Source organism: Hippocampus bargibanti, linkage group LG08 (assembly GCF_051943395.1).
Source record: "Hippocampus bargibanti isolate YZ-2025 linkage group LG08, ASM5194339v1, whole genome shotgun sequence".
Lineage (NCBI taxonomy): Eukaryota > Metazoa > Chordata > Actinopteri > Syngnathiformes > Syngnathidae > Hippocampus > Hippocampus bargibanti.
In genome coordinates, this window is record NC_142741.1 from 6,181,857 (window position 1) to 6,296,057 (window position 114,201).

The following is a 114,201-nucleotide window of genomic DNA, read 5'->3' on the forward strand; positions in this document are numbered from 1 at the left end:
CTAGCTAGCGAGCAAGCTATCTCTCTTTCTATTCATCCAGCTGGCTAATCTCTTTGCTCACAGGTGTCCAAGTCAAGGCGTAAGGGCCAAATCTGCCCCGCCACATTTTAGCAAACATGAAAGCAAATCAAGCATGTGCCTTGATGCTTGCTAGCTAGCGAGCAAACTAGCATTCAAGATAGCTTGCGAGCAAACTAGCTAGCGATTGAGTTAGTAATAATAATAATAATAATACATTTCATTTATAAGCGCCTTTCAAAACTCAAGGACACTTTACAGTCACAGGATATTTTTCTGCAGGTGAGCAGCGGCAGCCACACGCGCCAGCGTTTACTCAACTAGGAAGTAACAAAGTAAAAAAACGAAATAAATAAATAACAAATAATATGACAACACAAAGAAAAAGACACAGTGAGCAAACTAGCTCGCAATTCAGCTGTCTAACGACCAAGCTAGCTAGCTCTCTTACTATTCAGCTAGCTGGCTAATCCCTTCGCTCACCAATGTCAAAGTCATGGCTCGGGGGCCAAATCTTGATGCTGGTTAAAGTCTGAACCAAAATGTCAAATTGTCCCATGTAAAACACAATAACAATCAGTATTTTTGACTTCAAATTTGAAAATTTGTTTTGCATTAATTTTTTCTTCGTAATATGTGTAGGCGATGAAACACTATAATGGCTTCCCCAAATTCATGTGCAGTGATACCTCGGCTTACGAACGCCTTGGCTAACAAACTTTTCGGTTTACGAACGTTAAATTCCCGAGAATTTAATCTTGGCATTCGGGATACAAACGGAGCGCCACAATGAGTGATGTGTTGTTCGCGAACGAGCCCGTTCTCCTAAAAAGGAAATGGAAGACGACAGAGAGAGTGAGAAAATGGATAGAAAACACACACAGTGAAATTTGGACTTGTTTCAACTTTATTGATAGTTCAAAGGCAGAGTGTAGACTGCCAGGTTAAAATATCCCATCAATCAGGCTCAACAAATAACCCGCACAAGCCATCTGTACACTTGATGCAAAAAGCTATCAACCCGGCTAAACAGAACACAACTGATGAGGAACTAGGTAAAATTATCGCTGAGAAAGCAAGGCAACTTCACTCGGATATCGTCAATAGGCAACCTGGAAGTTCGTCTCATCCATTGATGATTTCAAGGCTAGCCACGGATGGTTTGAGAACTTTAAGTGTCGTACAGGGATTCTTAGTGTCATTCGTCATGGTGAGGCAGCCACCAAAGCTCACAAGGAATCATTCCTCAAGATGGCCAATGCATTCTATCAAGCCATCAACGACCATCACAAAGGTAAATAAAACGGCTTTATTATCCAGTACAGTTTATTTGTTTAATTACAATATCATAGCACATTTATTACACATATTTATTATACATAAAATAACGTATACTTTGTGGCGTTTTAAGCCTTAGAAAATTAGAACGTAGAAAATTATGTTTTATGGGGACCTGGGAACGGATTATTCTCATTATAATGGTTTCCTATTTGAAATTAATGTTTGGGATACACACTTTTCGCCTTACACACTCTGGGAACCAATTAAGTTCGTAAGCCAAGGTATCACTGTCTGCATTTTCCATTTATGTATACTGTACTTTGAATCACGCAAAACACACAAAGTCATCTTCTCCCTGAAATGTGCTGTCAACATAAAATGGCTTTTCCATGTTAGCATGTTCGTAGCATGACGTATCCCATTCCCTCATTTTGTACGTGACAGCGTATCTCCTTGCAGCATGAAAGCAAAGTGCGGTAATTTTAAAAAAAACACCCAAAACAGTCTGCTTTTTGAGAGTGGATTCTAAAAATCAGAGCGAAGCTTGCTCATCATGTAAAGGACGTTCCTTCACGCTAGTCTGCAATCTTCTCAAGTGGTTCCAAAGTAGACAGAAGGTGAACGCAAACTCCTCCGACTGAAAACACGCTTTGATTCGCCACAAGATATAACACCAGTTCACCTTGGCGTGCGCATTACTTGAAATGATAATTTATACAACAAAAACAGGCTTTTATTTTTGTGATAGGGTTGCCTTGTCCTTCTCATCGGAAAATTTGGCTGTCCTTATTTGGGTCATCATTTGCTTGTGCCGTGTTTTGTTTCTCATTTTGTTGCACTTTACCTTCAAACATGGAGTCAGCCACTGTGTTTGGATCATTTAATGTGATCATTTTCAGATCCACGAAAATGGTTTTATTTGTCCATCATTTTAAAAATGAGCCCAATGGGGGAGGGCAAGGATATTTTATATTCTTGTAAGTTATAATAATAATAATACATTTCATTTATAAGCGCTTTTCAAAACTCCCAAGGTCACTTTACAGCAGGGGTGTCAAAGTAATTTTTTGCCGCGGACCACATTGTAGTTATGGTTTCCTCTCGAGGGCCGTTATGAATTTGGGGAACCCATTAGAATGTTTAAATCTATTCAAATATTACATATAGAGCACACATCAAATTAATGAATAACTCGTTTTCAAATCTGAAGTCAAGAAAATATGAAATTTTGGCTCAGATTTTAGCAATCATCATGGAATTTAACAAATTTGATTTGCTTTCGCGGGCCGAAAATAATGATGTGGCGGGCCGGATTTGGCCCGCGGGCCTTGACTTGACACCTGTGCTTTACAGTCACAGAATAAGTTTTTTTCTGTGGGTGACTCAACCCCAAACTAACTCAAATAGATAGAAAGCTAGCTTGCCAGCTAATGGATACAGTCACTTATAAAAAGCTACCTCGTCAGCAGATTTAGCTAGATAGCTAGCCAGCCAGCTAGACAGCTGATCGTTTTTGGTATTCTTTATTTTTGATGATTCCCCTGGTCCTCTTTTTGGGACCAGCGCTTTGTGTTGTAGCTTAATAAATCATCCTGCACGGACCTCTGTCTCTGTCGCGTTGCGGGCTGTAGCGGTGGCAGCCGTAGAATAAAAAAAAAAAAAAAAAGGTCTATCGGTCGTGGTCGTAAGTACGGGTGGTCGTAACTCGCGCCGGTCGTAAATCGGATTTTACCTGTATATTAATAGATAGATATAGATACATCTTTGTGTTGTCATATTATTTGTTCTTTAGTTTTTTGTTGTTGTTTTGACTTCAAGAGTGGCTGCCTTTACAGCTGATCCTGTATTTTGTTTTTCTACTTCTTTCTTTCCTTTCCACTTACTTTCATAACTTGCTGCTGTGAAATGTCAATTTCTCCACTGTGAGATGAATACAGGTACAGTGATACATTGGCTTACGAACTTAATTGGTTCCCAGACAGTGTGTGTAAGGCGAAAAGTGTGTATCACAAAAAATAATTTCCCATAGGAAACCATTGAAATGACAATAATCCGTTCCCAGGTCCCCGTAAAACATAATTTCCTGCTTTCTAATTTTCCAAGCCTTAAAACTACACAAAAATATACCTTATTTTATGTATAATAAATGTGCTATCCAATTCAATCCAATCTAGATATTGATATAGATACATCTCGTGGGTTTTTCTACAGTAAAGTCTCGTTATATCGATATCGGATATATCGATACTATTTCTATGCACGCACAGAGAAAATTACATGCAAACAGGGTCGGATATATCGATAGTCCCGGTTATATCGATATTTTTTCGGACTCCCTTGAATATCGATATAACGAAACTTTACTGTATATGTATAGTGTGTATGCATGGTGTGTGCATACATTCATATGGCAAGATGTGGTCCAAGAAATGAATCAAGTCGAAATTACCTTGGTTTTTGTACTTGCCACCACTATAGTTAGGGCACGAGGGCATGTTTTTATTATAAGGTGGGGGGGAGGGTCGATGCTCAGCGCTAAACAAAAGGCAGCAGACTTTTACCGACTTGGGCTAAAGCTTATTGCCTATCTGGGACATTATAGATTAACGACGGAGAGACAGAGCTCTTTCCTGCATTTGTTAATCCCCCCCCCCCCCAACCTCGCTAACATCCCTCACTCAACCTGATTCTCCTCATTTCCCTTCCTCGCAAGATGCTTTCTCTGCCCTCAACTTTAATTAGTTTCAGCGTACGCCAGCGGGAAAAAGTTGCTGCTCCTTCAGGTGATAAAACACGAGCTGCCACCGAGCTTAGTCGGGGGGTTAACAGAGTTGAGGTCGAGTGCGGACTGCCGGGACCTTTTGATCACACCGTCGAGGAAAAGTAATGAGACGGAAATGAGAGTCACGGCGGGGAAATAAGGGTGGGGGGAGGGGATTAAGAAGACGCAAAGTCAAACTTGGACGTCGACTTTGGAACAACAACATACGGGCAAATCATGCAAATGGTGGACTCATGGGGCTGGGGATGAAAGTACATTTCATTTTTCGTCAAAGAATGATATGTGCCACCCGGTTAACTCTGCCATTCATTTTATTAAATTACTATTTTTTTTAATTAGAAATCAATAAATTAACAGATTAACTGAGCCTTTGATTTAATAAAGTAATGACTGTATTTTCTGGAATATAAGGTACACCTTAAACAAATGACATTTAAAAACTTTTCCCATATATAAGGTGCACCGCATTATAAGGGACACCATCAATGAATGACTCTACAGTGATAAAAACTTAATTGGTTCCAAGAAAGTGTGTAAGGCGAAAAGTCCGTCTGCCAAAAATTTATTTCTCATAAGAAACCATTAAAAATGACTAATCCGTTCCCAGGTCCCCATAAAACATATGTTTTTCTAAATAAGCCTTAAAACTACACAAAATACACCTTATTGTATGTATAATAAATGTGCTATTGGGTTGTAATGAAAGAAATAAACTGTACTGTATAATAAGATATCTGTTAGCTATCCATTAGCTCAGGGGTCGGGAACCTTTTTGACTAAGAGAGCCATAAAAGTAAAATATATAGAAATGTTTTTCAGTGAGAGCCACACACACGCGAGCGCGCCACACACACACACATACCCGCGTGCACGCAAACACGCACACACGCACGCACGCGCGGCCACTTTTCAACAAAATGTCAGAATGTATTATTTAAAATAACTTTGTGATAGTACTCACCGTTAACATGAATGGTTTACCGTTCCTCATGATTGGTAAACATCCACCCAAACGATCGGAATGCAAGTCAACTTGCCGGGTCCATAGGCAAAGTTACTGCTAGCTCGCCTGCACACGGCTCATTAGCTTCCATACTTGCTATCTGAAATATACTTCTCGCAGAAGTATATTGATGCTAAACGTTAACATGGGGCTTGTTAAAATATCACTTCATCACTTCATCGATGGTATTGTTTCATTGCAAATTAGAATCGCGAATCCTACGATGCATTCAAGCTGGAGCGTACTCGTCTTTTTTTTTTTTTTTTTAACTGTCGGGCTGATTTAAAGGGGCGTTTACCTGTTTCAACTGACGGCCAGTATCATCCAATCAAACCTGCGCTTTCCGCCAACCTAGGTCAGTGTCATCCAATCAAAATCGCGCTATCCGCCAACTGCAGCCCCGACGGGAAATGAACGGCAAAAAAGCGAGAATATGTATTTAGTTTTATCGGCGAGCCATATGCAATCATCAAAAGAGCCATATATTGCTCGCGAGCCATAGGTTCCCGACCCCTGCATTAGCTAGATATCTTTCTATCCGAGTTACTTAGCTATCTAATTAGCTATCTATTAGCGAGCTAGCTTTCTATCTGAGTTACTTCCGGCTTGAGTGAAGGCCTAGCTAGCTATCTGTTAGCTACCTATTAGCTAGCTTTCTATCTATTTGAGTTACTTCCTGGTTGAGTGAATGTTGGTGCATGTGGCTACCGCTGCTCAACCACAGAAAAACTTATTTTGAGACTTTAAAGTGACCTTGAGAGTTTCGAAAAGCGCTTATAAATGAAATGTTATTATTATTATTATTAATAAAGTCGCTTTATTGACCTTTGTGATGGTTGTTGATGTAGTTGCCTCTTGATGATTTCCGAGTGAAGTTGCCGTGCTTTCTAGACGATAATACCCTCACTCACACTGTCCCCTGCTAGCTGATTTTCGTTAATCCAAATCAACAGAGGTTTTTCAACCTCTTCTATTGACTGAGACCGTTGCTTAGACAACACAGAAACACCCTTAGCCACACGTAGCAATGGTCGACTTAGCATACTCATACTGGGTCGCTAAGTCACACAGGCGCACACCTTGCTGGTGTTTTTCGATGATCTCCTTCTTCTGCTCAACCGAATTTTTCTTTTGTGTCATCTTTGGCTGAACACTAGCCTGTGGCGGGATCTGTTTCGGTCCCATAATAGCAAAAGTACTCCACTCGATAACAAACCACATCTGAAAGGGGATGACGAAAACTAGTCCGCCAGCCACCGTGGCGCTGTATGGTTTGGTTCGTCCACTGAAAAGTAGTTTGTATGCCAAGATTATAGTCTCGCAAATGTACTGTTTGTAAAGTGAAAGTTCGTGAGCTGAAGCGTTCGTAAACCGAGTTATCACTGTATTTGAAAACGTTTTTCATATACAGTGAGACCTCAACTTACGAACTTAATTGGTTCCCAGACAGAGTGTGTAAGGTGAAAAGTGTGTATCTGAAAAAAAAATCCCATAGGAAACCATTAAAATGGGAATAATCCGTTCCCGGGTTTCCATAAAATACACTTTTCAACTACATAAGCCTTAAAACTACACACAACATACCTTATTCTATGTATAATAAATCTGCTATTGTATTGTAATGAAAGAAATACACTGCATTGTATCATAAAGTCACTTTATTTACATTTGTGATGGTCATTGATGGCTTGATGGAATGGCGTTGGAGATCGAAGGTCAAAGGGAATTGCTGTTTGGAAAGAGAGGCGCATTACACGAGGACTGTAATTAAAGAAATAAACTGTGCTGTAAAATAAAGTTTTATTTACCTTTTTGATGGTCATTGATGGCTTATGGAAGGAGAGTCACCTTCCATAAGGACTGTTGGTGCTGTTCGGTCGTGTGCTTCCGCCGAAGATCACTCCGCCAGCCGTGGTGGGTGTGTATTATGAAAATAGTGCTTATTATAAGGTTTAGTTCTCATAAATTTGACGTTTGTAAGACGAAATGTTTGTAAATTGAGGTCTCACTGTATAAAGCGTGCCGGATTATGAAGCGCATGCTCAGCTTTTAGGTGCGCCTTATCATGCAGAAAGTATGGTAATTTAAAAAATTACAAATTAATAAATTAATTGGTTATTAGATTAACAGATTAATAGATGAATAAATTCATACATTATTAAATTTATACATAAACGGTGGTGGGAAATGAAGTAGTGCCATCAAAAGTCCTAAGATTAAATAAGTGGTCATTCCATGCAGAGGATAAAGATTATATGCCTGTATATGAAGCCATCTAGGCATGACTGCTTTTGCTTATTTCCTCCGGAACTGCGAGATTTAGACAGGGCCCGAAAAGACAGGCGTACTCTGAATTAATGGGGGGTGGGGGGGTGCACGGCCCACCCCTGCCCCTATCGTCAAAAGAATAACAGCCACGATAACAATCCTGTTCCACAAAAGACCACGGGGGCATTGTAATTTTTTACGTTTGGCCAACACGCTCTTTTAAAAACCTGCCGGCGTTTAATTGAAAACGATGGTCGTCCATTAGCATATGCAAACATGCTTAGCGTTGGCTCTTTGTAGTCCGTTGCATCACTCTTAAGCACGCTGACAACAAGTCACAGTGTGACACTAACTCACAAATCCCCCAGGATCCCATCAAACGCCCGCCGCCGTCGCAACGTTAGCCGCGCGTCTAATGAGAGCTAACGGAGGCCCCCAATCAAACAGTTTTTTCTTTAGACGGCGGCTAATGCAACCGTGTTGTCATCTTGTCTCCCTCTAGTTTCGTCAGGTGGCGGTGCTGTTCGACATTTCTGAAACGCGATGCTATCGGCCGATTAAAGCGGACGCTCTCGTTTTCTCTCGTGAATCTTCAAACGTTCGTCGTGCTTAGAAGCTACACTTCATTCGCCCCTGAAATTTACAGCTTCAAATCAAAATGGACGACTTCCTGTTCTACATCAAGCATTATGAGAGGTTTTAGTTAGTGCTTTAATGACAGACAGCTACTTCCACCTGATTACTAAAACCGGTGTTACAAAATGGCTGCTTCCAACCAAAATGGCCGACTTCCTGTTCAATATCAAGCCTTGTGAGTGGTTTTAGTTTGTGTTCTTATGACAGACAGCTGCTTCCACATGATTACGAAAACTAGTGTAACAAAATGACTGCTTTCAAACTAAAATGGCCGACTTGGTCAACCTCAAGGATTATGAGAGGTTTTAGTTTGTGCTTTAATGGCAGACAGCTACTTCCATCAGATGATTAAAACCAGTGGCAAAATGGCTACTTCAGACCAACATGGCCAACTTCTTGTTCAATCAACATCAGGCATTGTGAGAGGTTTTACTTTGTGTTTTTATGACAGACAGTCACTTCCACATAATTACTAAAACCGGTGTACAAAAATGTCAGTTTCAAACCAAAATGGCTGACTTTTTGTTCAATATCAAGCATTGTGAGATGTTTTCATTGATGCTTTTATGACAGACCGTTCCATATGATTACTAAAACTGTTGTTACAAAATGGCTGCTTCAAACCAAAATGGACGACTTCCTGTTCAACATCAAGCATCGTGAGATGTTTTAGTCTGTGCTTTATGACACCTACTTCCACGCGATTACTAAAACCGCTGTTACAAAATGGCTGCTCCAAACCAAAATGGCCAACTTCCTGTTCAACATCAAGCATTGTGAGATGTTTTCGTCTGTACTTTATGACACCTACTTCCACGCGATTACTAAAACCGCTGTTACAAAATGGCTGCTCCAAACCAAAATGGCCAACTTCCTGTTCAACATCAAGCATTAATGAGATGTTTTCGTCTGTGCTTTATGACACCTACTTCCACGCGATTACTATAACCACAGTAACAAAATGGCTTATTCAAACCAAAATGGCCGATTTCCTATTCAATATCAAGCATTGTGAGAGGCTTCAATCTGTGCTTTAACGACAGACAGCTGCTTCCACCCGATTACTAAAACCAGTGTAACAAAATGGCTGCTTCAAACTAAAATGGCCAACTTCCTGTTCAACGTCAAGCATTGTGAGATGTTTTCGTCTGTGCTTTATGACAGCTACTGCCACACGATTACTAAAACCGTTGTTCCAAAATGGCTGCTTCGAACCAAAATGGCCGACTTCCTGTTCAATATCAAGCATTGTGAGAGGCTTCAATCTGTGCTTTAACGACAGACAACTACTTCCACCCGATTACTAAAACCACTGTCACAAAATGGCTTCTTCAAACCAAAATGGCCGACTTGGTCAATATCAAGCATCGTGAGAGGTTTTTGTCTGTTCTTATGTTTGATCGATGGCTCAATCAGTTCTGCAAAAGCCAATCACGGCGTTACGGAAAATAAGGTTGGCTGGGCGGGCGTAAACAGGATGAATACATCCGGGCGTCCGCCTTTCAATGTTTACGACGGATCTGGAGGCTTTGGCAATTATTGTTTATCGGCAGCAGACGAGATGTTTTATGCCGCTTGTCTTTTGTATTTAACCGCTGGGGAGTCTTTCGGATTGACTCAAGTGTTTGTTTGCCTGCATTAGCGGGAAAGTTGTAAACATAAATAAAGAAATAAAGAAATAAAACAGACAAACGGAGCCACCCTGCCAGGGACAGTTTGAAGAAGTAGAATTTAAAGATTGTATTGATCGTCAACACTTTTCATGGAAGAGACATTTACTCTGAAACTCGGGGAAAAAAATGCCGTGAATCTATTATTTTTTCCCACATTTTTCATGCAATTGAAATACGTTCAATTGACATCATCAAAAGCCCAAAAGTTGTACTTTGGAGACTTTTGATGCAATTATTTTCTCAGTTCCTACTTGTGAAGATCTCAAATACAGTCATACCTTGGCTTACGAACGCTTTAGCTAACGAACTTTTCGCCTTGCGAACATTAAATTCGTGAGAATATTATCTTGGCATAAACCACACGGCCGAATAGTGCACTCTGTGCAGATGTGGTTTGTTATCGAGTGGAGTACTTTTGCTATTATGGGACCGAAAAAGATACCACCACAGGCTAGTGTTAAGCCGAAGAGGACACAAAAGAAAATTACGGTTGAGCAGAAGAAGGACATCATCAAAAAAACACAAACGAGGTGTGCGTTTGTGTGACTTAGCGTCCCAGTACCAGGATGCTATGTGTGGCTAAGGGTGTTTCTGTGTTGTCTAAGCAACAGTCTCAGGCAATAGAAGGGGTTGAAAAACTTCTGTTGATTTGGATTAACGAAAAGCAGCTAGCAAGGGACAGTGTGTGAGGGTATTATCGCAGAGAAAGCACGGCAACTTCATTCGGATATCATCAAGAGGCAACTACATCAACAACCATCACAAAGATCAATAAAACAACTTTATTATACCGTACACTTTATGTCTTTAATTAAATACAATAGCACATTTATTATATGTAAAATTCGTGTATACGTTGTGTAGTTTTAAAGGACGACCGACACCATTTTTTGTTTCCTAATTGACATCAGAAAAACGTTTTATAGCATCTAAAATACTCAAAACACGCAGGCTGATATTTTTATTTTTATAAAAATGAATTAAAGTGTCCCAAAACTACCTCCAAATGACATCGGATATGCAGAGTTTCAGAAGGTCCCGCCCACTTGTTCGTGACGTCACGCAAGGACGTCTTGCCTTGCTCTAGAATCAAAACGATGGCTTCAGATTCGGAGAAGAAGCTTTCTTGTTACTCATCCAGATATGAATATGAATCAAATACAGTAAAGTCTCGTTATATCGATATCGCATATATCGATATACCGGTTATATCGATACTATTTCTATGCACGCACGGAGAAAATTACATGCAAACAGGGTCGGATATATCGATAGTCCCGGTTATATCGATATTTTTTCGGACTCCCTTGAATATCGATATAACGAGACTTTACTGTAGTTCTGAAGAGGAAAGCATAAATGTTTGCAATCGATTAAAGAAGTCCTCCCGTATCAATTCGAGGCGTTAGGACTCCAATGTAGCGTCCCAGAAAATGCACAAGATGGCGCCCAAGCTCCGTTGGAAATGGGCTGATTTGTCTGGTGGGAATTTGTGTCAACTAGTATCGACTAGTAGTCTCGGTGCAACACACACACATTAGTCATGTGGAATCAGCAGTCTGTCATGAAAGCACCGACAAAAATGTCTCTCGATGCGTGATAGTTATGAAAGGCGCTTACAAATGAAATGTATTTTTAATATTATTATTATTATTGAACAAGTCGGCCATTTTGGTTTGAAGCAGCCATTTTGTAACGCTGCTTTTAGTGATTGTGTTCGCTTTCTGTCATAAAAACAGACTAAAACGTCTCACGATCGCTAGCTAGCTCGATCGCTGACTAGCTCCATCGCTAGCCAGCTTGATCGCAAGCTAGCTCCATCGCTAGCCAGCTCGATCGCTATACAGCCATTAGCTGTTTAAAAAAGAATTATAGCGTCATCCAATATGATGTTGTGGAAGTGCTTCCAGTCGTGATTGTTCTTGAGACGTCACACTTTTTGTGTCTTGTCACTCCGCCAGCTGTTGCGATGCACAATTAAAGGCGCGAAAACACCTTGAAAGCAATTAGACACTAAGAACCCTCCCATGCCCCCTTTGTTTTTTATTTTTCGTAGCTTTGAGCTAGCCAAGATGAAAACGATATTGAAGTGTAAACTCCTCGAGCAATCATGATTGGCATCCGAGAAGCAGAAAGAAACAAACGACAGTTTTTCTAAGTTGCAGTCCCTTTTTGATGATGTCATTACACCAGAATGAGCATTTTTCGTTGTACCTCAAGTCCGCTGTCGAGGTTAGCAATGCAACGGCGGGCGCCGCCAGTCGAATTTGCATGATTGAGAAGGTGTTGCTCATGGGCTCGGAGCCGTTGGGCGCTCCTGTCTCGTTTTGAAGATTTCTCATAAGCAGATAGCAATCTGTCATATTCAAAGTGACACTTAATTAGTTGCGCAATGACACACGTGCGCACACGCGCGCTAGCACACCGCCGCCGGAAGGCCGAGGACAATGAATGTGGGCGACCAACACGCGTACAATGTCTTAAGCGTCTCACAACACAGATTCTTGTAGTTAATGAACTCCACTCCGCCGTGTGATAGATGAAATAAATCAAACTGTCAGCTCGCACAGGCTCGGCAACGGTTGCCGGGGGGAGTTGGGATGGCGGAAAAGTCACTTTGTGCTTGCGCGTACGTTGGTGAATTTAGTTCCTCAAGGTATGAGATAGCTTCCCCATGTTTTTTTGGGGGGGTAGGCCAATCAATTTCCCACGCTACCTGAAATCAATTTTGAATCGACAACTCACTCTTTGACTCCTTGTGGATACCGAGTACCGATACCGCATTGACTAAACATCGTAAGCAAAATCTTTCTGCCGAGAATGTCAAATTGGCTTTGCTGAAGGTATCGCTGTCCGCTACCCAATATTAATACAGTGGGATCTTGGCTTACGAACTTAATTGGTTCCGAGACAGAGTGTGTAAGGTGAAAAGTGTGTATCCCAAAAATTAATTTCCCATAGGAAACCATGAAAATGAGAATAATGGGTTCCCAGATCCCCATTAAACACAATTTTCTACCGCCTAATTTTGTAAGCCTTAAAACTGCACAAAATATACCTTATTTTATGTATAATAAATGTGCTGTGGTATTATAATTAAAATAATAAACTTACTGTACAATAAAGTCGTTTTATTTACCTTTGTGATGGTCATTGATGGCTTGATGGACTGGAGTGGCCGGTTTCATCAGCATGAAACACTTGATGAGGAATGTAACCTTCTGTCACCATCTTGAGGAATGATTCCTTATAAGTGGTTTCTCTGTGATCATTTTACCTTGTTCCTCATCAATTGTGTACTGATTAGCTGGGTTGATAGCTTTTTGCATCAAGTGTTCAGATGGCTTGTGCGGGTTATTTGTTGAGCCTGATTGATGGGAATTTTAACCTTGCAGTCTACACTCTGCCTTTGAACTATCAAAGTTGAAACGAGTCCAAATTTCACTGTTTTCTATCCATTTTGTCACTCTTGCTGTCGTCTGCCTGTCTCTTTAATGTTTAAACCACCTCCCCTCACTGCTGTGTTCTTGACCAATCACGTGCCTTAACCGAAGACTGGGGGCGGGGAATAGAGGACAAAAAATAGTCAGCTGCAATTTCCTTGTTAGAACGGGCTCGTTCGCAAACAACACATTACTCATCATTGTGGCGCTCCGTGTGTATCCCAAAAAATAGTTCGTATGCCAAGATTAAATTCTCATGAATTTAACGTTCGTAAACCGAAAAGTTCGTTAGCCAAGGCGTTCGTAAGAATTTACAAGCGCCTTTGAAAGCAACCAAGGACACTTTGACTTTGACTTGACTCTGACACATGTGATGTAAGGGATTAGCCAGCTGGCTGGATAGAAAGAGAGCTAGCTAGGTTACTCGCTAACTAGCTAGATCGCTAGCTAGCTCAGTCGATAAATGTGCATGGAATTTCAAAAGTTTGATTTGCTTTCACGGGCCGAATAAAATGATGTGATGGGCCAGATTTGGCCTTGACTTTGACATCTGTGATGTAAGGGATTAGCCAGATTAATAGAAAGAGTGCTAGCCAAGATCGCTCGTTAGTTAGCTTGCTCACTATGTAGCTCAATTGCTACAGCTTAGCTTGCTACATTTGCTTGATACATTTGCATGGAATTTCAGTTTGATTTGCTTTCATGGGCCGAATACAATGATGTGGCGGCCCAGATTCGGCCCCCAGGCCTTGACTTTGACAGGTTTATAAATTGCTACTCAGGTTACATTTCATTCATTTAAAAAGAAAAAAGAATACATTGCAGCAATTCCAAGAGCGCTTCGGGCCCTCCGGTAAATATCATACCGAGCAATCATATTTAACAGCTATGCAAATGTCGACATCAGCATCACCTAGGACAGCCTTCCAAACATGAAAATGAAGTGCGAAGAAACCGTAAGGTGGCAAGAGAACATTGCCGGCGCCGCGCATACCGTTAGCGAAAAAGCAAGAGACGAGGAAAAAAAGATCGAAATCAGCCAGCCCTTCGTCTGGAATTTGACGCGGCGGCCATTTTGTCTTCAGGGTCATACATCTCGCCCGGCGCAAATGGACGCGCTTAATGAGTGAGTGAGCGGCGGCGCTTTTTGCAATAACTGTCTGACAAGAGCGCCTCGGGAAACTGAACGGTGGGGGGGGGGGGGGCTAAGTGACAGGGGGACAAGCCGACAGGGGAAACCGTCGGGACATTTTGGTGGAGGGGGGTGGCGACGCATGCGGAGCTCAAATTAAAAAAAAAAAGGTTAGAAAATCACGTAGAAATTCAATGTGAAACGCCAAATTGCGATGCGAGGGTGTGAATCAAAATGACCGATAAGGTCAAAATGACACTCAACCCGGAAGTAACTCAAATAGATAGTGTTAGGTTATAATATTACAAACTAATATTAGCGTTTACAGTTACCTTTAAAGGACAACCGACACCATTTTTTGTTTCGTAACTGACATCAGAATTTATAGCATCTAAAATACCCAAAACACGCAGGCTGATATTTTTAATCAATAACAATGATTTAGTGGCGCAAAACTATTTCAAAATGACCTCAAAAAGTTTCCGTTTCAGAAGGTCCCGCCCCCTTCTTCGTGACGTCACGGCAGGACGTCTTGCCTTGCTCTAGAATCAAAACAATGGCTTCAGATTCAGAGAAGATGCTTTCTTGTTACTCATCCAGTTATGAATATGATTCAAATAGCTCTGAAGAGGAAAGCATAAATGTTTGTAATCGATTAAAGAAGTCCTTCCGTGTGAATTCGAGCCGTCATGACTGTAATGTAGCGTCACAGAAAATGCACAAGATGGTGCACAAGATGGTGCGCAAGCTGCGTTAGAAATGGGCTGATTTGTTGGCTGGGAATTTGTGTCAACTAGTATCAAATAGTAGTCTTGGTGCAACACACAATGATTCACCATTGCATTATGTATGTTTTCCTTCTAATTTCGCCATCAACACGGATCATCACAAAGTTTTCAGACCAAACAAAGTACCCAAAATGCATTGTCTGTCACTTTCTCGGTCAGGGGCGTTGCTGACGTGACGTCACGTCAGGAATCGTCACCAACTTGAAAACAAGACGTCCTGAATATTCAGTGCGAGTTTTAAAACGTAAAATATAGCTATATGCGGTGGAATCTTTGTAAAATACGCTCAGGAGAAGTCATTTGAAGTGATTTTACAAATTATGGACACAACTTGTCCGCAGGCGCCGCAGTTGTACTTGGAAAGCTCTAAGGTAGCTAACTCGCTAGATAGCTAATAGCTAGCTACCTAGCTAATAAATAGTAAATCGCTAGCTAGCTAGGTAGCCAGCTATTAAATATTAATGTACTTGCCGGACTTAAATCAATGTCATTTCTGCCTGATATCTTCTTCTTTACTTAGCTCCCATATTTATTAGCTATCTGTCTCTTAGCTAGCTAGCTTTCTATCTGTTTGAGTTACTTCCGGGTTGAATGAACGCCGGCGCGTGTGGGTGCCGCTGCTCACCAACAGAAAAAACTTATCCTGTGACTGTAAAGTGACCTTGAGAGTTTTGAAAGGCGCTTAGAAATGAATACATTATTATTAATAATAAATTGTGAAGTAACAACAGATGTGTAAAATTGCCGATAATCGTTGAACCTCGATTCAACCAGACAACCAAAAGCACAAATGGCCTCTTTTTTTAAAAAACAGGACGAAATTGGCCAGTTGGACAGGCGTTGGCTGGGAAAAAAAAACAAGCTTTTGGAGCTAGCGGTGAAAGTAGCGCCCTCGGCCATTGATTTGCGAGTGACACCCAAGTGGCTGTTTGGAAACGATGACCTGTCGGGGCTTCTCAAGGAGAGAAAACGCATTCCGTGAGACATCAGCGGAGGAGGCTCAAGCGTGACACGCCACTGAGGGACATAAGAGTAACCCCCCATGCCCCCTAGCGTAACTTAAATGGTTTCACTCGGGTTGTTTTTTATTTTGATTAGTTCTGTTCGAAAGGATCAATCGCCGTGTGTGCTAGCTAGCTCGCTTTCTATTCAGATAGCTGGCCAATCCCTGATATCATGGTTGCCAAAATCAAGGCCCGGGGTCAAAATTTGGTCCACCACATCATGTTATTCGGCCTGTGAAAGTAAATCAAATTTGTGAAATTCTATGCTCATCTATTGAGATAGCTAGCTAGGGAGCTACCAAGCGATCGAGCTAGCTTTTGATCAAGTTATCTAACGATCAAGCTATCTAGTTATTGAGCTATCTAGCGATCGAGCTCTCTAGCGATCGAGCTCTCTAGCGATCGAGGTAGCTAGCTCTCTTTCTATTCAGCTAGCTGGCTAATACCTGATATCACAGGTGTCAAAATCAAGACCAGGGGGCCAAATCTGGCCCGCTACATCATTTTAATCGGCCTGTGAAAGCAAATCAAACTTCCATTGAAATTCCAAACTTCCATGAAATTCCATGCTTATAGCGAGTTAGTTAGTGATCAAGCTAGCTAGCGATTGAACTAGCTAGCGATTGAGCTATCTCTCGATGCAGCTATCTGGCGATCGACCTCGCTAACTGTCTTTCTATTCAGCTATCTGGCTAATCCTTTACATTATGGGTGTCAAAGTTAAGGCCCAGGGGCCAAATCTGGCCCACCTCATCGTTTTATTCGGCCTTTGAAAGGAAATCAAACGTGTGAAATTCCATGCTCATACCAAGCTAGCTAGCAATCGAGCTAGCTAGTGAGCTAGCTAGCAATCAAGCTCTCTAGCGATTGAGCTTTTTAGCGATGGAGCTATGTATCAATGAAGCTTTCTAGCGATTGAGCTAGCCAGCTTTCTTTCTATTCAGCTAGCTGGCCAATCCCTGATATCGCAGATATCAAAATCAGGACCCGGGGCCTAAATCTGGCCCGCTACATCATTTTATTCGGCCCGTGAAAGCAATATCAAACTTCTGAAATTCTATGATCATCTATTGAGCTTTCTAGCGATCGACCTAGCTAACTCTCTTTCTAGTCAGCTCGCTGGCTAATCCCTTACATCATGGGTGTCAAAGTTAAGGCCCGGGGGCCAAATCTGGCCCACCAAATCGTTTTATTCGGCCCGTAAAAGCAAATCAAACTTGTGAAATTCCATGCTCATCTATCGAGCTAGCTAGCGATTAAGCTAGCTCCGTTGTGCTCGCTAATAATAGTTTTATTACTTTCATGGGATCATTTCAAAGGCGCTTATAAATGAAATGTATTCTTCTTCTTCTTGTTATTATTATTATTATTATTATTATTATTATTATTATTATTATTATTATTATTATTATTATTATTATTTTGTCTTAAAAATGTTGGTGCTTTTTCAGGGGCTGCAATGGATTAATTGCATTTCCATTTTTTCATTTTAATATATTTACAATAACTTGTTTTAGCATTTTACTACCGCATAAGTCAACATGACAAGCTAATCATCACAACCAAATCTTTATTTTCGACTCCAAATCTTTGTCCTCAAATAAAAATGAAATCAGTTCGAGCGATGCACCGTCAACCATCCGTCGGATTCCAGCTGATGAAAGTGAACATCCTGTATCGAAAAACGGAGTTCGTTTTTCAGGAGACACGTTTCACCACAGAGGCCTTGAGAAATTCATCGGTCCGGCTCCTAAACGCTTCTGTCACTATAATGTCCAAAGTCTTCCATCACGTTCAGTCTAACAGCTGTGGACACGGACCCCAAGCGTCCGTCCCCGTTGCTTTGAGGGACCACCTTGGAATGCTCATTCATAAAACGCCGCTGTATCGACGTGCTTTCCGAGCGGATACCGCGCCGCCGTCATGTTGATGCTTTTGACCCATTAGCATTCCACGCTCGCTCTGTTTGTTGCCTCGGACGTCGATATGGAAGGTTTGGCTAACGAATGGCACCCATTCAAGTGTTGATTGTCGTAAAGCTCCAATATTGACTGCTAATCATCACACATGGCTGGGAATTGTGGACCAACTGAGGTCTTATGCTTAAAGGACAACCGACGCCTTTGGACAAGTTGTGTCCATAATTTGTAAAATCACTTCAAATGACTTCTACTGAGCGTATTTTACAAAGATTCCACGGCATATAGCTATATTTTACGTTCTCGCGCTGAATATTCAGGAAGTCTTATTTTCAAGTTGATTACGATGCCCTAAGTGACGTCACGGAGGGAACGCCCCTGACCGAAAAAGCGACACACAATGCATTTTGGGTACTTTGTTTGGTCTGAAAACACCGTGTTGATCCGTGTTGATAGTGAAATTAGAAGAAAAACATATAAATAACGCGATGGTGAATCGTTGTGTGTTGCACCAAGACTACTATTTGATACTAGTTGACACACATTGCCAGCAGACAAATCAGCCCATATCCAAAGGAGCTTGGGCGCCATCTTGTGCATTTTCAGGGACGCTACATTGAAGTCCAGACGCCTCAAAATGATACGGAACGACTTCTTAAATTGATTGCAAACATTTATGCTTTCCTCTTCAGAACTATTTGAATCAGATTCATAACTGGATGAGGAACAAGAAAGCAGCTTCTCCGAATCTGAAGCCATTGTTTTGATTCTAGAGCAAGGCAAGACGTCCTGCCGTGACGTCACGAACAAGGGGGCGGGACCTTCTGAAACTCGGCATCTCCGGGGTCATTTTGAAGTACTTTTGGGACATTTAAGTCATTTTCATTGGTGTTTTGCATTTGACTAAAAATATCAGCCTGCTTGTTTTGGGTATTTTAGATGCTATAAAACGTATTTCTGATGTCATTTCGCAAACACAAAAATGGTGTCGGTTGTCCTTTAAATAATTATATGTCATAATATAACAATTTTAATAATTGGATGTAAACGGATTAAGCCATGGAATCTTGTATTCTAGCTAGATACCTAGCTGCCTATCTAGCTAGCTACCTAGCTGGTTATCTATTTGCTATCTATATGCTACCGGGCTGGTTAGCTAGCTATCTAGCTGGATATCTATTAGTTATCTAGATATCTACAGGTAACATCCGACATACGATCGGCTAGACTTACCCGTACTTATGACCACGACCGCCAGACCCTATTTTTAAAATTTTAATTCTCCGCCTAGCACCGCAACGCGCTAGCAGGCCGGCAACGCATACGACAATTTTAGCCAGCCAGCCAGCATTTCACTCTCGCAGAGCAATCGACCGTGTGATGGCATCAGAGGGGGGAATTTGCAAGTCAGTTAGCCTCCTCTATTCAACCTTTTGAATGGATTTTGACTTACGACCATTTTGACTTACGACCGTTTTGTCGGAACGGAACCAGGTCGTAAGTCGGATGTTACCTGTATATACCGTAACGTCTCGTTATATCGATATTCTCGGGAGTCCGAAAAAAAATATCGATATAGCCGATCCTGCGGGCATGTAATTTTCTCCTTGAGTTCATAGAAATAGTATCGTAATAAGCAGTGCTATCGATATAACCGATATCGATACAACGAGACTTTACTGTAGTTAGTTAGTGATATGTCTATTTGCTATCTCTTAGCTAGCTAGCTTTCTATCTATTTGAGTTACTTCTGGGTTCAGTGAACGCTGGCGTGTGGCAGGCACACTGGTATTATGAATGTATTTATTTAATCATGTATTTGTTTATTCCTTTATTTTTATTTAGTTATTTTGTTGTTTGTTTAATTTGTTTGGTGATTTATTTAGTTATTTATTTATGTATTATTTATTTATGTAATCATGTGTTTCTTTATTACTTTATTTATATTTCTTTAATGATTAATGTATTTATTTAATAGTGTATTTATTTGTTCCTTTAATATTTTTATGTGTTTGTTTTTTTACAATAGTTAGTTTGTTGTTTGTCTGTTTATTTATTGCTAGCTTTCTATCTATTTGAGTTACTTCCGTCTGGGTTGAGTGAACGCTGGCGCGTGTGCCTGCCGCTGCTCACCCTCAGAAAAACTTATCCTGTGACTGGAAAGTGACCTTGCGAGTTTTCAAAGGCGCTTATAAATGACATTTATTTTTATTATCATTATTATTATTACTATTACTATTATTATTATTATAGTTATTATTGTTATTATTATTACCTCTAAGTGATACAAAAACCTCATGGTCGCTTGCCGAAATCTCGTGTCGAAACGGGGCTTGTCAAGGCTCCGAATGACATCGCTTATTTATTCAGAGGTCCGCCGGCCTCTTCAAAATGTCCCCGTCACTCTGCGTCAAGCTCAAAAGACACCGTGGGGGACGGTGGACGGGGAATGGCGTCCTGTGATGCGGAGCAGAACGCCCGTGTTGACTTGCTTGGGATAATCCGCATGGTTTAGCACGCTAGCATGCTAAACACATCTTAAAATGAAAACGTACAGTGATACCTTGGCTTACGAATTTAAATGTTTCCCAGACAGACTGTGTAAGGTGAAAAGTGTGTATACCAAAAATTAATTTCCCATAGGAAACCATTAAAAAGACAATAATCCGTTCCCAGGTCCCCATAAAACATAATTTTCTACTTTCTAATTTTCTAAGACTTAAAACTACACAAAATATACCTTATTTTATGTATAATAAATGTGCTATGGTATTATAATTAAAGAAAAAAACTGTACTGTATAATAAAGTCGTTTTATTTACCTTTGTGATGGTGGTTGATGGCTTGATGGAATGGAGCATTACACACTTGATGAGGAACGTAGCCTTCTTCTTTCACCATCTTGAGGAATTATCCTTGTAGGTGCTTTCTCTGCGATAATTTTACCTAGTTCCTCATCAATTGTGTTCTGTTTAGCTGGGTTAATAGCTTTTTGTATCTAGTGTATAAATGGCTTGTGCGGGTTATTTGTGGAGCCTGATTGATGGGAATTTTAACCTTGCAGTCTACACTCTGCCTTTAAACTATCAAAGTTGAAATCCATTTTCTCACTCTCTCTCTCTGTCGTCTGCCTGTCTCTTTAACGTTTAAACCACCTTCCTTCACTGCTGCATTCTTGACCAATCACGTGGCTTTAATCGAAGACTGGTGAGGGGGAATAGAGGACAAAAACAGTCGTCTGGCCTTTTCTTGTTAGGAGAACGGGCTCGGTCGCGAACGACACATAACTCATTGTGGCACTCCGTGTGTATCCCGAAAAATAGTTTGTATGCCAAGGTAAAAATGTTCATAAATTTAACGTTTGTAAACCGAAAAGTTCGTAAGCCAAGGGGTTCGTAAACCGAGGTATCACTGTACAACCCTATACTAAAGCCAAGCTAAAACAAGGCATTTGGGAAGAAAGAAAAACCCAATGAAAAAAAGTTCTCCAAACTGCATAAAAAAAAGATACGCAGTTAGCTACCTCGCTATTTATTTATTTATTTATTTATTTATTTATTTATTTATTGCTTGTCTGTGATTTTACGGTGTCATTAAGGCGTTGAAAATGTATCATTATTATTATTTGCTATCCATTAGCTATCTATTAGCTGGCTAGCTATCTAGCTAGCTATCATTTAGCTATCTAGCTGGCAAGGTAGCTATCTATTAGCGACTGTGTCTATTAGTTCACTTTCTATCCTATTGACTTTTATGCTAGCTTGTTGCTACCGTTAGCTTGATTTGTCATTCCTGACTTCATCTGCATGTCATTGGTTGCTTGACCAAAACTTGACATTATTTTGGTGGTATAGCAGCACACCCCTCCCCTTTTTGTGAGCAAATTCAGAAGAAGAATTTGTTTGCAAGCAGCGGCTAAAAAGGTCTTAGCTCATTTCACCTCCGCGCGGGCAAAAGGCAAAGACACAGGCTATATTTATTCCAGAACTCTGCACCCTTTTGGCCCTTCGCACCATTATGCAAACGGCGGGTGCAGGAGCGCCAAAGTTGATGGAGTGCTCAATAAATATACACTTTACAGCAGCGTAAAAGGAATCATCAGACTTTGATCGCGATGCAATGCGGCCGAGGGAGGAAATGCTATTGTTTATACACCCCCCCCCCCCCCGGATCACACTCAATCTGCATTCAGGCTGCCCCCCCCACAATAGTACCGATTTGAAACAGCTGAGCCACACACAAGTCGAGAAATAATGCATCTCCCATGTTTATGCTTGCTGTTCTATTCTTAGTTTATTGTATTCATTTTTATTTTATTTTTTATATTTTAATACATTTTATCTTACTTTATTTATTTGTAATTTTTTTTTCATTTTTTTATTTTTTTTATTATTTTATTTTCTTTTATTTATTTTTATTTTTATAATCTTATTTTTCTCATTTTCCTTTCGGCTTTTCCTTCAGGGGTCGCCACAGCAAATCAATGTCCTCCATCTAACCCGGTTTTGTGCATCCTCTTCTCTCACACCAGCTACCTTCTCGTCCTCTTTGACCACATCCATACAACTCCTCTTAGGTCTTCCTTTGGGTCTCCCGGCTGGCAGTTCAAGGCTCAGCATCCTTTTCCCGATATAGTCACTCTCTCTCCTCTGGACATGTCCAAACCATCTCAGTCTGGCCTCTCTGACTTTCTCTCCAAAGCCTCTAATATGAGTTGTCCCTCTAATGTACTCATTCCTGATCCTATCCAACCTGGTCACTCCCAAAGAAAACCTCAACATCTTCAGCTCTGCTACCTCCAGCTCTGCTTCCTGTCTTTTCCTCAGTGGCACTGTCTCCAGTCCAAACATCATGGCTGGTCTCACCACTGTTTTATACACTTTTCCTTTCATCCTAGCTGAAACTCTTCTATCACACATCACACCTGACATTTTTCTCCAGCCGCTCCAGCCTGCCTGGACACGCTTCTTCACCTCTTTTCCACACTCTCCATTGCTCTGGACAGTTGACCCCAAATACTTAAAATCCTCCACCTTCTTTATCTCTTCTCCCTGTAGCATCACTCTTGCACTTGGATCCCTCTCATTCACACACATGTATTCCGTCTTGCTGTGACTGATCTTCATTCCTCTCCTTTCCAGGGCATATCTCCATATCTCTAGTTTCTCCGCCACCTGTTCCCCGTTCTCACTACAGATCACAATGTCATCTGCAAACATCACGGTCCAAGGAGATTCTTGTCTAACATCGTCTGTCAGCCTGTCCATCCCCATAGCAAATAAGAAGGGGCTTAGAGCGGACCCCTGGTGGAGTCCCACCTCCACCTTGAATTCCTCAGTCACACCGACAGCACACCTCACAACTGTTTTACAGTCATGATATATGTCTTGCACCGCTCTGACATACTTTTCTGTTACTCCAGACTTCCTCATGCAATACCACAGCTCTTCTCTGGGCACCCTGTCATACGCTTTCTCCAGATCTACAAAGACACAATGCTTCTGACCTTCTCTGTACTTCTCTATCAGCATTCTTAAAGTAAACACTGCATCTGTCGTACTCTTTTTTTTTGGCATGAAGCCATACTGCTTCTTTCATATCTTATTTTTATATTTCATTAAATTGTTATTGTTATTTTATTTTATTTTTTATTTTTTATTTTGGTTTAGTTTTTTTTATGTTATTATTTTATTCATTTTTATTTTATGTTTTCATTTTTATATATATTTTTTATTTTATTTTCGTATTTTATTTGTATATTTTATTAAATGTTATATTCCTTTATTTTTTATTTTGGTTTAGTTTATTTAGCGTATTTTATTTTTTATATTTTTTTCATTTTTAAATTATTTTTATATTTTATTAAATGTTACATTATAAATATAAATGTAATATTACGTAATTTAATAAAAAATAAATAAATGTATTATTTTATTGAATACAAAATAAAAATAAAGGAATATTACATTTAATAAAATATAAAAATGAGAAAAATACAATAATAATGAATAAAATAACATAAAATAAAAAACCCTTAAATAAACTAAACCAAAATAAAAATATAAAATAAAATCATAAAATAAAATAATGGATTATTTTAGTTCATTTTAATGCCGTGACAGTTATTAACTCAGTCACTGCCATTCCCGAACTTATTCGGGAATTGAAAATCATGACGTGGAGCGCCTTTCCTGATTTTGTTCGGGTTTTGGTTTTCCTTCCGGGGGATGCCGATAAAGCGCTGGTCAGACCTGCAGCCTTTATTTTGGGACTAACCACATCAATCAATAAACACAAAAATGGATTCCAGCCGTCCATGGCAGCTGATCAGCTGCCATGGACGGCTGGAATCCATTTTTGCCCAACAGGTTGGTTTACTCCTCCCAAAGTTCCCAATTGTGTATTTTGTTTGCTTGACGACTCCAACCAGATTAAAAAGCATCGCGCGACGCTAAATGACTGCTTTGCCGAAGTATTTCAGCGTTTACGACCGTTGTTGAATTGCCGCTGGCGGTGCCAAAAAGCGCTTGAAAAACAGGCGAGCAAATTCATCCGTCACCTTTGTGGAAGTCGCCGTTCCGTCATGAAAAACACAGTGGACCCAAAAATGCGCTGTTTGCTATCATTAGCTAAACGTCACGCGTCCCACGATGTGATCCGTCAATGTCATTTTGGCATTTCAAAGGCCATCTCTTCAATTTCAAAAATCCGCCCCTCTGTCCCTCGTCTGGCGCGGCGACAGCTGCAGGTGCGCCTGTTGATCCGAGTCGCGAGAACGAGGGAGCGGGGCCAAAATTGGCTCCCGGGTGGCGCCGACTCTGGGCCGGGTCAATTTCGATTTCCACGTGTTGTGAAATAATTTGCCGGTGAAGAGTCACAAGGTTGAGTCCAAAAGGCAAGCCGGGCGGGGTTGGGATATGCTGCTGACTGCTGACTCGAACACAAGCGGACGTGTGATGTGCACAAATTGGATGTGTCACAATCTTTTCTGCTTTTTGACGTTGTCAACAGTTGTCAAGTAACCTGGCACAGAACAGTCATTTCTGGACTTGACACAAACATACCTGAATAGAAAAAATATCTATCTATATGTCTATCTAGCTAGGTAGCTCGATCTGTCTAGCTAGGTAGCTAGATAGATACCTAGCTAGATAGCTAAATACATACTGTATCTATCTCGCTAGATCGCAAGCTAGCGAGATAGATAGATAGATAGATAGATAGATAGATAGATAGATAGATAGATAGATAGATAGATAGATAGATAGATAGATAGATAGATAGATACATAGATAGATAGATAGATAGATAGATAGATACATAGATAGATAGATAGATAGATAGATAGATAGATAGATAGATAGATAGATAGATAGATACTGTCTCTAGGTAGGCAGGCAGATCGGTAGGTAGGCAGGTAGGTAGCTAGCTAGGTAGATAGGTAGCTAGCTAGATAGGTAGCTAGCTAGGCAGATATCTATGTAGGTAGGTAGATAGATAGGTAGCTATGTAGGTAGGTAGATAGTGTATCTAACTCGGTAGATAGGTAGCTCGATAGCGAAATAGCTAGCTAGATAGCTAAAGAGTGAGCTAGATAGATAAATAGCTAGCTAGATAGTTAAAGAACGAGCTAGATAGCTAAAGAAAGAGCTAGATAGCTAGCGAGAGATAGATACTGTATCTCTATAGGTAGGGAGATAGGTAGGTAGGTAGATGGAAAGATATAGTATATCTAACTAGGTGGATAGGTAGCTATATAGCTAAATAGCTAGCTAGATAGCTAAAGAGCGAGCTAGATAGCTAAATAGCTAGCTAGATATTTAAAGAGCGAGCTAGATAGCTAAAAGGCGAGCTAGATAGCTAAATATCTAGCTAGATAGCTAACGAGCTAGATAGCTTAATAGCTAGCTAGATAGCTAACGAGCGAGCTAGATAGCTAAATAGCGAGGTAGATATTATTTATTTTATTATGTATCATTTTACTTATGGTTTTATTGTTATGTGCTTTGTTTTATTGTTTTTATTGTAAAGTGTATTATTATTATTATTATTATTATTATTATTATTATTATTATTATTATTATTATAGCTAACGAGCAAGCTCGATATCATGGACGAAAACATACAGATTTTTAAAGTATGCCATACGCATTAAAAATCAGTGCTCACTTGTACAAATTCCGCCGAAACCGTACAACTTGACAGGAATGTATTTTTTTTGGGAGGTTGTCGTGGCAACCGTGCTTGGATTTGGTGAAATGCACTGCATCCCGATAGACGACTATTATCTTGTTTGTTATGAGGGGCCATCCAGCAGGAGACAAAAACGCCCTCTCCAGTGTCCGTCGAGCAATTAATTTTGCTGTCACCGCCGGGTGATGCGCACGGACCCTTGTTTTTTTTTTTGTTTTTTTTTCCCCGCACAATGCTAATTGCTGCGTGAGCACCCCCCCCTCCCCCCTGGGATATTTATGCGAGGCTATAATCTCGCACGTCTCGTCGCCCGGGGGGCGTTTGATCGGCCTTGGTCGACAGGTAGAGGTGAAAAGCCATCTCAAGCAAAGAAAGAAGCTGCACTGCTTCGGCTCAGTCATGTGACCAACAGACATCAATCTGGGGAATTTGCCCCCCCCCCCCTTAAACCCCTCCTCTCATCCCCTCTGTTTGAATCACTCCAAGTAAGATTCTTAATTTGTTTAACAAGAAAAAAAAATACCCCCCTACCATTTCAACATCTGCACAACCAGATGCTTCAATCCAGTAGCAGGCCGTGCATATCACTCCGAGGCCTTCAGTAGTGCTGTCTGAATTAATAGCTACTAATGTGGTGTGATATTCAGATGTTACCTTTATAAGTATGTTTAAGTAACCTATATTGGTTTGTACTGAAAAAAAAACATTTAATAAAATATATGCTCTATAAAGATGTAAATGTACAACTGGCTACCTAGCTAGCTAGCTATTTTCTATGCATTAGCTTTCTGGCTGGTTAGCTGGCGACCTAGCTAGCTATATATTTGGTATCTAGTAGCTATCTGGCTATCTAACTATCTAGTCAGCTATCTATTAGTTATCTATTAGCTAGCTGGCGAGCTAACTTTCTATCTATTTGAGTAATTCCGGGTTGAGTGAACGATGGCGCATGTGGCTGCTGCTGCTTACCCAAAGAAAAAGTTATCCTGTGACTGTTAAGTGACCTTGAGAGTTTTGAAAGGCGCTTATAAATGAAATGTATTATTATTATTATTATTATTATTATTATTATTATTATTATTATAACACGTCCACTAGAGGGTGGCGTTGGACTGGAAATAACTTGTGACTTAGCGAAGAAACTTAATAATAATAATAATAATAATAATAATAATAATAAGTAGCGGCAGCCACATGCGCCAGCGTTCACTCAACCCGGAAATAACTCAAATAGATAGAAAGCTTGCCTGCAAGCCAATAGATAGTTAATAGCTAGTTAGCTAGCCAGCCAGCTAGATACCTATAGCTAGCTATATAGCCGGCTAGGGAGCTAGATAGCAAATAGCTAGCTAGATAGCTGGATAGCTATCGATAAATAAATCAAGAAATGTTCGCACTAAATGCTCAACCTAGGAGTAACTCAAATGGATAGAAAGCTAGAGATAGCTAATAATAATAATAATACATTTCATTAACAAATGCTCTTAAAAACTCTCAAGGTCACTTCACAGTCACAGGACAAGTTAGATAGCTAGCTATAAAGCTAGCTAATATAGAGCTAACTAGATAGCTAGCCAGCTAGTTAGGTGCTACCGTGTCAAAACGAATCGGCAGGTATGCGGGTGTATGTCGTCAACTGAAATGTCTTTTGCGGCGATCCAGTTAAGAATTGCTGTAATAACCTCGTAAAATTTCAATATACAGTACAGTGCTACATTGGCTTCCAAACTTAATTGGTTCCCAGACAGAGTGTGTAAGGCGAAAAGTGTGTATCCCAGAAATTAATTTCCCATAGGAAACCATTAAAATGAGAATAATCCGCTCCCCGGTCCCCATAAAACATAATTTTCTACTTTCTAATTTTCTAAGCCTTAAAATTACACAAAATATACCTTATTTAATTTATAATAAATGTGCTATAGTATTATAATTAAAGAAATAAACTGTACTATATAATGAAGGGGTTTTATTTACCTTTGTGATGGTCGTTGATGGCTTGATGGAATGGAGTGGCCGGTTTCATCAGCATTAAACATTTGATGGAATGATCCCTTGTAGGTACTTTCTCTGTGATAATTGTATCTAGTTCCTCATCAATTGTGTTCTGTTTAGCTGGGTTGATAGCTTTTTGCATCAAGTGTACAGATGGCTTGTGCGGGTTATTTGTGGAGCCTGATTGATGGGATATTTTAACCTTGCAGTCTACACTCTTCCTTTGAACTATAAAGTTGAAACTCTGACTGTCGTCTGCCTGTCTGTTGAATGTTTAAACCACCCCCCCTCACTGCTGCGTTCTTGATCAATCACGGGGCTTTAACCGAAGACTGGGGGCGGGTAATAGAGGACAAAAACAGTCGGCTGCCATTTTGTTGTTAGCAGAACAGGCTCGTTCGCGAACGACACATTACTCATTGAGGTAGCTCCGTGTACGAAAAAAGTTCGTATGCCAAAGTAAAATTTTCATCAATGTAACGTTCATAAACTGAAAAGTTTGTAAGCCAAGGGGTTCGTGAACCAAGGTATCACTGTATGTGCTATTTTTGCTAGCTGAGCCGAGCTGTCCAACCTTACGTAACTCATTCACTGCCATTCACGAATTTATTCGGGAATTGAAAATATGACGTAAAGCGCCATTCACGAATGTTTTGTTTTTTTTTTTTTTTTTTTGGGTGCCGATAAAGTGCTAGCCATGGCCTCTGATAATGTTTTTTTCCACTTGGATTGCGCTTTTGATCGCCCCGGATTTCATGATCTTCTTGCTATCCGCTGGCAGAGAAAGGCAATTCTCCCACTCCTTCCTCGTATCGGAGCGCTCTGCAACTCACCCGGGAGCCGCTTTGTTTTCCCGGAAAACTAAAAACAGACGGAAAGGGGCGTCCCTCCCTGATTGGAAGCGACCGGCGTGTTCTTAAACGGCTCGTTGTTCTGTCTTTACATCGAGAGAGTCCATCAGCGGCGTATCATCGGCGAGACTTTCATGCCAAATTGGATTACAAGTGGTTGTGAAGGCAGCGCGGCCATGGAATAGCTTGTCTCGCTTGTTGTTTATTTGGCTGTCAATAAATCCGACTGGGATGAAAACTTCGCATCCGACGCCTTTTGGTAAAAAGCCAGTTTGCTCAGGATTAATTTTCCGTCAGTAGTGTTTGCCACTTTGTTTTGCGAGTGTTTGGAAAGTGCCGATAACGCTTGTTGTAACGCTTTGGAGGGAAAAAGCACAGCGGCTTAGACAGGTGATGAGACGCTCACCGCCCCTTTTGCATTTCAACAATAACATTATATACACAGTGAGACCTCAACTTCCGAACTTAATTGGTTCCCAGACAGAGTGTGTAAGGTGAAAAGTGTGTATCTCAAAATACATTTTCCCATAGGAAACCATTAAAATGGGAATAATCTGTTCCCGGGTTTCCATAAAATATACTTTTCAACTAAATAAGTCTTAAAACTACACACAACATACCTTATTCTATGTATAATAAATGTGCTATTGTATTGTAATGAAAGAAATACACTGCATTGTATCATAAAGTCACTATTTACATTTGTGATGGTCATTTATGGCTTGACGGAATGGCGTTGGAGGTCGAAGGTCAAAGGGAATTGCTGTTTGGAAAGAAAGGCGCATTACATGAGGACTGTAATTAAAGAAATAAACTGTGCTGTAAAATAAAGTTTTATTTACCTTTTTGATGGTCGTTGATGGCTTATGGAAGGAGAGTCACCTTCCATAAGGACTGTTGGTGCTGTTCGGTCGTGTGCTTTCGCCAAAGATCACTCCGCCAGACGTGGTGGGTGTGTATTATGAAAATACAGTAAAGTCTCGTTATATCGATATTCAAGGGAGTCCGAAAAAATATCGATATAACCGGGACTATCGATATATCCGACCCTGTTTGCATGTAATTTTCTCCGTGCGTGCATAGAAATAGTATGCACATATAACCAGGACTATCGATATATCCGATATCGATATAACGAGACTTTACTGTAGTACTTATTATAAGTGAAGGTTTCGGACGTTTCGCCTCCTATCCAAGAGACTTCGTCAGCGAACTAAAGTCTGACTGGTCGTATCAGCCCCATTTATATATCCCTAATGTCCAGACCTAGTGGCGCCGGACACAGCTATGATAGGTCCCTACTCTCAGGTTGGGGGGGGCGCGGGACCCCCCCCCTGTGGCCCCACTGATTGTTCCTACATTCCTGACTAACGATTGGCCTATTACCCCCACTCCCCCCGGTATCACCTCATCAGCATAACGACCCTCATCAGCATTGCGAAAGTTGCCTAACCTGTTTTGCCTGAGCAGGCTATTGTATGAACGATCCAAATTGAACCTCACACCACCCGACCGGTTTAATGAAGGATTTTGTTGTTTTATAAGAATCGCCTCTTTTACCCCCCTTTCAAACCATCTATGTTCTTTCGCTAAGATTTTAACCTCATTGTCGTCAAATGAGTGGTTGCTAGCTTTTAGGTGCAAATGTACTGCCGATTGAGGCCCACTAGTATTATCCCTGCGATGTTGATAAAGTCTTTTTTTGAGAATTTGTTGAGTCTCCCCAATGTACTGCTCTTTACAATTTTCATTCTTACAATGTATGGAATAAACTACATTACTTTGTTTTTCATTTGGTAGCCTATCTTTTGGATGCACTAATTTTTGCCTTAACGTGTTTATCGGTTTGAAATAAGTAGGAATTTTATGTTGCCAAAGGACTCTTTGTAATTTTTCAGAAACTCCTGCAATGTACGGTACTGCTACTCCTCTCCTTTTAGAATCTTGAGAATTATTGGTTTCGTTCGCTATTCTTTCTTTCTGACATTTGTTGAATGACCACTGAGGGTACCCACAGTTAGTGAGTGCTCTCCTGATATGTTTTGACTCCTTTTCTCTACCTTCAGTGCTAGTTGGTATTAGTTTAGCCCTATGCTGGAGGGTTCTGATAACTCCTAGTTTATGTTGTAAAGGGTGGTTAGAGTCAAAAAGTAAGTATTGGTCAGTGTGCGTAGCCTTCCTAAAGACTTCTGTTTTTAGCGCTCTGTCCTCTTTTATAATTACTTTACAATCCAAGAAGGCTAGTTGGTTCTCTTGAATGTCCTCACGAGTAAATTTAATGTTGAAGTCTACAGAGTTGAGATGATCTGTGAAGGATTGAATTTCTTGTTTCTTAATTATGACAAAAGTATCGTCCACATATCTAAACCAGTGACGAGGTTTTGTCCCTGGGAAGGATGTGAGGGCCTGTTTCTCCATCTCTTCCATGTAAAGATTAGCCACTATGGGTGAAACTGGTGAGCCCATAGCACAACCATGGATTTGTTTATAAAATTTTTCCCGAAATTGAAAATACGTAGTATTAAGGCAGATTTCTAATAATTGGCAGATGTGATCCGGTTTCAGTTTCAATTTCGGGAAAAATTTTATAAACAAATCCATGGTTGTGCTATGGGCTCACCAGTTTCACCCATAGTGGCTAATCTTTACATGGAAGAGATGGAGAAACAGGCCCTCACATCCTTCCCAGGGACAAAACCTCGTCACTGGTTTAGATATGTGGACGATACTTTTGTCATAATTAAGAAACAAGAAATTCAATCCTTCACAGATCATCTCAACTCTGTAGACTTCAACATTAAATTTACTCGTGAGGACATTCAAGAGAACCAACTAGCCTTCTTGGATTGTAAAGTAATTATAAAAGAGGACAGAGCGCTAAAAACAGAAGTCTTTAGGAAGGCTACGCACACTGACCAATACTTACTTTTTGACTCTAACCACCCTTTACAACATAAACTAGGAGTTATCAGAACCCTCCAGCATAGGGCTAAACTAATACCAACTAGCACTGAAGGTAGAGAAAAGGAGTCAAAACATATCAGGAGAGCACTCACTAACTGTGGGTACCCTCAGTGGTCATTCAACAAATGTCAGAAAGAAAGAATAGCGAACGAAACCAATAATTCTCAAGATTCTAAAAGGAGAGGAGTAGCAGTACCGTACATTGCAGGAGTTTCTGAAAAATTACAAAGAGTCCTTTGGCAACATAAAATTCCTACTTATTTCAAACCGATAAACACGTTAAGGCAAAAATTAGTGCATCCAAAAGATAGGCTACCAAATGAAAAACAAAGTAATGTAGTTTATTGGTTTATTCCATACATTGTAAGAATGAAAATTGTAAAGAGCAGTACATTGGGGAGACTCAACAAATTCTCAAAAAAAGACTTTATCAACATCGCAGGGATAATACTAGTGGGCCTCAATCGGCAGTACATTTGCACCTAAAAGCTAGCAACCACTCATTTGACGACAATGAGGTTAAAATCTTAGCGAAAGAACATAGATGGTTTGAAAGGGGGGTAAAAGAGGCGATTCTTATAAAACAACAAAATCCTTCATTAAACCGGTCGGGTGGTGTGAGGTTCAATTTGGATCGTTCATACAATAGCCTGCTCAGGCAAAACAGGTTAGGCAACTTTCGCAATGCTGATGAGGGTCGTTATGCTGATGAGGTGATACCGGGGGGAGTGGGGGTAATAGGCCAATCGTTAGTCAGGAATGTAGGAACAATCAGTGGGGCCACAGGGGGGGGTCCCGCGCCCCCCCCAACCTGAGAGTAGGGACCTATCATAGCTGTGTCCGGCGCCACTAGGTCTGGACATTAGGGATATATAAATGGGGCCGATACGACCAGTCAGACTTTAGTTCGCTGACGAAGTCTCTTGGATAGGAGGCGAAACGTCCGAAACCTTCACTTTTGTACAGATGACGGCTGAAGAAACCTTCTCATCGATGGACCACTCCTGTACGACTGAGAGCTTACACAGACGTACTTATTATAAGGTTTAATTTTTATAAATTTGACGTTTGTAAGACGAAAAGTTTGTAAGATAAGGTGTTTGTAAGTTGAGGTCTCACTATATATATATATATATATATATATATATATATATATATATATATATATATATATATATATATAATATTAAGCAGATTCTTTACTTACAGACAGTGTAGGTGTTCAATTAGTGTGTATATATATAGATATGTGTGTGTGTGTGTGTGTGTGTGTGTGTGTGTGTGTGTGTGTGTGTGTGTGTGTGTGTGTGTGTGTGTGTGTGTGTGTGTGTGTGTGTGTGTGTGTGTGTGTGTGTGTGTGTGTGTGTGTGTGTGTGTGTGTGTGTCCTTGAGAGTTTTGAAGTTTTGAGAGTTTTGAAAGGCGCTTATATACAGTAAAGTCTCGTTATATCGATATCGGATATATCGATAGTCCCGGTTATATCGATACTATTTCTATGCACGCACGGAGAAAATTACATGCAAACAGGGTCGGATATATCGATAGTCCCGGTTATATCGATATTTTTTCGGACTCCCTTGAATATCGATATAACGAGACTTTACTGTATATATATATATATATATATATATATATATATATATATATATATATATATGCTATCTATTTGAGTTACTTCTGGGTTGAGTGAACGCTGGCGCGTATGGGTGCCACTGCTCACCTGCAGAAAAACTGATCCTATGACCTTGAGAGTGTGTATATACATGTATGAATAGAAAAACAGATTTTTACATATATCTATTTTTTATTCACATTGAATACATAATATATACATAAATATATATATTTTTATCTATTTCAATATATATAAATATATATAAAATCTACTGTACGCGTGTCGCGTTTCAATTTAATCTTGGCCCCTCCACCGCCGCTAAAAAGCGCCACTCGTTGCCACAAAAGAAAACATCTTCTGAGTCACTCCACAAAATCTGCGAAACTTCGTACCTGCTAATGGGGATTACGTTGGCCTTATAAAGCCAAGATGCCCCCTCCCCCCTTTCCCATCCCGCGGACTGTCCGCACCCCCCTCAAAGTCACCCTCGGCTTGTTAAATCCACAATCCAAGTCCCCACAATGGAGCTCGTCGACCCGACGGGGCCATCAACAAAGAGGATGCACACGTCCGCCGCAGCGCGGCGACTTCATTAACGCTGGTACATTAACCACAAATCCAGGCAGAGACGCCCCGCTCGACGCCCGCCTCCCGGGTCTTCATCCGGACTACGGAGGGGCTCAAGCAGAGGGTCAATCTGCAATAAAAGACATCCCTTTTCACGGGCTGGAGACCTCCCACACTCCTCTCTAAGCCATTAACTTCACCCTTTCCTGGTGGACGCAGAGTCTATTCACTGAGCTGCCGTAATCCTTCGCTATTGCCTTCGCCTGACCTTGATCCGCCCGTGAAGGGATGGATGGTGGCTGCCTGGAAGGAAAAAAGATATTTATACAGTGATACCTCGGTTCATAATAATAATAATAATAATAATAATAATAATAATAATAATAATAATAATAATAATAATAATAATAATAATAATACAACCCTATACTAAAGCCAAGCTAAAGCAAAACATTTTGGGAAGAAAAATAAAACCCAATAAGATCAAACAAAAGTTCTCCAAACTGCATAAAAAAATCCAAATACACAGCTAGCTACCTTGCTATCTATTTGCTATCTATTAGCTGTCTAGCTGGCTGGGTAGCTATCTCGCTAGCTATCATTTAGCTATCTAGCTGGCTAGGTTGCTATCTGTCAACGACTGTATCTATTAGCTCCCGAGCTAACTTTCTAAGTGACCGTGGAAGTTTTGAAAAGCGCTTATAAATGAAATGTATTATTATTATTATTATTAATATTATTATAACTAACAAGTACAGTGATACCTCGGTTTACGAACCCCTTGGCTTACGAACTTTTCGGTTTACGAACGTTACATTTATGAAAATTTTACCTTGGCATACGAACTTTTTTCGTACACGGAGCTGCCTCAATGAGTGATGCGTCGTTCGCGAACGAGCCTGTTCTCACAACAAAATGGCAGCCGACTGTTTTTGTCCTCTATTCCCCGCCCCCATTCTTCGCTTAAAGCCACGTGATTGGTAAAGAACGCAGCAGTGAGGGGGGGTGGTTGAAACATTAAAGAGAAAGGCAGACAGTGAGAGAGTTACAACTTTGATAGTTCAAAGGCATAGTGTAGACTGCAAGGTTAAAATATCCCATCAATCAGGCTCCACAAACAACCCACACAAGCCATCTGTACACTTGATGCAAAAAGCTATCAGCCCAGCTAAACAGAACACAATTGATGAGGAACAAGGTAAAATTATCGCAGAGAAAGCGCCTACAAGAGATCATTTCTCAAGATGGTGAAAGAAGAAGGTTCCTCATCAAGTGTTTAATGCTGATGAAACCGGCCACTAGCACATTTATTATACATAAAGTATATTTTGTGTAGTTTTAAGGCTTAGGACATAAAGTAGAAAATTATGTTTCAAAGGGACCTGGGAACGGATTATTCTCATTTTAATGGTTTCCTATGGAAAAGTAATTTTTGGGATACACATTTTTCGCCTAACACACTCTGTCTGGGAACCAATTAAGTTCGTAAGCCAAGGTGTCACTTTATAATAAAAAATAGGACAGAAAAGACAATAATTATTATGCCGCACTTTCCCAAAACCAGAAGGTGGAAGCCATTTTGTCGTTTTCAAATCAAAGGGACAAAGTCGTTATTCAGGAAGAGAGCGTCGTAGACATGAGCTAATATTAGCCACGTCACTTCGGTTTATGCCGAGACAATTTGTCATAAGACGCGGCGGCGGCTGCCTCGCCCCGTCGCTTCTTCTTCATCTCGTCATTATGTGCAGGTCCAACGTTAATGCTAATGTTCGATGTTAGCTTTCTTAGCCACCCGTGACAGCGGCTGAATGGAAGCTAGCAAATCATAATGTCTGCTTTTTATGTAAATGGGGGGGGTGACTTAAGTATAAGTACATAGACATTGAAGACAGAACACGCAGGACATAAATTCCATTTTTAGGAAGAAGCTAAACATGCTAAACATGCTTAAAAAAGGATTGACTGTACATCAGGGGTGTCCAAGTCAGTTTTTTGCCGTGATCCACGTTGTCGTTACGGTTTCCTCTCGCAGGCTGTTATGAATTTAGGGAAACCATTAAAATGTTTAATTTCCTCTACATATTACATACAGAACGCACAACAAAGTAATGAAAAACTCTTTTTCAATTTGGAGTCGAGAAAAATGACTGTTATTGTGGTTTACATCGGACAATTTGAAATTTTGGTTCAGACTTTCGCTAGCATCATGGCACTTGACGTGCTTGATTTGCTTTCGGGGGCCGAATAAAATGATGCGACGGGCCAGATTTGGCCCCGGGCCTTGACTTGGACACCCGTGATGTCAAGAATTTGCCATCTATTTAGCTAGCAAAAAATTGAAAAGCTAATGAGCTAGCTCTCTTTTTATTCAGATAGCTGGCAAATCCTTAACATCAAAGGTGTCCATTTCAAGGCCCGGGGCTAGATCGCTAGCCAACTAGATCGACTGCTAGCTAGCGAGCTCAATCGTTAGCTATCTCAATCATTAACTAAGTCACTGGCTCGTTCGCGAACGAGCCCGTTCTCACCAGAAAATAGCAGCCGGCTTCTTTTGGTCCTGTATTCCCCGCCCCGAGTCGTCGGTTAAAACCACGTGATTGGTCAAGAATACAGCAGTGAGGGGGTGTGGTTTAAACATTAAAGAGACAGGCAGACAACAGAGAGAGAGTGACAAAATGGATAGAAAACAGTGAAATTTGGACTCGTTTCAACTTTAGCAGACGACAGTGAGAGAGTTTCAACTTTATAGTTCAAAGACGAGTGTAGACTGTAAGGTTAAAATATCCCATCAATCAGGCTCCACAAATAACCCGCACAAGCCGTCTATACACATGATGCAAAAAGCTATCAACCCAGCTAAACAGAACACAATTGATGAGGAACTAGATAAAATTATCGCAGAGAAAGCACCAACAAGGGATCATTCCTCAAGATGTTAAAAGAAGGTTACGTTCCTCATCAAGTGTTTAATGCTGATGAAACCGTCTACTTCATTCCATCAAGCCATCAACGACCATCACAGGGTAAATAAAGCGACTTTATTATACTGTACAGTTTATTTCTTTAATTATAATACCATAGCACATTTATTATACGTAAAATAGGGTTTATTTTGTGTAGTTTTAAGGCTTAGAACAGGGGTGTCAAAGTCATTTTTTGCCGGGGGCCACATTGTAGTTATGGTTTGCTCTCGAGGGCCATTATGAATTTGGGGAACCCATTAGATCCCTTCAAATATTCCATATAGAGCACACAGCAAATTAATGAATAACTCGTTTTCAAATCTGAAGTAAAGAATAATGACTTTTATAGTGGTTGACATCCAAAAATATGAAATTTTGGCTCAGATTTTAGCAATCATCATGGAATTTAACAAGTTTGATTTGCTTTCACGGGCCGAAAACAATGATGTGGCGGGCCGGATTTGGCCCCCGGGCCTTGACTTTGACACCTGTGGCTTAGAAAGTAGAAAATTATGTTTTATGGGGACCTGGGAACGGATTATTCTCATTTTAATTGTTTCCTATGGGAAATTATTTTTTGGGATACACACTTTTCGCCTGACACACTCTATCTGGGAAGCAATTAAGTTCGTAAGCCAAGGTATCACTGTACTTCCTCCATCGGCTTGATGGTGACTAAAAATGTTCTGTTTCAAAAATAATATGTGGTCATATATCGCTTGACAATTTCCGACAGGACTGTTGAAGTGTCATTTAAATTGGATGTCACAGAGCACATTGGGTCTTTGTGCACTGATAACAGAAAAGCCCAGCAGACCGGCGATGTCACATTGTTTATTTTCGCCCTTCTCAAGGGTAAAAAGGGAGGGGGGGGGGAAATGTCGGAACGGGAATGAAGCAGCAATTGAGTTGTGGGCAAATATGGACGTCCTGCAAGGTGGACCCCCCCCGGCGAGTCCCTAGATGCAAGAGAGCACTTTGAGTTGCGCTTGCACTCTTCACCTTCGCTCGCACGTACAAATGGAGACGCATGAGCCAAAAGGTGAACCAACGCGCTTGCTCGCTTTGTGTTGATGGCAACTCAACTCATCCTCCCGTGGTCAACAAAGTGCTGGAAAGAAAAGAAAAAAAAGAATTCATACGCCAACAATAAATGAATAAAGAAGGCGGTAGAAAGCAGAAAAGCAGTCCGACTCAAACGCTGATAGATAGCAAACTAGAGGAATGGATGGATAGCTTGTTAGCTAGATGGATGGATAACTAGCGAGCTACAAAGATGGATATCTAGCTAGCTAGATGGATGGATATCTAGCTAGTTAGATGGACGGATATCTAGCTAGCGAGATGGACGGATATCTAGCTAGCGAGATGGACGGATATCTCGCTAGCAAGATGGACGGATATCTAGCTAGCTAGATGGGACGGATACCTGGCGAGCTAGATGGACGGATATCTGGCTAGCTAGATGGAAGATATCTGGCTAGCTAGATGGACGATATCTGGCTAGCTAGATCGACGATATCTGGCTAGCGAGGTGGGCGGATATCTAGCTAGTGACATGGACGGATATCTAGCTAGCTAGATGGCCGGATATCTAGCTAGTGAGATGGGATGGATATCTAGCTAGCGAGATGGACGGATATCTAGCTATCTAGATGGACGATATCTGGCTAGCAAGGTGGGCGACTATCTAGCTAGTGAGATGGACGGATATATAGCTAGCTAGATGGCCGCATATCTAGCTAGCGAGATGGGATGGATATCTAGCTAGCTAGATGGGACGGATACCTGGCAAGCTAGATCGACGGATATCTGGCTAGCTAGATGGCCGGATATCTAGCTAGCTAGATGGGACGGATATCTAGCTAGCGAGATGGGACAGATATCTAGCTAGCTAGATGGGACGGATATCTGGCTAGCTAGATCGACGGATAGCTAGCTAGCTAGATCGACGGATAGCTGGCAAGCTAGATCGACGGATAGCTCGCTAGTTAGATTGACGGATAGCTCGCTAGCTAGATGGACAGATAGCTCGCTAGCTAGATTGACGGATGGATAGCTACTAACTGCAATTTAAAACGATAAAGCCGAAAACTACCGTTAGCTTGAAATCTCCATTTTGAGAGCCCAGTTTTGAATAAAAATTCCAATTTTGCTATTTCATCGTCATATTTATTGTTTTTTTAAAATATGAAATAACAAGAAACGAGTGCTTGAATGAGTTCAACTGCTTCACATGCAAAGCAGCGGGCCAATAACATTGAAATGAAAGGAACCGCTGCGCCCTCTACAGGCGAAGATGGGAACAAGCCGTGTTTTGCTCTTGGAGGACTTTTTATTTTTATTTATTTATTTTTAGATATTATAATAATAATATACATTTCATTTCGAAGCGTCTTTCAAAACTCTCAAGGTCACTTTACAGTCACAGGATCAGTTTTTCTGTAGGTGGGCACATTTATTATACATAGAATAAGGTATGTTGTGTGTAGTTTTTTTAAATTTAGTTGAAAAGTATATTTTATGCAAACCCGGGAACGGATTATTCCCATTGTAATGGTTTCCTATGGGAATTTTTTTTTTTTGAGATACACACTTTTCGTCTTACACACTCTGTCTGGGAACCAATTAAGTTCGTAAGTTGAGGTCTCACTATAGCTGGATAGCTAGATAAATAAATCAAGAAATATTCACACTAATTATATGACGTCACTATGTTCTCAACTATGCTCTCAAGTGCACAACCTGGCTGGTTATGCACTTTTTTTTTCTTTTTTTAGGTGGCGAAGTATGATTGTACGCAGCATATTTAAATAATGCATCCATGTTGCTTTCTGTGCTTTACCCGATTGGGACGATGAATTATGAATGTGAAAATCCCATTTGGCAGTCGGATGTCCGAAAAAAAACATCCACTTGTCGCTGAAAAGGTATCAAATGGTATGAAATCAGCATTTAGTGTGAATATTTGCTATCTATTTGCTATCTAGCTAGCGATCTATTAGCGATATAGCTATCTAACTGACCAGCTGGCTATCTAGCTGGCTAGCTATTAGCGATCTATTGAGTGTAAATATTTTATTTATGAGTTTTTTGTTAGTCGTTAGCGGCAAAACTAACACTAAAATCTCATTACCGATTATGCTTTCGTCTACCGTTTAAAATTGATGTTAAATGAATGACTAAAGGGGAGAAAATCTGCATTTAGTCTGAATATTTCTTGATTTATTTAGCGAGCTAGCTATTTGCTATCTAGCTGGCTGGCTGGGTATCTAGCTAGCTATCGATGAACTATATAGCTATCTAGCTGGCTATCTATTCGCTATATAGCTATCTATTAGCTAGCTAGCTTTCTATCTATTTGAGTTACTTCCGGGTTGAGTGAACGCTGGCGCATATGGCTGCCGCTGCTCACCCACAAAAAAATGGATCCGGTGACTGTAAAGTGACCTTGAGACTTTTGAAAGGCGCTTAGAAATGAAATGGATTCTTATTATTGGCTAACTAGCTAGCTTTCTATCTATTTGACTTACTCTCTGTGTCTTTGTGTTGTCATATTATTTGTTATTTAGTTTTTTTTGTTAGTTTTTTTTTACTTTATGTTACTTCCGGGCTGAGTTATTTTATTTTTTCTTTGTGTTACTTCCGGGTTGAGTGAACCCTGGCGTGTGTGGCTGCCGCTGCTCACCCACAGAAAAAATATCCTGTGACTGCAAAGTGTCCTTGAGAGTTTTGAAAGGCGCTTAGAAATGACATGTATTATTATTATTATTATTATTATTATTATTATTATTACTACTTCCAAGTTGAGTGAACGCTGGCACGTGTGCCTCCTGCTGCTCACCCAGAGAAAAACTTTATCCTGTGACTATAAAGTGACCTTGAGAGTTTTGAAAGGTGCTTATAAATCAAATGTATTATTATTATTATTATTATTATTATTATTATTATTATTATTATTTTTGTTATTATTATTATAAATGACCTGCTTTATGCTGGGTGTGAACTAGTGTGCAATGTGAGTGTGAAAATGCGCGATCGCTAACTGACTAGCAAGCAGTTGAGGCTTTCTCCCAAAGTTAATCCTGCTTGCAATCCACCCACAACCCAAATAAAAGCAAAGCAAAGTGCGGGGAAGTGGGATTTGCTGTTAGAATAAAGGGAAAGTGGGACAAGCGGCCATTGGCACGGCGACAAGTTCTATTCCACATTAGCCATGTGAGCTCAGCATCTGTTGTTGCCAATGTAAACAGCTCATGCTAAATTTTGTGGTGCCGCGCGCTGATATCTGTATTCCGAGATATCTGAGCGTTGAGCTGAGCGTCTTTCGCATGGCTTGCACGTCTGACCCAATGCTGTCATCCTAATTTAGATGGCGCCGTAACTGCCTTTCAAGATGTTGAGTGGGAATAAATGAGCGGGAATTCAAGATGATTATAATTCAGCGGAGTAGCGAGATGATGTTCAAGCTGTTGCGCTAAGTCAACACAATGACAGAGGGTTTTTTTTTGGGTGACACTGTACCAGCTAAATATATAGTCAAAGGCCCATAAACGTGTTAGAACCCATATATATAAAGATGGATGGATGGTTAGCTAGCTAGCTAGATGGATAGCTAGCTAGCTAGATGGATAGATAGATAGATAGATAGATAGATAGATAGATAGATAGATAGATAGATAGATAGATAGATAGATAGATAGATAGATAGATAGATAGATAGATAGATAGATAGATAGATAGATAGATAGATAGTTATAGATATAGATATAGATGGATGGCCTGCTATCTAGATGGATGGATAGCTAGCTAGAGGAATGGATGGATAGCCCGCGAGCAAGATAGGTATGTAGGTAGGTGGATAGATACAGTATAGAGATTTTTACATATATTTTATCTAGCTATACAGTATATAAATTTTTTAAAATATATTTTCTCTCTCCCTCTCTTTATATATATATATATATATATATATATATATATATATATATATATATATCTATCTTTATATATCTTTATATATATATATATATATATATAAAGAGAGGGATATACAGTAAAGTCTCGTTATATCGATATCGGATATATCGATAGTCCCGGTTATATCGATACTATTTCTATGCACGCACGGAGAAAATTACATGCAAACAGGGTCGGATATATCGATAGTCCCGGTTATATCGATATTTTTTCGGACTCCCTTGAATATCGATATAACGAGACTTTACTGTATATATATATATATATATATATATATATATATATATATTATAATTTAGTATATAATATAATATAAGCTTATAATATAATTATTATATATTATAATTTATAATATATAATATAAAAATTTATATATATATATATATTTTTTTTTTATATATATTTTATACCTATATATTTATACATCAATATCTGTCCCTCCGTATATATTATATTATATTATATTATATTATATTATATTATATTATATTATATTATTCGACTCAGCATGATTCCAACTTGACCGACTTATTATGGCCCATCATTTCGTTATCTGAAAGGCCAACCATCTTGTCAACCACCCGCCAGAACCAAAACACACTTTTTCACACATACAGGCACACCTATTGTTTTCCCGCACCGAACCAGAGAAGAGATTCGGGCATCAAATGGCTACTCGGGCTCTGGGAAAAGTTCACATTTGCATTTCTGTATATCAGAAGGCCACAGCTTCCCTCCTCGGAGGGGGGAAAGGTGGCCTGGAATTTGCCTGCACTGGAGCTCATGACAGATCTTCAAGATAACTGAACAGTGTAAACGACAGTCATTTTTTTAAATCATGCATTCAAATTTTTTAACTCATTCATTGCTTGACGATGTGTTATAATCTGTCCACTCCATTGCCAGGGTTTTGTCATTTTCACTTAAAATTGCAGGATCCACAAAATATTGAGTTTTATAATAATAATAATAATAATACATTTCATTTATAAGCGCCTTTCAAAACTCTCAAGGTCACTTGACAGTCACAGGATAGGTTTTTTCTGTGGGTGAGCAGCGGCAGCCACACGCGCCAGCGTTCACTCACCCCTGAAGTAACTTAAATAGATAGCAAGCTAGCTAGCTAGCGAATAGATAACAAATAGCTAGCAAATAGATAGCTATTAGCTAGTGAATGGATAGCTAATAGATAGCTTGCAAATAGCTAGCCATCAGCCAGCGAACAAATAGCCACTAGCCGGCGTACAGATAGCCATTAGCTAGCAAATAGATAGCCATTAGCTAGTGAATAGAGAGCTAATAGTCAGCAAATAGATATTTAATAGCTAGCTAGCAAATAGCTAGCCATCAGCCAGCGAACAGATAGCCACTAGCCAGCAAACAGATAGCCGCTAGCCAGCAAATAGCTAGCCATTAGCCAGCGAATAGATAGCCATTGGCTAGTTTTAGGACTAAATAATCATTCAATATAGCGTTACAAACCTTAGACTCTCTTCTCTCATCGGGGGAAAAAAACAGTTAATTCCTAAGTTATATGCATCTGGAGTTTTCTGAGCTTGAAATGAGGGTGGCAGTACAAAATACAATCAAATGCAGTGATACCTCAGTTTACGAACTTAATTGGTTCCCAGAAAGTGTGTGTAAGGCGAAAAGTTAATCTGCCAAACATTTATTTCCCATAAGAAACAATTAAAAGGAGAATAATCCGTTCCCAGGTCCCATAAAACATAATTTTCTACTAAATAAGTCTTAACACTACACAAAATAGACCTTATTTTATGCATAATAAATGTGCTATTGTAATGTAATTAAATAAATAAACTGTACTGTATCATAAACTGGTTTTATTGACTTTTGTGATGGTCGTTGATGTAGTCGCCTATGATGACATAGTGAGTGAAGTTGCCGTGCTTTCTCCGTGATATCTACCCTCACTTAGACAACACAGAACGACCCTTAACCACACGTAGCAATGGTCGACTTAGCATACTGGTACTGGGACGCTAAGTCACACAAACGCACACCTCGTTCGTGTTCTGCGTCTACTCGACCATAATTTTCTTTTGTGTCTTCTTCGGCTTAACACTAGCCTATGGTGGGGTCTTTTCCGGTCCCATAATAGCAAAAGTACTCCACTCGATAGCAAACCACATCTGCACTCCAGGGGTGTGTGGAAAACTAGTCGATCGTGTGGTTTGGTGTTCATTCGTCGAAAACTAGTCCGCCAGGCACCGTGGCGCTGTATGGCTTGGTTCATCCGCCAAAAACTAGTTTGTGTGCCAAGATTATATTCTTGCGAATTTAATGTTCATAAGGCGAAAAGTTCGTAAGTGAAAGCGTTCGTAAGCTGAGGAAACCCTGTACATCCATATTAGTTTATATAGCGCTTAAACGCCAGCTGAAGCTATAACAAATCGCCAACATGGAAAAAGGATGAAATGCTTCCCCCTTGTGGAAGTGAAAAATTATTGCCAGAGGCCATGGCCATCGCTTTATCGGCACCCAAGCATGAAAAACCAAAACCTGAACAAATTCAAGAATATCGCTCTACGTCATAGTTTCAATTCCCGAATAAATTCGTGAATGGCAGTGAATGAGTTAATTGAATGTTTTGTACTTTGGTGCTGTTCTACTTTCTTTCATAACTTTGCTGCATGTAAATTGTGAATTACTGAAAATGTTTCTTCTTCTTGTGGCGTAAAATCGTGTCCAATTGTCTAATCGGACGTTGTGTTAAAAGCGACTTGAAGATCGGAACAAAACCACCATCCGATCACCAACAATCTCCATTTTCTACGGAGTACAGTGGGACCTTGGCTTACGAACTTAATTGTTTCCCCAGACAGAGTGTGTAAGGCGAAAAGTGTGTATCCCAAAAATTAATTTCCCATAGGAAACCATTAAAATGACAATAATCCGTTCCCAGGTCCCCATAAAACATAATTTTCTATTTTCCGAAGCCTGAAAACTACACAAAATATACTTTATTTTATGTAAAATAAATGTGTTGTGGTATTATAATTAAAGAAATAAACTGTACTGTATAATAAAGTCATTTTATTTACCTTTGTGATGGTCGTTAATGGCTTGATGGAATGGAGTGTCCAATTTCCTCAGCATTAAACACTTAATGAGGAACGTAACCTTCTTCTTTCACCATCTTGAGGACTGATCCCTTGTAGGGGCTTTCTCTGTGATAATTGTATCTAGTTCTTCATCAATTGTGATATCTTTAGCTGGGTTGATAGCTTTTTGCATCAAGTGTACAGATGACTTGTGCGGGTTATTTGTGAAGCCTGATTGATGGGATATTTTAACCTTCCAGTCTACACTCTGCTTTTGAATTATCAAAGTTGAAACAAGTCTAAATTTCACTGTTTTCTATGCATTTTCTAACCTTTTTTTATGTTTTTCTTTTATTTATCACATTTGTTTTTTTGGTTTAAAACTCTGTCATCTCCCTTTCGTGTGTGTGTTTTCTCTCACTCTTTCTCTATCTGCCTGTCTCTTTAATGTTTACTACCCCCCACCCCCCACTGCTGGGTTCTTGACCAATCACGTGGCTTTAACCAAAGACGCCATTTTGTTTTTGGGAAAACGGCCTCACTCTCTGTCTGTCTGTAACACCATCCCACACTGCTGCGTTCTTGACCAATCACGTGGCTTTAACCAAAGATTGGGGGCGGGGAATAGAGGACAAAAACAGTGGCCATTTTTTCTCCGTGTGTATCCCGAAAAATAGTTTGTATGCCAAGGTAAAATTTTCATAAATGTAACGTTTGGAAACCGAAAAGTTCGTAAACCAAAGGGTTCGTGAACCGAGGTTTCACTGTATTTTCAACAACTCAACGGAAATCCCCACCATTTTTTTTAAATTCCCCCCCCCCCCCCCCCCCCCCCCCGCCCTTTCACGCCGTCACTCCACTCAGCGTTTTATTCCGAAAGGTTGAAACGCAAAGGGGCAATATCACAGGACTCGGCAAAGACAGGTGGCTCATTATCTCCAGCTCACCGAGAAAAACGGCAAAGACGAGGAAAAGCCAGCGCTACGCTTTTCTTTTCTTTTTCTTTTTTTTTTTTTACGTCGAGCAAAACCACCGTCTCGCTTTGAAATTTCTTGCCGCCCGTAATTAGCTGCGAGGACACCGCTGGAAAAATCCTAATGATGCTTTTTGCACTTTGTATCCTTTTCTCTTTCTCACCCTTTTCTTTGTCTTATTTTGCAAGGTAAAATGTTGGAGAGGCTATTTGGCTCTTTAGAGAATTGGTTAGCTCTTTTTTTTTAAATATAACCCAAAAAAGAGACGGTGGGGGTTGAGCTCTGTGTCATCTCAATTCACTCCTTCACTGCCAGACATGTGCAAAAATGTGTCCAATCCAGTGCCAGGGTTTTTGTCATTGTCACTTGAATTCCAGGACCCACAGAATATTGACTTTTAGGACGAAACTTGTGAAATTCCATGCTCATCTATCAAGCCAGCTATCGATCAAGCTAGCTAGCAATTTTAGATAGCTCGTGATCAAGCTTGGTAGTAATTTAGCTAGCCAGCGATTTAGTTAGCTAGCGAGCTAGTGATTTAGCTAGCTAGCGATTTACATAGCTAGCAATTTAGATAGCGAGTGATCAAGCTAAGTAGCATTTTAGTTAGCTAGTGATATAGCTAGCTAGTGAGCTATTAATTTAGCTAGCTAGCGATTTAGATAGCTAGGGATTTAGATAGCGAGTGATCAAGCTAAGTAGCATTTTAGTTAGCTAGTGATTTAGCTAGCGAGCAAGCTAGTGATTTAGCTAGCTAACAAGCAGGTGATTTAGCTAGCGATATAGCTACCTAGTGATTTAGCTAGCTAGCGATTAAGCTATGTAGCAATTTAGCTAGCTAGAGATTTAGATAGCTAGTGATTTAGATAGCTAGTGATCAAGTGAGGTAGCAATTTAGCTAGCTAGCAATTCACATAGCTAGAGAGCTAGTGATTTAGCTAGCTAGCGATTTACCTAGGTAGCTATCAAGCTAGCTAGCGATTTAAAAAACTAGTGATCAAACTAGGTAGCAATTTAGCTCACTAGAAATTTAGTGAGCTAGCAATTTAGCTAGCTAGCGATTTAGCTAGCTCATGATCAAGGTAGCTAGCAATTTAGATAGGTAGTGATCAAGCTAGGTAGCAATTTAGCTAGCATGCGAGATAGTGATTTAGCTACCGTTTTAGCTAATTAGTGAGCAAGCTAGCTTGCGATTTAGCTCGCAATCTAGCAAGCAAGGAAGCTAGCTAGCGAGCAAGCTAACCGTAACTTTAACGTGGCCCGCGGCAAAAAAAAGACTTTCACATGCTTTGTTTAAGTCCACGGACTGCGTGCTTATCTCCCATAAAGTGTATTGAAGACGAACCTCCTGTCACTGCCACTCTCTTCTTTGCCGCCGGAGGAGCCCGGTCGGCATCTAGCGCGGCATTGATCCAGGACGAGTTGAAGCCAAGGACGCCTGTCGTCTTGCGAATCAGACGCGCCTCTTAGAACGTTGATGCGCTTTTAGAACAAGTTGGGAGAGCACTTTCAAAATGGCAGTCAAAGCAACAAGCTCCTTATGATGGATTCCAGGGGGGGGAGGCGTGTCGGGGAGGGAGGGCAGTGATCAAAGCGCCATGAGTTAAAAAGTGCCATCGGGGAAGTGGCGGGCATCCTTCAAAACCAAGATGGCGTGTAAAAATCTGTCAGGCGGGTTGCCATTAAAGCGACTTTGCATCTTGGGTGAAGCAAAAATGGACTTTTAGGCGAGCGAAATCTGTTGACTGCTTTGGTCCGCCACGTCTGTCATGGCGACATCAAGCATCGCCACGTAATCACATTTGTTTCCCCCCGACCTGTCAGTCATTACTGGGAACTGGGGGACTTGGGGGGGGGGTGCTCTTTGCCCCCCCTCCCGTAACAACCGGGATGCGTCGGCAAATGACGTTAGCGTCATCGGGATGCCAGCGGGCGGCCATTCATCCCGCCGTTGCTTATGTGCACTCGTCGTGACCTCCGAGAAGCACCGGCGCTCCCATAAAGAGCGCTTGAAATGATTGATTCGCACAATTTCAACCGTTTTACATCCAAGCCTTTGAGAGGGGGGGGCGGGGGGGTCGATTGGGGGGAGGGGGGTTCTCTCTCTATCAAATATGGTCTTAAGCACATTTCCCTCGAGGTCGACTGTTAGCACAAGAAACGCTTGGGATCGTATCGTTTTTGTGAGGCTGGAAGAAAAAGCTAAGAAATATATATATTTGAGGAGGTCGAAATAAATAAAAAGAAAATACATTTGAAAAGACCAACAAAAAACACGGGTGATCGAGTGAATGAATGGGTGACTGAATGAGTGAGCGAGTGAGTGAATGGGTGACTGAATGAGTGAGCAAATGAATGAGTAAATTAATGAATGAGTGAGTTAATGACTGAGTGGGTGAGTGAGTAAATGGGTGACTGAATGAGTGAATGAGTGAGTGAATAAATGAGTAAGCAAGCTAGTGAATGAGTGAGTGAATGGGTGACTGAATGAGTGTATAAATGAGTAAGCAAGCTCGTGAGTGAGTGAGTGAATAAATGAGTGAGTGAGTAACTTCAGGGATGAATGAATGAGTGAATGCATGAGTGGGTGAGTTAATGGGTTAATGAATTGGTCAATGAATGAGTGAGCAGATGAATGATTGAATAAGTGAGGGAGCGAGTGACTGAATTAGTGAATGAATGGGTGAATGAATGAGTGTATGCATGAGTAAGCAAGCTACAGAATGAGTGAGTGAATGGGTGAATGAATGAGTGAGTGAATAAATGAGTAAGCAAGCTAGTGAATGAGTGAGTGAATGGGTGACTGAATGAGTGTATAAATGAGTCAGCAAGCTCGTGAGTGAGTGAGTGAGTGAGTGAGTGAGTGAGTGAGTGAGTGAGTGAATAAATGAGTGAGTGAACAAGTGAGTGAGTAACTTAATGGTGAATGCTTGAGTGAGTGAGTTAATGAGTGAATGAATGGGTCAATGAATGAGTGAGCAGATGAATGACTGAAAAAATGAGTGAGGGAGCGAGTGAATGAGAGTGAGTGAGTGGAAGACCTGAATGAGTGAGTGAGTGAGTGAGTGAGTGAGTGAGTGAGTGAGTGAGTAACTTAATGGGTGAATGAATGTGTCAATGAATGAGTGAGCAGATGAATGACTGAAAAAATGAGTGAGAGAGTGAGTGAATGGAAGACCTGAATGAGTGTATAAATGAGTAAGCAAGCTCGTGAGTGAGTGACTGGATGAGTGAGCGAATGAATGGGTGAATGAGTGAATAAATGAGTGAGTGAGCGAGTGAGTGAGTGAGTGAGTGAGTGAGTGAGTGAGTGAGTGAGTGAGTGAGTGAGTGAGTGAGATGATGGGTGAATGAATGGGTCAATGAATGAGTGAGCAGATGAACGACTGAATAAATGAATCTGAGCGAGTGAATGAGAGAGTGAGTTAATGGGTGAATGAATGGGTCAATGAATGAGTGAATAAATGAGTGAGCGAGCGAGTGAATGAATGAGAGTTAATGGGTGAATCAATGAATGAGTGAGTTAATGGGTGTTTTAATGGGTGAATAAATGAATGTCTTAATTAATTAAGGCCTTTTGTAAGAGCGGAAGAAAGGTCGAGGAAAAAAATAAAAGCCATAAAATGTGTCCTAAAACCTGCTTCCACGCCATGTCGGTGGAGATCTCAAATGGAAAGGAGGGCAACAAAGCGTCCCTTGCAAATTATTTACGACAGCACCGTGAGATTTGATCGCATCAGGGCGGCTGATTAATGGCCGCCGCAAAACTGGTAATGGTCCCATTAGTGCCTCGGTCGGCTGGGGGGGGCGGCAGTAAAATGTTAAAAAAACAAAGAAGCGACGAGAGGCTCAAAGCTGACCAAAATGAAGTCTCCAGACAGCGCGAGGCAATGCATTATGGGATGTCCCGGTGACCGTGCGCCGCCAGACATTCATCAAAGCCCGGCGGCCTTCTCTGCCCTCGCCATCCCTCGACACCCCCACAACCGCCTCCGCTTTAGATTCATTGACATTCATTATCCATCGATTGTCGCTTTTTCTCTGTAATCGCCCGTCTCCAGTCGTATGTGGGCCTCTGAGGAGATCATTATTTGGAGACGGGAGCTGAAACCTTAATGGCGGGGGGCCAGAGAGGGGCGGGGGGTGATGAGCGAGTGCCAAAACATCAGCTCGGTGTTGCCCAAATGAATCATTTTCCTCAACGGCTCCGCCGTCTTTCAGAGGCGCTAACGACGTCGACGATCGATTTGGACGCTTGGCGTGTAAAAATCTGTCAGGCGGGTTGCCATTAAAGCGACTTTGCATCTTGGGTGAAGCAAAAATGGACTTTTAGGCGAGCGAAATCTGTTGACTGCTTTGGTCCGCCACGTCTGTCATGGCGACATCAAGCATCGCCACGTAATCACATTTGTTTCCCCCCGACCTGTCAGTCATTACTGGGAACTGGGGGACTTGGGGGGGGGTGCTCTTTGCCCCCCCTCCCGTAACAACCGGGATGCGTCGGCAAATGACGTTAGCGTCATCGGGATGCCAGCGGTCGGCCATTCATCCCGCCGTTGCTTATGTGCACTCGTCGTGACCTCCGAGAAGTACCGACGCTCCCATAAAGAGCGCTTGAAATGATTGATTCGCACAATTTCAACCGTTTTACATCCAAGCCTTTGAGAGGGGGGGGCGGGGGGTCGATTGGGGGAGGGGGGTTCTCTCTCTATCAAATATGGTCTTAAGCACATTTCCCTCGAGGTCGACTGTTAGCACAAGAAACGCTTGGGATCGTATCGTTTTTGTGAGGCTTGAAGAAAAAGCTAAGAAATATATATATTTGAGGAGGTCGACATAAATAAAAAGAAAATACATTTGAAAAGACCAACAAAAAAACACGGGTGATCGAGTGAATGAATGGGTGACTGAATGAGTGAGCAAATGAATGAGTAAATTAATGAATGAGTGAGTTAATGACTGAGTGGGTGAGTGAGTAAATGGGTGACTGAATGAGTGAATGAATGGGTGAATGAGTGAGTGAATAAATGAGTAAGCAAGCTAGTGAATGAGTGAGTGAATGGGTGACTGAATGAGTGTATAAATGAGTAAGCAAGCTCGTGAGTGAGTGAGTGAGTGAATAAATGAGTGAGTGAGTAACTTCAGGGATGAATGAATGAGTGAATGCATGAGTGGGTGAGTTAATGGGTTAATGAATTGGTCAATGAATGAGTGAGCAGATGAATGATTGAATAAGTGAGGGAGCGAGTGACTGAATTAGTGAATGAATGGGTGAATGAATGAGTGTATGCATGAGTAAGCAAGCTACAGAATGAGTGAGTGAATGGGTGAATGAATGAGTGAGTGAATAAATGAGTAAGCAAGCTAGTGAATGAGTGAGTGAATGGGTGACTGAATGAGTGTATAAATGAGTCAGCAAGCTCGTGAGTGAGTGAGTGAGTGAGTGAGTGAGTGAGTGAGTGAGTGAGTGAATAAATGAGTGAGTGAACAAGTGAGTGAGTAACTTAATGGTGAATGCTTGAGTGAGTGAGTTAATGAGTGAATGAATGGGTCAATGAATGAGTGAGCAGATGAATGACTGAAAAAATGAGTGAGGGAGCGAGTGAATGAGAGTGAGTGAGTGGAAGACCTGAAATGAGTGAGTGAGTGAGTGAGTGAGTGAGTGAGTGAGTGAGTGAGTAACTTAATGGGTGAATGAATGTGTCAATGAATGAGTGAGCAGATGAATGACTGAAAAAATGAGTGAGAGAGTGAGTGAATGGAAGACCTGAATGAGTGTATAAATGAGTAAGCAAGCTCGTGAGTGAGTGACTGGATGAGTGAGCGAATGAATGGGTGAATGAGTGAATAAATGAGTGAGTGAGCGAGTGAGTGAGTGAGTGAGTGAGTGAGTGAGTGAGTGAGTGAGTGAGTGAGTGAGTGAGTGAGTGAGATGAATGGGTGAATGAATGGGTCAATGAATGAGTGAGCAGATGAATGGGTGAATGAATAAATGAATCTGAGCGAGTGAATGAGTTAGAGTGAGTTAATGGGTGAATGAATGGGTCAATGAATGAGTGAATAAATGAGTGAGCGAGCGAGTGAATGAATGAGAGTTAATGGGTGAATCAATGAATGAGTGAGTTAATGGGTGTTTTAATGGGTGAATAAATGAATGTCTTAATTAATTAAGGCCTTTTGTAAGAGCGGAAGAAATACTGAAAAATCTGTTTTATTAGGTCGAGGAAAAAAATAAAAGCCGTAAAATGTGTCCTAAAACCTGCTTCCACGCCATGTCGGTGGAGATCTCAAATGGAAAGGAGGGCAACAAAGCGTCCCTTGCAAATTATTTACGACAGCACCGTGAGATTTGATCGCATCAGGGCGGCTGATTAATGGCCGCCGCAAAACTGGTAATGGTCCCATTAGTGCCTCGGTCGGCTGTGGGGGGGGGGGGCGGCGGTAAAATGTTAAAAAAACAAAGAAGCGACGAGAGGCTCGAAGCTGACCAAAATGAAGTCTCCAGACAGCGCGATGCAATGCATTATGGGATGTCCCGATGACCGTGCGCCGCCAGACATTCATCAAAGCCCGGCGGCCTTCTCTGCCCTCGCCATCCCTCGACACCCCCACAACCGCCTCCGCTTTAGATTCATTGACATTCATTATCCATCGATTGTCGCTTTTTCTCTGTAATCGCCCGTCTCCAGTCGTATGTGGGCCTCTGAGGAGATCATTATTTGGAGACGGGAGCTGAAACCTTAATGGCGGGGGGCCAGAGAGGGGCGGGGGGTGATGAGCGAGTGCCAAAACATCAGCTCGGTGTTGCCCAAATGAATCATTTTCCTCAACGGCTCCGCCGTCTTTCAGAGGCGCTAACGACGTCGACGATCGATTTGGACGCTAGCGGAGGATTGCTCTTTTATTGGCCTTCTGGAGCCGTTTGTCGCGGAGAGGGGGACGGGGGGGGGGGGGGGGGTACTCCTGGCTGGATGATTATATGATGGAGAATCGTGATATTCCGTGACCAGCGGTGAGCTGTGAGTATGTTTACGATTTATTTCTCTAGCTATCCAGCTACCTAGCTGGCTATCTCGCTAGCCAGCTATTTGCTATCTATTTCCTATCTAGCTCCCTGGCAGGCTCTCTAGCTAGCTAGCTAGCAATTAGCTATATCACTATCTCGCAGGCTGGCTAGCTATTGGCTATCTATTGGCTAGCTAGCTAGCTTTCTATCTATTTGAGTTACTTCCGGGTTGAATGAACGCTGGCGCATGTGGCTGCTGCTGCTCACTCATAGAGAAACGTATTCTGTGACTGTAAAGTGACCTTGATAGTTTTGAAAAGGCGCTTAGAAATGAAATGTATTATGATTATTATTATTATTATCATCAGACTTAGCGGAAATGCGCGCGACGCTAGCTCCCTTCGAACATTGCTTTGCTAGGTGACGGAAACAAAATCTGCCAATACATAAAAGAAGAACCTGAAAGGAAGATGAACAAATTCACCCAACGTACAACTAGCTAAACGCGCAGCTAACGGCGAGCCATGATTTCCCGCCACAAAGCTATTTGGTTCCTCCCCTCGCGGTATCTCTAAAGTCCAAAACAAAATAGCACCAAAAAATTATTAGATTAAAGAAAATTAAAGATATAGATTCCACCGCATATAGCTGTATTTTACGTTTTAAGACTCGCGCTGAATATTCAGGAAGTCTTGTTTTCGAGTTGATGATGATCCCACGTGACGTCACAGAGGGAACGCTCCTGACCGAGAAAGCGACACACAATGCATTTTGGGTACTTTGTTTGGTCTGAAAACTTCGTGTTGATGGCAAAATTAGAAGGAAAACACATAAATAACGCGATGGTGAATCGTTGTGTGTTGCACCAAGATGATTGTGTTGACATAAACTAGCGTGTTTGTTATCGCTGATTGGTCCATTTTTTTGGGGCATGATTTTGTTGTACACATTGTAGTTACGGATTCCTCTTGGGGGGCCGTTATGATTTGTTTTTTTAATGAATAGTTTTCAAATTTGAAGTAAAAAATAATGTTAGTTGTTAGTTTGATTGCTAGCTAGCTTGATAGATGAACATGGAATTTCACGTTTAATTTGTTTTCGCGAGCCAAATAAAATTATGTGGCGGGCCAGATTTTGGCCCCCGGGCCTTGACTTTGACACCCGTGATGTGAGAGATTAGCCAGCTAGCTGAACAGAAAGAGAGCTAGATAGCACGATTGTTAGTTAGCTCGCTCAATCTTTAGCTAGCTCGATCACTACCTAGCTCCATCCCTAGCTAGCTAGCTCGATAGATAAGGATGGAATTTTTCAAGATTGATTTGCTTTTGCGGGCCGAATAAAATGATGTGGCGGGCAAGATTTGGCCCACGGGCCTTGATTTTGACACCAGTGATGTAAGGGATTAGCCAGCAAACCGAATAGAAAGAGAGCTAGGTAACACGATCACTAGTTCAATTGCTAGCTAGCTCTCTTTCTATACAGATAGCTGGCAAATCCTTGACATCACAGGTGTCCAAGTCAAGGCCCGGGGCTCGATAGCCAGCCACCTAGCTCAACTGCTAGCTAGCTAGTTCAATCGTTAGCTACGTAGCTCAATCTCTAGCTACCTAACTCAATAATTAGCTACCTAGCTCAATCGCTAACTAGCTCAATTGCTAGCTTCCTCAATCGCTAGCTAGCTCAATGACTAGCTAGCTCGTTCGCTAGCTCGATAGATGAGCATGGAATTTCACGTTTGAGTAGCTTTCGCAGGCCAAATAAAACAACTTGGCGATCACTATTTAGCTCGTTCAATCTTTAGCTAGCTCGATCCCTAGCTAGACTGGTAGCTAGCTCGGTCACTAGCTAGCTAGCTGGATAGCTAAGCATGGAATTGACACGTTTGATACGCTTTCACTTTTGCGGGCCGATTAAAATGATGTGGCGCCTTAACTTTGACACCTGTGCTCTTAGGAGTTTATTAAAGACCACAAAAAATAAGTATCTCATAAATAATACTCATGTTTTCGTTTATTCATCAGAGATAAACTGGGTTGTTCCTAAGCGCCCTCACTGAATGATTAATTTTCACCTTATTATAGTAACTGGAACGAAAACAGTGACAGATGCGGAACTAATATTCAAACTTCGCCCTCGAGTGTCGTGAGGAAAGTTGCCACGCCGACGTGAACTAGCGTCACACAAGGATAATTCTTTTCGTACATCGCGCGGGACACCCGACACACAATCAAATTAGCCATCGCTGGATTTGACGCGTAATTGAATCACGCGCTGTTCAAAGTGAGACGCGGACCAAAATAAGGCTGACAATGCCCGAACCGCTTCGGATAGCGGCTTTGTGCGCAAAATGAGGCCGGGATGATTGATTTTGAAATGAGGATGAAATTGCAAGGTGGTGAAATGAGGTTAATCAAGATAGAACGTCCATCCGTATATTCGCACCGCTGCAGTGTTATTGAGGGTGTAACTAGCTTTCAAGCTAACATTTTTCACAATAATCAACAAACAAAACTAAGAACGGATAATTATGAGGCACTTGATAAACATACACGGGTAAAGCAATTACTCCTCGCCCTACGTATTAGCGGCGGGCCTATTACAAGCGCTGCCGCGAAGGCGATATATCATCGCGTAAATTCAATATCTCCTGTATCGCACCCTGCGCAGCCTTCCCCATTCAGAAAGTGTCCAAAATAAGAAACAATTTCTCTTAAAGGACAACCGACGCCTGCTGACAAGTTGTGTCCGTAATTTGTAAAATCACTTCAAATGACGTCTACAGAGCGTATTTTAAAAAAAAATTCCACCGCATATAGCTATATATTACGTTTTAAGACTCGCGCTAAATATTCAGGAAGTCTTATTTTCGAGTCGGGGACGATTCCTGACGTGATGTCATGTCAGGAATGCCCCTGACGGAGAAAGTGACACACAATGCATTTTGGGTACTTTGTAAGGTCTGAAAACTTTGTGTTGATCCGTGTTGATGGTGAAATTAGAAGGAAAACACATAAATAATGCGATGGTGAGTCGTTGTGTGTTGCACCAAGACTACTATTTGATACTAGTGCAAAAAGGTGTCCACTCCAGTGCCAGGGTTTTCATCATTGTCACGAGAAATCCAGGACCCACATAATATTGATTTTCACGACGACATAAACATTAAAGGAAGTCGGTTGTCCTTTAAATTCTGAGTTAGAAACCTTAGACTCTCTTCTTTTATCAGAAAAAAAAGAGTTAAATCCGAAATTATGTGGGTCTGTAGTTATATGAGCTTGAAATGGGGGCAGATGTAAAAATACAATGCAATACATACATATTGATTTATATGATAATAATAATAATAATAATAATAATAATAATAATAATAATAATAATAATAATAATAATAATACATTTCATTTTCACTTTCAAAACTCTCAAGGTCACTTCACAGTCGCAGGATCGGTTTTTATGTGGGTGAGCAGCGGCAGCCACATGCACCAGCGTCCACTCAACCCAGATGTAACTCAAATAGATAGAAAGCTAGCTAGCTAGCTAACAGATAGTTAATAAATAGCCAGCTAACTAGCTAGATAGCATATAGCTAATAAATAGACATCTACATAGCTAGCTAGCTGGCTAGATAGCTATACGTTAGCGCTTTTTTTCCAGCTTCAGCTGATGTTGAAGCACTATATAAACCAGGGGTCGGGAACGTTTTTGACTAAGAGAGCCATAAAAGTGAAATATTTAGAAATGTTTTTCAGTGAGAGCCAAAACACGCTTGCGCGCGGCCACTTTTCAACAAAATGTCAGAATGTATTATTTAAAATAACTTTGTGATAGTACTCACCGTTAACATGAATGGTTTTCCGTTCCTCATGATTGGTAAAAATTCAGCCAAACGATCGGAATGAAAGCCAACTTGCCGGGTCCATACGCGAAGTTACTGCTAGCTAGGCTGCACACGGCTCATTAGCTTCCACACTTGCTATGCAACATACTTCTCACAGAAGTATATTGATGCTAACGTTAACATGGGGCTTGTTAAAATATCACTGACATTCGACTGTTTCCTCGATGGTATTGTTTCATTGCAAATTAGAATCAGAACCTTTTCTCTCCACAAAGGTGAATGCTCCGGTGGATTCAAGCTAAAATCTACTTTGTTTTTACTCGTCGGGCTCATTTAAAGGGGCGTTTACCTGTTTCAACTGACGGCCAGTATCATCCAATCAAAATTGCGCTTTCCGCCATCTGCAGCCCCAACAGAAATGAACAGGAAAAAAAGCGAGAATATGTATTTACATTTATCGCCGATCCATATGCAATCATCGAAAGAGCCATATATGGCTCGCAAGCCACAGGTACCCGACCCCTGATATAAACCAATATGTATGCATTGCATTGAATTTTGTACAGCTGCCCCCATTTCAAGCTCAGATAACACCAGACCCATATAAGTTAGGAATTAACCATTTTTTTCTGAACAAAGAAGAGTGTCTAAGTTTTTTTTTACGCTGCATTGAATGTTAATGTCGTCCTAAAACTCAATATTCTGTGGGTACTGGAATTGGAGTGACAATGACAAAAACCCTGGCACTGGAGTGGACACATTTTCTGGCAGTCAATGAGTTAATCCAGATGTAGTCTGTCAATACGCATCCCGTCTTTGAAACGGAATCAGCATTTCGCTTTCTGCGCGGAAATGTGTGTTTAATTTATTGGCACAAGCCCGTCTGCAGTTCTAACGCATTGGGACGAATGGCATTTGGCAATAAAAGCGTGCCGACGTTAGCCCGGGCTAATCTATTTTGCAGTCATTTCATCCGTTGGTAGGCAGCAAATGATGAAATATAACCCAGGCGGCACAGGCAAAAACACATTACGCAGGCCCTGGGTGGCCATTTGTTGCCTAATGAAGCCATTAACCTCACACTTACCAAATCTGATTTTGGACCAAAAATAATGGCTTCATTAGCGCCAGGAATTGGATTCAAGTGTGTTTGCGTTAGCTTAGCCAGCGTCTCGCCGATGAATCGCTTACGTGGCGCAATGACGACCACCTCCTGAAAAAAAAGACGAAGATCGCTGTTGCTAATAACACGCAAATGAGCAGATTGTCTGCGCCGCCCTCGTCTGTTTACAACTCATTTTGTGCTTGTTGTGAACCAACAGCGCACTTGAAAATTATTTGTTGTGGTGAGCGACGAGGTTGGTGGCGTGGGGGGCTTATATCAGACAAACGGTTCTAAAATTTAAAAAAAACGAGGCGAGGAACATTCGGATCGAGCGTTAAAGCCAAATATATTAACTCATTCACTGCCAGATGATGTACAAAAATGATTCCACGGCAGTGCCATGGTTTTTGTCATTGTCACTCCAATTGCAGGACCCACAGAATATTGATTGACATTTAGGACGACATAAACATTCAATACAGCGTAAGAAACCTTAGTCTCTGGTTATTATCATCAGAATAACTCCAATAATTAAAAAGCTAGCTAGCCATTAGAAAGCCAATAGATAGCGAGCCAGCTAGCTGACAGATAGCTAATAGATAGCCAGCCAACTAGCTAGCAATAGATAGACCAATAGATAGCTAGCTAGCTGGATAGATAGCTAACAGATTGCCAGATAGCCAGCTAGATAGCTAATAGATAGCTAGCTAGCTAAATAGTGGTTTCATCAGAAAAAAAGTTAATTCCTAAATGATATGGGTCTGGAGTTATCAACCCCGAAGTAACTCAAATAGATAGAAAGCTAGCTAGCTAGCTAATGGATAGCAAATAAGTAGTTCATAGATAGCCAACAGCTAGCCAGCTAGACTGTTCAACGCCCCTATTAAAGGACAACCAAAGTCTCCGGACAATTTGTGTTCATAATTTGTAAAATGGCTTCAAATGACTTCTACTGAGCGTATTTTACAAAGATTCCACCGCATATAGCTATATTTTACGTTTTAAGACTCGCGCTGAATATTCCGGAAGTCTTGTTTTTGAGTTGGTGACGAGTCCTCACCCTACGTCACTGAAGAAACGCCCCTGACCGAAAAAAAGGACACATTGTAGCAGTCCTTCCATCACGTCAATGCATTTTGCTGTACTTGTTTGGTCTGAAAACTTCATGTTGCATCAAAAAGAGGCAGAAGAGGGCGACAAAGCTCCGTGTAAGGAATTAATCAGCCTGGAAACGGGCTGATTAATTCCTTACACGGAGCTTTGTAGCCATTTTCTGCCTCTTTTTTAGTGCTACATCTCCCCCCCCCCCTATTGCCTCAAAATGGCACGGAATAAATGATTTAATCCATTGCAAACATGTATGCTTTCCGCTTCAGAACTATTTGAATCATATTCATAACTAGATGAGTAATAAGAAAGCATATTCTCCCAATCTGAAGCCATTGTTTCTATTCTCCAGGAAGGCAAGACGTCTTGGGGTGACGCCACAAACAAGGGGGCGGGACCTTCTGAAACTGGCCACTTCCAGGTTCATTTTTTTTTTCAGATTTTGGACACTTTAAGTCATTTTTATTGGTGTTTTGCATTTGTCTAAAAATATCAGCCACGTTTTGGGTATTTTAAATGCTATAAAACGTTTTTCTGATGTCAGTTAGGAAACAAAAAAGTGATGTCCTTTAATTACAGTAGCAATTTCTACATCCTTGCTAGTTTTCGGTTTTTTTTTTTAAGTTAAGGAATGTTCCGGGCACTGTTTGTCACATTTTACAATCTTCTGATGTTTACAAGAAGGGTAAATGTAATTAATGTTTACAACGTCGTACAATAGCTTCTTATCTTTTGTAGCCGTCAGAAATTAAGGCCGCGGCGTGGGAACGGCGACAATGAAATATTTAGCCGGCTAGCTCTGGTTGTATTCGGCGCTGGCTGCATGATTTATTCATGAAGCTGCGGCCCGAAATGCTTCCGCGGCTTTACAATCTGCACAGGAGGCAGCGAGCCCCTGAAGGCCTCGCGCAAGTGGGTTAGCGCGCGGCGCTATCGTTCTGCCTCGCTCGATTCACCAGAGACACACTGAAGCTATTCTTTGCCAAACTTTGTTGATGTATAATAAATAAAGGACTTCTCTGTCAGGAATTCTCATTTATCAAACTTGCCACGTGCGTGTTCCTTAATTGCCCCACATGACTAACAAAGCGGCGACGGATCAATGTGCTCGGGAATATACGTTACGCGACGTAGAAATTATTGATTAAATAAAGGAATTGATTTTTTTCACAGCATAGCCTTGACCCAAATTCCATTTCATTTATTTATTCATGTATTTATTTATTTATTTGTTTGTTTGTTAGTTTGCTCATTTATTTATTTATTGGTGTGTTTATGTATTTATTTGTTTATGCTTATTTATTATTTGGTGTATTTATTTATTTTTTATTCATTTATTTATTTTATTGTTTTTTAGTTGATTGTTTATTTATTTATTGTTTATTTGTATGTGTTTATTATTATTTTTTTGTTTGTTTATGCATTTGTTTCTTATTTATGTATGTATTTATTTATTTATTAGCTCTGGTATTTATTTATGTGTTTATTTATGTTTATTTCTTTTTTGCTGTGTTTAATTATTTATTGTTGTATTTATTTATTTATTTATTTGATTGATATTTTTCAGTTGATTATGGATTTATTTATTGTTTGCTTGTGGGTTTTTTTATTAATTAGTTTGTTTATGCATGTGTTTGTTTTTTGTTTAGTTATTTATTTGTTTATTTATTTATTTATTTGCTCATTTATTTATTGGTGTGTGGTATTTATTTCTGTATTATGTTTATTCATTTTTTGGGATATTTATTTATTTATTTTATTGTTTGTTTTTTGTTGATTATTCATTTATTGTTTATTTGTGTGTTTTTTCTTTGTTAATTTGTTTGTTTATTTAACTGTGTGTTCATTTATTTATGTATTTATTTGCTCATTTATTTATTGGTGTGTTTATTTATTTATTTATGTATTTATTTATTTATGTATGTATTTATGCGTATTTATTTTTGGGTGTATTTATTTATTTCTCTATTTATTTTTTTTATTGTTTATTTATTGTTTATTTGTGTTTTTAATGCATTTATTTGTTTGTTTATCCATCTGTTTGGTTTTGTTTGTTTATTTATTATTTTGTGTGTTTATTTATTTCTGTATTTATGTTATTATTTATTTGTTGAGTTGGTTATTTATTTATTGATTATTTATGTATTTACTTATTTGTGTTTATTTGTTTCTGTGTTTATTTATTTTTTTATTTATTTTATTGTTTATATTTTTTGTTTGTTTGTTTTACTTCAACATGTCGCCGCTAGAGTGGCTGCCTTTACAGCAGCTCCTGTATTTTTTTCTACCTCTTCCTTTCTTTTCTTCTTAATTTCATCACTTTGCTGCTGGGAAATGTCCATTTCTCCCCTGCAAGACTGTTAAAGGACATCCAACATCTCCGGACATGTTGTGTCCATAATTTGTAAAATGGCTACAAATGACTTGTACTGAGCGTATTTTAATAAGATTCCACCGCATATAGCTATATTTTATGTTTTAAAACTCGCTCTGAACATTCAGGAAGTCTTGTTTTTGAGTTGGTGACGAGTCCGTACGTGACGTCACGAAAGAATCACCCATCACGCCCATCACGCCCATCACGTCAATGTATTTTGCTGTACATGTTTGGTCTGAGAACCGTGTTGCACCCAAAAGCCTCCAGAAGAGGGCATCCAAGCTCCATATAAGGAATTTATCAGCCTGTGGAAGCGGAGGTGGCCACTGTAGGTCGCCATTTTGTGCCTCTTTTTTTTGGGTGAGAGATTTTCCCCCAATGTTGCCTCAAAATGGCACATATAATTCTTTAATCGATTGCAAACATGAATGCTTTCCTCTTCAGAACTATTTGAATCATATTCATAACTATTGTGTAACAAGAAAGCATATTCTCCGAATCTGAATCCATTGTTTTGATTCACTCGCAATGCAAGACGTCTTGGCGTGATGTCACGAACTGGGGGCAGGACTTTCTGAAAATGCCCAATTCGCAGCTCAATTTTTTGCAGCTTTTGGACACTTTAAGTCAGGTGTGTCAAAGTCATTTTTTGCCGCGGGCCACATTGTAGTTATGGTTTCCTCTCGAGGGCCGTTATGAATTTGGAGAACCCATTAGAATGTTTAAATCCCTTCAAATATTACATATAGAGCACACAGCAAATTAATGAATAACTCGTTTTCAAATCTGAAGTCAAGAATAATGACTTTTATTGTGGTCCAAAAATATGAAATTTTGGCTCAGATTTTAGCAATCATCATGGAATTTAACAAGTTTGATTTGCTTTCGCGGGCCGAAAAAAATGATGTGGTGGGCCGGATTTGGCCCGTGGGCCTTGACTTTGACACCTGTGCTTTAAGTCATTTTTATTGCTGTTTTGCATTTGACTAAAAATATCATACTGTTTTAGGTATTTTAGATGCTATAAAACGTTTTTCTGATGTCAGTTAAAAAACAAAAAAGTGACGTCGGTTGTCCTTTAAAGGCTAATCCACTCCAATCCAGGCTTTGCCTTTTATATAACCTGAAGTCTCTTGTGTTGTATCCAGCCAGGGGGCGTTCACAGCAATGGTTGTACTTGCTCACAAATCGAAGCTGCAGATAACCGCGGGCGTGCTCATAAGTGGACTTTTTTTTTTTTTTTTTTACAAGAAGCACTTGAACTTTTGAAAGAAAGCTGCGAGCAATATTCGACCGTCACCATTTTAGTTCTAATAAAACTGAAATCCGTCTCTCTAAATGTCATTCAATATCAGAAGATACTTTGAAGTACGGTGTCGTGCTTGAGGACTTTTTTTTTTCTTTCTTCTCTCCAGTTATTCTCATTGTGACAAAAAAAAGCAAAGTGCCCTGCGGCATAAAGCGTATAAGACGCTTTTCCGGGCTATTCTGCAAGTCTGTTTTTTGGTTTTACAGTAAAGTCTCGTTATATCGATATCGGTTATATCGATAGTACCGCTTATTACGATACTATTTTCATTTCCCTTGCACATTTCTAGTCTTTTTATGTATAATTAGTACCGTTTAGTACGATACCCGGTTATTACGATAATCCGGTTATTACGGTGCTCCTTTTCATCCCCCGCCGGCCATTTTTGTTGTTTATATCGATATATCCGTCGCGCCATTGGTCAACTTGGTCACGTGTCTTGTTACGTGAGCCGCCATCGGTCGCGCCATTGGTCGACTTGGTCACATGAGCCGCCATCGGTCGCGCTATTGGTCGACTTGGCCGTGTGACTTTGTCACGTGGCACGCCATCGGTCGCGCCATTGGTCAACTTGGTCACGTGTCTTGGTTACGTGCCCAGCACCCGTGTAGCAGACCAATTTTCATTTTCAGACGCTCGCTCGTGTGTAGCAGATGAGATTGAAGTGTTTGTGTTAAAAGGTAAAAATGGGAAGCAGAAGAAGATTGATGACTTTTTTAAATTGTATACATAATACAGTAAGATGTAAGCGTTGCAGTTTCCCTGTTGTGTTATGTACAGGCCCACTGTACTGTATATGAATGCAATCGTTTTTTGCAACAATGTTTCTTGTTTTGTCTGCTGAAGCGCGATGATTTTGAAAATTATTAACATTCTATACTGTGTATTAAAGGACAGCCGATGTCACTTTTTATTCAAATGACTTCACGCCAAGACGTCTTGCATTGCTTGTGAATCCAAACAATGGCTTAAGATTCGGATAATATGCTTTCTTGTTACACATCCAGTTATGAATATGTTTCAAATACACTGTAGTTCTGAAGATTAAAGCATACATGTTTACAATCATTAAATAATTATATGTGCCATTTTGAGGCAACATTGGGGGAACATCTCTCACCCAAAAAAAAGGGAGCTAATGGCCAGCTCTGTTTCTTATATGGCGCTTGGCTGCCCTCTTTTGGCGGCTTTTGTTTAATGCAGTTCGGCGCAGGATCGGATATATCGATAGTCCCGGTTATATCGATATTTTTTCGGACTCCCTTGAATATCGATATAACGAGACTTTACTGTATTTATTTAATTATTATTCCTGCTGTCTACCTTTTTGTAAAATCTTTGGCACAAGGATGGTTCACTTCATGATACATGTATAATTAGAGGATTTTTTTTATTGGTCAAAACTACTATTTCATGATTATTATATGAAAAACATTGTGTAATCAGATGCCATCATCGCATTATCATGTGCTAGCTAAATCATGGCGGCATTGCACTGTCAGCTAATTCCTTCCGAGGTCAGCCTATAACACACACACACACACACGCACGCACACACACACACACACACACACACACACACACACACACACACACACACACACACACACACATATACGTGTTTTAATGCTTTCTGGGGACCACTTCTGGGGATGGTCCCCGGTTTTTTTATGTTTTCTTTATGGGGACAGGGTTTCTTGTCCCCATACATCAACTGGACGTAACTGTGTAAACAGGTTTTCGTCCCCATAACCACATATAAACGAGAGCACACACGCACACACATACACATACACACACACACACACACACACACACACACACACACACACACACACACACATTGTCACATAGGTGCATTGTCATTTCATTGACTGGCAACTTGATTAGGTATATTTACATTAAGTAAATTAAAAACAATTGTAAAGCGCTGGTCAGACCTCTGGCAATGTTTTTCCCTTCCACGAGGGGGCAGTATTTGACTTTTTCCCCGTGTGAGCGCTTTGTTACATATTCAGCTGTTGTTAAAGTGCTATATAATACAATATGTATGTATAGGATTGTATGAGTGTATTTTGGACATCTGCCCCCATTTCAAGCTCAGGTAACTCCATATAACTTAGGAATTAACACTTTTTTTCTGATGAAAGAAGAAAGTCTAAGTTTTGTTACGCTGTATTGAATGTTTATTTACTCCTAAATCTCAATATTCTGTATCCTGCAATTTGAGGGAAAATGACAAAAACCCTGGCACTGGAGTTGGACACATTTCTGCACATCGTCTGGCAGTCAATGAGTTAGTGGGAGAGAGTCTGTTGACACCATGTTTCTCACTTGAGCCATCTACCTGGCTACCTAGCTAGCTATCTATTCGCCATCTAACTAGCTCTCTATCAGTTATCTATTAGCTAGCGAGCTAACTTTCTATCTATTTGAGTTATTCCGGGTTGAGTGAACGCTGGAAAATGTGGCTGCCGCTGCTCACCCGCAGAAAAACTAATCCTGTGTGTAAAGTGACCTTGAGAGTTTTGAAAGGTGCTTAGAAATGAAATGTATTATTATTATTATTATTATTATTATTATTATTATTATTATTATTATTATTATTATTATTATTATTATTATATTATAACATACCGCGATGACTGCAACAAGCTGGTGTGAGAGAAGATGATTCACAAAACCGGCTTAGATGGAGGACACTGATTCGCTGTGGCGACCCTTGAAGGGAGAATCCAAAAGGAAAAGATTATTATTACTATTATTATTATTATTATTATTATTATTATTATTATTATTATTATTATTATTATTATTATAACATACCGCGACGACTCCAACAAGCTGATGGGCAACGTAGTTGAGCCCTTTTTGTTTCGTATATTGCTCGCCGATCTCCATTTGAAGGGAATCTTTTGCACCGAAATTGTTGTGCAATGTGAAGCTACATGTCAAACACGCTAGCAGCTAGCGAGTTTGACACATAGCTTCGCCACAATGAGTTAGCGTATAGCTCATTGATGCTATCAACCCTGGATAATAAATCCACTATGTGCTGGATCAAAGTGAGCATGCTAAATTGCTAACAAGATAACCTCCCCACGTCACACATAAATATGCACCGCTACCCGTATTTTTAGATACCCAGAGCTAATGTCAGGTGTTCATATCCGAACAAAGAAGGCAAAAAAATCATTTCATGCCATATTAACTGACAAATTGCTCGGTGCAACCTGTGTCAATCCATTGATTTCTTGGATATAGCGCATCATGACTCCAAAGTAAACAAAAAAAATAAAATAGGATGCGAGTGATGATGCCAATGGGAAAATCGATAGCGAGTGCGCTCGGTCATTTTTATGTTTTGTAAGAATTCAGGAGTTTAGAGGTTTGCTAACTTGACAGGGTGATGTGAATATTATGAAACCGCCTTTTGTACATATTGTTGTTTTCAAAAAGTCACAATATAAACACAATCAAGGGCAATTACTTCTTTTCTTTTTAAGAATCGAGGCATTTAATCCTTGATTTTTTAAACATCTGGAAATGGCTGGCACCGAATATGTTATTTAATATTGACAGACAGAAACTATAACTTTTGTACATTTCATACAGTGAAATTGTGACCTCATGATAGCGTGTGCACAAAAATTTAATATGTAACCACCAAATACTAAATTCGTCTGTGTAAGCTCTCAGTCGTACAGGAGTGGTCCATCGATGAGAAGGTTTCTTCAGCCGTCATCTGTACAAAAGTGAAGGTTTCGGACGTTTCGCCTCCTATCCAAGAGACTTCGTCAGCGAACTAAAGTCTGACTGGTCGTATCGGCCCCATTTATATATCCCTAATGTCCAGACCTAGTGGTGCCGGACACAGCTATGATAGGTCCCTACTCGCAGGTTGGGGGGGGGCGCGGGACCCCCCCCCCTGTGGCCCCACTGATTGTTCCTACATTCCTGACTAACGATTGGCCTATTACCCCCACTCCCCCCGGTATCACCTCATCAGCATAACGACCCTCATCAGCATCAGTCTCTTGGATAGGAGGCGAAACGTCCGAAACCTTCACTTTTGTACAGATGACGGCTGAAGAAACCTTCTCATCGACAAATACTAAATTGTCATTAAATCGCGTGCGCACAGAAATCGAACATATATAACCACAAAATACTAATCTGTACTCAAGGGATCAGAAAAAGAGCTTACAAAATACAAACGTATTCTTTAAATATAATTTTCCCGTTTACAACACAAACGTCTTAGTGATTAAATAAAGCGCACCTTCACCAGAAACCCTCATCCACGAGTCCCTCTTGTCCACTGAAGTGCGTTCGATTTAAAATTGTCAAAAACAAAAACAATCGTGCTAAATAAAATCCGAAAAGAAACGAAGAATGGTGCGAAGGTTAATTGCTATTTTGTGTCCTGATTACGGACAAAATAATTCATTTTTTTATCTTGTAGGGTGATATGAACAGTTAGTAAAAATAATACATACATTTTAAAAAGTCGGTATTTGACACTGTCGCGCTCCAAAGCCAATTCATACGACAATCGCGCAACTAGCTACCCCAGCCTGGTTTGCTACGACAAAAAAAATGCGCAAGCCACGATGGGGAATGGCGGTTCATTCTCACCGTCTGACGTCATATATACGGAAGTATTTTTATTTTTTTCGTCCCGAGCGGAGAGGAGCTGCACACGGCACTTGAGTGAGGTAACGAGACGAAAAAGGCATTTACGCTCCTCTTCATTCACTCCCACAAAACAACATGGACACGAGTGCATGGCTCTGGCAACCCATGTCGATATTTGCCAATTCGAATTGCAATTTGCAAAACATCCCGACTGACGAGCAAGTCGTTTGGAATCTCTTCTGGGCTGCGCTCGTTTCCTGCGTGCTCGTCTGCTTGCTAGCTCGGGTCGCTTTGCATTTTACGAGCTACTTTAGCCTCGTATAGCAAGCAGATGCTCCCCGTTACCGTAAACTTGAAAGGGGGCGGCTTGGAAAAAAATATCCTCATTCTTCTCTGGGATATTCTTACTTTTTTAGTTTTATTGGTTGATCGCAGCACTTTATAACGGCGTTTTTGACGGAGCACATTTCTCCCCACGTGCAGCGAAGTCTGAACAGTTGACGAGCATCCTCTTTTCTGTGTATTGATTTGATTATTGGTAGTCACGATTTATCGATAAAAAACGCTGATGGTGCAACTTGCGTCTTCTTTTTTTCGGGGGGGGGGGGGTTGTTCGTCTGGCTCGTCAGCACAGCCCTGTAAGTCTATTTCGGGGCCTGGTCGAGGTTTTGCATATGCAACTGCAAGTCGTGCAACATGTACCCAGGCGTACTTGAACGACATTTTGAAAGCGCACAGAAAAGCTAGCTTTTGCACGTTTTATGCCCCCCAAACAGCACGTGTTTTTGAAATTGGGATTATTATTATTATTACTACGTACTTTTATTGTTGTTATTATTATTACTTCAAGATGGCACCGCGAGAGTGGCTGTCTTTCCAGCAGCGCCTGTATTTTGTTTTTCTACGAATTATTTATTAAATAATTAGTACCTCTCAACTAATACGTTTTCCCTGTATTTTATATTTTTTCATCATTTTGAATTGTGTACGCCGTATAACAACTTTTATACGCTAAACTTTTTCTGCAGTTATCGAGTCTTTGTCGATGAAGCATGATATGCGCATGGACGTCACATTGTTTTTGTGTTTCCGTATTTGAAGTCTGGCATTTGTGTTGCAATCGAGGAATCGGAATGAGAACACCTTTATTTGTCCCACAATGGGGAAATTTGCAGTCCTCAGCAGCAATTTGATATGGGGTGGGTTGGGGCGAGGATGAAAGGATAGAAAACAAGATATTCGAATCAACTAGTTATAACGTAGAAGTAAGCATTGGAGATGCGCCAAGTAAGAAGAGAAAAAAAACTAGGATCGTGTCGTCACCAAAAACAATGGGAGAGTCTCCAAGGTGAATACGCTGCATGGATAAGACCGTCGACAAAAGGTCCTCAGTTTTCATTCTGCGTTCCGTGTAAAAAGGACATAAAGGTCTCGATCATATGTATATATTTTTTTATCGCTGTGTACGGTCAATCATGAAAGCATAATGTGCGCATGCGCAGTTAACTGCATTTCTGCTTGTGTTAGCGTTTTTTTTTAATCATTTCAAATAATGTACGGTATACTACAACTTTTATACGGGAATTGTAATCATTTATAAGGGCAGCTATTAGCCAAGGTTGACGGGTATGTTACTCCGTTCTTTCCTCTTTCATAACATTTCTGCCGTGAAATGTAAATTTCTCCACTGCGAGACGAATAAAGGTACATCCAATCCAATTGCTTAACTCATTCATTGCCAGACTGAGCAAAACTGTGTCCAATGTAGTGCCAGGGTTTTTGTCATTGTCACTCGAATTGCAGGACCCATAGAATATTGAGTTTTAGGATGACAAACATTCAATGCAGCATGAAAAAACCTTACACTGACTCCTTTCATCAGAAGAAAAGAGTTAATTCCTAAATTATATGGGTGTAAAGTGATCTAAGCGTGAAATGAGGGTGTATGTCCAAAATAACAATGCAATACATACATATTGGTTTATATAGACTGTACAAAAGGCAAATGCTGGATGTCGTGGAAGAGAAAAAACATTGCCAGAGGTTTGACCAGCGCTTGATCGAATACATTCGGGAATGGCGCTCCACGTCATATTTTCAATTCCCAAATAAATTCTGCAATGGCAGTGAATGAGTTAATTACTGTCACAGCAATAAAATAAACAAAACTGAAATGAACAAAAATAAAATTCAATTACATATAAATATAAAATTAAATATATTTTTAAAATATAAAAGTACAATAAAAATGAAAAACATTATTATTATAGTGCTTAAACAATAGCTGAAGCTGGAACAAAGCGCTAACATTGGAAAAAGGGGAAATGCTGCTCCCTTGTGGAAAAGAAATATTGCCAGAGGCCATGGCCAGCACTTTATCGGCACCCAAGCATGAAAAAAACTAAACGTGAACAAATTCGGGAATGGCGCTCTGTCATATTTTCAATTCTTGAATAAATTTGCGAATGGCAGTGAATGAGTTGAAGGCAAAATACATTTTCATTCCATGGTTTGTGAACATGTTTTAACGTCCCCGATGTAACTTAAAAGCACCACATAATGAATATTGTAACAATAACAATAGTTAGCTATATAACGAATAGATAGCCAGCTAGATAGCTAGCGAGCCAGCCAGAAAGCTAATAGATAGCAAATTGATAGCCAGCTAGGTATCTAGCTAGATAGCCAGCCAGGTAGTAATCATAATAATAATGATAATAATCCTAGTAATATACTAATAATATTAATACATTTCATTTATAAGCGCCGTTCAAATCTCTCAAGGTCACTTTACAGTCACAGGATAAGTTTTTTTGTGGGTGAGCAGCGGCAGCCGCCCGCACCAGCGTTCACTCAACCCGGAAGTAACTCAAATAGATAGAAAGCTAGCTAGATAGCTATCTTGCTAATAGATAGCTAGCTAGAGCCGGCCAGGGAGCTCGATAGCAACAGCTACTGTAGCTAGGGAGATAGCTAGCTACAAATACATTTACAAAACATCCCATTTGTGTGACTCAGTGTCATGTTTACTATACCATAGCCATCTTTGTTGCTTTCAGTCACTCGTGATGTTTAGTTCATAGCTGACAGCCCGCAGGTGAGCCAAATAGTGCAACACTTGACGAGTGCAATAAAGACTTAAAGTCATCGGATCATGTGTTCACAAAGCATGAACATGTTTATATTCTTCCCCCCACTCCCAACACAATTCACTCGACTGTTATTTTGCTCAGTCTGGGCTGGCAGTGTTTAAATGTGTAACATGAAGCAACAGACATTAAAGAAGAAAAAAAACAAGCAAAACCTGGTCTGAAGTCAATAGCACATCACATGCTAGTTAAAAAGTTTGCACACCCCTGACTTAGAACGGACGGCGTGATGCAGTTGATGTTCAATCGGTGACCACGATAAGGTTGGAAAATATCCCCTTGGAACCAAAAGTTTGATTGTTTTGAAATAAGATAATAAATATTTTAATAGTCCCAAAATGGGGAAATTTGCAACATAGAGCAACAGTGTTGAAAGGGGTGTGGTAGAAAAGAAAAACAAAGTATTATAGGACAACCGACATCACTTTTTTGTTTCCTAACTGACATCAGAAAAACGTTTTATAGGATCTAAAATACCCAAGACACGCAGGCTGATATTTTTAGTCAAATGCACAACACCAATCAAAACTTTGTGTGTCCAAAATCTGCAAAAAATTGGGCATTTTCAGAAAGTCCCGTCCCCTTGTTCGTGGTGTCACCCCAAGACGTCTTGCCTTGCTGGAGAATCAAAACAATGGCTTCAGATTCGGAGAATATGCTTTCTTGTTACTCATCTAGTTATGAATATGATTCAAATAGTTCTGAAGAGGAAAGCATCAATTTTTGAAATCGATTAAATAATGTATTCCGTGCCTTTTTGAGGCAATTGGGGGGGGGGGGGGTGTAGCACTAAAAAAGTGGCAGAAGATGGCGACAAAGCTCCGTGTAAGGAATTAATCAGCCCGTTTCCACAGGCTGATTAATTCCTTAAACGGAGTTTTGTCACCCGCTTCTGCCTCTTTTTGGTGCAACACGAAGCTTTCAGACCAAATGTGATGGAAGGACTGCTACAATGTGTCCTTTTTTCGGTCAGGGGCGTTCCTTCAGTGACGTAGGGTGAGGACTCGTCACCAACTCAAAAACAAGACTTCCGGAATATTCAGCGCGAGTCTTAAAACGAAAATATAGCTATATGCGGTGGAATCTTTGTAAAATACGCTCAGTAGAAGTCATTTGAAGCCATTTTACAAATTATGGACACAACTTGTCCGGAGACGTCGGTTGTCCTTTAAATGTAGACAAATAGGTCAGAAGACTGAACTGTACAACTGGAAAAAGTAGAAAACACACATTCTAGATCACAGGTGTCAAAGTCCAGGCCAGGGGACCAAATCAGGCCCGCCACATCATTTTATTCAGCCTGCGAAAATAAATCAAATTGTGAAATTCCATGCTCATCAATCGAGCAAGCTAGCTAGCTAACGGGTAACCTAGCTAGCTCTTCCTATTCAGCTAGCTGGATAATCCCTTGGATCACAAATGTCAAAGTTTAAAGCTCATCTACTAGCTACCTTGCGATCAAGCTAGCTTGCAATCGAGCTAGCTAGCAATTGAATTTGATATCTCTCTTTCTATTTAGCTAGTTTTCACATCCACATCATAGGTGTTAAATTCAAGGCCTGGGGGCCAAATCTGGCCTGCCACATCATCTTAATCGGCCCGTGAAAGCAAATCAGACTTGTGAAATTCAATGTTCATCAATTGAACTAGCTAGCTAGTAATCGACTGAGCTAGCTAGCAATTAAGCTAACTAGCGATCGAGCTAGCTAGCTAGTGATTGAGATAGATATTTATTGTGTATTCTATAACTAATTTGTTTAAGGGAGGAAACAATCTAATGGCTTCCCCAAATTCATAATAGCTCCCAAGAGGAAACCGTTAGTACAACGTGGCCCCCGGCAAAATATTAGTATCAGAATCAGAATCATCTTTATTGCCAAGTATGTAGAGCACACAAGGAATTTGTCTCTGGTATAACACACTGCACTAGTATCATCAAAAAATGGGGAAAATGGAGGCATCATACAGTTCCATTTTACTGTTTCGAGAGTTAATGGCGACCGCGGAACAAGCTGTTTAAATGTCTGCTGGATTTGGTGCACATGGATTGGTAGCGCCTGCCTGAGGGGAATACAGTGAGACCTCAATTTACAAACTTAATTGGTTCCCAGACAGAGTGTGTATGGCGAAAAGTGTGTATCTCAAAAAAATAATTCCCATAGGAAACCATTAAAATGGGAATAATCCGTTCCCGGGTTTCCATAAAATATACTTTTCAACTAAATAAGCCTTAAAACTACACACAACATACCTTATTCTATGTATAATAAATGTGCTATTGTATTGTAATGAAAGAAATACACTGTATCATAAAGTCACTTTATTTACATTTGTGATGGACATTGATGGCTTGATGGAATGGCGTTGGAGGTCGAAGGTCAAAGGGAATTGCTGTTTGGAAAGAGAGGCGCATTACACGAGGACTGTAATTAAAGAAATAAGCTGTGCTGTAAAATAAAGTTTTATTTACCTTTTTGATGGTCGTTGATGGCTTATGGAAGGAGAGTCACCTTCCATAAGGACTGTTGGTAACTTAACCTCTGATGCTGTTCGGTCGTGTGCTTCCACCGAAGATCACTCCGCCAGCCGTGGTGGGTGTGTATTGTGAAAATAGTGCTTATTATAAGGTTTAATTTTCATAAATTTGACGTCTGTAAGACGAAAAGTTTGTAAGATAAGGTGTTTGTAAGTTGAGGTCTCACTGTAGCTGGAAAAGGTGGTGGGCAGGGTGCGGAGGGTTCAGTACGGTTTTCCAAGCCCTTGTTTGGATTGTTTGGATTCTTGCTCCAGATAAAAGCACCTATGCAACTGTATTGTGAGACGATGGCAACGGATGTTTGTAAAATAATCCCGCTAGTCGTTATTAACTCATTCGCTGCCATTACTGAAATGTATTCGGGAATTGAAAAGTGAAATTCGTTCCCGAATTTGTTCAGTTTTTGGTTTTCGGCGGGGTGCTGGTAAAGCGCTGGTCAGACCTCTTGCAGTGTTTTCCCTTTCACGAGGGGGCATCATTTGCCTTTTGTCCATGTTAGCGCTTTGTTAAAACTTCAGCTGGTGTTGAAGCACTATATAAATCAATGTGTGTATAGCGTTTTTACAGCCGCCCCCATTTCAAGCTCAGATAACTACAGACCCATATAACTTAGAAATTAACTTTTTTTTCTGATGAAAGAAGATAATTTAAAGTTTCTCATTATTCTATTGAATGTTGATGTAGTCCTAAAACTTCATATTCTGTGTGTCTTGCAATTTGAGTGAAAATGACAAAAACTCCGGCGTGGACACATTTTTGCACATCGTCTGGCAGTGAATGAGTTAAAATGATCATTTTATGAATAAAACAGCACTTCAAGATGGCGCCGCGAGAGTGGCTGGCTTTCCAGCAGCTTCTGTATTTGGTTTCCTCTTCCTTTCATAACTTTGCTGCTGTGTTACTTCCAGGTACAGTGAACGCTCGCGCGAATGGCTGCCGCTGCTCACCCGCACAAAAAAAAAAAAAATCCTGTGATTGTATTTTTATTAGCTAGCTAATTGAGTTACTTCTGGATTGAGTGAACGCTGGCGCATGTGGCTGCCACTGCTCACACACAGAAAAACGTATACTGTGACTGTAAAGTGACCTTGAAAGTTTTGAAAGGCGCTTATAAATGAAATGTATTATTATTAATTATTCCATAAATACAATCTAAATGTCATTGGCGTAGAACAAAAGGTGCAAATGAGGTTTCTGTGGGGACAAAACAACATTTGGTAGTGAGTTATTCTTCTGTAAATATGGCCCACATATTACAGGTCACGCGGAATGTATCTGCTTTGAATCCCGTGCGCGCACACGTACGCTCGCGCGCACGCTGTGCCTCCCGACGTTCTCCCCAAATAAGTTGAGCCTTTGCACTTGAAAGCGTTTTAGTGATCTTACCTTGGGCTCAGAGTGTACATTCGCTTGACGTGTTTGGAAAAGAGGTAAGGATCACTTCCTACCATTTAAATATGGATCTATTTTTCAAATCACTTATTCAAATCATCATTTGCTTTGCTTACTTGTATTTCTGGCTTTTCTCCTCAAAACAAATTGACATTGGGGGAAAAAAATGAAAGGTTGTGCGGAAGGAAGTGTCACTGTTACCCGATTTTTTTCCTCTACACTTTGTTGCGATTTAAAAGAAAAATTACTCATTCACTGCCATTCACGAATTTATTCGGCAATTAAAAATATGACGTGGAGCGCCATTCCTGAATGTGTTCATTTTTTTTTTCCTTGTTTGGGTGCCGATAAAGCGCTGGCCGTGGCCTCCCTTCCACGAGGGGGCAGCATTTCCCCTTTTCCATGTTTTTTTACCACGCTTAAGCTGTTCTTAAGGCACTATATGAACCAATGTGGATGTATTGCATTGTATTTTGTACAGCTGCCCCCATTTCAATATGTTCAGGTTTTGTTTTTTGGTGCGGGGGGTGCCGATAAAGCACTGGTCAGACCACTGGCAATGTTTTTTCTCTACCAGGAGGGGGCAGCATTTGCCTTTTGTCCATGTTAGGGCTTTGTTACAGCTTCAGTTGTTGCTAAGGCACTATATAAATCAATATGTATTGTACAGATAACATCCGACTTACGACCGAGTTCCGTGCTGACCAAACGGTCGCAAGTCAACGTGGTCATAAGTCGAAATCCATTCAAAATGTTGAGTAGAGACTCTGAGGCTAAATAAATCACAAACTCCCCCCTTTGGTGCCATTACACGGTCGATTGCTGTGCGAAAATGAGATGCTAGCTGGCCAAAATTGTCGTACGCGTTGCCGGCCTGCTAGCGCGTTGCGGTGCCCGGCGTAGAATTAAAATTTTAAAAATAGGGTCTGGAGGTTGTGGTCGTAAGTTGAGCCGGTCTTAAGTCAGATGTTACCCGTATTTTGTACATCCGCCCCCATTTCATTCTCAGATAACTCCAGACCCATATAACATAGGACTTAACTAGTTTTTCTGATGAAAGAAGAGAAGCTAAAGTGTCTTAATCTGATGAAGGCGGAAGTACACACCGAAACATATCAGCTTAGTGGCAAGCTATCTAGCTATCTATGTATTGGATATCTATTAGCTGGCTAGCTACCTTTCTATCTATTTACTTCCGGGTTGAGTGAACGCTGGCTCAGTGTATTAGTTAACTAACTATCTAGCTAGCTGGCTATTAGCTACATAGCTATCTAAGTGACTAGCTATCTATCTGTTGGATATCTATTAGCTATATATTAGCTGGATAGCTAGCTTTCTGTCTATTTACTTCCTGGTTGAGTGAATGCTGCCACTACTCACCCACAGAAAAACTTATCCTGTGACTAAAGTAACCTTGAGAGTTTTGAAAGGCGCTTATAAATGAAATGTATTATTATTATTATTATTATTATTATTATTATTATTATTATTAATATTAATTGAATGTTTATGTTGTCCTAAAACTCAATATCCTGTGGGTCCTGGAATTGAAGTGACAATGACAAAAACCCTGGCACTGGAGTGGACATATTTTTGCACGTCGTCTGGCAGTCAATGAGTTAAAGGGGCGAGATCTTTTTACCCCGTTTTTAAAGCGTTTTGCAAGCTGGAATCATCAAAATGATTTTAATAAAAACAAAATCGGTTCCACGTTTTGAACTCGGCTGCTATTTTTTTGTTTGTTTTTGGTTTGGTTTTGTTATGATGAGGCACCTGCTGGACACAGTTTGAACTTGGCGGCCGACGATCGAACGGCCTATTTTGATTTCTCAGAATAAATATGAATTCATGTCGGGTTCCCATGTTTGCCCCCCCCCCTGTATTCTCCCTCCTTCCCGTGCTTGATTCCGACATGAGAAACCAAAGACTCGGTCATGAGGGAATCATATGAAGCAGCTTAGACGTTTGCGCATCAGCGATTCCCCCGGGAATGAAATAACTGGGGGCCCCCTGCTGCTGCCGGTGACCCCGATTTGACCCCGGGCGCGGCCGGCCGCTGTTGGAATAATAATAATAATAATAATAATAATAATAATAATAATAATACATTTCATTTATAAGCGCCTTTCAAAACTCTCAAGGTGACTTTACAGTCACAGGATAAGATTTTCTGTTGGTGAGCAGCGGCAGCCACACGCGCCAGCGTTCACTCAACCCGGAATAACTCAAAAAGATAGAAAGCTATCTAGCTCGCTAATAGATACAGTAATAATAATAATAATAATAATAATAATACTTTTCATTTATATATATATCTAGCTAACTAGATAGCTAATATGTTTACTGACTCAAATAGCTAGCCATCTTGCTAATAGCTAGCCAGCTAGCTAGCCACATTGCTGATAGATAGCTAGCTGAGTTGGAAGTAGGAATTTTGAGTTAAAAGTAGGAATTCTGAGTTAAAATTCGGAATTCTGAGTTAAAATTCGGAATTCTGAGTTAAAAGTCGAAATTCTGAGTTGGAATTAGGAATTCTGAGTTAAAAGTCGGAATGTTGAGTTAAAAGTCAGAATTCTGAGTTAAAAGTCGAAATTCTGAGTTAAAAGTCGAAATTCTGAGTTGGAAGTAGGAATTCTGAGTTAAAAGTCGAAATTCTGAGTTAAAAGTCGAAATTCTGAGTTGGAAGTAGGAATTCTGAGTTAAAAGTCGGAATTCTGAGTTAAAAATCGGAATTCATGGTTAAAAATCGGAATTCAGGGTTAAATGTGTGCGTTACTTCTGGGTTGAGTGAACGCTGGCGCGTATGGCTGCCGCTGCTCACCCGCAGAAAAAAATTTTTGTTCGTATTCTATGACTGTCAAGTGTCCTTGAGCGCTTATAAATGAAATGTATTATTATTATTATTGACAAATTTTTAAATCAGCGCCTTTGGCCACAACTTTGCGGCTTTTGCTGAGTATTAGCTATCTGGCTATCAGCTGGCTGGCTGTTAGCTGTCTGGCTATCTAGATCGCTAGCTATCTGTCTGGCTAGCTATCTAGCTGACTAGCTATCTAGCTGGCTATCTATTGGCTATCAGCTAGCTAGCTAACTTTCTATCCATTTGAGTTATTCCGATTGAGAGACGGGCTGGCGCTTGTGGCTGCCACTGCTCACCCACAGAACAACTTATTCTGTGATGTAAATTGACCATGAGAGCTTTGAAAGGCGCTTAGAAATTAAATGAATTATTATTATATTATTATTATTTTGTTTCGGTGACCCCCCCCCCCCCCTCCTCAATTCGGGCCCCCCCTAGAGTCAACATGACTACCGACATCAAGAGAATACAGTAGGACTCAGTGACTGAGTTGGGGGGGGGGGGGTGCTCTTGAAACAGGGCCTGGCTTTTATCAGATCCTATCAGCGTTAAGGTTCATAGGTCAGCGTTGTCTTGTGCTTATAAACACCCCCGACAGCCACGAAATGCATTTCTCGCCACGCTTTGACGCCGGTACTTTTGATCGCAACGCCGTCGCTCCTGAGTTCTCACCTCTCGTTTCAACGTGTCCGAAAAGGTAAAGTCGCTCATTGTTCGTGTCACCTTTGCACAGTTTTGTTGGAGAAAGGGCAACGGCGAGAATTGAAAAAAATGTTCGGCTCAGAATGTAATTGCCATTCTATTGTGTTTTATTTTATTTCAAAACGGAAAATAGAAATTTTAACTAATAGCAAATCCAAAATGAGAAAATAGTCAGGAACTGAGAAAGTCTTGATGGAGTCTGCTGGTTGATGGAAAAAAACGACTTAAAGGACAACCGACGTCTCCGGACAAGTTTTGTCCATAATTTGTAAAATGGCTTCAAATGACTTCTACTGAGCGTATTTTAATAAGATTCCACCGCATATAGCTCTATTTTACGTTTTAAGACTCGCACTGTATATTCAGGAAGTCTTGTTTTTGAGTTGTGACGAGTCCGTACGTGACGTCACTAAAGGAACGCCCCTGACCGAAAAAAAGATGCATTGTAGCGGTCCTTCCATCACGTCAATGTATTTTGCTGTACTTGTTTTGTCTGGGGACCTCGTGTTGCACCCAAAAGCCACCAGAAGAGGGCGTCCAAACTCCATATAAGGAATTTATCAGCCTGTGGAAACGGAGGTGGCCACAGGAGGTCGCCATTTTGTGCCTCTTTTTCGTTGAGACATCTCCCCTCAATGTTGCCTCATAATGGCACGTAATTCTTTAATCGATTGCAAACATGTATGCTTTCCTCTTCAGAACTATTTGAATCATATTCATAACTGGATGTGTAACAAGAAAGCATATTCTCCGAATCTGAAGCCATTGTTTTGATTCACTAGCAATGCAAGACGTCTTGGCGTGACGTCACGAACTGGGGGCGGGGCTTTCTGAAAATGCCCAAGTTTTTGCAGATTTTGGACACTTTAAGTCATTTTTATTTGTGTTTTGCATTTGAATAAAAATATCATTCTGCGTGTTTTAGGTATTTTAGATGCTATAAAACGTTTTTGTGATGTCAGTTAAGAAACAAAAAAGTGACGTCGGTTGTCCCTTAAATACAGAACGTACAACAAATTGAGAAATAACTCGTTTTCAAATTTGAAGTAAAAAATAATGACCGTTATTATGGTTTACATACGACAGTTTGAAATTTTGGTTCTGACTTTAGCAAGCATCGTGGCACTTGACATGCTTTATTTGCTTTTGGGGACCATTAAAATGATGTTGTGGCCCAGATTTGGCCCCCGGGCCTTGACTTTGACACTTGTAATGAAAGGAATTAGTTAGCTAGCTCAATCGCTAGGTACGCTTAATCGCTAGCTTGCTCAATTGCTCGCTAGCTCGATCTCTAGCTACCTAGCTGGATCTTTTGCGAGCTTGATTGCTAGCTAGCTTTATCACTAGCTAGCTTGATCGCTAGCTAGTTTGATATCTAGCTAGCCAGATTTGGCCCCCAGGCCTTGACTTTGACACCTGTGATGCAAGGAATTAGCCAGTCAGCTGAATAGAAAAAGAGCTAGCTAGCTAGCTAGCTTGATCGCTAGCTTGATCACTAGCTAGCTCGATCACAAGCTAGTTTGATATCTAGCTAGCCAGATTTGGACCCCCCAGGCCTTGACTTTGACACCTGTGATGCAAAGAATTAGCCAGTCGGCTGAATAGAAAAAGGGCTAGCTAGCTAGGTTGATCACTAGCTAGCTCGAACACTAGCTAGCTAGCTGGATCTTTTGTGAGCTTGGTCGCTAGCTAGCTTGATCACTAACTAGCTCGATCGTTAGCTAGTTTGATATCTAGTTATCCAGATTTGTGCCCCAGGCCTTCACTTTGACACTGTGAAGCAAGGAATTAGCATTAAGTCAGCTTAATAGGAAGAGTTAGCTAGCTTGATAGATGAGCATGTAATTTCAGACGTTTGATTTGCTTTCATGGACTGAATTAATCAATTTATTGCCAAGTATGTCGAACACACGAGGAATTTGTCTCCGGTAGATCACGCTGCACTAGTATCACAAAAAACTGGAGAAAAATGGAGGCACTATACAGTTCTATTTGGGTTGCTGTTTCGAGAGTTAATGGCGACGGGGAAAGAAGCTGTTTAAATGTGACCCAGACTTTCCCCAAAAAATGGAAGATTTCATCTTCTTTCTCCCTATTTGACTTTGACTTGTTGTGAAAATGTGACCCTTTAAAAGTCAGCATTCTTAATGCGCAAAGTAGTGAAAATTACACGTTTCAGACTTTAACAATTCAATAATTATATGAATCTTCAATTCATTGACAATAATTTTCTTGATTCATCGCCTTTTTAGGCTGTCTCGAAATTTTTGTTGCCATTTAATCGTGAAATCAACTCCCTACCAAAGCACGCGACATGCTAATGCGCTAACAAGCACGGCTAGCAGCCGTCCGTTTCCGCTACGCGTGTCACGTCACTCGAATGCATTATTTGCCCAAATATTTCAAACTAATAGATCTCACATTTCTCATTGTAATATTTGTTCAGAATTTCATGCTAGCGGCTAGTATCAATTTGTTATTGGTGTTTGTGCGTAAACTTTGCGCGCCAAGGGCAGCGCTCATCTGACATCCGATTGATTCCTCATCCCCACTTGTAACATTCTTGACCCCGATTAGCCTTCAGGCTTCACGCGAGACCTTATGAGCATCATTTGACTCGGGTGATATTGCTTCCCCTCAATTTTTTTTTATTTTTCCAGGAGCAATTTGTTGCTCAATTCTCCAGGACTGTGTTGTGTTTTCCTGAAGGCTTGCCTTGCTTATTAGATGTGATGCGGGATTATTTTCTCTGTTTTTTTTTCCTCAGTTTCCTTCCTTTTTCGCATCTTTTGGGTGATAAACGCAGCGCAACATGATTTGGGTGTATCACAATAGCTCGAAATATCATGAAAGAGCTTCTGGCTCGGTTCTTATGGCTTCCATGTTACCCAATTTTGTCAAAGTCGAACAAAATGGGGGTTTGCATTTGGATATTTTGCATCAAAGGCGTCAGAGTCATGTTTGCCAAGGGCCACATTTTAGTAATGGTTAGTAGTTAGTAGTAAAATAATGACTGTGGTTTACATACAACAATTTTGCATTTTGGCTAGTATCATGGAATTTCACAAGTTTGATTTGCTTTCAGGGGTTCGTATAGATTGATGTGACGGGCCAGATCTGGCCCCCGGGCCTTGACTTTGATACCTGTGATGTAAGGGATTAGCCAGCTAACGGAATAGAAAGAAGGCTAGCTAGCTTGGCTAGCTAGCTTGATAGATGAACATTTCGCGGTCCAACTTTCGCGGGCCAAGTAAAATGATGTGGCAGGCCAGATATGGCCCCTGGGCCTTGACTTTGACACCTGCGATCTCACGGATTAACCAGCTAGCTGGATAGAAAGAGAGCTAGCTAGCTCGATACTTGAACATGGAATTTCACAAATTTGATTTGCTTTCGCGGACCGAATAAAATGATGTGGCGGGCCAGATTTGGCCCCTGGGTCTTGACTTTGACACTTGCGATATCAGGGATTAACTAGCTGGCTGGATAGAAAGAGAGCTAACTATCTCGATCGCTAGCTAGCTTGATAGATGAACATGGAATTTCACAAATTTGATTTGTTTTCGTGGGCCGAATAAAATTATATGACGGGCCAGATTTGGCCCTTGACATTAACACCTGTGATGTAAGGCGTTACCCAGCGAGCTGAATAGAAAGAAAGCTAGCTAGCTCGATCCCTAGCTAGCTAGCTCGATAGATGAACATGGAATTTCACAAGTTTGACTTTCGCGGGCCGAATAAAATGATGTGGTGGGGCAGATTTGGCCCCCGGGCCTTGACTTTAACACCTGCGAAATCAGGGATTAACCAGCTAGCTGGATAGAAAGAGAGCTAGCTAGCTCGATCCCTAGATAGCTAGCTCGATAGATGAACATGGAATTTCACAAGTTTGATTGACTTTCGCGGGCCGAATAAAATGATGTGAGGGGCCAGATTTGGCCCCCGGGCCTTGACTTTGACACCCGCGATATCAGGGATTAACCAGCTAGCTGGATAGAAAGAGAGCTAGCTAGCTCTATCGCTCGCTAGCTAGCTCGATAGATAAACATGGAATTTCACAAGTTTGATTGACTTTCGCAGGCTGAATAAAATGATGTGGTGGGCCAGATTTGACCCCGGATATTAATTTTTACACCTGTGATATAAGGGATGAGCCAGCGATCTGAATAGAAAGAAAGCTAGCTAGCTTGCTCGTTAGCTAGCTTGATCGCTATCTAGCTCGATCGCTACCTAGCTCACTAGCTACCTTGCTCTGTACATTTACAAGGAATTTCACATGTTTGATTTCCTTTCACGGGCCAAATAAAGTGAGGTGGCGGGCCAGATTTGGCCCCCAGGCCTTGACTTTGACACCTGTGATGTAAGGGATTAGCCAAATAGCTTAATAGAAAGAGATCTAGCCAAGGTCGCTTGCTACTTAGCTTGATCACTAGCTAGCTCGATCGCTAGCTTGCTCGGTACATTTACAAGGAATTTCACAAGTTTGATTTGCTTTCGCGGGCCAAATAAAGTGATATGGCAAGCCAGATTTGGCCCCCAACCCTTGACTTTGACACCTATGATGTGAGCGATTAACCAATCAGATGAATAGAAAATCAGCTGAGCTAGAAAGAGCATGGTTTCACAAGCGTGATTGGCTTCCACGGACCGAATAAAATGAGGTAGCGGCCCATATTTGGCCCCTGGGCCTTGATTTTGACACTTGTGTTTTCCATATATCGAGATGTTTTGTTTTGTTTCCGTACAGGGGAGCAGAAGTGGGCCACAATGCGAGTCCACGTGCACACCAGGTTTTGTTTGTTGTGTGTGCTGACCTTCCTGTACCATCAATCCAGCCATTGTCACAGCGACGGCCTCCGCCAGCCTCACCGCGGTCATCACCACCACGCCCACAATGACCTGCAGATATCCGAAACTCCTTACGTGACCCGAGCGTCCACGCCCGCCGAGCCCGCGTTACCCGGCGGGGCGTCTTTAGAGGAAGAGCAACGCTTTTACATCCAGCAGTTGTTCAGGCGCTACGGCCAGAAGGACCGTCTTGATTTTCAAGGTTTTCAGAGCATGCTGGTCAGCCTTGGCCTGGGCGAGATCAAAGTGGTCAATGTGGCTCACGACGAACTGGGCCACGACCACGTCGCTCATCTGGACATTTTGGACGTGCAGGAAGGCCTCCATTCGCACGCCCATGACCACGCCCATCACGGTCCCGGCCATCCGCACACGGAGCAGACCCCCACGTCGTGCGACCGGCGCATCGCCTCCGTTACACCGCCCGGCGTGACCAGGGGGCGCCCCCATCATCACCATGACGATCACGATCATAACCACCACCATCACGCGCACGGCGCGGAACACGGTCCCGATCACGACGACGGCGACCGACATTACGAACGCACTCCGATGGCGGCGGATTTGCCCGGCCAGCGTCCGTCTTCTGCCCCGATTGATCCGCAGTCTTCTTCTGCCCCGCCAGATGCCAAATCCAAGAGACCGCGAAAACCGGGGAGGGTCCGAGGACACAGAGGGCAAAACAAAACCGTCTCGCCTACCCCGGCGCTGTCTGAACACCACAACCACAAAAACGGAGTTGACCACGGTCACGGCCATTCTCATAAACACAAGCGAGAAGCGCCTGGAGGCCATAACGGAGACATGGTTCCGGGACCCGTTTTTTCTGAGCATGTTAGCGACTTGACTCACCAGCATCAAGAGGTAAGCGCCCACCAGCGATGCGGGTCAAAGTCGCCCGAATACCAAGTCTGAGTCCAGAAAAAAACAAACCCATCATGAACTGCTAGCCATAGCGGTTCACTGGCACTAGCTATAGCAGTTCATACCGGCCCCATAGAGGCAGCTAGCTAACGAATTCCATTCGTTACTAAAAGTATCAGATCCGTACGCGTGACAAATCACTAAACAGCCACCCCAACCTCTACCTCACCACCGTCGCGGCATCAAAGCCATGCTAAGCTAATGCTAATCTCCAAAAACAGCTTGACTTTACGCGTTGACGCGAGACCGTGCAAAAGTTCCCGATCTTAATCTTAGCCTCCCGAGTCACAAGCAAACAAAATGGTGTCATTTTTGCCTATTCAGCTAGAGATTTTGGCATACGGTCAAGCTAGTAGCATTTATTTTAGCATGCTTTGAGATCGCATTTAAAAGAGCGCAACAAAATGAAATGACCAGAGCCTCAATTTACCTTTAACGTTCGCGCGTGACCATGAGCCTCGTGACTTTTTCAACTGTTCACCTTAGCCGCTGGCTATTTAAGCTAGCAAGAACTTGCGTCGAACTGATAAATGACTTATTAGCATGTGGAATGTTTATTTTTTTAATCAATCTCATTTGATCAAATTAAAGAATGATGATAATAATAATAATACATTTCATTTGTGAGCACCTTTCAAAACTCAAGGTCACTTTACAGTCACAGGATCAGTTTTTCTGTGGGTGAGCAGCGGCAGCCACACGCGCTAGTGTTCACTCAACCCGGAAGTAACTCAAATAGATAGAAAGCTATCTAGCTAACTAATAGATAGCTAATAGCTAGCCAGCTAGGTAGCTAACCAGCCAGCTACATAGCTATAGAGCTAATAGATAGCGAGATGATCTTGACAGTCCGTTCAAATGCGAACAGAATCTCCGTTCGTGTTTGGGGGTTGGCATGGGGGGGGGGGTTCTGTTTGATTTCAGACCCCCAAAAAACTGCATTTTCCACATGCCTCCCCACAACAGTGTTTGAACCTGACCCAGCTCCTCCACCACTACGGCCTGAGTCCCGATTCGCTCATCTCCCCGAGCCAATTCACCTACCTGTGCCCCGCCCTGCTGTACCAGATCGACAGCCGGTTGTGCATCCGCCATTACCACCAGGGGGACGTGGAACAGGAAGCCTTGGACAATGTCAGTTCCGGTAAGTTCCGAGCGCCTCGTTCGTCCGTCCATCTCACGGTTAGCCGACGGATCATTTCAATACAGTGATACCTTGGCTTACGAACTTAATTGGTTCCCAGACAGTGTGTAAGTGTGTATCCCATAAATTAATTTCCCATAGGAAACCATTAAAATGAGAATTATCCGTTCCCGGGTGCCCATAATTTTCTACTTTCTAATTTTCTAAGCCTTAAAAGTACAGAAAATATGCCTTATTTTATGTATAATAAATGTGCTATGGTATTTTAATTAAAGAAACAAACTACTGTATAATAAAGTCGTTTTATTTACCCCAATGTTGGTCATTGATGTCTTGATGGAATGGAGTGGCCGGTTTCATCAGCATTAAACACTTGATGAGGAACATCTTCACCATCTTGAGGAATAATCCCTTGTATGTGCTTTCTCTGCGATAATTTTACCTAGTTCCTCATCAATCGTGTTCTGTTAATTCTGATTGATGGGATATTTTAATCTTGCAGTCTACACTCTGCCTTTCAACTATCAAAGTTGAAACGAGTACACATTTTATTGTTTTCTATCCATTCTCTCACGATTTCACTTTTGTTTTAATTTATTTCAAGCTCTGTCGTCTCCCTTTCGTGTGTGTGTGTGTTTTCTCACTCTCTCTGTCTGTCGTCTGCCTGTCTCCCTGCTGCGTTCTTGACCAATGACGTGGCTTTAACCGAAGACGCCATTTTGTTTTTGGGAGAATGGCCTCAGTCTCTCTCTTGTCTGTAACCCCGCCCCGCCCCTTGCTGCTGCGTCCTTGACCAATCACGTAGCTTTAACCGAAGACTGGGGCCGTGGAATAGAGGACAAAACAGTCTGCCACCATTTTCTTGTTAGGAGAACGGGCTCGTTCGTGAATGACACATCACTCATTGTGGCAGCTCCGTGTGAATCCCGAAAAATAGTTTGTATGCCAAGGTAAAATTTTCAGAAATTTAACGTTCGTAAACCGAAAAGTTCGTAAGCCAAGGCGGTCGTAAACCGAGGTATCACTGTAAGTCGAAAGCTTTTCCCGCTAAAGCCTCTTGTGTTTGGAGGGTCCTCGCGCTTGAATAAGAAAGGTCAACACTTATAAAATGCGGCACTCCAAAGGGTTCAGGTTCCGTCAACTTGACCTAACGGCTTTTTTTTTACTTCTCTCCACTCACAAGAGGTTTTTAGTCATGGTATTTATTTTATTTATTGGTTGTGGTGGAAGGAGAAGGCGGGGTTAAGGGGTGCGGCACTGTGGCTTATCCTTTTTACCTTCAATGTTTTAATACTGAAGTTTTGCCGTCGAAAAAATGGAAGCTGTTGACATTGGTGGCCAGATTAAGCCTGATTAAAAAGCAGACGGGTGCTCACAGCAGAGGCACGTGATTGTCTTTTGTGATCTCGTCGCTCACGTAAATGCTTTGACATGAGGGGGGTGGGGGGGGGGGGGTAAATTATCACATTGATTGCATCAAGTCCTCTTTGGGGATTGTGTTGAGACAAAAGGCAAATTCCGATTTGATAGCCGCGTGGAGTTTCGGTCATTTGCGTTCATCTAAGATGGCGATTTTGAGGTGTTTTTTTTGCCGCTGCTGTGACTGCTTCTTTGTCTTGAGGGCGATGGTATGAAATCAGCATTTAGTGTGAATATTTCTTTATTTATCTAGCTATCCAGCTATCTAGCTGGCTATCTCGCCAGCTAGCTATTTGCTATCTATTTGCTATCTAACTCCCTGGCAGGCATTCTAGCTGGCTATCTAGCTACAGGCTATCTATTCAAGGGAGCTGAAAAATATCGATATACTAGCGATATCGATATAGACTGGCTAGATGGCTCGCTGGCTAGCTATTGGCTATCTATTGGCTAGCTAGCTAGCTTTCTATCTATTTGAGTTACTTCCGAGTTGAGTGAATGCTGGTGCGTGTAGCTGCCACTGCTCACCCACAGAAAATCTTGTCCTGTGACTCAAAAGTGACCGCGTCACAAGAAAATAGTACATTTGATTTACAAGCGCCTTTCAAAAGGTCACTTTACAGTCACAGAAGTTCTTCTCTGGGTGAGCAGCGGCAGCCACACGTACCAGCGTTCACTCAACCTGGAAGTAACTCAAATAGATAGAAAGCTAGCTAGCTAGCCAGCCAGCTAGATATCTATATAGCTAATAGATAGCTAGCTAGATAGCCGGCCAGGGAGCTAGATAGCAAATAGATAGCAAATAGGTAGCTAGCATTTACCATGAGTCCAAAAAAAACGAGGCGCAGGAAATATGACCAACCTTTTTTTTAATCAATGAACTTTTAAAAGCGACAAACAATCGTGAAGGGTCGCCGTCATTTTGTCGGACGACCGTCATAACCGGTTTTTTTTCCCTCAATGTTTTTTTGATAAACTACAGACAGGAGGCCCAAGAGAATAAAGATGAGATGTTGTTTTGAGTTAATTAGTTACATGACGTTGGAACAAAGTTCATCAAACCATAAAGTTTTCCGCAAATCTGAAATGTGCGGATGTGACAATAAAAGTGTGCCGAAGACAGTAACCGATGAATTCACTGTAAAAAATAAAATATACAGTAAATAATAAAAATGGAGGCGAAAATGACATCACAGTTGCTTTACTATGATACGGCGGTAATTGGCAAAATGGCCGCCGCCTCCTTGAGATGGGGAAAACAAGGGTGGGTAAAAATACATTTGATTGACACGTGTTGCTTAAAATAGACATGGAGTCGTTCTTGGACATTTCAGGATGGCCCCCGTGGCAGATGTAATGGGTTAGCCAGCTAGCTGAATAGAAAGAGAGCCCGCTAGCTTACTTACTAGCTAGCTTGAAAGATGAGCATGACATTTCAGAAATTTGATTTGCTTTTTGCTGGCCGAATAAAATGATGTGGCTGGCGGATTTGGCCCATGGGCCTGACTTTGGACACCTGTGATGTAAGGGATTCGCCAGCTTGCTGAATAGAAAGAGAGCTAGCTAGCTCACTTACTACGTAGCTCAAAAGATGAGCATGGAATTTCACAAGTTTGATTTGTTTTCTTGGGCCGAATAAAATAATGTGGCTGGTCAGATTTGGCCCTCGAGCCTGACCTTGGACACCTGTGATGTAAGGGATTAGCCAGCTAACTGAATAGAAAACGAGCTAGTTAATGCAATCACGAGCTAGCTCATTAGCTACCTTGACTTGAATAGCAGCCACCAGCTCGATTGCTAGCTATCTCAATCGTTAGCTAGCTCAAGCGCTAGCTAGCTTGTTAGCTACCTTGAGTTGGTCACCTGTGCTCTTTTCCATTCCCTTTCTTTTTTTCTTTTTTAATGATAAAAATCGAAGAACGCTCGCCTTTTGGGGGGGGGGGGGGGGGTTCGCGTATCAAATGTGCCCGCGGTGGCTTCGTCTCGTGTCACCGTCCCCAAAATAGAAACGTTAACAAGGGAAGATGGCACGAAGGAGTGGAAAAGGGCAAAGCTAGCTCCTCGTTAGTGACAAAATAAAAACGAAGGAGATTCACCCATCGGCATCAGCGTGCGCCACCTGGGCTTTCTGCCGTTTACCTCCTGCCGGCATCGGTGGGGATGGGGGCCGCTTCCTTTTGTGCTGCGTACCAATTGGGAGCCATTTTTTTCCTTAGACGCGACTCACGGGAAGGTCACAATGAGATGGAGATAAGTTGCGGACCGGCGGTCGTGCCCGCATTTTTCAGTCAATAAAAATCTGGCGGCCAAACGTCACAGCGGTGAGCGATCCGGCGACGCTTTGGCAAACGCGCCAACGCTGCTTGTGACATTGAATTTTTCATGCCGCATGAAGTATTTCGTCCTCCGTGACCAAAAAGTCATTCACTTTTTTTTTTTCACGTCGGCCTTGCGCTGTTTTGACAGATTAAAACGATAGCGGCAATTTTTTATCCCGCCGCTCCGCATGGCGACTTCCGACGACGGTGTCGAGCGCACATAAAATCGTAATCGCAGAGTCTGCTTGGAATGCTGGTTTTTAAAAAAAGTTTCTTGCTTCGGGCCTCACAAGGTTTGCTGGATTGAAAAAGCCACTAGTCCGCTCCCCATAACCTCATTCCTAACCCGAAGCTAACCCCTAGCTCCTAACCTAACCTCAACCTAACCCTGAAACTGACCCCTAATTCCAAGACGAACCAACAACCCTAACCCCTGACCCTAATACTAAACCCGAACCCAACCCTAGCCCTGAACCCAAACCCCAATCCTAACCTAACTCCCAACCATAAACCCAATCATATCCCCGAATTTAACCCCTTACCCAACCCCAATTTCCAAGACCTGACCCCAATGCGAGCCCCTAACCCGACCTTAACCCCCGAACCTAACCCCGGTCCCAACCCTAACCCTTAATTTCAATCCTAACCCAACTATAACCGTGAACCCAACCCTAATTCCAAGTCAAACACTAACCCCTGACCCCAATCCTAATCGCTCACCTGATACCTAACCCCAATCCTAGCCCCTAACCTAACCCAACCCTAATTTAACCCCTAACCTAACCCCTATCCCTAACCAAACCCTAACCCTCAATTTCAATCATAACTATAACCGCTAACACAACCCTCATTCCAAGACTAACCCCTGACCCCAATCCTAACACCTAACCTAACCCCTATCCCTAACCAAACCCTAACACTCAATTTCAATCCTAACCCCTATCCCTAACCAAACCCTAACCCTCAATTTCAATCCTAACTCAACTATAACCGCTAACACAACCCTCATTCCAAGACTAACCCCTGACCCCAATCCTAACACCTAACCTAACCCCTATCCCTAACCCAACCCTAACCAAACCCTAACCCTCAATTTCAATCCTAACCCCTAACCTAACCCAACTGTAACCCTCAATTTCAATCCTAACCCAACTATAACCCGTAACCCAACCCTAATTCCAAATCAAACCCCTAACCCCAATCCTATCCCTTATCCCTAACCAAACCTTAACCCAACTATAACCCCAAACCCAACTTTAATTTCAAGACAAACGCCTAACCCTTGACCCCAATCCTAACCCCTAACCCAACTCTAACCCCAATTCTAGCCCCTAACCCAACCCTAACACGACCTTAACTCCTAATCCCAATCCTTACCCTTAACCTAACCCAACCCTAACCCTCCCTTAACTCTTAACCCAACCCCTATCCCAACCCTAACCCTTAACCTCAACCCCTAACCTAAACCCTAACCCCCATCACTTCCTCAACCCCATCCGTGAGTCATTCGCATGAAAATAGTCCTTGATTTTTGTCCTCAGTGTGGACGTGGGTGTGGGGCTTTGTGTCCATCACCATTATCAGCCTGCTGTCCCTGCTGGGGGTGGTCTTGGTGCCTATCCTCAACCAGTCCTGCTTCAAGTTCCTTCTCACCTTCCTGGTGGCGCTGGCCGTCGGCACCCTCAGCGGCGACGCCCTCCTTCACCTGCTACCTCACGTGAGTCTCGCTTCGGCGCCCGTCCACTTCGCCGCGACAACTCTTTCGCCAACGTTTGCTTTCCGTCGGCAGTCGCAAGGGCAGCACGACCACGACGCCGGCGAACACAGCACTGATCTGGCCAGCGACTTTGACGGCGTTTGGAAGGGCCTGACGGCGTTGGCCGGCATCTACCTCCTTTTCATTTTCGAGCATTGCATCGGCATGTTTAAGCTCTACAAGGAGCAACGGGTGAGGCCGGACGGCGCCGTTTTACTCCGACTCAAGCGCCAAATTTTGTCATCTGGGCGAACGAATTGTTCAAATCGGCGTTTGTTACCACAAGGCGGCGAAAAAAGCGAGCGAAGAAGGCGAGATCGGCCACAAGTTGTCGGACCACCAATCAAACCGCCACTCGGATGCCGAATGGGTGCACTTGAAGGCACTCGGCGATGGTGAGTCACGCCCACTTTTGCCCGTCACCCGCCATTTCTGACTCCGCCCACCTGCCACCATTTAGATCCCGACGACGTCGAGCATGACGACACGCAACTGACAGAATTGCGGACGCCTGACCCCGCCGCCGCCAAAACGGTGGCCAAGGCGTCGGACGTCCGTAAGGTGGCGCCGGGCGGCCGTGGCCACGCCCACTCTCACTCCCACGCCGCCAACTGCCACTCGGATCAGGAGATGAAGGACGCCGGCATCGCCAGCATCGCCTGGATGGTCATCATGGGCGACGGCATGCATAACTTCAGCGACGGGCTGGCCATCGGTACGTCCCCGGACCGCCTCGCCCCCCGATAAAGCGCTGGTCAGACCTCTGGCAATGTTTTTTTCACTTCCACAAGGGGGCAGCATTTCACTTTTTGTCCACGTTAGCGCTTTGTTCTAGCTTCTGCTGTTGTTAAATAATAATACATTTCATTTCTAAGTGCCTTTCAAAACTCTCACGGTTATTTTACAGTCACAGGATCAGTTTTTCTGTGGGTGAGGAGCGGCAGCAACACGCGCCAGCGATCTCTCAACCCGGAAGTAACTCAAATAGAAAGAAAGCTAGGTAGCTAGCCAATACCTAGCTAATAGCTAGCCAGCTAGATAGCTAGCCACCCAGATAGCTAATAATACATTTCATTTCTAAACGCCTTTCAAAACTCTCAGGGTAACTTTACAGTCACAGGATCAGTTTCTGTGTGGGTAAGCAGCGGCAGCCACACGCGCCAGCGTTCAATCAACCCGGAAGTAACTCAAATAGAAAAAAAGCTAGCTAGCTAGCCAATAGATAGTTAATAGCTAACCAGCTAGATAGCTAGCCAGCCAGATAGATAGCTTCATAGCTAATAAATAGCTAGCTAGATAGCAAATAGATAGCTAGCGAAATAGCTAGCTCGATAGCTGGATTGCTAGATAAATAAATCAAGAAATATTCACACTAAATGCTGATTTCATAACATTATTATATTAAAGCGCTAGCTAAATCAATGTTATTATATATATATAATATTTTGTACATCAGCCCCCATTTAAAGCTCATATAACTCCAGAGTCATATAACTTATGAATTAACTCTTTTTTTTCTGATGAAATAAGAGACCGTAAGGTTTCTAACGCTGTATTGATTGTTTATGTTGTCCTAAAACTCAATATTCTGTGGGTCCTGCAATTCGAGTGACAATGACAAAAACCCTGGCGCTGGAGTTAAAATGGCGACTCTCTGTTCTTTCAGGCGCGGCGTTCAGCGCAAACCTCACGGGAGGCATCAGTACTTCCGTGGCTGTTTTCTGCCACGAACTACCTCATGAACTTGGTAAGTGCTTACTTAACCCTTTACTCTCCCCTGCGCTTCCTTCTATGTCACTTCCTGGTGTTGCGTCTCATTGTCACGACGCATTATCCTCTTGTAGCGTTCCGTTGCGAGTCCACGTCTTTGTATTGTTCAATATCGATAAAAGAAATACATCAGGCAACCAAATCGGTTGTCAAACAGTTTTCTGGAACGGATTATGGTGGAAAAGCCAGGTTTGACTCGACAGTGATACCTCAGTTTACAAACTTAATTGGTTCATAGAAAGTGTTTGTAAGGCAAAAAGTTTGCCTTCCAAACATTTATCCCCCAGAAGAAACAATTAAAGTGAGACTAATCCATTCCCATGTCCCCATAAAACATCATTTTCTACTTAATAAGCCTTAAAACTACACAAAATATACATTATTTTATGTAGAATAAATGTGCTCTTGTAATTTAATTAAAGAAATAAACTGTAATGTACAGTCGTTTTATTGACCTATGTGATGGTCGTTGATGTAGTTGCCTCTTGATGATATCCGAGTGAAGTTGCCGTTCTTTCTTGACGATAATACCCTCACTCACACTGTCCCCCGCTAGCTGCTTTCCGTTAATCCAAATCAACATCAGTTTTTCAATCTCTTCTCTCGCCGTTGCTTAGACAACACAGAAACACCCTTAGCCACACGTAGCAATGGTCGACTTAGCATACTGGTACTGGGACGCTAAGTCACACAAACGCACACCTCGTTGATGATCTCCTTCTTCTGCTCGGCTGTAATTTTCTTTTGTGTCCTCTTTGGCTTAACATGAGCCTGTGGTGGGGTCTTTTTTGGTTGCATAATAGAAAAAGTACTCCACTCGATAGCAAACCACATCTGCACTCAAAGAAAGGGGGTTACAAAAACTAGTCCGCCAGCCACCGTGGCGCCGTGTGGTTTGGTGTTCATCCGCCGAAAACTGGTTTGTATGTCAAGATTATATTCTTGCGAATTTAATGTCCGTAAAGCGAAAAGTTTGTAAGCTGAAGCGTTCGTAAACTGAAGTATCACTGTACAGTGATACCTTGGTTTACAAACTTAATTCGTTCCCAGACAGTGTTTAAGGTGAAAAGTGTGTATCCCAAAAAATAATTTCCCATAGGCAACAATTTAAATCAGAATAATCTGTTCCCAGGTCCCCATAAAACATAATTTTCTACTTTCTAATTTTCTAAGCCTTAAAACTACACAAAATATACCTTATTTTACGTATAATAAATCTGCTATGGTATTATAATTAAAGAAATAAACTGTAATGTATAGTAAAGTCGTTTTATTTACCTTTGTGATGGTCGTTGATGGCTTGATGGAATGGAGTGGCTGCTTTCATCAGCATTAAACACTTGATGAGGAATGTAGCCTTCTTCTTTCACCATCTTGAGGAATGCTCTCTTGTAGGTGCTTTCTCTTTGATCATTTTATCTAGTTCCTCATCAATTGTGTTCTGTTTAGCTTTTTGCATCAAGTGTGCAGATGGCTTGTGCGGGTTGTTTGTGGAGCCTGATTGATGGGATATTTTACCCTTGCAGCCTACACTCTGCCTTTGAACTATCAAAGTTGAAACACTCTCACTGTCATCTGCCTGTCTCTTTAATGTTTAAACCACCCCCTCCCCCTCACTGTTCTTGACCAATCACGTGGCTTTAACCGAAGACTGGTGGTGGGGAATAGAGGACAAAAACAGTCGGCTGCCATGTTGTTGTTAGAAGAACGGGCTCGTTCGCGAAAGACACATCACTCATTGAGGCAGCTCCGTGTACGAAAAAAGTTCGTATGCCAAGGTAAAATTGTCATAAATGTAACATTCGTAAACCGAAAAGTTCGTAAACCGAGGTATCAACTGTATATGGAACAACTTTGAAAATACACCATTCATTGTCGGGTAGTGGTGCCTTATACACTGTAAAATACGGTCGTTGCCTTTATGAAATGAAAACTGGACCCCGCCCCCTTTGTGTGTCAGGTGACTTTGCGGTGCTGCTGAAAGCGGGCATGTCGGTGAAGCAGGCCATTGTTTACAACCTGCTGTCGGCCCTCATGGCCTACGTGGGAATGCTGATCGGCACCGCCGTGGGCCAGTACACCCACAACGTCACCAGCTGGATCTTCGCCGTCACCGCCGGGATGTTCCTCTACGTGGCTCTGGTGGACATGGTGAGGAAAACGCACCAGCTTAACTTGCTGGTTCTCAAAGCAAAGCAACAAAATGTTTACTGGAAGGGAGAAAAAAAAAGATAATTTTATGATGCAAAACCCACTGAAATATTTGTGGGATCTTCACTGAGTTGACTTAGGCAAGAGGAAGTAGATGAACACCCACCGAGAAAAAAACACAAAATAAAATATTTATTATTATTCTATTATTTTTTTTGTCTTTCGTCTATTATTATTATTATTATTATTATTATTATTATTATTATTATTATTATTATTATTATTATTATTATTATTAATAATAATAATAATAACATGTAATTATTAATACCACTATAATAATTAATAATGTATAATATTAATAATTAATAATAATATGGTTATTATTATTATTGCACATTTCCCATTGAGGGATGAATAAAGGTTTTCTGATTATTATTATTATTATTATTACAGTAAAGTCTCGTTATATCGATATCGGTTATATCGATAGTACCGCTTATTACGATACTATTTCTATGAACGCAAGGAGAAAATTCGATATCGATATAACGAGACTTTATTATTATTATTATTATTTATTATTATTATTATTATTATTATTACCTGGATGGCTATTTAGCTAGCTACCTAGCTGGCTATCAATTTGCTATCTAGCAGGCGAGCTATTAGTTATACAGCGAGCTAGCTACCTAGCTAGCTATCTATTAACTAGCTAGCTTTCTATCTATTTGAGTTACTTCCGGGTTAGGTGAACGCCGGCGCGTGTGGCTGCCGCTGCTCACCCACAGAAAAACTGATCCTGTGACTGATAAGTGACCTTAAGAGTTTTGAAAGGTGCTTAGAAATGAAATTTATTGTTATTATTATTATTATTATTATTATTATTATTAGTAGTAGTAGTAGTAGTAGTGGTGGTCGTAGTAGTAGTACATTTAGTATTATTATTATTATTATTAGTAGTAGTAATATTATTATTATTATTATTATTATTATTATTATTATTATTATTATTATTAGTCTTGTTCTTATTAGTATTATTATTATTAGTATATATTAATAATTAATAATATTCATAATATGGTTATTATGATTGCAATTTTGCCCATTGTGGGACGAATAAAGGTTTTCTGATGATGATTATTATTATTACAGTAAAGTCTCGTTATATCGATATCGGATATATCGATAGTCCCGGTTATATCGATACTATTTCTACGCACGCACGGAGAAAATTACATGCAAACAGGGTCGGATATATCGATAGTCCCGCTTATATCGATATTTTTTCGGACTCCCTTGAATATCGATATAACGAGACTTTACTGTATTATTATTATTACATGGCTGGCTATCTAGCTAGCTACCTAGCTGGCTATCAATTTGCTATCTATTGGCTATCTGATTATTAAGATTATTATTATTATTAAGGTTATTATTATTATTGTTATTATTATTATTATTACTACCTGCCTGGCTATTTAGCTAGCTACCTAGCTGGCTATCAATTTGCTATCTATTAGCTATTTGGCTGGCTCGCTAGCTATCTAGCAGGCTATCTATTAGTTATACAGCGAGCTAGCTACCTAGCTAGCTGTCTATCTATTGGCTATCTATTAGCCAGCTAGCTTTCTATCTATTTGAGTTACTTCCGGGTGGGTGAACACCGGCGCGTGTGGCTGCCACTGCTCACCCACAGAAAAACTGATCCTGTGACTGATATGTGACTTTGAGAGTTTTGAAAGGTGCTTAGAAATGCATTATTATTATTATTATTATTATTATTATTATTATTAGTAGTAGTAGTAGTAGTAGTATTTTTAGTATTATTAGTAGTAGTAGTAGTAGTATTATTAGTATTAGTAGTATTATTATTAGTATTAGTATTATTTTTATTATTATATTATTATTATTATTATTAGTATTAGTAGTAGTAGTAGTAGTAGTATTTTTAGTATTATTATTAGTAGTAGTATTAGTAATAGTATTATTTTTTGTATCATTATTATTATTATTATTATTATTATTATTATTATTATTAATTATTATTGGTATTTTCCCGTCGTCGCCAGTTGCCCGAGTTGCTCCACGGCGACAGCGAGGTGCACAAGCGCTGCCGGCTCGGCCATTTTTTCCTGCAGAACCTCGGATTGCTGACCGGCTTCGGCATCATGTTGCTCATCGCCATTTTTGAGGATCGCATCGTTTTTGACTTTGGCTTTTAAAAGCCGAGCTAAAATGGAGGAGGGGGCGGGAAAGAGGCGGAGCTTGCAAGAGTGGAGCTTATCAGTATTTTTTTTTTCTTTTGGGGCTCGGCGTCGCTTTTCGTGACCTCAATTTGTCGTGTTTACAGATACAATCCCCCCCCCCTGCCTGATCTGACCTCTGACCCTCCTTCCCTCTCAATCGTCTTCCATCGAAGCATTTATCCTACCAAGCACAAACGAGCCACCTACATGATTCCCTCCCCCCGCAATTTTTTTTGGGGTATTTCTTTAAAACACCATGTCCTAACAAGATCGGCCATTTTGTTGGAGGGGGGGCAGTTCTTTAAGCCGCCATGTCATAACAAGATCGGCCATATTGGAGGGGGCAATCCGTGCATGAAAATCTATTGTCTGAATTTTGAGAGGCCTTACTCGCTAGCGCCCCCGCCCCCGGTACGCTATGTGAAATTACTATGGATAACAAAGAGTGCCCGAAATTAAATTGGGGCCGGCGGCGGGTTGCTCGACGTCGCTTTTCGTGACCTCAATGTCATTTGTCGTGTTTACAGACACCCCCTCATCCGAACCCCCCCCCCCCCCCCCCCAAACGAGCCATCTACCTGATTTCCTATAAATTGCCCCCTACCCCAGATATTGTTTTTTGGGCAGTTCTTTAAGCCGCCATGTCATAACAAGATCGGCCATTTTGGAGGGGGCAGAGGGCAATTTGTATCCCGTGCATGAAAAGCTACTGTATTTTAAGAGGCCTTGCTCGCTAGCGCCCCCCCTGGTACGCTACGTGAAATCGCCGTGGACTTGAAATCACAAAAAAAATGTTTCAAGCATGCCCGAAATTAAATCGGAAAGTCGTCCATTTCAATCGGAAGCAAAAATATTTGGAGGTTGGGGGGGGGGGTCGCCTGACTTGACAATTTGCGCAAATTCAACGTTTTTTGTGTGTTTAGTTAGCAATGTGAATGTCAAACTTACAATTGCCTTTTTTCGCGTTTAGTTGCGTAGAGTTCCGTTTTTCACCGAGCTGAGTTTTTGTGTCGTTTTTGTTTTTTAACGTTTTCTTAACGTAGTTTGAGTTAACATTTTGAAGCTTCAATTTGCAAAATATCGTTAGGGTTTCTCCACGGGGGGGGTTCCAATCTTGATGAGTGCAGTGGCTACGTCAGTTAGCTTTGGCTGCTAGGATATTTTGTGTGTGTGTGTGCGTGCGTGCGCACGACCATTGAAACTGTCACCGTGTGACATTTTTTTTTGTGGGAGTGGGGGAGGGGTCACTCCAATCATAGCATGAGCAGCATCCAGTGTGTACATTTTTGTGTCGACTGTAAAAAAATGGTTTTGTAGTGCCAAAAAAGACGCACCTCCAGATTAGTTTTGTGACAAAAAATCATGCAAACGACAAGAAAAAAAAATGGCTACCATTTTTCGGAGAAATGTTTGCGATTTTCGCATTTTGTCAAATTTGTCGTCATGCCTGCTGTTGTCGTTCGGGTCAGCTGTCTTGTGTTCCGAATTGCGATGTTTTTATTTCCGTTTGGGAAAGCCAAGCGTACGTGTGGCTGGTTTGTTCAGCAATTGTCTGTGTTCATGTTGGCTCTGCTCTCATGTTGTCCCAAAAAAAAAAAAAAATTAAAAAGATTTTTCATCAATTTTTATGTTGACGGGATTTTTTTGTGTGCCGGAGCTTTGAGGTGTGTTTAAAGTTCAGATTCTGAACTAAAAGTGAGAATCCGACCATCTTTATTTAAAGGAAGGCGTTTTTGACCAGAAAAAAATGACCATGTATATTCAGGCGATTTTAGCTGAAAAAAGCGTCCATGTATAGTAAGGCGTTTTTAGCCGTAAAAAAATACCATGTATATATTAAGGCGTTTTTAGCCGTAAAAAACGACCATGTGTAGTAAGGCGTTTTTAGCCGTAAAAAACGACCATCTATAGTAAGGCCGTAAAAAACGACCATGTATAGTAAGGCGTTTTTAGCCGTAAAAAAAACGACCATGTATAGTAAGGTGTTTTTAGTTGAAAAAAACGACCATGTATAGTAAGGCGTTTTTGACCCAAAAAAAAACGACCATGTGTAGTAAGGCGTTTTTTGCCATAAAAAAACGACCATGTATAGTAAGGTGATTTTAGCCAATAAAAAAGACCATGTATAATAAGGCGTATTTGGCCGTAAAAAACGACCATGTATATAGTAAGGCGTTTTTAGTTGTAAAAAACGACCATGTATAGTAAGGCGTTTTTAGCTGAAAAAAAAGACCATGTATAGTAAGGCGTTTTTAGCCGAAAAAAACGACCATGTATAGTAAGGCGTTTTTAGCCGAAAAAAAGACCATGTATAGTAAGGCGTTTTTAGCCGAAAAAAACGACCATGTATAGTAAGGCGTTTTTAGCCGAAAAAAACGACCATGTATAGTAAGGCGTTTTTAGCCGAAAAAAAAGACCATGTATAGTAAGGCGTTTTTGACCAAAAAAACGACCATGTATAGTAAGGCGTTTTTGACCAAAAAAACGACCATGTATAGTAAGGCGTTTTTGACCAAAAAAACGACCATGTATAGTAAGGCGTTTTTGACCAAAAAAACGACCATGTATAGTAAGGCGTTTTTGACCAAAAAAACGACCATGTATAGTAAGGCGTTTTTAGCCGAAAAAAACGACCATGTATAGTAAGGCGTTTTTAGCCGTAAAAAAACGACCATGTATAGTAAGGCGTTTTTAGCTGAAAAAAACGACCATGTATATAGTAAGGCGTTTTTAACCGTAAAAAAAGACCATGTATAGTAAGGCGTTTTTAGCCGTACAAAACGACCATGTATAGTAAGGCGTTTTTAGACGTACAAAACGACCATGTATAGTAAGGCGTTTTTAACCAAAAAAACGACCATGTATAGTAAGGCGTTTTTGACCAAAAAAACGACCATGTATAGTAAGGCGTTTGTAGGCGTAAAAAAACGACCATCTATAGTAAGGCCAATAAAAACGTCCATGTATAGTAAGGCGTTTTTAGCCGTAAAAAAAACGACCATGTATATAGTAAGGCGTTTTAGTTGATAAAAACGTCCATGTATAGTAAGGCGTTTTTGACCCGAAAAAAAACGACCATGTGTAGTAAGGCGTTTTTTGCCATAAAAAAAACGACCATGTATAGTAAGGTGATTTTAGCCAATAAAAAAGTCCATTTATAATAAGGCGTATTTGGCCGTAAAAAACGACCATGTATATAGTAAGGCGTTTTTAGTTGATAAAAACGACCATGTGTAGTAAGGCGTTTTTAACCGTAAAAAAAGACCATGTATAGTAAGGCGTTTTTAACCGTAAAAAAGACCATGTATAGTAAGGCGTTTTTAGCCGAAAAAAACGACCATGTAGTAAGGCGTTTTTAGCCGTAAAAACCGACCATGTATAGTAAGGCGTTTTTAACCGTAAAAAACGACCATGTATAGTAAAGTATTTTTAACCGTAAAAAAGACCATGTATAGTAAGGCGTTTTTAGCCGAAAAAAACGACCATGTAGTAAGGCGTTTTTAGCCGTAAAAAACGACCATGTATAGTAAGGCGTTTTTAGCCGAAAAAAAAGACCATGTATAGTAAGGCGTTTTTGACCAAAACAACGACCATGTATAGTAAGCCGTTTTTGACCAAAACAACGACCATGTATAGTAAGGCGTTTTTGACCCGAAAAAAAACGACCATGTGTAGTAAGCCGTTTTTTGCCATAAAAAAACGACCATGTATAGTAAGGTGATTTTAGCCAATAAAAAAGTCCATTTATAATAAGGCGTATTTGGCCGTAAAAAACGACCATGTATATAGTAAGGCGTTTTTAGTTGATAAAAACGACCATGTGTAGTAAGGCGTTTTTAACCGTAAAAAAAGACCATGTATAGTAAGGCGTTTTTAACCGTAAAAAACGACCATGTATAGTAAAGTATTTTTAACCGTAAAAAAGACCATGTATAGTAAGGCGTTTTTAGCCGAAAAAAACGACCATGTAGTAAGGCGTTTTTAGCCGTAAAAAACGACCATGTATAGTAAGGCGTTTTTAGCCGAAAAAAAAGACCATGTATAGTAAGGCGTTTTTGACCAAAACAACGACCATGTATAGTAAGCCGTTTTTGACCAAAACAACGACCATGTATAGTAAGGCGTTTTTGACCAATAAAACGACCATGTATAGTAAGGCGTTTTTGACCAAAAAAACGACCATGTATAGTAAGGCGTTTTTGACCAAAAAAACGACCATGTATAGTAAGGTGATTTTAGCCGTACAAAACGACCATGTATAGTAAGGCGTTTTTAGCCGTAAAGAAAGACCATGTATAGTAAGGCGTTTTTAGCCGTATAAAAATGACCATGTATTGTAAGGCGTTTTTAACCGTAAAAAAAGACCATGTATAGTAAGGTGTTTTTAGCCGTACAAAACGACCATGTATAGTAAGGCGTTTTTAGCCGTACAAAACGACCATGTATAGTAAAGCGTTTTTAACCGTAAAAAACGACCATGTATAGTAAGGCGTTTTTAACCGTAAAAAAGACCATGTATAGTAAGGCGTTTTTAGCCGTAAAAAACGACCATGTATACTAAGGCGTTTTTAGCCGTAAAAAACGACCATGTATAGTAAGGCGTTTTTGACCAAAAAAACGACCATGTATAGTAAGGCGTTTTTGACCAAAAAAACGACCATGTATAGTAAGGCGTTTTTTACCAAAAAAACCACCATGTATAGTAAGGCGTTTTTTGACCAAAAAAACGACCATGTATAGTAAGGCGTTTTTAGCTGTAAAAAACGACCATGTATAGTAAGGCGTTTTTAGCTGAAAAAAACGACCATGTATAGTAAGGCGTTTTTAGCTGAAAAAAACGACCATGTATAGTAAGGCGTTTTTAGCAGAAAAAAACGACCATGTATAGTAAGGCGTTTTTAGCTGAAAAAAACGACCATGTATAGTAAGGCGTTTTTAGCCGGAAAAAAAGACCATGTATAGTAAGGCGTTTTTGACCAAAAAAACGACCATGTATAGTAAGGCGTTTTTGACCAAAACAACGACCATGTATAGTAAGGCGTTTTTGACCAAAACAACGACCATGTATAGTAAGGCGTTTTTGACCAAAAAAACGACCATGTATAGTAAGGCGTTTTTAGCTGTAAAAAACGACCATGTATAGTAAGGCGTTTTTAGCTGAAAAAAACGACCATGTATAGTAAGCCGTTTTTAGCAGAAAAAAACGACCATGTATAGTAAGGCGTTTTTAGCTGAAAAAAACGACCATGTATAGTAAGGCGTTTTTAGCCGGAAAAAAAGACCATGTATAGTAAGGCGTTTTTGACCAAAAAAACGACCATGTATAGTAAGGCGTTTTTGACCAAAACAACGACCATGTATAGTAAGGCGTTTTTTACCAAAACAACGACCATGTATAGTAAGGCGTTTTTGACCAAAAAAACGACCATGTATAGTAAGGCGTTTTTGACCAAAAAAACCACCATGTATAGTAAGGCGTTTTTGACCAAAAAAACGACCATGTATAGTAAGGTGATTTTAGCCAATAAAAAAGTCCATTTATAATAAGGCGTATTTGGCCGTAAAAAAACGACCATGTATATAGTAAGGCGTTTTTAACCGTAAAGAAAGACCATGTATAGTAAGGCGTTTTTAGCCGTATAAAAATGACCATGTATTGTAAGGCGTTTTTAACCGTAAGAAAAGACCATGTATAGTAAGGTGTTTTTAGCCGTACAAAACGACCATGTATAGTAAGGTGTTTTTAGCCGTACAAAACGACCATGTATAGTAAAGCGTTTTTAACCGTAAAAAAACGACCATGTATAGTAAGGCGTTTTTAACCGTAAAAAAAGACCATGAAAAGTAAGGCGTTTTTAACCGAAAAAAAAGACCATGTATACTAAGGCGTTTTTTGCTGAAAAAAACGACCATGTATAGTAAGGGTTTTTAACCGTTAAAAAGGACCATGTATAGTAAGGCGTTTTTAGCCGAAAAAAACGACGATGTATAGTAGGCGTTTTTAGCCGTAAAAAACAACCATGTATAGTAAGGCGTTTTTAACCGTAAAAAACGACCATGTATTGTAAGGCGTTTTTAGTTGATAAAAACGACCATGTGTAGTAAGGCGTTTTTAGCCGTAAAAAACGACCATGTATAGTAAGGCGTTTTTAACCGTAAAAAAGACCATGTATAGTAAGGCGTTTTTAGCAACAAAAAAAACGACCATGTATAGTAAGGCGTTTTTAACCGTAAAAAAGACCATGTATAGTAAGGCGTTTTTAACCGTAAAAACGACCATGTATAGTAAGGCGTTTTTAACCGTAAAAAAGACCATGTATAGTAAGGCGTTTTAAGCAACAAAAAAACGACCATGTATAGTAAGCCGTTTTTGACCAAAACAACGACCATGTATAGTAAGGCGTTTTTGACCCGAAAAAAAACGACCATGTGTAGTAAGCCGTTTTTTGCCATAAAAAAACGACCATGTATAGTAAGGTGATTTTAGCCAATAAAAAAGTCCATTTATAATAAGGCGTTTTTGGCCGTAAAAAACGACCATGTATAAGTAAACGATAAAAACGACCATGTGTAGTAAGGCGTTTTTAACCGTAAAAAAAGACCATGTATAGTAAGGCGTTTTTAACCGTAAAAAACGACCATGTATTTTTAACCGTAAAAAAGACCATGTATAGTAAGGCGTTAGCCGAAAAAAAACGACCATTTAAGGCGTTTTTAGCCGTAAAAAACGACCAAAAAAGCCGAAAAAAAAGACCATGTATAGTAGTAAGGTAAGGCCGTTTTTGACCAAAACAACGACCATTTTAAGGCGTTTTTGACCAATAAAACGACCATGTATAGTAAGGCGTTTTTAAAAAACGACCATGTATAGTAAGGCGTTTTTACGACCATGTATAGTAAGGTGATTTTAGCCGTACAAAACGACCATGTATAGTAAGGCGGCCGTTTTTAAGGCGTTTTTAGCCGTATAAAAATGACCATGTATTGTAAGGCGTTTTTAACCGTAAAAAAAGACCATGTATAGTAAGGTGTTTTTAGCCGTACAAAACGACCATGTATAGTAAGGCGTTTTTAGCCGTACAAAACGACCATGTATAGTAAAGCGTTTTTAACCGTAAAAAACGACCATGTAAAAAACGACCATGTATAGTAAGGCGTTTTTAGCCGACAAAAAAAACGACCATGTATAGTAAGGCGTTTTTAAGCCGTTTTTTGACCAAAAAAACGACCATGTATAGTAAGGCGTTTTTAGTAAGGCCTGAAAAAAACGACCATGTATAGTAAGGCCGTTTTTGACCAAAACAACGACCATGTATAGTAAGGCGTTTTTGACCAAAGGCGTTTTTGACCAAAAAAAACGACCATGTATAGTAAGGCGTTTTTGACCATGTATAGTAAGGCAAAAAAACGACCATGTATAGTAAGGCGTTTTTGACCAAAAAAACGACCATGTATAGTAAGGCGTTTTTTGTAAAAAACGACCATGTATAGTAAGGCGTTTTTAGCTGAAAAAAAAACGACCATGTATAGTAAGGCGTTTTTAGCCGTAAAAAACGACCATGTATAGTAAGGCGTTTTTAGCCGTAAAAAAACGACCATGTATAGTAAGGCGTTTTTAGACCGTAAGGCGTTTTTGACCAAAAAAACGACCATGTATAGTAAAAAAACGACCATGTATAGTAAGGCGTTTTTTACCAAAACAACGACCCGTTTTTAAAAAAACGACCATGTATAGTAAGGCGTTTTTAGCCGAAAAAAACGACCATGTATAGTAAGGCGTTTTTAAGGCGTATTTGGCCGTAAAAAAACGACCATGTATAGTAAGGCGTTTTTAACCGTAAAAAAAGACCATGTATAGTAAGGCGTTTTTAGCCGTAAAAAATGACCATGTATTGTAAGGCGTTTTTAGCCGTAACAAAACGACCATGTATAGTAAGGCGTTTTTAGTTTTTAACCGTAAAAAAAACGACCATGTATAGTAAGGCGTTTTTGACCAAAAAAAACGACCATGTATAGTAAGGCGTTTTTTTGAAAAAAACGACCAAAAAAACGACCATGTATAGTAAGGCGTTTTTAGCCGAAAAAAACGACCGTTTTTAAAAAAACGACCATGTATAGTAAGGCGTTTTTAACCGAAAAAAAAGACCATGTATTGTAAGGCGTTTTTAAAAAAACGACCATGTATAGTAAGGCGTTTTTAGCTGACCATGTAAAAAACGACCATGTATAGTAAGGCGTTTTTAGCTGAAAAAAACGACCATGTATAGTAAGGCGTTTTTAGCTGAAAAAAACGACCATGTATAGTAAGGCGTTTTTGTATAGCAGAAAAAAAACGACCATGTATAGTAAGGCGTTTTTAGCCTGAAAAAAACGACCATGTATATAGTAAGGCGTTTTTAAGCCGTATTTAAAAAAACGACCATGTATAGTAAGGCGTTTTTAGTAAGGCCAACCGTAAAAAACGACCATGTATAGTAAGGCGTTTTAACCGTAAAAAACGACCATGTATAGTAAAATTTTTAAACGACCATGTATAGTAAGGCGTTTTTGACCAAAAAAACGACCATGTATAGTAAGGCGTTTTTAGCCGAAAAAAACGACCATGTATAGTAAGGCGTTTTTAGCTGTAAAAAACGACCATGTATAGTAAGGCGTTTTTAGCTGAAAAAAACGACCATGTATAGTAAGGCGTTTTTAAGGTTTTTTAGCAGAAAAAACGACCATGTATAGTAAGGCGTTTTTAGCCGTAAAAAAAGACCATGTATAGTAAGGCGTTTTTGCCAATAAAAACGACCATGTATTGTAAGGCGTTTTTGACGTAGACCATGTATAGTAAGGCGTTTTTTTAGCCAAACAAAACGACCATGTATAGTAAGGCGTTTTTAGCCGTAAAAACGACCATGTATAGTAAGGCGTTTTTAGCCGTAAAAAAACGACCATGTATAGTAAGGCGTTTTTAAGACCATGTATAGTAAGGCGTTTTTAACCGTAAAAAACGACCATGTATACTAAGGCGTTTTTTAAAAACGACCATGTATAGTAAGGCGTTTTTAGCCGTAAAAAACGACCATGTATAGTAAGGCGTTTTTGACCAAAAAAACGACCATGTATAGTAAGGCGACCATGTATAGTAAGGCGTTTTTGACCAAAAAAACGACCATGTATAGTAAGGCGTTTTTTTACCGTTTTTAGCTGAAAAAAACGAAGTAAGGCGTTTTTAATGTAAGTAAGCCGTTTTTAGCAGAAAAAAACGACCATGTATAGTGACGTTTTTTAGCTGAAAAAAACGACCATGTATAGTAAGGCGTTTTTAGACCAAAAAAAAGACCATGTATAGTAAGGCGTTTTTGACCATGTATAGTAAGGCGTTTTTTGACCATGTATAGTAAGGCGTTTTTGACCAAAAAACGACCATGTATAGTAAGGCGACCATGTATAGTAAGGCGTTTTTAGCTGTAAAAAACGACCATTTTAAGGCGTTTTTAGCTGAAAAAAACGACCATGTATGTAACGTTTTTAGCAAAAAAACGACCATGTATAGTAAGGCGTTTTTGACCAAAAAAACGACCATGTATAGTAAGGCGTTTTTTACCAAAACAACGACCATTTTAGCGTTTTTGACCAAAAAAAACCATGTAAAAGGCGTTTTTGACCAAAAAAACCACCATAAGGCGTTTTTGACCAAAAAAACGACCATGTATAGTAAGGCGTATTTGGCCGTAAAAAAAAACGACCATGTATATAGTAAGGCGTTTTTTAACCGTAAAGAAAGACCATGTATAGTAAGGCGTTTTTAGCCGTATAAAAATGACCATGTATTGTAAGGCGTTTTTAACCGTAAGAAAACGACCATGTATAGTAAGGTGTTTTTTTAGCCGTACAAAACGACCATGTATAGTAAGGCGTTTTTAGCCGTATAGTAAAACGACCATGTATAGCTGAAAAAAACGAAGTAAGCCGTTTTTAGCGTAAAAAACGACCATTTTTAACCGTAGGCGTTTTAGCCGGAAAAAAAGACCATGTAAAAAACGACCATGTATAGTAAGGCGTTTTTAACCGTAAAAAAAGACCATGTATAGTAAGGCGTTTTTAACCGAAAAAAAAGACCATGTATATAGGTGTTTTTTTAAGACCGTTTTTAAAAAAAAGCCATGTAAAAAAAACGACCATGTATAGTAAGGGTTTATTTAACCGTAAAAAAAGACCATGTATAGTAAGGCGTTTTTAACCGAAAAAAACGACCATGTACAACTGGTCCAGAATTCTTCAGCGCTGGCCCCCGGATCATCGCCTGCACCCCATCCTTTGGCCACGTCACCTCCACGAGCTCCGACCGGCTACTGGTCAAAGGTTTGAAGTGACCTTTCAGCTTTTACATTTAAAGGGACAACCGACACAAGCGTAAGGCGTTTTTAGCCGAAAAAAAAGACCATGTATATTAAAAGCCGAAAAAAACGACCATGTATAGTAAGGCGTTTTTAGCCCGAAAATGTAAAAAAAAACGTATAGGAAGGTGTTTTTCAGTCCATTAAATAGGGCGTTTTTAGTGGTAGAGTGCAAAAATGTCCTGGGTTCAATCCATGCATGTAGTAAGGCGTTTTTGAGCCGACTATTAAAGGCTTTCTTAAAAACGACCATGTATAGTAAGGCGTTTTTAACCGTAAAAAAGACCATGTATAGTAAGGCGTTTTTAGCAACAAAAAAAACGACCATGTATAGTAAGGCGTTTTTAACCGTAAAAAAGACCATGTATAGTAAGGCGTTTTTAACCGTAAAAACGACCATGTATAGTAAGGCGTTTTTAACCGTAAAAAAGACCATGTATAGTAAGGCGTTTTTAACCGTAAAAAAGACCATGTATAGTAAGGCGTTTTAAGCAACAAAAAAACGACCATGTATAGTAAGGCGTTTTTTGCCCAAAAAAACGACCATGTATAGTAAGGGATTTTTAACCGTAAAAAAAGACCATGAAAAGTAAGGTGTTTTTAACCGAAAAAAAAGACCATGTATAGTAAGGCGTTTTTAGCCGTAAAAAAGACCATGTATATTAAGCCGTTTTTAGCCAATAAAAACGACCATGTATAATAAGGCGGTTTTAACCGTTAAAAAAGACCATGTACAACTGGTCCAGAATTCTTCAGCGCTGGCCCCCGGATCATCGCCTGCACCCCATCCTTTGGCCACGTCACCTCCACGAGCTCCGACCGGCTACTGGTCAAAGGTTTGAAGTGACCCTTCAGCTTTTACATTTAAAGGACAACCGACACAAGCGCAAGGCGTTTTTAGCCGAAAAAAAAACGACCATGTATATTAAGGCGTTTTTAGCCGAAAAAAACGACCATGCATAGTAAGGCGTTTTTAGCCCGAAAATGTAAAATGTAAAAATGTGTAGTGTATAGGAAGGTGTTTTTCAGTCCATTAAATGGGGATGTAGCTCAGTGGTAGAGTGCATGCTTTGCATTTATGATGTCCTGGGTTCAATCCCTGGCATCTCTCCTTGGGGTTTTTGAAACGACCATATATAGTAAGGCCGTATAGTTACGTGTTTTTGTATAGTAAGGCGTTTTTAGCCGTAAAAAAACGACCATGTATAGTAAAGGCGTTTTTAGCCGTAAAAAAACGACCATGTATAGTAAGGCGTTTTTAGCCGTAAAAAACGACCATGTATAGTAAGGCGTTTTTAGCCGTAAAAAAACGACCATGTATAGTAAGGCGTTTTTAACCGTAAAAAAAGACCATGTATAGTAAGGCGTTTTTAGCCGTAAAAAACGACCATGTATAGTAAGGCGTTTTTAACCGTAAAAAAAGACCATGTATAGTAAGGCGTTTTTAGCAAAAAAAAAACGACCATGTATAGTGTTTTTAAACCGGAAAAAACGACCATGTATAGTAAGGCGTTTTTAACCGTAAAAAAGACCATGTATAGTAAGGCGTTTTTAGCCCAAAAAAAACGACCATGTATAGTAAGGTGTTTTTAACCGTAAAAAAAGACCATGTATAGTAAGGCGTTTTTAACCGTAAAAAACGACCGTGTATAGTAAGGCGTTTTTAGCCGAAAAAAACGACCATGTATAGTAAGGCGTTTTTAACCGTGAAAAAACGACCATGTATAGTAAGGCGTTTTTAAAAAAAGACCGTTTTTAGCCGAAAAAAACGACCATGTGTATAGTAAGGCGTTTTTAGCCAAAAAAAACGACCATGTATATAAGGTGTTTTTAACCGTAAAAAAGACCAGTATAAGTAAGGCGTTTTTAGCCGTAAAAAAACGACCATGTATAGTAAGGCGTTTTTAGCCAAAAAAAAGACCATGTATAGTAAGGCGTTTTTAGCCATGTATAGTAAAAAAAACGACCATGTATAGTAAGGCGTTTTTAGCCGTAAAAAAACGACCATGTATAGTAAGGCGTTTTTAGCCGTAAAAAAAGACCATGTATAGTAAGGCGTTTTTAACCGTAAAAAAAGACCATGTATAGTAAGGTGTTTTTAGCCGTAAAAAACGACCATGTATAGTAAGGCGTTTTTAGCCGAAAAAAAAAAAGCCGACCATGTATAGTAAGGCGTTTTTAACCGTAAAAAACGACCATGTATAGTAAAGGCGTTTTTAACCGGAAAAAAACGACCATGTATAGTAAGGAGTAAGGCGTTTTTAACCAAAAAAAACGACCATGTATAGTAAGGCGTTTTTAGACCATGTAAAAAAACGACCATGTATAGTAAAGCGTTTTTAGCCGTTTTAAAAAACGACCATGTATAGTAAGGCGTTTTTAGCGAAAAAAACGACCATGTATAGTAAGGCGTTTTTAGCCGTAAAAAACGACCATGTATAGTAAAGGCGTTTTTAGCCGTAAAAAAAAACGACCATGTATAGTAAGGCGTTTTTAGCCGTAAAAAACGACCATGTATAGTAAGGCGTTTTTAGCCGTAAAAAAGACCATGTATATTAAGGCGTTTTTAGCCGAAAAAAACGACCATGTATAGTAAGGCGTTTTTAACCGTAAAAAAAGACCATGAATAAGTAAGGCGTTTTTAGCCGTAAAAAACGACCATGTATAGTAAGGCGTTTTTAACCGTAAAAAAAGACCATGTATAGTAAGGCGTTTTTAGCAAAAAAAAACGACCATGTATAAAGACCATGTATAGTAAGGCGTTTTTAACCGTAAAAAAGACCATGTATAGTAAGGCGTTTTTAGCCCAAAAAAAACGACCATGTATAGTAAGGGGTTTTTAACCGTAAAAAAAGACCATGTATAGTAAGGCGTTTTTAACCGTAAAAAAGACCGTGTATAGTAAGGCGTTTTTAACCGTAAAAAAGACCGTGTATAGTAAGGCGTTTTTAGCCAAAAAAAACGACCATGTATAAAGACCATGTATAGTAAGGCGTTTTTAGCCGAAAAAAACGACCATGTATAGTAAGCCGTTTTTAACCGGAAAAAAACGACCATGTATAGTAAGGCATTTTTAACCGTAAAAAAGACCATGTATAATAAGGCGTTTTTAGCCAAAAAAAACGACCATGTATAAAGACCATGTATAGTAAGGCGTTTTTCGCCGAACAAAAACCACCATGTATAGTAAGGCGTTTTTAGCCGTAAAAAACGACCATGTATAGTAAGGCGTTTTTAACCGTTAAAAAAGACCATGTATAGTAAGGTGTTTTTAGCCGAAAAAAACGACCATGTATAGTAAGCCGTTTTTAGTCGTAAAAAACGACCATGTATAGTAAGCCGTTTTTAACCGTAAAAAACGACCGTGTATAGTAAGGCGTTTTTAGCCAAAAAAAAACGACCATGTATAGTAAGGCGTTTTTAGCCGAAAAAAACGACCATGTATAGTAAGGTGTTTTTAGCCGTAAAAAACGACCATGTATAGTAAGGCGTTTTTAGCTGAAAACAACGACCATGTATAGTAAGCCGTTTTTAGCTGAAAAAAACGACCATGTATACTAAGCCGTTTTTAGCAGAAAAAAACGACCATGTATAGTAAGGCGTTTTTAGCCGTAAAAAACGACCATGTATAGTAAGGCGTTTTTAGCCGTAAAAAAGACCATGTATATTAAGGCGTTTTTAGCCGAAAAAAACGACCATGTATAGTAAAGCGTTTTTAGCCGTAAAAAACGACCATGTATCGTAAGGCGTTTTTAACCGTAAAAAAAGACCATGTATAGTAAGCTGTTTTTAGCCGTAAGAAACGACCATGTATAGTAAGCCGTTTTTAACCGGAAAAAACGACCATGTATAGTAAGGCGTTTTTAACCGTAAAAAAGACCGTGTATAGTAAGGCGTTTTTAGCCAAAAAAAACGACCATGTATAAAGACCATGTATAGTAAGGCGTTTTTAGCCGAAAAAAAACTACCATGTATAGTAAGCCGTTTTTAACCGGAAAAAACGACCATGTATAGTAAGGCGTTTTTAACCGTTAAAAAAGACCATGTATAGTAAGGTGTTTTTAGCCGAAAAAAACGACCATGTATAGTAAGGTGTTTTTAGCCGAAAAAAATGACCATGTATAGTAAGGCGTTTTTAACCGTAAAGAAAGACCATGTATAGTTGGGCGTTTTTAGCCGTAACAAAACGACATATATAGTAAGGCGTTTTTAACCGTGAAAAAAGACCATGTATAGGAAGGCGTTTTTAGCCGTAAAAAACGACCATGTATAGTAAGGCGTTTTTAGCCGTAAAAAACGACCATGTATAGTAAGGCGTTTTTAACCGTAAAAAAAGACCATGTATAGTAAGGCGTTTTTAGCCAAAAAAAAACGACCATGTATAGTAAGGCGTTTTTAACCGTAAAAAAGACCATGTATAATAAGGCGTTTTTAGCCGTAAAAAAGACCATGTATATTAAGGCGTTTTTAGCCGAAAAAAACGACCATGTATAGTAAAGCGTTTTTAGCCGTACAAAAACGACCATGTATAGTAAGGCGTGTTTAACCGTAAAAAAAGACCATGTTTAGTAAGGTGTTTTTAGCCGAAAAAAATGACCATGTATAGTAAGGCGTTTTTAACCGTAAAGAAAGACCATGTATAGTTGGGCGTTTTTAGCCGTAACAAAACGACATATATAGTAAGGCGTTTTTAACCGTGAAAAAAGACCATGTATAGTAAGGCGTTTTTAGCCGTAAAAAACGACCATGTATAGTAAGTCTGTGTAAGCTCTCAGTCGTACAGGAGTGGTCCATCGATGAGAAGGTTTCTTCAGCCGTCATCTGTACAAAAGTGAAGGTTTCGGACGTTTCGCCTCCTATCCAAGAGGCTTCGTCAGCGAACTAAAGTCTGACTGGTCGTATCGGCCCCATTTATATATCCCTAATGTCCAGACCTGGTGGCGCCGGACACAGCTATGATAGGTCCCTACTCTCAGGTTGGGGGGGGGGGGCCCGCCCCCCGCCCCCCCAACCTGAGAAAAAACTTTTGTACAGATGACGGCTGAAGAAACCTTCTCATCCATGTATAGTAAGGCGTTTTTGACCAATAAAACGACCATGTATAGTAAGGCGTGTTTAACCGTAAAAAAACGACCACGTTTTTTTCACCACGTATGGCGTTTTTAGCTGTACAAAAACAACCATTTAAAATATGGCAATTTTAGGCCGGAAAAAACGACCATGTATACTAAGGCGTTTTTAGCCGTAAAAAACGACCATGTATAGTAAGGCGTTTTTGACCAAAAAAACGACCATGTATAGTAAGGCGTTTTTGACCAAAAAAACGACCATGTATAGTAAGGCGTTTTTAGCGGAAAAAAACGACCATGTATAGTAAGGCGTTTTTAACCGTAAAAAAAAGACCATGTATAGTAAGGTGTTTTTAGCCGTAAAAAACGACCATGTATAGTAAGGCGTTTTTAGCCGTAAAAAAAGACCATGTTTTTTTCACCACGTATGGCGTTTTTAGCTGTACAAAAACGACCATGTAAAATATGGCAATTTTAGGCCGGAAAAAACGACCATGTATAGTAAGGCGTTTTTAACCGTAAAAAAAGACCATGTATAGTAAGCTGTTTTTAACCGTAAAGAAACGACCATGTATAGTAAGGCGTTTTTAACCGTAAAAAAAGACCATGTATAGTAAGCTGTTTTTAGCCGTAAGAAACGACCATGTATAGTAAGGCGTTTTTAACCGTTAAAAAAGACCATGTATAGTAAGGTGTGTTTAACCGTAAAAAAAGACCATGTTTAGTAAGGCGTTTTTAGCCGAAAAAAATGACCATGTATAGTAAGGCGTTTTTAACCGTAAAGAAAGACCATGTATAGTAAGGCGTTTTTAACCGTAAAAAAAGACCATGTATAGTAAGCTGTTTTTAACCGTAAAGAAACGACCATGTATAGTAAGGCGTTTTTAGCCGAAAAAAGCGACCATGTATAGTAAGGCGTTTTTAGCCGTACAAAAACGACCATGTATAGTAAGGCGTGTTTAACCGTAAAAAGAGATCATGTATAGTAAGGCGTTTTTAGCCGAAAAAAAACGACCACGTTTTTTTCACCACGTATGGCGTTTTTAGCTGTACAAAAACGACCATGTAAAATATGGCAATTTTAGGCCGGAAAAAACGACCGTGTATACTAAGGCGTTTTTAGCGGAAAAAAACGACCATGTATAGTAAGTCATTTTTAACCGTAAAAAAAGACCATGTATAGTAAGGTGTTTTTAGCCGTAAAAAAAGACTATGTATAGTAAGGCGTTTTTAGCCGAAAAAAACGACCACGTTTTTTTCACCACGTATGGCGTTTTTAGCTACGACCATGTAAAATATGGCAATTTTAGGCCGGAAAAAACGACCATGTATACTAAGGCGTTTTAACCGTAAAAAACGACCATGTATAGTAAGGCGTTTTTAGCGGAAAAATACGACCATGTATAGTAAGGCGTTTTTAACCGTTAAAAAGACCATGTATTGTAAGGCGTTTTTAGTTGATAAAAACGACCATGTGTAGTAAGGTGTTTTTAGCCGTAAAAAACGACCATGTATAGTAAGTCATTTTTAACCGTAAAAAAAGACCATGTATAGTAAGGTGTTTTTAGCCGTAAAAAAAGACTATGTATAGTAAGGCGTTTTTAGCCGAAAAAAACGACCACGTTTTTTTCACCACGTATGGCGTTTTTAGCTGTACAAAAACGACCATGTAAAATATGGCAATTTTAGGCCGGAAAAAACGACCATGTATACTAAGGCGTTTTAACCGTAAAAAACGACCATGTATAGTAAGGCGTTTTTAGCGGAAAAATACGACCATGTATAGTAAGGCGTTTTTAACCGTTAAAAAAGATCATGTATTGTAAGGCGTTTTTAGTTGATAAAAACGACCATGTGTAGTAAGGTGTTTTTAGCCGTAAAAAACGACCATGTATAGTAAGGCGTTTTTAACCGTAAAAAAGACCATGTATAGTAAGGCGTTTTTAGCCGTAAAAAAAGACTATGTATAGTAAGGCGTTTTTAGCCGAAAAAAACGACCACGTTTTTTTCACCACGTATGGCGTTTTTAGCTGTACA

General features: G+C 40.5%; 1 protein-coding gene and 1 long non-coding RNA gene across 7 annotated transcripts; one reads left to right on the plus strand and one right to left on the minus strand.

Annotated features, from left to right (window-relative positions):
- Positions 1-33,845: 33,845 nt before the first annotated feature.
- LOC148894436 (uncharacterized) lies at positions 33,846-67,452 on the minus strand. 3 transcript variants are annotated; one of them, XR_016115893.1, is made up of 4 exons: positions 67,137-67,452; positions 65,492-65,575; positions 34,331-34,433; positions 33,846-34,260 (listed from the first exon to the last, which is right to left on the minus strand). It is a non-coding gene; the product is annotated as an uncharacterized LOC148894436 (long non-coding RNA). The 3 variants fall into 3 exon arrangements; XR_016115892.1 differs by adding an exon at positions 38,096-38,204 and having other exon boundaries at positions 33,846-34,433; XR_016115891.1 differs by having other exon boundaries at positions 33,846-34,433.
- slc39a10 (solute carrier family 39 member 10) lies at positions 59,532-98,335 on the plus strand. Of its 4 annotated transcripts, none has more exons than XM_089003485.1 (10): positions 59,532-59,589; positions 82,879-83,843; positions 84,870-85,047; positions 90,326-90,501; positions 90,574-90,732; positions 90,827-90,935; positions 91,001-91,255; positions 92,207-92,287; positions 94,271-94,461; positions 96,534-98,335. In XM_089003485.1, exons 2-10 carry the CDS (start codon positions 82,899-82,901, stop codon positions 96,684-96,686), a joined length of 2,247 nt encoding a protein of 748 aa, XP_088859611.1. In that variant the 5' UTR covers positions 59,532-59,589; positions 82,879-82,898; the 3' UTR covers positions 96,687-98,335. The 4 variants fall into 4 exon arrangements, with proteins under 4 accessions (XP_088859611.1, XP_088859609.1, XP_088859612.1 ...); XM_089003483.1 differs by lacking the exon at positions 59,532-59,589 and adding an exon at positions 67,526-67,572; XM_089003486.1 differs by lacking the exon at positions 59,532-59,589 and adding an exon at positions 74,552-74,607.
- Positions 98,336-114,201: the final 15,866 nt, after the last annotated feature.

Excerpts from the sequence above, each read along its gene's own strand:
- slc39a10 (XM_089003485.1), top strand. The coding sequence starts at position 82,899 with ATGCGAGTCCACGTGCACACCAGGTTTTGTTTGTTGTGTGTGCTGACC. Across the intron at positions 83,844-84,869 it reads TGACTCACCAGCATCAAGAG|TGTTTGAACCTGACCCAGCT; the intron begins GTAAGCGCCCAC and ends TCCCCACAACAG. Across the intron at positions 90,733-90,826 it reads AGCTCTACAAGGAGCAACGG|GCGGCGAAAAAAGCGAGCGA; the intron begins GTGAGGCCGGAC and ends TGTTACCACAAG.